The 143,804-nt window shown below is 43.4% G+C and overlaps 5 protein-coding genes, 2 long non-coding RNA genes and 1 other non-coding gene across 17 annotated transcripts; 3 read left to right on the top strand and 5 right to left on the bottom strand.

Moving 5' to 3' along the window:
• Positions 1-7,238: 7,238 nt before the first annotated feature.
• Positions 7,239-12,622, top strand: LOC139578794 (uncharacterized). Its single transcript, XR_011675619.1, has 2 exons — positions 7,239-7,828; positions 12,279-12,622. It is a non-coding gene; the product is annotated as an uncharacterized lncRNA (long non-coding RNA).
• A 9,162-nt stretch (positions 12,623-21,784) lies between these two features.
• LOC139578793 (serine/arginine repetitive matrix protein 2-like) lies at positions 21,785-39,148 on the bottom strand. 8 transcript variants are annotated; one of them, XM_071406809.1, is made up of 14 exons: positions 38,839-39,148; positions 37,295-37,549; positions 36,596-36,691; positions 27,649-27,834; positions 27,387-27,473; positions 27,234-27,293; positions 26,786-26,818; positions 26,601-26,714; positions 26,239-26,377; positions 24,221-26,067; positions 23,311-24,027; positions 23,120-23,197; positions 22,762-22,869; positions 21,785-22,421 (listed from the first exon to the last, which is right to left on the bottom strand). In XM_071406809.1, exons 2-14 carry the CDS (start codon positions 37,540-37,542, stop codon positions 22,367-22,369), a joined length of 3,768 nt encoding a protein of 1,255 aa, XP_071262910.1. In that variant the 5' UTR covers positions 37,543-37,549; positions 38,839-39,148; the 3' UTR covers positions 21,785-22,366. The 8 variants fall into 8 exon arrangements, with proteins under 8 accessions (XP_071262910.1, XP_071262914.1, XP_071262911.1 ...); XM_071406813.1 differs by having other exon boundaries at positions 38,960-39,061; XM_071406810.1 differs by having other exon boundaries at positions 38,822-39,055.
• A 25,031-nt stretch (positions 39,149-64,179) lies between these two features.
• LOC139577593 (protein yippee-like 3) lies at positions 64,180-72,519 on the bottom strand. Of its 2 annotated transcripts, none has more exons than XM_071404716.1 (5): positions 72,393-72,519; positions 70,336-70,454; positions 67,116-67,159; positions 66,272-66,380; positions 64,180-66,098 (listed from the first exon to the last, which is right to left on the bottom strand). In XM_071404716.1, the coding sequence occupies exons 2-5, from the start codon at positions 70,450-70,452 to the stop codon at positions 66,009-66,011; spliced, it is 360 nt and encodes a 119-aa protein (XP_071260817.1). In that variant the 5' UTR covers positions 70,453-70,454; positions 72,393-72,519; the 3' UTR covers positions 64,180-66,008. The 2 variants fall into 2 exon arrangements, with proteins under 2 accessions (XP_071260817.1, XP_071260816.1); XM_071404715.1 differs by having other exon boundaries at positions 72,109-72,485.
• Positions 72,520-76,522: 4,003 nt separating this feature from the next.
• On the bottom strand, positions 76,523-94,425 carry LOC139577592 (lysophospholipase D GDPD3-like). Its single transcript, XM_071404714.1, has 11 exons — positions 94,349-94,425; positions 92,696-92,916; positions 92,341-92,383; positions 87,794-87,929; positions 87,503-87,548; positions 85,288-85,406; positions 83,849-83,938; positions 83,511-83,644; positions 83,187-83,246; positions 81,446-81,497; positions 76,523-77,734 (listed from the first exon to the last, which is right to left on the bottom strand). The coding sequence occupies exons 2-11, from the start codon at positions 92,832-92,834 to the stop codon at positions 77,606-77,608; spliced, it is 948 nt and encodes a 315-aa protein (XP_071260815.1). The 5' UTR covers positions 92,835-92,916; positions 94,349-94,425; the 3' UTR covers positions 76,523-77,605.
• On the top strand, positions 78,667-78,721 carry LOC139579877 (U7 small nuclear RNA). The gene has a single exon (XR_011675889.1). It is a non-coding gene; the product is annotated as a U7 small nuclear RNA (small nuclear RNA).
• Positions 94,426-94,626: 201 nt separating the features above from the next.
• LOC139578792 (mitogen-activated protein kinase 1-like) lies at positions 94,627-112,027 on the bottom strand. Of its 2 annotated transcripts, XR_011675618.1 has the most exons (10): positions 111,637-112,022; positions 109,869-110,051; positions 107,827-108,016; positions 106,858-106,974; positions 106,616-106,730; positions 105,246-105,377; positions 102,373-102,482; positions 98,724-98,852; positions 98,451-98,578; positions 94,627-95,060 (listed from the first exon to the last, which is right to left on the bottom strand). XR_011675618.1 is itself a non-coding variant. In XM_071406808.1 (9 exons), exons 1-8 carry the CDS (start codon positions 111,837-111,839, stop codon positions 98,733-98,735), a joined length of 1,170 nt encoding a protein of 389 aa, XP_071262909.1. In that variant the 5' UTR covers positions 111,840-112,027; the 3' UTR covers positions 98,035-98,578; positions 98,724-98,732. The 2 variants fall into 2 exon arrangements, 1 of the variants encoding a protein (XP_071262909.1); XM_071406808.1 differs by lacking the exon at positions 94,627-95,060 and having other exon boundaries at positions 98,035-98,578; positions 111,637-112,027.
• A 10,761-nt stretch (positions 112,028-122,788) lies between these two features.
• Positions 122,789-141,103, top strand: LOC139578789 (uncharacterized). The gene is made up of 12 exons (XM_071406807.1): positions 122,789-123,233; positions 131,514-131,625; positions 131,876-131,969; positions 132,115-132,169; positions 132,382-132,522; positions 135,515-135,675; positions 135,861-135,959; positions 138,897-139,042; positions 139,201-139,372; positions 139,488-139,600; positions 139,697-139,781; positions 139,874-141,103. Exons 1-12 carry the CDS (start codon positions 123,116-123,118, stop codon positions 139,928-139,930), a joined length of 1,353 nt encoding a protein of 450 aa, XP_071262908.1. The 5' UTR covers positions 122,789-123,115; the 3' UTR covers positions 139,931-141,103.
• LOC139578790 (uncharacterized) lies at positions 141,017-143,210 on the bottom strand. Its single transcript, XR_011675617.1, has 2 exons — positions 142,886-143,210; positions 141,017-141,574 (listed from the first exon to the last, which is right to left on the bottom strand). It is a non-coding gene; the product is annotated as an uncharacterized lncRNA (long non-coding RNA).
• Between the last annotated feature and the right edge of the window lie 594 nt (positions 143,211-143,804).

Here is a 143,804-nt window from a genome sequence, read left to right as displayed (position 1 = left end):
TTATTTAAACCGAATTGAACATGTTTCATTATTTATTTGAGACTAAATAGATTTTATTGATGTCACGTTCTGACCATAGTTCTTGTGTGTTTTGCTTGTTTTAGTGTTGGTCAGGACGTGAGCTGGGTGGGCATTCTATGTTGTGTGTCTAGTTTGTCTGTTTCTATGTTTGGCCTAATATGGTTCTCAATCAGAGGCAGGTGTTTTGTGTTGTCTCTGATTGGGAATCATATATAGGTGGCTTGTTTTGTGTTGGGGTTTGTGGGTGGTTGTTTCCTGTCTTTGTGTTTTCTCTGCACCAGATAGGGCTGTATCGGTTTGCCACATTTGTTATTTTGTATCGTGTTTATCGTTTTATTAAACATGTTGAGCACTGGCTACGCTGCGTGTTGGTCTGATCCCTGTTACACCCTCTCTTCTCGTGAAGAGAGGGAAGGCTTCCGTTACAATTGATGTATTATATTAAGTTAAAAATACTAGTGTTCATTGTTCTTTCAGTATTGTTGTTATTGTCATTATTACAAATGTATATAAAAAAAATCGGCCGATTAATCGGTATCGGCTTTTTTGGTCCTCCAATAATCGGTGTCGGTGTTGAAAAATCATAATCGGTCGACCTCTAGTGAGTACCAAGTCAGTGACAGATATTACGTCAGCTAGCTACAATCATATTAGCTAGCTAATTTAACTATTAACTGTAGCTAGCTAGTTACTTTGTAAAATGATGTAACGTTGACAGAATCTACCTGAGAATGTGTGTATTTGTTTTCTTGGTTATGCTTGCTAGCTAAAAATAATTGTTATTCATTTTTTCTACACAGTATCTAACAAAGATACATTGACAGGGGAGATCACCGTGAGGGCTGCCTGTCACCGGTCCATGAGGAAGAGTGTAAAGCCGCACAGCATGAGTAGGGAAAGGTTATAGATAGCTACTAGGGACCTTGTTAAACATCTCCTGTGAGACACTGTCATCATGGTCAAAATGTGTTGGAGACAGTGTCAACGTTTAATCTTATCAATAGATAGATATTAATGATGGGTCCCAATCATAATTTAGAATTGCCCACTTAACAGGTTATTTGGTAAAGATCTGTTGATGCAGTGCTTTGTAATTGTGTTACTGAGACAGTGTATTCATGTATAGTTTAATAAGCCCCTAGTTAAGAAGACTAGACACTAATATGTTTGTTATTTATGGGCCGCATCATTCTTGTTTCTCACTTCAGTCTTTCATCACACGTATCTTCACAGATGGTGTTAAAGCACTCCGTACCAGTGATAGTGGTTCAAAGCCACTGCTCCTGTGTTGCAGGAAGTGCTATGTGTTGTGTGTCGAGCTGCTTTGCTTTATCTTGGCCAGGTCGCAGTTGTATATGAGCACTTGTTCTCAACTAGCCTACCTGGTTAAATAAAGGTGAGGAGAAAAAAAAAGTGCAATCATCTGGTGGCCCTTCTTTACCAGACAGCGCACTACTCTCAACTAAACATTCCTGCTGCACCACCAGTTCACAGCTGCACAGACACAGAACAGCGTTGGCACAAGCCAAGAACACATGTGAGTCTATCAATATCCATAAAAAAATGCACCTGAAAAGTTTTTCAGCCTATGTAACAGTAAATCCTTGTTAATTAGGGTGTGAAACCAGGTCCGGTTGATGGGATAGAGTTCCGTAAACCTACTAACTCGTGTGCTGATGGAATAAGGTAAGTTGGAGGTTCCTAGAATGGAAACATTTTAGAAAACATTTTCTTGTGTGGATCCAGATGATAAGCCTAAACAGTTGCGTCTTTACGTTGTAATGACAAATGTTTGGGACAAAGACTGGGGGGGGGAATATATCATCTATAAATCTGAATATTTTCATCCATTTTATTTGAACTGCTGTTTCTGGAGAAGTTACTTTAGTCTTTGTCATAGTAATCTCTCCAACCTGATGTTAAGGTTTTAAAATGTTTTGCAGAAGTTCTCTCTACAAAGCACTCAATGGATACATGCCTGACATGGACCTTCTCCGCATCTCAGAAACGTATGCCAACTTTTCTCCACTTACTGCCCCTCTTGTCAGCTGACGTGCCCCTGGTTGAGTCCGCCTTTGGGCCAGTGCAAGCTGACAGTGTGCTGTCCTATCAACTTCCACAGCCAAAGACCCGTGAAATTGTGAAGATTGCCGATGCACCTTCTCCACCAATACTTCCATTAGATGGCTACAGGCTTCAGTCTTCCCAGTGTGCTTACGTCCTTAGCCATCAAGAGCAATTCCACGTCAAGGCATTAGAGACAACCTACGCGATGTCACACAAAGTTGAGGTTGCTACAAGGGAGCAGAGCAGCAGCCCGGAATGGCATCAGCTAAAGAAAATGAGGATAACATCCTCTCGTTTCCGAGAGGTTTGTCATGTCAGGGGGAGAGACCTCAGCTGACCACCTAGCTGAGCGGGTGTTCAAGGGATCTGGTATGCAGACCATGGAGATGAAGAGGGGGCTAGCCATGGCTACAGTGGCTGTACAGGACTACTGCACACTGAAGAATGTTAACTTCTTTCCGTGTGGCTTTGTAGTGCACCCAGATGCTCCGTGGTTAGGATCCTCTCCAGATGGCATCATATTTGATCCCAGTGTGAGACCACACTTTGGACTCTTAGAGGTCAAGTGCCCAAATGTACCAAGTTATGTTGACTGGCCTTACCTGAAGATACAGAATGGAGAGCTGAAGTTGAAAAGATGTCATGCTTACTACTGGCAGGTGCAAGGTCAAGTTCTTCTCACAGGTTGTAGCTGGTGTGACTTTGTCATCTGTACACAGGAGGACATCCTAGTTGAAAGGATATATAAAGATCTACAGGTTTCAAAAACTATAAGAGAGAAGGTTGACCACTTTTATTTTTACCACTACTTGCAGAAGTGTCTATCTCACACCTGAATGGATCCCCTCCATGGGTGCCAAGTTTAGTGATTTCGTGAAAAATAAGTATTTGTCACGATTGTCCAAGGGAGAGAGAGAGGACCAAGGCGCAGCGTGTAAAAAATACATCTTCTCTTTATTTAGGAGATGAACGAACGAAGCAAAACAACAAATAGACGACCGTGAAGCTATAACCGAACAAAATGCAAACATGCAACCTAGACACAGACACAGACCTAGACAATGACCCAACAAAAACATGATGCCTATGGCTGCCTAAAATATGGCTCCCAATCAGAGACAAATGAACGACATCTGTCTCTGATTGAGAACCACTCAGGCAACATAGACATACCTAGAAACATTCACTCAACCATAGACATACCTAGAAACATTCACACAACACAAACCCATACACTAAACCCAACACCCCCTTTTCCATATAACCACCCGAAACGAGACAAAACACAAACATTCCCCATGTCACACCCTGACCTAACTAAAATAATAAAGAAAACAAAGATAACTAAGGCCAGGGTGTGACATAACCCCCCCCTTAAGGTGCGAACTCCGGGCGCACCAGCATAAAGTCTAGGGGAGGTCTGGGTGGGCGTCCGTCCGTCCACGGCGGCGGCTCCGGCACAGGTCGTGGTCCCCACCCCACCATAGTCACTACCCGCTTACGTAGCCTCCTCCAAATGACCACCCTCCAACTTAACCCCACTGGATTAAGGGGCAGCACCGGACTAAAGGGCAGCACCGGACTAAGGGGCAGCACTGGACTAAGGGGCAGCACCGGACTAAGGGGCAGCACCGGACTAAGGGGCAGCACCGGACTAAGGTGCAGCACCGGACTAAGGGGCAGCCCCGGGACAAGGTAGCTCAAGACAAAGAGGTAGCTCAGGACAGAGGGATAGCTCAGGACAGAGGGATAGCTCAGGATAGAGAGGTAGCTCAGGATAGAGAGGTAGCTCAGGATAGAGGGGCAACTCCGGACTGAAGGGCAGCTCCGGACAGAGAGACAGCTCTGGACTTTGGGGCAGTTCTGGATAAATGGCAGCTCTAAGCTAAGGGACAGCTCCGGGACAAGGTAGCTCAGGACAGAGAGGTAGCTCAGGATAGAGAGGTAGCTCAGGATAGAGGGGCAACTCCGGACTGAAGGGCAGCTCCGGACAGAGAGACAGCTCTGGACTGAGGGGCAGTTCTGGATGGCGAACGGCTCTGGACGCTCATGGCTGGCTGACGGCTCTGGACGCTCATGGCTGGCTGACGGCTCTGGACGCTCATGGCTGGCTGACGGCTCTGGACGCTCATGGCTGGCTGACGGCTCTGGACGCTCATGGCTGGCTGACGGCTCTGGACGCTCATGGCTGGCTGACGGCTCTGGACGCTCATGGCTGGCTGACGGTTCTGGACGCTCATGGCTCACTGGCGGTTCTGGCAGATCCTGTCTGGTTGGCGGCTCTGGCAGGTCCTGTCTGGTTGGCGGCTCTGGCAGACCCGGTCTGGCGGAAGGCTCTGGCGGATCCGGTCTGGCGGAAGGCTCTGGCGGATCCGGTCTGGCGGAAGGCTCTAACGGCTCCTGTTTGGCGGACGACTCTGCAGGCTGATGGCAGACGGGCGGCTTTGCAGGCTCATGGCAGACGGGCGGCTTTGCAGGCTCATGGCAGACGGGCGGCTTTGCAGGCTCATGGCAGACGGGCGGCTTTGCAGGCTCATGGCAGACGGGCGGCTTTGCAGGCTCATGGCAGACGGGCGGCTTTGCAGGCTCATGGCAGACGGGCGGCTTTGCAGGCTCATGGCAGACGGACAGTTCAGACGGCGTAGGGCAGACGGGCAGTTCAGGCGGCACTGGGCAGACGGGCAGTTCAGACGGCACTGGGCAGACGGATGACTCAGACGGCACTGGGCAGACGGATGACTCAGACGGCACTGGGCAGACGGGCAGCTCTGACGGCGCTTGGCAGACGGGCAGCTCTGACGGCGCTTGGCAGACGGGCAGCTCTGACGGCGCTTGGCAGACGGGCAGCTCTGACGGCGCTTGGCAGCTCTGACGGCGCTTGGCAGACGGGCAGCTCTGACGGCGCTTGGCAGACGGCCAGCTCTGACGGTGCTTGGCAGACGGGCAGCTCTGACGGTGCTTGGCAGACGGGCAGCTCTGACGGTGCTTGGCAGACGGGCCGCTCTGACGGTGCTTGGCAGACGGGCCGCTCTGACGGTGCTTGGCAGACGGGCAGCTCTGACGGTGCTTGGCAGACGGGCAGCTCGGGACAGACGGGCAGCTCGGGACAGACGGGCAGCTCGGGACAGACGGGCAGCTCGGGGCAGACTGGCAGCTCTGACGGCTCGGGGCAGACTGGCAGCTCTGACGGCTCGGGGCAGACTGGCAGCTCTGACGGCTCGGGGCAGACTGGCAGCTCTGACGGCTCGGGGCAGACTGGCAGCTCTGACGGCTCGGGGCAGACTGGCACCTCTGACGGCTCGGGGCAGACTGGCAGCTCTGGCGCCGCTGGGCAGACGGCAGACTCTGGCCGGCTGAGACGCACTATAGGCCTGGTGCGTGGTGCCGGAACTGGTGGTACCGGGCTGGATACACGCATCTCAAGGCTAGTGCGGGGAGAAGGAACAGGGCATACTGGACCCTGGATAAGCACATTAGGCCTAGTGCGTGGTGCCGGCACTGGTGGTACCGGGCTGGATACACGCATCTCAAGGCTAGTGCGGGGAGAAGGAACAGGGCATACTGGACCCTGGAGACGCACCTTAGACCTAGTGCGTGGTGCTGGAACTGGTGGTACCGGGCTGGGGACACGCATCTCAGGGCTAGTGCGGGGAGCAGCAACAGGACACACTGGGCTCTCAAAGCGCACTATAGGCCTAGTGCGTGGTACCGGCACAGGTGGTACCGGGCTGAGGGCACGCACCTCAGGGCGAGTGCGGGGAGAAGCAACAGTGCGTACAGGGCTCTGGAGACGCACATTAGGCCTAGTGCGTGGTGCCAGCACTGGTGGTACCGGGCTGGAGACACGCACCATAGGGCGAGTACGTGGAGGAAGAACAGGGCTCTGGAGACACACTGGAAGCCTGGTGTGTGATGCCGGAATTGGTGGTACCGGGCTGGAGCGGGAAGGTGCTACAGGAGGAGCAGGACTAGGAAGGCACACAGGAGACCTAGTTTGTGGAACTGTCATTCCCAGACGGTTAGCACGCAACTCAGGACGAGCATGGAGAACTGACTCAGGTAACATCACATCCCGCACACGCTCTGTCGGGTGGATGTCGTGCCTCACGCACCAACACAGCAGCTCCCTCATTTCACTCTCCTCCAAACTCCTCAATAAATCCTTAACAGTCTCTGTATCATTCCCGCTGCTCACCTCCAATATCCGCACAACTGGCTCTGGTTCCCTCCTTTCACGCTGCTTGGTCCTGAATGGTTGGGTCATTCTGTCACGATTGTCCAAGGGAGAGAGAGAGGACCAAGGCGCAGCGTGTAAAAAATACATCTTCTCTTTATTTAGGAGATGAACGAACGAAGCAAAACAACAAATAGACGACCGTGAAGCTATAACCGAACAAAATGCAAACATGCAACCTAGACACAGACACAGACCTAGACAATGACCCAACAAAAACATGATGCCTATGGCTGCCTAAAATATGGCTCCCAATCAGAGACAAATGAACGACATCTGTCTCTGATTGAGAACCACTCAGGCAACCATAGACATACCTAGAAACATTCACTCAACCATAGACATACCTAGAAACATTCACACAACACAAACCCATACACTAAACCCAACACCCCCTTTTCCATATAACCACCCGAAACGAGACAAAACACAAACATTCCCCATGTCACACCCTGACCTAACTAAAATAATAAAGAAAACAAAGATAACTAAGGCCAGGGTGTGACAGTATTGATGTTCGTGAAGAAATCTACAGTAGAATAGATTTGTTTAAAAAAATGTATTTCAGCAAATGTTCAACAGTTCAGTTAATCAATTACACATCTCTAACATTGTATTCAATCTTGCATTCTGGCTATTCTGTGTTTACTTGATTTCTTTCCCCCACCCGTTACTCATTGCCTAATTAAAGCCAATACAAGCTCCACACAAACTGATATTCACTACAACACAAATGATTGATGCATGTCGTAGATAAACACTATTATTTTTCTGCTAGCAAATAAACATATGTACATTTACACTGGCTTGGCCCATGCTCTGACCAAAGGTCCGTTTTGATCGTTGACCAACAGGCACGCCACAGCAAATAATTGGTTGATGCTGCCTGATATGGTCAGGGGGGTGACTGTGTCAAACAGCTTGTGCTCCTTTACTCTGCGGATCATTCTTTCAACATGCACTCTCAGCCTGGCAATGGATTGGGTCTCCCTAACCTCATGCGCTGGCATCTGTGTGCGTCTTGACAGAAAGGCTGGCCGGTAGACCTTGCACGGAATAATGTAATCTACGAGAAAGCCTTTATCCACCATAATGGCCATGTCAGAGGTGAGTAAGGAAATAATTCCAGACTGCTTGAAGATCTCCTTGTCACTCACAGACCCAGCATACAACGATGACACAAAAGTGACAGCTCCATGTGGTGACATTCCCAACATGCCCTTAAAGGTACAGTGTGACTTGTAGGAAGAAAACACCTCTCTGCAGTAATAGTGAAGATGGTGTCTGGCAGCGGAGTTCAGTGCAGTCGATCACTACCTGGGTGTCTGGATAGTCCTTGAACTCAGGTGGCAGGTGGGCTTTGATGGTTTCCTTGGGGATCCATATCCGTGCTGATCCAAGCAGACAGTAGAGGAAGTTGGCCCAAGAGATGATAATCCGGCTCGCTGTCGATTGGTGGATGCTGAACCGATTTGACAAATCCTTCTGCTTCAGACCCAGTGACAGGTGAGTCATAAACAGAGAGGGAGAGGAGGTCTAAGAGAGAGGGAAGAAGAGGGTGAGCTTGAGTCGGATGAAAATGGTGGAAAAAAGGGAGATGGTTTGTTAAAAGTAGAATGTAAGAAAGTGTAAGCACTTTCTTACAAGGCCATCATTGTTAATAAGAATTTGTTCTTAACTGACTTACTTGCCTAGTTAAATAAAGGTTAAGTAAAAAAAAAAATTAAACAGTACAGAAGGATAGGACAAAAAGTGATGTAAGTTTTAGTAAGATTGGATTTTTAGCAATTATAGCAATGCTTATCAACTGTACTGCAGGGATGGAACGGAAGTTGCAAAAAATGTAGGTTGTGGTGGCAGCTGCAGAGGTAATTAGGTCTGCGAGACTTGACATCATAAATTGTAATTATTCGATTTATTGCCTACCTCATGCCTTTTGCACACATTGTATATAGATTCTCTTTTTTTCTACCATGTTATTGACTTGTTTATTGTTTACTCCATGTGTAACTCTGTGTTGTCTGTTCACACTGCTATGCTTTATCTTGGCCAGGTCGCAGTTGCAAATGAGAACTTGTTCTCAACTAGCCTACCTGGTTAAATAAAGGTGAAATAAAAAAAATACAAAAATCAGAAGAGTTACAGGGTGTGTTAAGTGGTGATGTCCCATCCTTTCAGGATGACGGCATGAGGTAGGAATTAATACATTTAATTAGTGGAGTAGGGTGGTGTTAATTTTATTTTATATAATTATGAAATTAGTGAGTGTAGTGTTAGATGGTAGGGTATTTATTTAGCAGATTTTTTATTTTTCAGGAAAAGTATAAGGGAGTTGTACTCCAGTCTAGTAGGTGGCGGTAATGCAACAAATTGGATGCCAACCACCGTTAAACCCCATAGAAGAAGCAGCAGCCAGTGTTGCCAATTTAGCGACTCTGTCGCTATATTTAGCGAGTATTCAGACCCCTGTTGCGACAAATTATTCAAAAATGCGACTAGCGACGAATCTAGCGACTTTTTCTGGTGTTATTTGAGACTTTTGTTGACTCTGACGTGAAGCGGGTGCTGCCGTGGGCCCCATCCCCGTCCAAAAGCACTCACAGGTGGCCCAGTCCTCACGCAGCAGTCCCTCCCAGCTGCAGTCAGAGCAGAAGATGTTCACCCCTCCGCGTCCAGACTGCAAATGAATCGCGCATGCGGGAAGCCACCGCTGGCTGATCCCGCCCTGGCTTACATTTTATTTTATTTTTTTACCTGAATTAGAGCTAGAGTAGTTACCATCATTTTCTCACATTGCCATTGACAGTTTTTTCTATTGTCTCTTTTTGGTCCATTTAGATTGTTAATGTAGATTGTATACAAAAACAAAAAAAAATGTTATGGTTAAAAATGTTCATGTTTTACTGTGACTTGTTGTAGGCTCCTAAGTGGACCATAAGGTTAAAAACCAAACCAAATTTAGAAAACGAAACAAAAAAAAATGTTATAAAAAAATAAGTAACTCCGCCAGAGTGTCTCTTTTGGGTCAATTTTTCCGGTCCCGAGCCAGGATAAAGGAGGGTTGGAATTGTGACATAAAAAAAACAAGAATCGACAGAAGAAAGTTCATTTGTAGTTCTAAACATATATTTATTTATTTTTTACTCACTTTTTGTCTCTCCCAAGATGTTATTCCTCTCTCCTACAGCATCCATCACAATTACATATACATGGCAAATTATGCAATTTAGCGATATCTAGCGACTTTTAGGACAGCCAATAGCTACTTTCCTTACTGAGGAGTTGGCAAAACTGGCAGCAGCAGCCGCCGCCGTCCAGTGGCCGGCAGTGTGAGAAGATGGAGCGAGATGGATTTTGGCCGACATTCTGCAAATTATCTCATCGATTTAACATTTTAATCTCCATACAGTTTTCAGTTTCCAAAACTATAATCTGTATCAGAGTGGACTGCGTTTTGTAGACTTTACCCTCAGCCAAAGTAAATATTTTTTTTTAAAGTGCGTTATTTAGGAGTGCAAGTGGAAACGACAGGCTCTGCACTATCTTGGATAAACAAAATATTTGTATAGGCTGTGGTTGCACCAGAAATACTATAAGAAGTTGCATTTACTCTTTTACCATCAGTAGCTAGGTTTCCTTCGAATTGGTGACAGATTGTTCAAAAATGATGCGATTGTTCAAAAATCCACATAAAAACAATATGCACGTTTTCTCAGAAGAGATGTTTCCATGAAATTGACTTGATGCAGATTAAAAACTGTGCGTGATGACATAGTGCACATAAAAACACTTTTCCGGTTAAATTCCCGAGTACCGAACAAACAATACAAGTGAAATGGGTTTCCATAGCATTTTCAACTCTACTGGTTTTCTCATAAAAAATGTTGCGTTATATATTAAGTGTGCCCACTCGGGTATTGGCACGTGGGCTCTTGCCAACAGCTCACAGATAAATGCGGGTAAACCAGACTACATGAAATTATTATGGACAAAAGAGCTAGATAAAAAAACATTTGTCCAACGACAGCAAAGCATCGATGATCATATCCCCAGAAGGCCCTCAATATTTATTGGAAAGGAGCATAATTTGAGTTCATCACCTTGTACTTTCACCACCCTGTGAAGTTCATCCTTTATTTAACCTGAAGCCTAATAAACTGTATGCTTTTCCAAGTGTGCAACTGCAGCCTGCAATTCGGGGTGTTCCTGCATGTGGACATTCCTGCATCTGCAGGAAGGCCCCCCCTCAAGCATCCCATTGGTTCCTGCATGAACACCCCTCAGTCGAAATGAGCAGTTCATAGACTTTCCGAGAGGGTCCGTGTTATTCGGGATCCTTGGGATGTCCCTATCCCTATCAATTATACATGTAAATTGATTAAATTTAGTGTTAGTTTAGGGTTCAGGGTAAGGGCGTCCCAAGGAATCCGGATGCAGTGAGAGCTAGGCGGCAACACAGACATTCATTTAAAAAAAGATTTTTTTTACAAGTGGCGGAAGCAATTTTCGCGTGTCTGCCCCAGATAGTTTCCTTAGAGACGATGAAAATAATTACCTAGATGTCCTTGATTCAATTGAGGAGTAAGTAGGCTATATTTAAGTTGTGATATTGTTAGGAAATATTTAGGCCTACCGTGTTAAGGCACATTTGGTTTATTAGAAAATTATTTGTGTTGTTAATAACGAGTTAACATATTGTCGAAAGCACGTAGACAATGTTATTTACTGTGTCGATAGCGGAATAAACTAGTGTGTACAATAACGTAACATGATGTGCTAGTATTATTTAATGGATTAATTAAATTGTAAATCAAAATATACACACGTGCTGCTATAGGATACATACATATTTCACATTGTAATACACTATCCCTACATGCCATTATTGTGTGCTGGAGCTATTGGCTTATTTTTCCACTGTCACTAGGCCTACACATTCACACTCGAACTGAATTGAATGGGGGATGTGTAACGGATGTGAAATGGTTAGCTAGTTAGCGGTGGTGCGCGCTAATAGCGTTTCAATCGGTTACGTCACTCGCTTTGAGACCTTGAAGTAGTGGTTCCCCTTGCTCTGCACCAGCCGCTGCTTTTGTGGAGCGATGGGTAACGACGCTTCGTGGGTGACAGTTGTTGATGTGTGCAGAGGGTCCCTGGTTCGCGCCCGAGTCGGGGCGAGGGGATGCCATAAAGTTAAACTGTTACATTGATGCTGTTGACCGGGATCACTGGTTGCTGCGGAAAAGGAGGAGGTCGAAAGGGGAGTGAGTGTAACGGATGTGAAATGGCTAGCTAGTTAGCGGTGGTGTGCGCTAATAGCGTTTCAATCGGTTACGTCACTCGCTTTGAGACCTTGAAGTAGTGGTTCCCCTTGCTCTGCAAGGGCCGCGGCTTTTGTGGAGCGATGGGTAACGACGCTTCGTGGGTGACTGTTGTTGATGTGTGCAGAGGGTCCCTGGTTCGCGAGGGGACGGATGTAAAGTTAAACTGTTACAGATGCATAACTACTTTTCAGTAAAGAAGGGAAACGAGGTACAACATGCAACTTCGATTGAAGACCTAAAATCATGCCTGACAAAATCACAATGGTATCCTAATATAGTGCGGATACAGTAGTAGTAGCCTATTCTACAACAGTGTACCTGTATGTGCCAGTATTATATATCTAATTGATAAATTAAATTATAAATGTGGATGGGTAAGCTACTTGATTCAATGATTACAGTATTGTACAAGGTAGATACGAGAGTAGTCTATAGTCTACAATAATAATGTAATTGAATGTGCTATAGTATCATTTATATCGTTGATGAATACAATTGTAAATGGGGATGGGTAGGCTACATAATTCAGTGAATGCTGAATGTATTGCAATCTCTGGGAGTATGTTAATGACGGCTTTTCAGTTGTTGAACTATGGCAATGTCGAACTAATTTCTAAATCTCTTACTTTTAGTCAAGATGTGATGAGCCAGAGCAACCAATCAGCTTCACTGCAGCTGCTCAACCCACCACAAGTAACCACATCCTATTCTCCTGTTCAATTACTTTACCACGACACTGAAAATGACTGTACATATACTCCTGTGTCCATCTCAGTGCAACATGATCCATCCAAGGCCTCAGTTGGATGCCAAAAATGTGAGAAATGTAAGCAAGATGCTATAGTGTAGTTTGTGTATGTGTGTGTGTGTATGGATGGAGTTCTAAGTAAAGACATGGGAAGATGGCAAAGGAGATAGTGATGAGAGTGAGAGCATACAGTATGAAAATAAAAGACTCATTGGGATCTAAAATGAGTGTTAGGTGCCTCTTGTGTCTCCTTTTTGTCCGTTTGAGGATACTACAGCCACCCCTGGTGGAGGTTCTTGGAACAGTGTGATTTAAGTCTGAGCAGAGGTTGACGAAAAACTTTGAAGGTGGTGGTGCTATGTTGCGTGTTATCTTGAATACCAGGCAGATGTTTGAGTACAGAATGAAATGGTGTAAACTTGGCAGATGTTTGAGTACAGAATGAAATGGTGTAAACTTAACAGGCTAAACTTGTTGAGCACGCTGTTTGAGAAAGGGGTTCCAACAGGGTTATTTGGCTGTTAACAAAGGAGAACTCTTTTTGGTTCCATGTAGAAGGCTTTTTGGTTCCATGTAGAACCCTCTGTGGAATGGAGCCCAAAAGGGTTCTACCTAGACACAGAAGGGGTTCTACCTGGAACCAAAAATTGTTCTCCTATGGGGACAGCAGAATAATCCTGTTAGTTTGCAGATAGCACCTTTTTATCTGAGTGTAGGCCTATATTGCAGTGGTGGTTTTCTGTAAAAAATGTAATTAATTGGTGTGGTGAGTTAAGATATATTCAGAAATTCTATGAAACATCCCCACTTTTAGCACACATTTTAAAGCAGGCAGAGCAACCTTCTATGGGCGCTGAGGCATGTGTGATCACTCAACATTGACAGGACCAACAAAAAAGACATGCCCAAATGCAAACAAAAGATAACATGTTTCTAACTTGCACCATTTTCTAGGCCTCCCTGGTATTTGCATTTAATTTATTTATAAAATTACTGCCGCTAGTGGAAGCTGTGACGTCAATGGAGTGCATTAGTGAGATCTTGGACATTTCTTCTTCATTCTTGGAGAATGACTAGTTCTGAAAACTAACGTTTCTCCGTCTCATCAATTTACCCTATAAATTCAGGTATGTAACTTAATGTGCAAAATTGCAATATAACTCAAAATATTGAGGTAACATGGTTAATTACATAGTTCATGAGTTTGATGATGTTTCAAGGAATATGTGAAAAACGAGTTGGTATTTCCCCCATTGTAAGTAATGTAGTTAGGCTAGGTTGCTAATGGTTGACATTTTTTATTTTTTAGAGCTTTTTGAAATTGCCACTGATTTATATATATATGTAAAATGTGAGTTATATATAATGTGAATGTGTAGATGTATGGTGACTCCACGTTTGGATGAACGGACCAACGAGACTGCCATGTGCAAAGACGGGTACCAGGAATGGTGGAAGGACAATCTGAAGATAATTATCTTTGCACACAACACAGCAGTGTCCAGGCCTCCAGAGTACTCACCCTATCGCCTGCTGTATGGAGGGGAGCCGCAGCAGCTTACTAACGTAAACAATGCACGTGTATATGAAATTATTGCATATACTGTAGTATAAAAAATGTGTGATTGACTTCGGGTTTTTCTATTGCTGTTTTCGTATAACGTACTGTAATGACCTGACTAGATCATTACATTTACATTTAAGTCATTTAGCAGACGCTCTTATCCAGAGCGACTTACAAATTGGTGCATTCACCTTATGATATCCAGTGGAACAACCACTTTACAATAGTGCATCTAACTCTTTTAAGGGGGGGGGGGGTTAGAAGGATTACTTTATCCTATCCTAGGTATTCCTTAAAGAGGTGGGGTTTCAGGTGTCTCCGGAAGGTGGTGATTGACTCCGCTGACCTGGCGTCGTGAGGGAGTTTGTTCCACCATTGGGGTGCCAGAGCAGCGAACAGTTTTGACTGGGCTGAGCGGGAACTGTACTTCCTCAGAGGTAGGGAGGCGAGCAGGCCAGAGGTGGATGAACGCAGTGCCCTTGTTTGGGTGTAGGGCCTGATCAGAGCCTGAAGGTACGGAGGTGCCGTTCCCCTCACAGCTCCGTAGGCAAGCACCATGGTCTTGTAGCGGATGCGAGCTTCAACTGGAAGCCAGTGGAGAGAGCGGAGGAGCGGGGTGACGTGAGAGAACTTGGGAAAGTTGAACACCAGACGGGCTGCGGCGTTCTGGATGAGTTGTAGGGGTTTAATGGCACAGGCAGGGAGCCCAGCCAACAGCGAGTTGCAGTAATCCAGACGGGAGATGACAAGTGCCTGGATCATAAATGAACAATTGTCCAGACAGAGGCTTGAGTTTGCGAATTGACGGTTTATTAAACCAACTTTACACAGGCTACTGTTTGGGCCGTAGCACACGCCAAATAGATGACAGATAACCCACAAGCCAATCGTGACCTTCTCTTGTGAAGCCCAGACGTAAGAGAGAGAGAACAAAGGCTAAACCTGGTCTTAACTTCCAATGCTCCATCCCCCTGCCCAACCCCCCTCCACGCCACTCCGCCAACCACCAGGATGCCCGGCATCAGAACATTCCAGGCATTCCCGTGATTGGCAGATAGCAGGTTGATTGACATGTCGGACCGCTACAGTACTTTGAGGTCACTGATACTCCACCTGATGTGGTGGAAGTTGTCGAACCAGATCAGAATGCCTTCGAAGACCACCTTCAGGCACGGACTTAGAAGGATGTGGAAGTTTTTGACCAGGTAAAAATGATTGTCCGCTGTTCATTTATTTTCTGGCCTTCCAAGAGATATGAGATATATATTTGTAAAAATATGAAATATAATTGCATTTATTTCTATCAATCAAGGTGAGACTGAACATGGACAGGGTGCATGAGAAAACGGAGAGCCACCGGAGGAGAATCAAGGGGACCAAGTGCTTCGACATCTGGGAAAATGACTTGGCTTGAAAGGAAGACGAGACCCGGGAAAGCTTGGTGCTCTTTCGCTCCTAGCTGGGGTCACCATCCGTTAAGGTGAATATAAAAATCTCAGATAACTTTTCATTTGCCATCTCGTGGTGGGGCGGCATCGCCATGCTGTCAGCAGTGCCAACACTGGCCCAGGGTTATATTGATGTATACTGTTTACTGATTATGTGGGTATTTTGTTAGCAATGAGCCTTGTGGATGCATTATACATTCAAGTTGTGTGAGGATGATGGTGCTGATCAGTAGTGCTGTGTAGTTACACTCTTCTGATCATTCATTAGTGAAGTCACAGCCATGTTGTTAGCAGCAGATAACCAATTGTAGCCATATTATTTATAGCTTATGTAATTGTAGGTTGTATTAAGCCTATAACCTGCCATTTACTATTGTATTTAATATCCCCCTTTTCAGAACCACACAAACTCTTAGTTAACACAATTGTCAAGCCATACTGTGCTGTTTTTGCTCTGTGAATCAGCATCATTAAACAACCTCAACTGGCTTATCATCTGTGCCCTTACAAGCACCTGGGAGAGAACACATAGTGCTAAGTAAAGTCCTCAACTACATCCAGGTAGGTACTGTTAAGGTGTATGACTCCAGTGGTCATGACATCTGTCTTTTCGGGGACCATCTCTTACCTCCGTTATCAACCCCACTGACATAAAGAAAATTGACGTATTCTTTTCTGTCTGCCATTAACATTATTGCATGTCTAATCAAACATTTAAACAATTCAATAACTGTATTTTTACATGCCTGATAATCCTTTAACCTGTGTGTTTGCTTGTTTACGTGTGTCTCCTACCCTTTTCCCTTTACTCTGCTCCTGTTCTCCAGGACCTAGGGGTTCTGCCCAACACCCAGACATGGATCCACCTGATGTCCTCCATTACCAACCACCCTCCAACTTTTCATTACATCAGCTACTGTTATCGTCATTATCTGCTAAGAAAAAGCAAGACAACTATCATACTGGGCTCATAATGTGAGATACACAGATTAGCTTAAAACACTAGCACTGCAAACACTCAGAACAAAGAGGGGAGCAGCGCCTGGACTGCAGTCTCCCTCTTTGAGTCCACCTTCCAAGACTGACTACCTGTTGAAAACAAGTGACAGGCAGAACCTCCCATCCACACAACACCCACCTCTCTATTCCACACACCAGAATTCAGTATTTCAGTCTATGATTGCCATGTGAGTGTACAAAAAAATCTAAAAGTAAATTGACACACATGTACCGAAAAAAATAATAATTGCCAGATTGTTTTTTATAGCTGTTTCATAGGATGTTCATTATTGTCAATTGTAAGGTATCCCTTGATGGTATTTGTTAGTTCAACATGATTAATTGTTGTATTGTAAGACATACAAAATATATATGTTCAACCACAAGGGTGTACTAATGAGCTTTGATTTTAAAAATCATTATAGAGGACTAATATTATTTCAGTGTAGATAAGGGATGGCCTGTTTAAAATGAAAACATGCCAGCCAGACCAGCCAGTATATGATTCAAATGTATTTGCATATGAATGGAGTGGAAAATAGCTGCCTTTGTGATCTGTAAGGTAAGTAACAATGTGTGGGGGTCATTAAAATTGTATACGTTTTTTACCCCGATGCCTGTTAATACATAAAAAGCAGATGGTCAATAACATGAATTGCAATGGTTAGCCTATGTAAATTAATTGGAATACATTTAGCCTAATTGGTAACAAATAGGACGAGGGGGAAAATCAGGATCCTAGTCAAGCTTTTGGTTGTCAAATCCAGATTTAAAAAAGGTCATGTGTATCAAATCTGTAGGCGATTGTAGGCTAAATCAATAACAAACAGTTGACATGTTCAGGCTTCATGATCTGTGATCAAAGGATATGTGTAAAACCACAACTGCACTGATATTAATAGCCTGATTCAATGGGATTCTCCAGAATAATAAATGTTTATCTGTTAAACTGTTTGGGCTATGCATATAGCAATACTGATTCTAACTTTTTGTTATTTTGCGGTAGGCATAGCATTTAATAAATCAACCACATTTTCTTGTGATGTTGAGGCTGAGCAAGACCTTCGATAGGCTAGTAGACTGCGGAAATAATCGTGGAATTAGTCATTGTTATAGCCTAGATCACTTAATATAATCTGGACTGATGCTTTTCCCATGGCTAAGCAAACAAGTGGTAGCATATGCATTTTGCCCATCTCGATAACAAGGGTTAGGCCTATATCCTCAAATTTGATTTTGTATTTATTTTGTATTTAACCTTTAACTAAGAAAGTCAGTTAAGAACTAATTCTTATTTACAATGACGGCCTACCAAAAGGCCTCCTGCGGGGACGGGGGCCTGGGATTAAAAAATATATAAATATATGACAAAACACATCACAACAAGAGACAACACAACACTACATAAAGAGAGACATAAGACAACAGGATAGCAAGGCAGCAACACATGACAACACAGCATTGTAGTAATACAACATAATAACAACACGGTAGCAGCACAAAACATGGTACAAACGTTATTGGGCACAGTCAACAGCACAAAGGTCAAGAAGGTCGAGACAACAATACATCACACAAAGCAGCCACAACTGTCAGTAAGAGTGTCCATGATTGAGTCTTTGAATGAAGAGATTGGGATAAAACTGTCCAGTTTGAGTGTTTCTTGCAGTTCGTTCCAGTCGTTAGCTGCAGCGAACTGAAAAGAGGAGCGACCCAGGGATGTGTGTGCTTTGGGGACCTTTAACAGAATGTGACTGGCAGAATGGGTGTTGTATGTGGAGGATGAGAGCTGCAGTAGAAATCTCAGATAGGGGGGAGTGAGGCCTAAGAGGGTTTTATAAATAAGCATCAACCAGTGGGTCTTGCGACAGGTACACAAAGATGACCAGTTTATAGAGGAGTATAGAGTGCAGTGATGTGTCCTATACGGAGCATTTGTGGCAAATCTGATTGCCGAATGGTAAAGAACATCTAGCCACTCGAGAGCACCCTTACCTGCTGATCTATAAATTATGTCTCTGTAATCTAGCATGGGTAGGATGGTCATCTGACTCAGGGTTAGTTTGGCAGCTGGGGTGAAAGAGGAGCGATTACGATAGAGGAAACCAAGTCTAGATTTAACCTTAGCCTGCAGCTTTGATATGTGCTGAGAGAAGTACAGTGCACCATCTAGCCATGCTCCCAAGTACTTGTATGAGGTGACTACCTCAGCCTCTAAACCTTCAGAGGTAGCAATCACACCTGTGGGGAGAGGAGCATTCTTCTTACCAAACCACATGACCTTTGTTTTGGAGATGTTCAGAACAAGGTTAAGGGCAGAGAAAGCTTGTTGGACACTAAGAAAGCTTTGTTGTCGAGCATTTAACACAAAATCCGGGGAGGGCCCAGCTGAGTACAAGACTGTATCATCTGCATATAAATGGATGAGAGAGCTTCCTTTTGCCTGAGCTATGTTTTTGATGTAAATTGAGAAAAGCGTGGGGCCTAGGATTGAGCCTTGGGGTACTCCCTTGGTGACAGGCAGTGGCTGAGACAGCAGATTTTCTGATTTTATAAATTCTGTACTCTTTGAGAAAAGTAGTTAGCAAACCAGGCCAAAGACCCCTCAGGGACACCAATACTCCTTAGCCTGCCCACAAGAATGGAATGGTCTACCGTATCAAAAGCTTTGGCCAAGTCAATAAAAATAGCAGCACAATATTGCTTAGAATCAAGGGCAATGGTGACATCATTGAAGACCTTTAAGGTTGCAGTGACACATCCATAACCTGAGTGGAAACCAGATTGCATACCCGAGAGAATACTATAGACATCAAGAAAGCCAGTCAGTTGATTATTGAGAAGTTTTTCCAACATTTTTGATAAACAGGGCAAAATAGAAATAGGCCTATAACAGTTAGGATCAGCTTGATCTCCCCCTTTAAATAAAGGACGAACTGTGGCTGCCTTCCAAGCAATGGGAACCTCCCAAGAAAGGAGAGACGGGTTAAAAAGGTTGGAGATAGGCTTGGTGATGATAGGGGCAGCAACCTTAAAGAAGAAAGGGTCTAAACCATCTGGGTCATTATTTTGGGGGACCGTTTTAACCGTTTTCCAGAACTTCTTGGGGTTAGACCCACAGAGAGAGAACTGCTCCTTAAAGTAACTAACTTTGGCCTTGTGGATAGCCTTAGTGCACTTATTTCTCATTTGCATGAATGACAGCCAGTCAGCTTGAGTAAGCGTGTGCCAAGCCTTTCGCCAAATGCAATTCTTGAGGTGGAGTAACTCTGCAAGATCACGGTCGAACCAGGGGCTGAACCTATTTTTAATTCTCATTTTCTTTATGGGGGCGTTTGTTAACAATACCACTGAAAATATCAAAACTAAAGTTTTTTAGCAAGCGTCTATGACAAATCAGTACAGGTCGTTTCACTGGGAAGCCATTACGAGCACAGGCTGTAAAACAGGGATCACTAAGGTCATTACAGAAAACCCCAGACTGATACCTATCAGGATTATTTGTGAGGATAACAAGAAGAGTAGCCTTTTCTGGGTGTTTGGAGTCATACTTTGTGGAATTGGTAATAATTTGAGAAAGATTTAAGGAGTCCCATCGCTTTAGGACTTGGTCAGGTGGTGACCCAGTTTAGGTCACCTAGCAGGACAAATTCAGACTTAGTGTAAGGGGCCAGGAGAGAGTTTAGGGTACAGGCCGGTGCTGATGGAGGACGATAGCACCCAGCAACAGTCAACAAAGAGCTATTTGAAAGCCACTGAAGGTGATCCTTGGTAAAGATTGCCACTCCCCCACCTTTGGAAGATCTGTCTTGATGAAAAAAGTTATAACCAGAAAGGTTAACATCAGTATTCAAAACACTATTTCTTAACCACGTCTCAGTAATGGCCAACACATCTGGATTGGAGCCCACACTTTCAATTGATCCATTTTATGTAATAAGCTTCTAGTGTTAACATGCAGAAAACCCAGGCTTTCACGAGAGCAGAAATCAATGAAGCAGATATCAGAGCACAAGTCAGAATTGGGGCTAGCAACTGTAGATGGGCCAAGATGTACATGCACATTTCCAGATATCATAAACAGTATCACATACTCCCTCAATTCGAACCCTGCTTTTAACCATAAGACATCTCCACAGATATGTATAGCCTAAGGATTGCATGGTGACAGTGATTGTGTCTGTTAATCCGATAAGTGGGGAAAAAGAGGTCAAATCAGAGAAAGATGCCAGTTTCTGAATTGGAATTCTGAGTTGGATGACCGTTCAAAAAGTCAGAGATTTCTGACTTCCAAGTTGTTTTTAATGCGCCACTAGAGACCTAGGCTACCTCTTGTTTCTGAGTAGGGCTACCTCCAACAAAGGAGCCCTTGTGTCTGTATTGATGTAAGAAATAGGCATATCTACACACTAATGGTGGCTGGCTGTGATATCAACTAGCCTAATCATTTTTGTATTGAGGTGATTGTTGATTTAGCTAAAATAATATAATTGCTAATGAAGAAATTGCTAATGAAGGGCTAATGAAATTGATTAGATTACTCTGGCAATTAATATATTTTTTTACAAAATCATGTACATGGTTAATGGTGAGATCTTTAATAATAAACTAAACTAACACGTGACGAAGAACACATGTTGACGTTAAGGCGTTCACGGTAAGATCGTCCATAAATGTACACCCAAACTGACACGTGTCAGTGCGACGTTACGCGACGTGAACGCTACGTATACATGACGTGAACGTGTCGGCAGTTTGACGCCTTAGAAAAAAAACTTGTCTCCATTTACATTCCATGTTAATTCATGGCGGTATTTTATGGTGCTAGGAAGACGTTAGGTGACTTCGTGAGAGGTATCAGTAGCTTCACGAGTATTATTTATGACCACCACCACCCAACAGTGCACTCCTTCTATGGAGTTTAGCGGTGGCTGGCATCCAACGTTATTGTGCATTAACGCCACCTACTGTACTGCCCCCGCCTGTCTAAGATAAAAAATGGACCAACAGAAATATAGAGGGTTTCCTGCACATGCCCTGAATTGCACCCTTCGAGATGCTTGCGCCTAGTCGTAGCGAGCCGACAACACGTTCTCGTGACTCCAAGTTAACTTAGATATATCGATATTTGTGCATAAAAGCGTCCCCCCTACATTTCGTTTGGTCGACATTTACAAATGTTGTTTCCATCAGGCCTGTCATGTACTCGCATAAAAAGGTTGGATGGAAACCTGGTTAGTGATTGCACTTGTTTTTACTTACAAATTAATCCGTTGTGGACAGACGCATTTAACATAAAATGGTATGACATTTTAATTCAATGTTGCAGAGATTACTTACAAATAATTGAATGGTTGAAAATGAATCACTGCCAACACAAATGATACAACTTTTTATTATCATTCATTATTTTCAAAGAGAAACAAACCATGAGTTGCAGTTTCTAATCAACATGGAAAACCGCATGTAATCCATTCCACGATAACCAAAACACAGATGGGTCATATCTACATGTTGATCAACACAAATACAGGGGGGAAGAAAATGCTTAGTGAATGTTACTTTGTTGTTGAGAGATAATTGATTATGACTGTGTGGGTGTGCACACACTGTGTTTTGAGTCTGGCAAGCTTCTGTGCTTAACTTTCCTATCATGGACTCTCCACCTACCATTTAGTTACATTTCTTCCTTACAGTACAGCATAAAACAAAATGTACAAAAACCCTTGACTAAAAGCAGACCTCTTGGTCTCTGTTGGGTTTCAAATTCTTCCTGTGGTGCTATCCTCATGCCACAGAATCAACAACAAAGCTTAATTCACTCAGTCATTCACAGATCAAATGTCCTTAACTTCCCCTCCCTTTAATATCCAAATGATACAGTCCAGTTCAAACCAGCCCAGAAGTGTTTGGACGGAGGAAGGGGGAGGGAAAGTGGCAGTTACACTTCAGAGTGAAGGATCATTTTCTTCTCCTACTGCTTGGCGATCGGCTTGGGGACTGTCTGCTGCCACTCCTAGAAAAGAGGGGGAGAATAACCCAATAAAATCAGTACAGATAACTCCACAATAATTATTTACATACACAGTAGTTGCTAGAATAGTTTGTTTACATTTTAGTCATTTAGCAGACTTCTTATACAGAGCGACTGACAATTAGTGCATACAGCTTAAGATGGCAAGGTGAGTATCACATCAGTTGTAGCAATTACATTTTCCCTCAAAACATTAACATGTACTTATTTCTCGAAACCTGTACCTTCTGTTGGAGTCGATCACTTTAAAGATGAGTCTGTTTTGTCCTATAGGAACACAGAAAAATATGTTTGCCTTCAAATTGGCTAGTTGACTACTGACCTGCGGGTGGGTGGAGAATGTGCAGGTCGCCTCTGTCGGGGTGGAGAGTAGCTGAGGGAGCGAGAGTCTCTCAGCGAATCAGCTGGCACTCTTTGAGGTTGCGCTGGGCTGGAAAAGATGACAGAGGTGTCAAATATCAACTGGTTCCTGTATGTTACAGAAATTTTCCAGACTTTTTGAATAACATTAGACAATAAATAATATTGTAATTTCCATGACTTCAATTAGATGTACATCATAACTAGAACAATTACAGTATATGAGTTCTGGGTCAAGAACCAATGGAAATAATAGATCTATAACAAATAGTTAACATTATGTCAACATCAATTCTGGTGGTCCTAGTCTTTTTGGTTACCACTTTTTCTTGTCTTCCTTCTCACTTTCAGACGAGGAGGAGGAGGAGGAGCTATGGGCAGCCGTTATCCTGTCACCTCTGGGAGAGAGAGAGGGGGACATTGTAAAGAGAGGAATCATGTCAGCTCTATTTACGGCATTTCTATGTGATCCAAATGTAAAATATGTCAATCATTTAACACCCCTCCTTACGCTTTTCCTTGCTCGGCATCAGAGTCAGAACTGTCGGATGAAGAGGAAGATGAGGAGGAGGAAGAAGAAGAAGATGAAGAGCTGGGGCTGCCCAACTTTCCTTTCTTTTTCTCTTTGGCCCCCTTCTCGCTCACACCGTTTTTAGTCCTGACTGGTCGGTCTGAGGGATCGGCAGCTCCGCGTGAGGGGAGAGGAGATTTGGTCCTCGAGGTGTCTCGTAGAGATACTCTGGTCTCTGAATGGCTGAGGGCCTGTGGTGACCTGAAGCGGGGTGGGTCAGAGTGACGTGTTTCTTTGGGGTGGGCTCTAATTTCTGATTGGCTGGGAAGGGGACTGGTCTCCTTGGAGTGGAGCAGTGAGGGTATGGAACAAGCCTTCCTTCCTCTGTCTCCCCCTTTCTCTCGTTCCTCTTTATCACTTCTTCGGTCTTTCTCCACCGTTGGTTTCATCACTTTTTCTACAGGCAGCTCCTTCCTCTCTCGGGCCGGAGAGGGGGATGAGGAAGAAGAAGAACCAGAAGAGGAAGAGCGACGGGGTGGGGGGACCTCTTTAACAGGTTGACGCTCTCGCCTCTCTTGCTCTTTTTCACGTTGCCGCTCTTTTTCCCTCGCTCTCTCCAGCTCTCTATTCTTCTCTCTCTCCTGGTCTCTCCGCCTTTCTCTGGATAGCGAGAGGCTGCTTCTACTTTCTCGAATGGGAGAGGGGGATCGCCGAGACCTGAGGGACGAGAAAATAAATACACAAATTAAATAAACAATTCAGAATCTGGTTTGGCATTCTGAGGTCTTGGCAGATTTGAATTGAGTTATTATTGATTTATGTACGCAGGAAGTTGCCCCACTGTGTGTGATGTTTGATGTGTGTATAGTTGAGTTGCGTTTGATTTGTTGTGAATAGGTCCTGGTCCTACCTGTAGAGGGGACTGCGTCTTCTGGGGCTCCTCGACCTGCTCCTCCTGGCTCCTCTGTCTCTGGAGCGATCCCTCCCTCCTCTATCCCTCGCTCTCTGCCTCTCTCGGTTGTGATCTAGCTCCCGGCTGCGGCTCCGCCGTGGTGCATAGGCGCGAGTCGGGGAGCGGGTAGGAGGCGAGGCTCTCCGGGTGGTGGCTTGTCGTCGAGGGCTGGGGGAGCGATTGGGGGGGTCCTGGTACTGCCGTGGGGGGGTGCGGCGAGGGGGGGAGGGCCTCGGGACAACTGCGGGGGCTTTTGGGGAGGGCGCCCTCCTCTTCTCACACTCCTGCTCAGAGGGGCTGTACCTCTCTGCCCTCCTGGCCTGGCTCTTCACCCCTCCCTCTCTCTCCTTCTCCCGCTCCTTCTCTCTTTCCACTTCAGTGGGGGCGTACCTCTCGCCTCTGCCTTGGGGGGCTCCTCTCCTGGGAGGAGAGGGTGGAGGGCTGGAGCTCTCTACCTCCGTTGGGCTGTACCTCTCCTGTCCCCTCCCTCGCTCCTTCTCTCTGTCTGTGGAGGGGTAGCGTTCGGCAGCAGGGGGACGTTGGGCGGCAGGGGGCGGGTTTTCCCTTTCAGAGAGCACGAACCTGTCCCCTCCCGTTCTCTCACGTTCCTTCTCTCTCCCTATAGCTCTCTGTTCGTCACTCTCCGAAGCGCTCTCTCTGCCATCATTGGCCAGATACCTCTGGAAGGCGGCACCTACGGCGGGAGGAGAGATGAGAGAGGGGAGGGCTTTCTTCGCCGGGCTGCTCTTCGCCATGGTTCCCTTTTTCTTCTCTCCCTCGTCGGAGGATGAAGAAGATGATGATGAGCCAGAGGAGGATGAGGAAGAACTGTCACTATCACTCCCGCTGCTACTGCTGCTTTCCTTCGCTTTCGGCTTCTCCTTCTCTTGCTCCTTTTCCGGCAGGCTTCGGTCTCTGTTCTCCCGCCTGTTGTCTTCCTCAGTTTGTCTTTTTCGCTCCCTCTCTACTGCCCCCCTCTCCCCATCTCGCTCCACGGGGAGGTCTTCAGACAAACAGATAGATGGATGTTGTTGAGTAGAAGACAGTCTGCCAGATCTCTCGCACTCTCTCCCTCCATCTCGGTCTCGCTCCCTCTCCTTTTCCCTTTCACGCTCCTGCTTCCTCCGCTCATCTTGCTTCTCCCTCTCTTCGTTCAATTTCCTCTCCTTCCCTTTACCCCTCTCCTCCGGTTTCCACTCGTTCTCGGTCCTTCCCTCACGCTCCCTTTCTTTCTGTCGTCCATTGATGAGAGGTGATTGAGGGACAGGGGATGTGGAGTCGCGGGATGAGTTTCTACCCCTCCTTCCATCGCTTTTCCGACTAGGGAGAGATCCTTCTTTCTCATTCCCTCTCCCCCTCTCTCTGTCAGCTGGGGCTTGGGGGGGGACATTTTTTTCCTTTCCTCGCTCCCCCTCTCCACTCCTTCCTCCCTCTTTTTCTGGAGATGGAGACAAAGAGGAGTCTCGTCTTTGTGGTTTGTCCTCCTTTCCGCTCCTCTGTTTCCTGGTGTCCGGTTGTTTCGGGGGTGGAGAGTGGGATGAAGAGTCGTCTCTGCTCCTCTGCAGCATTGTTCTCTCCTTTCCTCTATCCTTCTCTCGCTCTCTCTCTCCACTTCTGGAGCGCCTGGCTTTCTCTCGTTCCAGTCGAGGAGGAGAGGGGGACGAGGAGTCGTGTCTCTTTCTTGTAGGCTTCACTTTCTCACGCTCCTTCTCTCTTTTTTTCTCTTTGTCCTTCAGTCGCTCCTTCTCCCGTTCCTTGTCTGCCCACGGTCGGCGTTCAGGGGAGCTGTGATACCTGGGAGATCTCTGAGAGGGAGAGAAGGAGGGGAAAAAGGAGGTAAGGAGAGTGAGGTGAAAAGAAGAAAATGAGCGAGAGTGCTGAAGGCCATTGATTATGCCGAATTGTCACAAAACAGGAGAGAAGGTTTTGAAATGGTAGAGGGAGCTGATCACCGGACCAATCACAGCTGGTCTTACCCCTCTGCCTCCCGGACGCTGTGGACTCCCGTCCTCGCGACCACAACCCCTCCTGTCAGGAGACAGCCCCTTTCTCCCCTCTTCTGCTCTCTTGACTGGCTGGTTCTGCTGCCTCTCTCTCAGCAGGGGAGGGGATTGGCTGATCAAATGGAGATAAGGCATGAGAGATGGAATAACAGCATGGGGTGCAACTCAAAACTCTGCCTTGACTTTTAAGTTATTGAATGACTAGAATTGAGTAACTATGCGAGTAGGGTTGCACATTTTCGGGAACTTCAACGAGGATTTGTGGAAAACCTGGGAATTTAGGGGAAGTTACAACCCCAAATTGTGAGTCATGACCTCTGGTGACCCGGAAGTACCTGTGAGCAGAGCTGGAGGACCCACTCCTATGGCGCCGTGTCTTACCCTGGGGCGGAGTCTCATTTTCACTTCTCTTGCGTTTTTTCTTAGACGCCTGCTTCTCGTCTGATGAGCTGAGAGGGGAAACAAAGTATTTTAGTACACACACACACACACACTATGAACCACTTTCTGTAGGACCCACCTGTCTTTGTCATCCTTTTTTCCCAGCCTGTCCCTAGAACAGAGAACACAAAGTCTTTGTTCATTAAGCTGAAAAAGGTCAACGGCTCGCACACATCACACCGAACGTGAATCTAGCGTTTGTCTGTCGATCGTTCAGCACACTTTGTTTTGGGGGAAACGCCCGCTGTAGATGTCATTTTTCACGTGATTCTACATGTAAAAATCGGTAGGCAAATTACGTTCAGAGGTGCTAAGTACTCTGGGCCAGCACATTTTATTGGTGTGTCAGACCTATGAGTCCTCGCTAGCACATGTGATCATCAAGCTGTAAGCATGCACATCCCTTACACAAGAGGTTCTAATCCACTACAATTGAGATGTTCTGAAATAACAATACCAATGTTATGAAACTATGCTGGACATGAAATCCATTCACTGTCTGCAAAATGGAAAAAATGAATGGAAACCTTTTCTTTTTCCTCTTTTTAGTTTTCACCTGTGTAGGAGAGGGGGAGGGACTCTCTGAGCTGAAGAAGAGAGTAAAGTGATCTGTCAATCAAACAAGCTATGCATTATTTTTTACGCATGCACACCAAATAGGACTTTCTCCCTTCTCTCACCTGTCTCTGTTCTTGTTTTTCTTCCTTTTCTTCTTACGGCTCTGTTTTCGGGCTGGTGAGTCCGAGTCCTCTGACTCTTCTACCAGCCTGAGAGAGAGAGACGGAGGGGGAGAGAGAGACAGAGGGGGAGAGAGAGACAGAGGGGGAGAGAGAGACAGAGGGGGAGAGAGAGAAAGAGATGGTAAGTAGCAGAGGGGATAAACAAAGGAAAAATAAGTCTAGCTAGGAGAACCACACACACACACACACCCCCTCGACTCACACGTATTTCTGCTGCTGCTGCTTCTCTTTCTCCAGCCTCTCCTGCTCCCTCTTCTCCTTCTCTCGCTCCCTGCGCTCCGGGTGGAAGGAGGAGCCGTCTACGTAGTCCGTGGCGATGCCGAACGCCGCCCTTAGCCGGTCGTTCTTCTGCTGATTGGCTGCAGCCAGGGCGTGAGTCTCTGTCGCCCTGAGGGGGGGGGGACCATTGTTCAATAACTCCTATTGTCACGCTTGGTTACTCCCCAAAGAGTGGGACAGTGGTGTTTCACCACCTTGTTCAATGGCCAGCAACTGTTGGAAGAGCCACGTCATCACGCAACAGACGTCATCAGAGCGCACAACAGAACAGTGTACTGCCTACACTCGGTTTGTTGTTATAAAATATTTTTTGAAATCATAGCTAAAGTTTGTATTACTATTGATTCCGCGACGCGTTCAGCTTTTACGACTGGGACCGAAAATGTGTGTCCCGGATTCCAGTTAGCTGCTAGCCATCATGAAAACGGAGCAGGCGAACGTTAGCAGTGCTAGCCCACCAGTGTTTTCATCCATGGCTGGGCACAAATGCTTCAGGTGTGAGATGATTTCCACACAATCACAAGATGAAGATAAGGTGGAACTGGAAAATGGACAGGGCTTTGTCTGCCCTAAATGCACCACCACCACCACCGTTGTTTCCCTATCGAATTCACAATCATTGTGGGCAGCTCGATGGTGAGAGATTTTGGCCTGCCTACGACTAAGGTCCACTGTCACCCAGGAGCCTGTGTCCATGACATCAACTCTCTCCTGCCCACAGTTCTGGTCAACTACTCCAATATTGACACCATCGTCACTCACGTAGGTTTAAACAACCTTCATTTTAGGCTTCTTTGTTTTTTACGACCCTTGCTAGCACAGGGAAGATCATTCTTTGGTCTCCTCCCGAGCTACCGAAGGGGTTTGGAACTTTTCAGCTGACTCTTTGCCCTAAACGAGCACCTGAAGAAACTTTGCAATGACAGGAATGTCTTTTTGTGGGCGCAACCAGCACTTTTTAAAAGAGATATGATTACCCCTAAGCGCAGGGGTTCCAATTTCCAGCAACATCGCAAACTGTTTTAGAGACTGACAGACAGGGTCTGGTAGTGCTCCAGTTCTCCCTGTTAGAATAAGCAATAGAGGACTTGGAAACCATATCAACTCCTATAGAAATGGCCACTTTGGTTATTGCGAGTAACCTAATTTATGTTCCTTTATCTGCTTTCTAGTGAGTTTATACAAACTCATCTCCTACCAGTCTGATAGGTTGGAGACTCAGAAAACATGGCTGTAACGTTAATTTGGTTGTTACTCCATTGGTTACCTCTAGGCAGATGGCCCAGGTGAAGAGTGGCCCACACATTGAATACGGCACTCTTAAATGCAATCACTAGTAAAACCTCTCTCGTGAATGACCTCATTACATTACTGAGCGCAAAGTTGATTGCATGTTACTCACTGAAACATGGCTGTCTTCAGACTGTAGTGCCGCTCTTATTGAAGCTTCCCCCCCAGACTACAGCTTGTCATACTCTATCAGAAAAGGGAAAAGTGTGGAGACCAAATCTATTTTCACTAATGCTCTCAGCTGTAAGGACATTTCATTTGGCGACTTTGGGTCTTTCGAGCAGCATGCTATACTGTTTAAATTTTAGCCACCAGTGCTGGCCATAACCCTGTGTAGGCCACCAAAGCACTGCCCCACTTTCTTTACTGATTTCTCTGTACTATTGCCTTTGAGAACTATGATAAAATCATTGTGTTGGGTGATTTTAATATTCATGTTGAAAAAGCTGACGGAGGACGATATGTAAAGCTTATTAAAGAGCAGTGATACTATCAAGAGCAGTGTTCGGGTTTCTTCTTTTCTCTCTCATTTTACTCAACTGTTACCATGCACCTGCAAAAAAGATAGCTCAGATGTGCGAGTGCCTTTTGAATATTCATGTTGACAAAGAGACTGACTCCAAGGACATTGAATTTCTGAATCTTTTGAGCTTTATGGGCTTCATCCAACATGTTACTGGGCCGACCGATAACCGTAGCCATACTCTGGACCTGATTATTACCAAGGAGCATTCTATTGACATATCCTCGATTGTTGATGTTGCTTCAGCTTACTACCTTGTTGCCCATAGCACAGAGTAATGCTGAACGCATTATTAAGAAACGCTTTAAGATTTTATTGAGTGTATGAACAATACTCCACCTATTCTGCCTTCCTCTTGTGATGATTTATTTAGTTGACAACTTTAATAGCAAATGAAGGGCAACCATTGATGCCATAGCTCCAGTAAAGTTGAAAAAGGTCACATCCAACTGGAGAGCCCCCTGGATGATTAAGGAAACTAATACATTTAAGAGAATTTGCAGAAAGGTAGAGCAGAAGTGGAGAATGTCAAAGTTGCAGGTCCATTATGATATTCTGAGAGAGCAACTTGGCATATATAACAAGGCAATTAGAAATGCCAGTCAGGGAAATTTTTCTAACTTGATCACTGAATCAGAATAAATTCGAGACTGCTCTTCTCGACCAGGAGGCCTGATAAATCCTATATGAAGTTTCTTCCACATCGAAATGTGATGAGTTTGCGGCATATTTCAGGGATAAGATAAACAGTCTGGGTAAAGGTCTGGGTATCAGTCAGGCAAGACCTGATGAGAAGTTTGATAATAAACGTCCCCTTTTCAGGACCCTGTCTTTCAAAGATAATTAGTAAAAATCTAAATAACTTCACAGATCTTCATTGTAAGGGGTTTAAACACCGTTTCATATGCTTGTTCAATGAACCATAAACAATTAATGAACATGCACATGTGGAACGGTCGTTAAGACACTAACAGTTTACAGACGGTAGGCAATTAAGGTCACAGTTATGAAAACGTAGGACACTAAAGAGGTCTTTCTACTGACTCTGAAAAACACCCAAAAAAAGATGCCCAGGGTCCCTGCTCATCTGCGTGAACGTGCCTTAGGCATGCTGCAAGGAGGCATGAGGACTGCAGATGTGGCCAGGGCAATAAATTGCAACATCCGTACTGTGAGACGCATAAGACAGCGCTACAGGGAGACAGGACGGACAGCTGATCATCCTCGCAGTGGCAGACCACGTGTAAAAACACCTGCACAGGATCGGTACATCCAAAATGCGGGACAGGTACAGGATGGTAACAACAACTGCCCGAGTTACACCAGGAACGCACAATCCCTCCATCAGTGCTGACTGTCCGCAATAGGCTGGACTGAGGGCTTGTAGGACCTGTTGTAAGGCAGGTCCTAACCAGACATCACCGGCAACAACGTCACCTATGGGCACAAACCCACCGTCGCTGGACCAGACAGGACTGGCAAAAAGTGCTCTTCACGGTTTTGTCTCACCAGGGGTGATGGTCAGATTCGCATTTATCGTCAAAGGAATGAGCGTTACACCGAGGCCTGTACTCTGGAGCGGGATCGATTTGGAGGTGGAGGGTCCGTCATGGTCTGGAGTGGTGTGTCACAGTATCATCGGACTGAGCTTGTTATCATTGCAGGCAATCTCAACACTGTGCGTTACAGGGAAGACATCCTCCCTCATGTGGTACCCTTCCTGCAGGCTCATCCTGACATGACCCTCCAGCACGACAATGCCACCAGCCATACTGCTCGTTCTGTGCGGGATTTCCTGCAATACAGGAATGCCAGTGTTCTACCATGGCCAGCGAAGAGCCCGGATCTCAATCCCATTGAGCACATCTGGGACCTGTTGGATCGGAGGGTGAGGGCCACTCTAGAGGTTGACCGATTAATCGGAATGGCCGATTAATTAGGGCCGATTTCAAGTTTTCATAACAATCGGAAATCTGTATTTTTGGATGCCGATTTTTTTTTACACCTTTATTTCACTAGGCAAGTCAGTTAAGAACCCATTCATATTTTCAATGACGGCCTAGGAACGGTGGGTTAACTGCCTTGTTCAGGGGCAGAACGACAGATTTTTACCTTGTCAGCTCAGGGATTCAATCCCGCCTGTTACGCATATGCAGTAAGAAGCCAAGGTAAGTTGCTAGCTAGCATTAAACTTATCTTATAAAAAACAGTCAGTCAATCATAATCACTAGTTATAACTACACATGGTTGATGATATTACTAGTTTATCTAGCGTGTCATGCGTTGCATATAATCGATGCAGTGCGCATTCGCGAAAAAAAGACTGTCGTTGCTCCAACGTGTACCTAACCATAAACATCAATGCCTTTCTTAAAATCAATACACAGAAGTATATATATTTTTTTAAACCTGCATATTTAGCTAAATGAAATCCAGGTTAGCAGGCAATATTAACCAGGTGAAATTGTGTCACTTCTCTTGCGTTCATTGCACGCAGAGTCAGGGTATATGCAACAGTTTGGGCCGCCTGGCTCATTGTGAACTAATTTTCCAGAACTTTACGTAATTATGAAATAACATTGAAGGTTGTGCAATGTAACAGGAATATTTAGACTGATGGATGCCACCTGTTAGATAAAATACGGAACGGTTCTGTATTTCACTGAAAGAATAAATGTTTTGTTTTCGAGATGATAGTTTCCGGATTCGACCATATTAATGACCTATGGCTCGTATTTCTGTGTGTTATGTTATAATTAAGTCTATGATTTGATAGAGCAGTCTGACTGAGCGATGGTAGGCACCAGGCAGGCTCGTAAGCATTCATTCAAACAGCACTTTCGTGCGTTTTGCCAGCAGCTCTGCTGTTTAAGAATTCAAGCCTATCAACTTCCGAGATTAGGCTGGTGTAACCGATGTGAAATGGCTAGCTAGTTAGCGGGGTGCGCGCTAATAGCGTTTCAAACGTCACTCGCTCTGAGACTTGGGAGTAGTTGTTCCACTTGCTCTGCATGGGTAACGCTGATTCGAGGGTGGCTGTTGTCGATGTGTTCCTGGTTCGAGCACAGGTAGCGGCGAGGAGAGGGATGGAAGCTATACTGTTACACTGGCAATACTAAAGTGCCTATAAGAACATCCAATAGTCAAAGGTACATGAAATACAAATCGTATAGAGAGAAATAGTCCTATAATTCCTACAACCTAAAACTTCTTACCTGGGAATATTGAAGACTCATGTTAAATGGAACCACCAGCTTTCATATGTTCTCATGTTCTGAGCAAGGAACTTAAACATGAGCTTTCTTACATGGCACATATTGTACTTTTACTTTCTTCTCCAACACTTTGTTTTTGCATTATTTAAACCAAATTGAACATGTTTCATTATTTATTTGAGGCTAAATTGATTTTATTGATGTAGTATACTAAGTTAAAATAAGTGTTCATTCAGTATTGTTGTAATTGTCATTATAACAGGGAACAGGGCTCCGGGCAGCCGAGCGGAAATGGAGGAAAACTCGCCTCCCTGCGGACCTGGCATCCTTTCACTCCCTCCTCTCTACATTCTCCTCTTCTGTCTCTGCTGCTAAAGCCAATTTCTACCACTCTAAATTCCAAGCATCTGCCTCTAACCCTAGGAAGCTCTTTGCCACCTTCTCCTCCCTCCTGAATCCTCCTCCCCCTCCTCCCCCCTCCTCCCTCTCTGCTGATGACTTTGTCAACCATTTTGAAAAGAAGGTCGACGACATCCGATCCTCGTTTGCTAAGTCAAACGACACCGCTGGTTCTGCTCACACTGCCCTACCCTGTGCTTTGACCTCTTTCTCCCCTCTCTCTCCAGATGAAATCTCGCGTCTTGTGACGGCCGGCCGCCCAACAACCTGCCCGCTTGACCCTATCCCCTCCTCTCTTCTCCAGACCATTTCCGGAGACCTTCTCCCTTACCTCACCTCGCTCATCAACTCATCCTTGACCGCTGGCTACGTCCCTTCCGTCTTCAAGAGAGCGAGAGTTGCACCCCTTCTGAAAAAACCTACACTCGATCCCTCCGATGTCAACAACTACAGACCAGTATCCCTTCTTTCTTTTCTCTCCAAAACTCTTGAACGTGCCGTCCTTGGCCAGCTCTCCTGCTATCTCTCTCAGAATGACCTTCTTGATCCAAATCAGTCAGGTTTCAAGACTAGTCATTCAACTGAGACTGCTCTTCTCTGTGTCACGGAGGCGCTCCGCACTGCTAAAGCTAACTCTCTCTCCTCTGCTCTCATCCTTCTAGACCTATCGGCTGCCTTTGATACTGTGAACCATCAGATCCTCCTCTCCACCCTCTCCGAGCTGGGCATCTCCGGCGCGGCCCACGCTTGGATTGCGTCCTACCTGACAGGTCGCTCCTACCAGGTGGCGTGGCGAGAATCTGTCTCCGCACCACGTGCTCTCACCACTGGTGTCCCCCAGGGCTCTGTTCTAGGCCCTCTCCTATTCTCGCTATACACCAAGTCACTTGGCTCTGTCATATCCTCACATGGTCTCTCCTATCATTGCTATGCAGACGACACACAATTAATCTTCTCCTTTCCCCCCTCTGATAACCAGGTGGTGAATCGCATCTCTGCATGTCTGGCAGACATATCAGTGTGGATGACGGATCACCACCTCAAGCTGAACCTCGGCAAGACGGAGCTGCTCTTCCTCCCGGGGAAGGACTGCCCGTTCCATGATCTCGCCATCACGGTTGACAACTCCATTGTGTCCTCCTCCCAGAGTGCTAAGAACCTTGGCGTGATCCTGGACAACACCCTGTCGTTCTCAACTAACATCAAGGCGGTGACCCGTTCCTGTAGGTTCATGCTCTACAACATTCGCAGAGTACGACCCTGCCTCACGCAGGAAGCGGCGCAGGTCCTAATCCAGGCACTTGTCATCTCCCGTCTGGATTACTGCAACTCGCTGTTGGCTGGGCTCCCTGCCTGTGCCATTAAACCCCTACAACTCATCCAGAACGCCGCAGCCCGTCTGGTGTTCAACTTTCCCAAGTTCTCTCACGTCACCCCGCTCCTCCGCTCTCTCCACTGGCTTCCAGTTGAAGCTCGCATCCGCTACAAGACCATGGTGCTTGCCTACGGAGCTGTGAGGGGAACGGCACCTCCGTACCTTCAGGCTCTGATCAGGCCCTACACCCAAACAAGGGCACTGCGTTCATCCACCTCTGGCCTGCTCGCCTCCCTACCTCTGAGGAAGTACAGTTCCCGCTCAGCCCAGTCAAAACTGTTCGCTGCTCTGGCACCCCAATGGTGGAACAAACTCCCTCACGACGCCAGGTCAGCGGAGTCAATCACCACCTTCCGGAGACACCTGAAACCCCACCCCTTTAAGGAATACCTAGGATAGGATAAAGTAATCCTTCTAACCCCCCCCCCCTTAAAAGAGTTAGATGCACTATTGTAAAGTGGTTGTTCCACTGGATATCATAAGGTGAATGCACCAATTTGTAAGTCGCTCTGGATAAGAGCGTCTGCTAAATGACTTAAATGTTAAATGTATTACAAAAAAGAAAAAATAGAAAAAATTATAAAAATTAAAAATATCGGCCGATTAATCAGTATCGGCTTTTTTGGTCCTCCAATAATCAGTATCAGCGTTGAAAAATCATAATCGGTCGACCTCTAGGCCATTCCCCCCAGAAATGTCAGGGAACTTGGTGGAAGAGTGGGCTAACATCTCACAGCAATGACTGGCAAATCTGGTGCAGTCCATGAGGAGATGGACTGCAGTACTTAATGCAGCTGGTGGCCACACCAGATACTGATGGTTACTTTTGATTTTGACCCCCCCTTGTTCAGGGACACATTACTCAATTTCTGTGGAACTTTTTCAGTTTATGTCTCAGTTGTTGAAGATGGTTTTTTTTGTTGCTGAGTTTACATATCACTTGGCAGTGTTCCACAAGATTTGATTTTGGGTCCGGTCCATCTATCTATCTATAACCCCTTGGCAGCGTTATCAGAAAGCACAGCATTGATTTTCACTGCTACGCAGACTAGACAACTTTCCATTTGTGTCACCAGAGGATTTTAGCTCCAAGACAAGACAGAGGTACATATTTTTGGAGCCAAAACACAGAATGTATCTGGTTGCACATTTTTATTCAGGGGCAAGAAAGATAATACACCAGGTAAAAAACCTTGGTGTTATTTTCAATTGTTCTCAATTTCAAATCACACAATAGTAATGTGACCAAAATCGCTTTTTACCACCTGAGGAACATTGCTACGGTGTGGCCATTTCTCTCTCAGGCTAATACAGAGACACATCCATGCTTTTATTACAAGCAGGCGTGACAACTGTAATGCTCTCCTGTCTGGTCTACCCAAGAAAGCCATTGGTCAACTGCAAAACACACAGAATGCTGCAGCACATGTACTGACCAAGACCAGATGGAGAGCACACATTACACCGGTTTTAAGGTCTCTGCAATGACTGCCTGTGAGTTTTAAAACACATTTTAAGATTAAGATTTTTTTAATCAATCCACGACTGTGCACCCCAATACATGTCAGACATGCTTTTAAGTTAGGTACCCAGTAGGTTCCACAGGTCCTCTGGCACTTGCCTTTTAACTATACCAAAGCCTAGGACCAAGAGGCATGACCAGGCAGCCTTTAGTTACTATGCCACCAGCCACTAGAATAGCCTGAATGAAAACCTGAGGCGGGCGAAACGTTTGACATTTTAAAAAGAGATCCAAAAAAAGAAAAAAGTTACGCTTTACTTTTCCTTAAGGTGCTTTTAGTCATTCAGTTATTTATTTATTTGTTATTCTTTTGTTTTGTAATCCTTTTACTTTGTTTAGTAAATATTTCCGTTTTTATTTTCATTGATTTTCTTAGATTTTTTCCTTGTCTGAAATGTGCTGTATAAATAAAGCTTGATTATAGTTAATTTAAAAGTTTGTGCAGCCATGCTGGTCTGTAGTAGTTTGTGGTGGTCTGCAGTAGAAATGTCACTAGTCCGTAGTGATCACACTACTCTATAGTGACCTGTGGTGGTGTGTACTTACGATGGTCTCTCGGTAGGGGCTGAAGGCGGCTCCTGCTTCTCCTGCAGCATCATGCGGAAGCTGTTCACCTTCTCTTCAATCTCCTCAGCTGAGTACCTGTCATCAACACATACACACACGGCTCAGCAGTTAAGACACCGAACTCTCTCCTTCAGCACCCCATATCTTCAACCGTTCTCTCCAAATCTCTGTCCCTCACATCCCCTTCTGAGGGGATTTGATTAAAATGGCCCGGCTGCCTGGAGTTTGCACTGGGAGAAAAGTGATTGTATTCGTTTTGGAACCGGGCTGCTTCCCAGGCTTGAACTAGGGGCCCCGCTCTGGCCAACATCGCCTCCCCCCAAAAAAGTGACGTTGGTTAAGCATGTGGAGTAATGAGTAGGATTCTGTGTTCGCATACGAAAGTGATTACTTCATCTGCCTTCCCAATGGAAACTAGTTTGAAAATGTGAACATATATCTTATATTTATAAACAACTCAACATGCTGCATTGTTGACAATATGACAGAGCGGTGCAGATTACCGTTCAATTTGGGCAGGGCACGCCTACCTCACCGGCTTCGTCCGGTCACGTGATGGGCCATAGCCCAGTGCAACACGGGCCCGCTTAATTAAATCCCTTCTCTCACCCTTACTACTCTCCACCCCACCCCCCTGCCTGCCCATCCCTCCCTCTTACACCCATCCCTCTCTCTCACCCCTGCTCTTCCATCATGTCCTGCAGCTCTGCACACTTGACCTCCAGCTGCCTCTTTCTCTGGTGCTCCAGGATCTCTGCGTTGGGCTGACGGTTCAGCTGGCTCTCCAGCCTCTCACGGTCCTTCTCGTCCCGCTCGCCACCGCGCTCGTCCCGTGGACGCTTTGCATGCACGCTCGACAGGTTACGCTGCACATAGCCGTTAGTGCCACTGCCTCGCGGCGTGGTGAGGCCAATGCCGTTGTACATAGCTCCTCTGTGGACAGACCGGGAGGGAAAAGGACAAAGGTCAGATAAGTGTGAGTATTAAAATGATTGGAACTGGAATGGTTGAGGGTAGGCCTATCAGTCAGTCCCGAACAAAACAGACATAGCCTACAACCAGGTCACAAAAATCAACCACGTTAGGCTGGCAGACCAGGGTTGGGGTCAATTTAGGAAGTAAACTGAAATTGCGAATATTAATTGAATTGACCACGACAAATGTTGGTCATAGTATCTTAAGCCATGCACTATGGAGTTAGGCATGCCAATAAAGACTAAATGGGAGTGTATTGGGTAGGTACAATGCACAAATAGGTAATTATAATAACCCTCCCCTATAAACCATATTGATGATATAGAAGAGATTGCAAACTAGGCCACACTGTCATAACCACAGCTTATAAATAAATAAAAAACTAGTTGGCAAGGTTGGGGTCAATAATGTTTTAATTCAGAAGTAAACGACAATGAAAATTCTCCCAAATGCTTATCTATGATAAACATTTGGGATTTAAAATTATGTTTACTTCCTAAATGAAACAGATTGCTAGCTAACGTTAAAACAGGTACCTTAGTAGAGCAAAATATTTCCACCGATAGCTATCTAACGTTTAATTTAAAAAACAGTGACCTGCCTTTGAACCCAACAATCTCTAGGTAACCAACTAACTAACTAGCTACTATAACGTACAACACTTCGCAGCAGGAAAGAGAAACAAGCCTAGCTAGCTAACGTTAGTAGTATGAGATTTGTCAGAAACTGAGATAGCTAGCAAGCTTCTTTAGCTACGCACTAAACTAGTAGTAGGGACAAATGACCGGCTACGGTAGTTTGGTCTACAATGAATAGCTGGCTAGCAAAATAACTAACGTCATCGGGCATTACGTCGAAATTAAATTGTTAACGTTACCTGACTAGCTTGTTACTGCACTTATAAAGATGACGACGTTGACACACACTTCTTATGCGCGCCCTCCCCCTCGGTGATCGAACCCGAGGCTTAACGAGCCCCCTGCCTTACGGGACAAACTTTGGCCCAAATCGGCCTTCTATATAGGCTAGTTAGCAACTAGCGAAGCTAGCTACCGTGCGCTGTACACTTGTGGAATGTATCAAAACAATATAGGTAACGTTATCTAACATTATTTGGACAGCAGTCAGGTCATTGTATCTTTTTTGCCAGCTAGCTAATGTTAGATATCGAAATATTTTATCCCCGCATGGTAGCTAGCAATAACTATTAAGCCAATTTAGCATGCTAACCAGATAGCGAACGTTACCTCTGAGATCCCCGCGAACGGAGACGATGAAGGGAAGCAAATACACTGGCAAAAGCCAAAATAAAACGACAACCGAAACAAAAAGAAATCTACTTCAAGTACTTATTCGTAAAACAAACACCTAATGCCTGCTGATATCGTCACTGGCTGAACATCGGGTGAAAACCACGCATGATGATGGCGACCCCAGACTCTGCGTCTAAACTACATTTCCCATGTTTCCCATTAATCATTTTCTTCTTCTTCAAAGTTTTATGGCCGACTACACCTATTGGTGTATAAACTTTTCACGTTGTTGACTTGATGTCACAAGTAACAACAACCCTTCGTATGAGTTTATCTGCTGTATGAGTAGCCTAATGTGAAGACATATTGTCCATGCCATGAATGACAGCCCCCTTGTATTTTCAGGTAATCTTGTTCATTTAAAGGCACAATCTGTCATTTCAGCATTCCCTCCACCTTGTTTGCAATAAGGTACATTTCTTTAACCTTTATTGAACTAAGCAAGTCAGTTAAGAACAAATTCAAATTTACACTGACGGCCTACCCCAGCCAAACCCTAACAACGCTTTGGCCAATTGTGCGCCGCCCTATGGGACTCCCAATCACGGCCGGTTGTGATACAGCCTGGAATCAGGGTCTGTACAGACCAGGGTCTGTAGTGACACCTCTAGCACTGAGATGCAGTGCCTTAGACCGCTGCGCCACTCAGGAGCCCAATGATGGGGCTGCGGAAATTACACCTATGCTGTCAAATTCATAAGTAGACAATTATTTGCATATTACTGACAGTCCATGAATCAACATGATTATCCATATAATACCTAATTGACACTGAATTCACAGCATTTTGCCTGTAAAAAAAAACAGGCAATGTTTATATGACCCCTTTTCATCTCTTTCTTGTTGGCATTCACCATTTACAGTATACATCAAGGTGATTAGCCAGCACCGGTGAGGGGTGGGTGTAGGGGTGTGCTAATGAATCCATTGAATATACGCCATGACAAAGAAACTCATTATGTATTTGTTTGGGCAGAAAGAAACAATATGAAACTGAGAAAATGTATTTCAAATAATATAATAGTAATTTTGAGTTTAATTATGTTACTGGTCTGTGCAGCCTATAGGCTACGTGGCTGTGTCATGCAAATACAATCAATAGTTTCTTATTTTGTTACTTTAACAGACAAGACACACTTACCTGCCCTGATAACAGTCAACACACATATATTTTATAGTAAGAATATAATGGAATATAACAGAATAAAATATAAATAATATTTTTCCCTAACAACTTGAGTTTCATGGGACTTATTTTCCATGCCTTATTTTTTAGAGTTTGTAGGTGCTTGTATGTGCTTTAGAAACCTTATAATCTCTTTCCGAAAAGGGCGCTTTTTTGATCCACGTTTAATCTCTTTTTCCTCCTCACTCCACTTTGTTAGGTATCGTGCACATTGATAGCTTGCTAGCAAATATCCTAGCCAACAGATTTTTTTTAATAGTAGCAGCAAAGTTATCCTTATAGGACTAATCAGTACAAATGTTCAAGTAGATATTGTAGCCTATAGAGCAGGGGTGTCAAACTCATTTTGTCCCTAGTTTATATTCCTTGCAGTCAAAATTTGCACAAAATAGTCCTCTATCCATCATTTTTGGAATTTTGGATGCTCTCTGACTGTCTAGTGATTATTAGCAAGCTGGACAGTCAAGCAACTGTATGAATATAGGTCCATTATCATTTATACACAGTTTCGATTTGGTTTTGGTGATTTTATAATATACTGAATTTTTTGTTGTCGTTGAGGAGATGGGAAACTCCATTGGAATTGTATTAACGTGTGGTACATGACAACGTGAACGCGATTAGTCAACAGTCTGCTGGGCGGGGCATTATACATTCCTCCATTCATTGCCCAATGGGATTCCTATTTCCTCCTTCGCTAATATCTCTGGACCCACTCGCGGGCCGGATTTGGCCTGGTTTTAATGTCTAAAGATCTGACCCGCGGGCCGTATGTTTGACACCCCTGCATCACAGACAGAAGGGGTAACCCAAACACGTCACAGGGGCTATAAAGGTGAAGCATCCGTTTAAAAGGTTTTCTCTCCACCGAACATGGTAGTGAGAGGAAGTCCAGTTGCGGATAGTGAGAGAGGATGGAAATAATTGAAACTGTGCCGACAATCTAATTTTGTCATCGATGAAACATCTGATCTCAATACATTTTTCTGTTCCCAAAACTAGAATATGTTACAAGCACAGTGCACAAAGTTTTATAGACATGACGCTTTCCAACGTTTTCAAAAATTGCGTAGTTCAGAAGGAGTGCAAGGTCGAATTGAGTTTGTGTACACGCACTTCACAGAGGAGGCGTTCCCTATTGGAAATATGCAAATACATGCTACAACGCGCCAATAGGATCTCGCTAGCTCATGCTTGGCTTTGCCCACCTTCTTGCGAATTCTGCCCACTATGCAATTAATTTGCTCCCACTGTAAACAACACCGATTAACTATCTTGCGTTTGTTATAAATATCTTGCCTGCATTGTTTAGCAACCAAACCGACACGTGTGCAACTATGTAGCAAAACCGGAAAGGCATTTCTGCAACTATAGACAAGAACAGCTCAAGGACAGAACTCTATTCATTTAAATGGAGAGAATAAATGGAAAAAAAGCATTTATATGAATCTTTCTGATTATCTCACAAGTGAGCATCGTCCCAAAGCCTGGAATTTTTTTGGGGCTTGGTTTACACAGAGGTATATGGCAGGATTAAAAACCTCTTAAGGGATCCACCCCTTTTTTTCCAATTTTCGCCTAAAATGACATACCCAAATCTAACTGCCTGTAGCTCAGGACCTGAAGCAAGGATATGCATATTCTTGACACCATTTGAAAGGAAACACGTTGTGGAAATGTGAAATGAATGTAGGAGATTATAACACATTAGATCTGGTAAAAGATAATACAAAGAAAAAAACAACAGTTTTTTTGTATTTTGCTTGTACCATCATCTTTGAAATGCAAGAGAAAGGCCATAATGTATTATTCCAGCACAGGCGCAATTTAGATTTTGCCCACTAGATGGCAGCAGTGTATGTGCAAAGTTTTAGACTGATCCAACGAACCATTGAATTTCTGTTCAAAATTTTGTATCAAGACTGCCTAAATGTGCCTAATTGGTTTATTAATAACTTTTCAAGTTCATAACTGTGCACTCTCCTCAAACAATAGCATGGTATTCTTTCATTTTTTCACTGTAATAGCTACTGTAAATTAGACCGTGCAGTTAGATTAACAAGAATTTAAGCTTTCTGACAATATTAGATATATCAATGTCCTGGGAAATGTTCTTGTTACTTACAACGTCATGCTAATCACATTAGTGCACATTAGCTCAACCGTCCCGAGAGTGGGACACCGATCTGTAGAGATCCTTAGGAGGTTTAAAGAAAATACTGAAATAATCACTACCTCTGTTGGTGGGATTAAATGTATTGGCTTTCAGGTATAAAGAAAAAGACAGCATGGTAAAGTCGACAGGTTTTTCATCTGTAAGTGCAATAAATATCCAGTAGAAACGTATAAAACATCCAAGCAAACAGTGGATGGCTTAAGGACATCCCGGCGACCATGACACAACCTACTAATGTTCCGGTGACGTCCAGTATTCTTTATTTTGTTATACGCATCTGGAACATCACTATTTGATATAAAGAACGTTTGAAGAGAGCAGACGGCCTCCTTTAATTTCTATTACAGAATATTGTCCATATACAGTACAAGTCACAGTAATAATAGCTTCCAGCAATGCAACAGTGGAAATTTGACTTTTGAATAGGCTAGACTCTGCTAGCGCAAACAAAATGGACTTGAGTAAGTGTGATATAGCAAAGATTGTTATTTTGAGGTTAGTTATTAGTCTACCAGTTTTTCATTTATTACCAATAATAATAATTATAGTTACTCTTGAATAATTGGGCAGCAAACAGCCTACCCGATTATTTATTTACCAATAAATGTCACGACTCCCAACGAAGGTGGCTCCCCTGCCTTTTTGGGCGGCGCTCGGCGGTCGTCGTCGCCGGTCTACTAGCCGCCACCGATCCCTTTTTCGTTTTGTCTTATTGGTTGCACCTGTTCCCTGTTTCGTTTCTTGATTTATGTCTATTTAAGCCTGTTAGGTCCGCCTAGGTTTGTGCGGGATTGTTACTCTGTTGGTTGTGGGTGTGTTTTCGTGTTTGTTTTCTCCGGACTGTTTGGTCCTGTGTTTGGGCTGGTCTGTTTTATGCGCCCTGTATTTTGGCGTGACCGTTTTGTGCCGGAGAATAACTTACGATTTACCGAGCCCTCTGCTCCCTGTGCCTGACTCCAACCCACCACTCCTAGTAAACTCTGACAATAAATCTATGTTTGATTATTATAACTCATGGCATCTATTTTACGATCATCAGACAATATAATTACTCTTATAGAATTGGGCAGCATACCAACCCAGAATGAACAGTATTCAAGGACAAGGCTTAACAATAAAATCCATCAATAATATAACTCCCACAAGAAAAGCAGTGTACACAACAGATGAAAAGACGATGGCAAATTAACGTAATGACTTCTACAGAAAGTTTGACTGACATTACTTCTCTACCAAGTGTGTTAACATGCTCAACACCATTGTTATTGATGGCTGTGACCCCAAGTTAAAATGTAACCCTAGAGAGGCCACAAGAGTCTTTAAGCAAATTGGAAACAGGCCCCGATGGCGTCTCTGCTTTGTCCAGAGGAACTTTCAAATAAAATAAAATGTTATTTGTCACATGTTTTGTAGACAACAGGTGTAGACAAACAGTGAAATGCTTACTTACCGGATAATTTCCAACAATGCAGAGTTAAAGATAATGTAAAACATAAATAGTGACACGAGGAATAAATACACAGTGAATAACGAATACAAATAATGAGTAAAAATAAGATGGCTATATACTGTACAGCGAGTACCAGTAACGAGTCAATGAACAGGGGTGCAAGGTAATTGAGGTAAGCTATGTACTGTACATATAGGTAGGGGTAAAGTGATGAGGCAACAGGATAGACAATAGACAGTAGCAGCAGCACACATGTATGTGCTGAGTGTGAAAGTGTGTGTGTGTGTGGCGTCAGTTTGCATGTGTGTGTGTGTGTGGGCTTATGCAGTGTGTGTATGTGTATGTGTGTGTTGGGGTGTCAGTGTAAGTATGTGTGAGTGTGTGAGTAGGGTCCAGTATGTGTGCATAGAGTCAGCGCAAGAGAGTTATTACTAAAAAGGGTTAATGCAGGTAGTCCGGGTAGTCATTTGATTTAGCAGTTTTGTTTAGAAGTTTTGTGGCTTGGGGGTAGAAGCTGTTCAGGGTCCTGTTGGTTCCATACTTGGTGCACTGGTACTGCTTGCCATGCAGTAGCAGAGAAAACAGTCTGTAGCTTGTGTGGCTAGAGTGTTTGACAATTTTTGGGGCCTTCCTCTGACACCGACTGGTATAGAGGTCCTGGATGGCAGGGAGCTCAGCACCAGTAATGTACTGGGCCGTACGCACTACCCACTGTAGCGCCTTACGGTCGGATGCCAAATTGTTGCCATACCAAGTGGTGATGCAGACAGTTAAGATCCTCTCGATGGTGCAGCTGTAGAACTTTTTGAGAATCTGAGGGCCATTGACAAATCTTTTCAGCCTTCTGGAGGGGGAAGAGGTGTTGCCGTGCCCTCTTCACGACTGTGTTGGTGTGTTTTGACCATGCTAGATCCTTAGTGATATGGACACAGAGGAACTTGAAGCTCCCTACTCACTCCCTACTCACTCCACTACAGCCCCATTGATGTGAATGGGGGCGTGCTCGGCCCTCCATTTCCTGTAGTCCACGATCAGCTCCTTTCTCTTACTGACATTGAGGGAGAGGTTGTTGTCCTGGCACCACAATGCCAGGTTTCTGATTTCATCCCTGTAGGCTGTCTCATCGTCGTCAGCAAACTTAATGATGGTGTTGGGAGTCGTGCACGGCCACACAGTCATGGGTGAATAGGGAGTACAGGAGGGGACTAAACATACACCCCTGAGAGGCCCCCGTGTTGAGGGTCAGCGTGGCAGATGTGTTGTTGCCTACCCTCATCACCTGCAGGTGGCCCGTCAGGAAGTCCAGGATGCAGTTGCAGAGGGAGGTGTTCAGTCCCAGGGACCTTAGCTTAGTGATGAGTTGAGGGCACTATGGTGTAAAACACTGAGCTGTGGTCAATAAACAGCTTTCTCATGTAGGTGTTCCTTTTGTCCAAGTGGGAAAGGGCAGTGTGGAGTGCAATAGAGATTGCATCCTGTTGGGGGCGGTATACGAATTGGAGTGGGTTCAGGGTGTCTGGAATGATGGTGTTAATGTTAGCGTTGACCCACCTTTCAAAGCATTTCATGGCTACAGATGTGAGTGCCACGGGGCAATTTAGACAGGTTACCTTGGCGTTCTTGGGCAAAGGGACTATGGTGGTCTGCTTGAAACATGTAGGTATTATAGATTGGGTCAGGGAGAGTTTGAAAATGCCAGTGAAGACACTTGCCAGCTGGTCAGCGCATGAGTCATGGTAATCCAGGTCCCATTAATAGAATAATCTCGAACGGAGCTCGTCTTTTCCTCTTCTCAGTGTCAGGGATTAGGGCCTGGTCCCGGTTGAGCAGTATGTCCTTCGCTGCCGAGGTTAGTGATCATTGTTCTGATGTCCAGAAGCTCTTTTCGGTCATAGGAAATGATGACAGAAGCATTATGTACAAAAAAAGTTGAGATCAATGCAAAAAAAACACAAAATAGCATAATTAGTCAGGAGCCCGTAAAACAGCCGCTATACATGCCAGCGCCATTCCCTTAGTCACACCAGCCTGGGTCCCTGTCTTTCAGAGGTCTGTACATTCCGACACGGTTCCACCTCGGTGAAAGAAAACAATCATCACCCCTCTTTCCCAAAAGCCTTCTCCCAAAGAAAACAAAGACTGTATACCTGTTGCTCTGTCCTCCATTGTAATGGATTGTCTTGAAAAGATCATGGTGTGAAAGCTTCACTCAGACTAAACACACTGTTGGACCTGTATCAGTTTTCTTACAAACACAAGCGTGGCACTGATGAAGCAATCTTCAGCATAGTGCATCTCGTCCTGCAACATCTGGAGAACTGCTATTTGTGAATTTTAGTTCAGCATTTAACATCTTGCAGTCACACATACTCTTCTGTAAACTCAGACAGATGTCAGTCAAACCCTATACCATCAGATGGTATCACTCATTTCTGACCAACAGGAGCCCAAGGTCATTGAGGTACCCCCCAAGGCTGAGAGTTCACCCATCCTATTCACACAGTATACAAATTAATGTACAAGTAGACACCCTGATAACTATATTGTCCAGTTTTCTGATAATATTGCCATTCTCGGTCTAATTTATAGACACGGACACTACTGTGTATATGTCAGAGATACAAAGGTTTGTGTAGTGATGTGATGACCACCACCTCATCCTAAATGTCCAGCAAACTGTGGAAATGTTTTTTGACCCCAAATCTGTTGGTGACCACTCACCTGTGGTGGTCCATAATGTGGACAATACTCAGGTCCACTCTTACAAATGCTCTAGTGTCCAACAACGCCTTTATTTTCTGCGTAGGTTCAGGGTTTGTGGAGTCAAACAGAAGGGCATGATCCTATTCTACCAGGCTGCCATAGAGAGCATTCTGTTCTATGGCATTTCAGCCTGGTTTGGCAACTTGTCAGTTACCTTAAAATAACAAATCAATCGCCTGGTCCAGACAGCCATGAAGGTGATACAGTAGGTGTGAGGTAGCTCTACATTGCAGACTGTGCTTATGAACAAACAATCATGAGACTGGCCAAGAAAATAATGCCATAACCCTCCCATGTACTCCACCCAGAGCTTCAGCTTCTCCCCTCAGGCAGACGCAATAGGGTTCCTCATTGTAAGCTGAACATATATATGCACTCCATCCCCGTCAGTCAAACTCCAAAACAGCAGTATATACAGTATATAGTAGATAAACACTGAGTGTACAAAACATTAGAAACAGCTCTTTCCATGACGTAGACTGACCAGGTGAATCCAGGTGAGAGCTATGATCCCTTATCGATGTCCACTTCAATGAGTGTAGATGAAGGGGAGGAGACAGGTTAAAGAAGGTTTTTAAGCCTTGAGACAATTGAGACATGGATTGTGTGTGTGCCATTCAGAGGGTGAATGTGCAAAACAAAATATTTAACCCTCCTGTTGTGTTCGTTTCATGTTAATTAATTCTGTGTTCCCGATCCAAAATGACCGCCCCATTATAGCTGATTATAAATCCATAATAATACATATATTATCACCTAATGTTGTGTTAGATCTTTGTATCAACTTAACTTGTGAACATTACAAGTTTTGAACCTCTATTTGCTATTTATGGCCTGTAGGCCTCATTGAATTGAGCTCATACAACTCGTGTTTGAGTAAAAAAAAGCATAATGTATGGATTATTTTGACTATAACAAATACTCAAATGAAACATATGTTATTTATCACAGACTACTTTGTGTCAAAGTTTAACAAGGACGTTTGTTTTGAAACCATTTCTAATGCTTAAAAAGTGGCAGGATTTTATGTCATCAACCCAGGATATGGGGTATCTCGTTGGCCCTGGGGTCATCCTGATAACATTTCCAGACAACAACCGACCTTTCCTCTCAGGTGGGGATGAAAACCAGGACAAATTCCCATTATTTGACCAGAATGTAACAACAACCTCAGCAGGGCCCTCTTCCTCATTACTGGATTGTTCCATATCGGTTGTCTCTTGGTCTGGATCATATTCTGTGTTGTCTGCAACTTCGGACACTTCCTCCTCTAATGCATCTTCACTGTCAGTTTCCTGGCCTCTCTCCTCACTAGTGTCATGATCAATGATATGATCAAGAGCCTCACATACAGTATATCGTTTGGTCATTGTGCTGCCACAGAATGAATTGTGAGCAAGGCCTCAAAAAAGCTTTATATACCAGAGCTGCAAGAAAAGTTCTATATATTATTGAAACAATGTTGCGATTGCTTGTGAGAATGCCGACAGGTGTGGTTCCCGTGGGGGAAAGATTCTATCGGGGAAAGGTTCCTGTGGGGGTTGCCATGGAAGCCAAGAAGGGGAGTGAGGTGTGTGTGTGTGTTCAAACACAACTGCATGTGGAGGTCTGGGAGAGGAAGTGTGTCCATCTGATGAATGGGCATGTGCCTGAACTCAATTTTATACACAAGTTGTAGTCTCAACCATTCATTTCTAGTGACCGGTTGTTTTTGACCAGGAACACCACAGGTGTACAAAAGTTAAATAAAACATCCAAAAATGTATGAAAATCATCAAAATGTATTTTGTGTGTTCAGATGCCCTGTGTGGACAAAGTCATGGAACCTTATGACAATCAGATTAAATTATCTATATTTTTCAGAGAGAAAACTTGTAAATTCGGTCCAATTCGACCAGAGTACAGCAGGTATGGTAGTAGGTGCCAGGCACACTGGTTTGTGTCAAGAACTGCAATGCTGCCGAGTTTCACACGTGTGAACCCCCAAAACCTTGCAACCCCCACTTTGAGAACCACTGATCTGTAAGGCATTTATTCAGTGATTTTCTTCTTTGTCTAATCTGTATGTGTTTATTCATTCACAACTAGGATGTTGCTGGGCCCAGTACAGGCAGTGTGGTCTCCTCATCTTCTGGTCCCAGTGATGCTAGACGTAGCACCGACAGCTCAGCTGCTGCAGCAGAGTTAAGTGCAGTGGAGGTAGGAAGACAACACAGAGAGAGAGACACACTCACTGACACACACACGCGATCAATACTGCTGCTACTATTTACTTTATTGCACATCCCAGCATATTCTGTAGTAGTCATAGTATATTTCATAGTTTATACAACGGGTGGGGCTAATCCTGAATGCTGATTGGTTAAAACTGCATTCCAGCAGGTGTCTATTCCACAAGTTACCACAGGCTAAATCTGATAAAATGCCTATTTACTCTGTTCCATCTGACTGTGCAATCCACTGTCTCATCAGCCCAGCAATTTATAAACTTGATCTCTACTATAAAAAGCATCTAGACATCATCTCACATTTCTTTTAGACTAACATTTAGTTTTCAACAGCAGAGATTTGTATAAACCTTGCTGTCTGTCTCTCTGACATTTGCAACATTGTTTCAATACTCAAATTCGATTTCCAGCTGTCCCATAGTAATGAACGTGTCGGGAGTCAGGACGAGACAGACAGGCAGGCAGCGTTTCTCAGCAAGTCGAAAACATGAATCAGCTGGCATAATTTTTATGCATATATACAAAGAAATGTAAATTAGAATAAGGTCAATGTTTTGCAGTCTTTCCAGCTTCAGTTTGAAGTGATTGTGTTAGCTGTGTTGTTGGCTAGCTCCTCTGAACAACAGTGTCCTGACGAGTTGAGCACATTTTCTATGCCAAGCAAAATCGCACCTCGTTAGCTAATTGTTATTGATGTATCCAAATAAATGTCACTAGAAAACAGCTTAAACAAATGCAAACACAGCTACTTTGCTGTTATTCTGGCTGCACTTTTTGACGTGACTGTAAGTTAGCCATAGTTGGCTAGCTAGCAAGCAAGGGATAAGAACATTGCCAGCCAGTATGGCAATGGAACATTTAGAACGAATGACAGGGTCGCATCCATAGATACAGAAGAAAAAGACTGAACGACTGGGTCATGTCTCTAGCAACCGAACCGATAGAACGAACAACCAGCCTGCTTGGGTAGCAACCCTAGATGTGTCGGGACTATATCTTGTGGAAGGATGAAATAGTATTAATACATTTCTCAAAAGAACGTTTAATGAAAATATGTCAATCAATATTTGATTATGTTACCCGTTGTTTCAAAATTATAATGCCCTCGAAGCCGGTGTTTGGAGGATATATTGGCACGGTTTGCCGGCCACTTTGTCTCGGGCCTAACAACACCCGTGCCAATTATATCCTCCAAACACCAGCTTCGAGGGCATTACCACTGAAATATTCAACATATTCCTAATGTGTATATATTCCTGTTACCCTTCCTGCTTCTTCTTTGAAAAATGATTTGTCGATTACTTGGTTGTATTTTTGTATATATACAGTGCACTCCAAGCTCATCATTAAGCTCGAGGCCCTGGGTCTGAAACCCGCCCTGTGCAATTGGGTCTTGCACTTCCTGACGGGCCGTCCCCAGGTGGAGAAGTTGGAAAACAACATCTCCACTTCACTGATCCTCAACACTGGGGCCCCACAATGGTGCGTGCTCAGCCCCCTACTGTACTCCCTGTTCACACATGACTGCGTGGCCATGCACGCCTCCAACTCAATCATCAAGTATGCAGACAACACAACAGTAGTAGGCTTGATTACCAACAACGACGAGACAGCCTACAGGGAGGAGGTGAGAGCTCTCGGGGTGTGGCAACAAAACAAAGGAGATGATCGTGGACTTCAGGAAACAGCAGAGGGAGCAATCCCCTATCCACATCGACGGGACAGCAGTGGAGAAGGTGGAAAGTTTTAAGTTCCTCAGCGTATATATCACTGACAAATTCAAATGGTCCACCCACACAGACAGTGTAAAGAAGACGCAACAGCGCCTCTTCAACCTCAGGATGCTGAAGAAATTTGGCTTGTCACCTAAAAACCCTCACAAACTTTTACAGATGCACAATTGAGAGTATTCTGTCGAGCTATATCACCGCCTGGTACGGTAACTGCACCGCAGGGCTCTCCAGAGGGTGGTGCGGTCTGCACAACGCATCACCGGGGGCAAACTACCTGCCCTCCATGACACCTACAGCACCCAATGTCACAGGAAGGCTCAAAGATCAAAGATCAAAGACAACAACCACCCGAGCCACTGCCTGTTCACACTGCTACCATCCAGAAGGCGAGGTCAGTACAGGTGCATCAAAGCTGGGACCGAGAGACTGAAAAACAGCTTCTAGTTTTCATAGTGGGGCTTTAGCTGGGTCTCACAGTAAGAGGCCAGACACACCAGGCAGGACGACAGCTTTGTTCTCTCCTCTAGAGCAGAAGTCACATGCAACCATATCTTCCATAAGAGGAGCAGCTTACAGTTCTGTCTTATTCAGTTTGGCCACCATTTCCGCCACAAGAGTATTTAGGTTCAGAGTGGGCCAAGGTTTTGTAACGCTTTCTTTGCACTGGGGGCAGATCTGACCTCCCCTAAGGTCCTCCTCAGATCTGACCTCCTCCCATAAGCCCTGGATACAGCCCATACAGTGTCTGTGTCCACAGGGCATAGTCACCGGATCCTTCATGTCTACACAGATGGGACAGTTGAATAGGTCCTGTTCCACTGAGATAGCGGTTGCCATTTTACTTGACATTGTGTCTGATTTTTTTTCTCCCCACCTTTATTTAACCAGGTAGGCAAGTTGAGAACAAGTTCTCATTTACAATTGCGACCTGGCCAAGATAAAGCAAAGCAGTTCGACACATACAACAACACAGAGTTACACATGGAGTAAAACAAACATACAGTCAATAATACAGTAGAAAAATAAATCTATATACAGTATGTGAGCAAATTAAGTGAGATAAGGGAGGTGAAGGCAAAAAAGGCCATGGTGGCGAGGTAAATACAATATAGCAAGTAAAACACTGGAATGGTAGATTTGCAGTGGAAGAATGTGCAAAGTAGAAATAGAAATAATGGGGTGCAAAGGAGAAAAATTCAATAATAAATACAGTAGGGGAAGGGGTAGTTGTTTGGGCTAAATTATAGATGGGCTATGTACAGGTGCAGTAATCTGTGAGCTGCTCTGACAGCTGGTGCTTAAAGCTAGTCATGGAGATAAGTGTTTCCAGTTACAGAGATTTTTGTAGTTTGTTCCAGTCATTGGCAGCAGAGAACAGGAAGGAGAGGCGGCCAAAGGAGGAATTGGCTTTGGGGGTGACCAGAGAGATATACCTGCTGAAGCGCGTGCTACAGGTGGGTGCTGCTATGGTGACCAGCGAGCTGAGATAAGGAGGGACTTTACCTAGCAGGGTCTTGTAGATGACCTGGAGCCAGTGGGTTTGGCGACGAGTACGAAGCGAGGGCCAGCCAATGAGAGTGTATAGGTCGTAGTGGTGGGTAGTATATGGGGCTTTGGTGACAAAACGGATGGCACTGTGATAGACTGCATCCAATTTATTGAGTAGGGTATTGGAGGCTATTTTGTAAATGACATCGCCGAAGTCGAGGATCGGTAGGATGGTCAGTTTTACGAGGGTATGTTTGGCAGCATGAGTGAAGGATGCTTTGTTGTGAAATAGGAAGCTAATTCTAGATTTAACTTTGGATTGGAGATGTTTGATGTGAGTCTGGAAGGAGAGTTTACAGTCTAACCAGACACCTAGGTAGTTTGTAGTTGTTCTAAGTCAGAACCGTCCAGAGTAGTGATGCTGGACGGGCGGGCAGGTGCAGGCAGCGAACGGTTGAAGAGCATGCATTTAGTTTTACTTGTATTTAAGAGCAGTTGGAGGCCACGGAAGGAGAGTTGTATGGCATTGAAGCTCGCCTGGAGGGTTGTTAACACAGTGTCCAAAGAAGGGCCAGAAGTATACAGAATGGTGTCGTCTGCGTAGAGGTGGATCAGAGACTCACCAGCAGCAAGAGCGACATCATTGATGTATACAGAGAAGAGAGTCGGCCCAATAATTGAACCCTGTGGCACCCCCATAGAGACTGCCAGAGGCCCGGACAACAGGCCCTCCGATTTGACACACTGAACTCTATCAGAGAAGTAGTTGGTGAACCAGGCAAGGCAATCATTTGAGAAACCAAGGCTATTGAGTCTGCCGATGAGGATGTGGTGATTGACAGAGTCGAAAGCCTTGGCCAGGTCAATGAATACGGCTGCACAGTATTGTTTCTTATCGATGGCGGTTAAGATATCGTTTAGTACCTTGAGCGTGGCTGAGGTGCACCCGTGACCGGCTCGGAAACCGGATTGCACAGCGGAGAAGGTACGGTGGGATTCGAAATGGTCGGTAATCTGTTTGTTGACTTGGCTTTCGAAGACCTTAGAAAGGCAGTGTAGGATAGATATAGGTCTGTAGCAGTTTGGGTCAAGAGTGTCCCCCCCTTTGAAGAGGGGGATGACCGCAGCTGCTTTCCAATCTTTGGGAATCTCAGACGACACGAAAGAGAGGTTGAACAGGCTAGTAATAGGGGTTCCAACAATTTCGGCAGATAATTTTAGAAAGAAAGGGTCCAGATTGTCTAGCCCGGCTGATTTGTAGGGTCCAGATTTTGCAGCTCTTTCAGAACATCAGCTGACTGGATTTGGGAGAAGGAGAAATGGGGAAGGCTTGGGCGAGTTGCTGTGGGGGGTGCAGTGCTGTTGACCGGGGTAGGGGTAGCCAGGTGGAAAGCATGGCCAGCCGTAGAAAAATGCTTATTGAAATTCTCAATTATAGTCGATTTATCGGTGGTGACAGAGTTTCCTATCCTCAGTGCAGTGGGCAGCTGGGAGGAGGTGCTCTTATTCTCCATGGACTTTACAGTGTCCCAGAACTTTTTAGAGTTTGTGTTGCAGGAAGCAAATTTCTGCTTGAAAAAGCTAGCCTTGGCTTTTCTAACTGCCTGTGTATATTGGTTTCTAACTTCCCTGAAAAGTTGCATATCACGGGGGCTGTTCGATGCTAATGCAGAACGCCACAGGATGTTTTTGTGTTGGTTAAGGGCAGTCAGGTCTGGAGAGAAACAAGGGCTATATCTGTTCCTGGTTTTAAATATCTTGAATAGGGCATGCTTATTTAAGATGGTGAGGAAGGCATTTAAAAAAAAAAACAGGCATCTACTGACGGGATGAGGTCAATATCCTTCCAGGATACCCGGGCCAGGTCGATTAGAAAGGCCTGCTCGCTGAAGTGTTTCAGGGAGCGTTTGACAGTGATGAGTGGAGGTCGTTTGACCGCTGACCCATTACGGATGCAGGCAATGAGGCAGTGATTGCTGAGATCTTGGTTGAAAACAGCAGAGGTGTATTTAGAGGGCAAGTTGGTTAGGATGATATCTATGAGGGTGCCCGTGTTTACGGCTTTGGGGTGGTACCTGGTAGGTTCATTGATAATTTGTGTGAGATTGAGGGCGTCAAGCTTAGATTGTAGGATGGCTGGGGTGTTTAGTTTGTGGTAGCTGGAGTATGGGCCGATCCTCCGTGTCATATAGATGGGACAGCGCGTCGGCCTTCGTGTTAAGGGAACCTGGTCTATACGAGATCGTTAACCTAAATCGGGTGAAGAACATGGCCCACCTTGCCTGACGCGGATTCAGTCTCCTCGCTGCCCGGATATACTCCAGACCTTCAACCGATTGAAGGCTCTGTCAGCCTCTGCCGACCACTGCAAATGCACCGGCCCCCCCTTCAGCAGTGAGGTAATGGGAGCCGCCACCTGGCCAAAACCCCGGATAAACCTCCGGTAGTAATTGGCAAACCCTAAAAACCGCTGCACCTCCTTTACCGTGGTTGGAGTCGGCCAATTACGCACGGCCTTAACGCGGTCACACTCCATCACCACCCCCGAGGTGGAAATACGATAACCCAGGAAGGAGACGGCTCGTTTGGAGAACACACACTTCTCAGCCTTGACGTATAGGTCATGCTCCAGCAGTCGACCAAGCACCTTGCGCACCAGAGACACATGTGCGGTGCGCGTAGCGGAATAGATCAGGATATCATCGATATATACAACCACGCCCTGCCCGTGCAGGTCCCTGAGAATCTCGTCTACAAAGGATTGAAAGACGGCTGGAGAATTCTTTAACCCATACGGCATGACGAGGTACTCATAATGGCCAGATGTGGTACTAAACGCAGTTTTCCACTCGTCTCCCTCCCGAATACGCACCAGATTATACGCGCGATTTAGTTTCGTGAAAAAACGCGCTCCGTGAAATGATTCCACCGCCATGAGAGTTAGCAACTAAACTAAACCCCACTGTGATGGAATTGAGACCTCGATAATCAATGCACGGACGCAGTCCTCCCTCCTTTTTCTTCACAAAAAAGAAACTCGAGGAGACGGGTGACGTGGAGGGCCGAATGTACCCCTGTCCCAGAGATTCCGTGACATATGTCTCCATAGCCAACGTCTCCTCCTCCATAGCCAACGTTAAACAAGGTTGGAATGTGAAGCAATGAAATGGGGTATCAGTCTACTCGGTGACACCCACAGAACACAAATGAAGAGTTTACACAAATATTAGCGTTGTAGTTCTCATCACGGGACTGTGAGAAATCACCTCCCCAGTCAGCCTATTGTGTGCATTGACATTCATATTGCACTGTACAGCTTTACCTTAGGATTGGGGATCTATGAAATGGGGTATCAGTCTACTCAATACCAAATATATTTTTTCCCAATGTCCTCCTCAGAGTTATCAGACTCAAACAGCCACGCAGTATTGTTTTTCCTCTGAATAGTGTTCAATACACATGGGTTGATAATAAATGTAGCTCAATTCACAGTTGTTTCAGAGTCCCGCAATAAGATGCTAATGTTCTCTGGGTGTCACTGAGTAAACTGATATCCCATGTCATTGATCCACAATCAATAGGTAAGGCTGTACAGTGAAATAAGTATGCCCCCAATGTAATTCTAAAGTATAATACATCCAGTGTGATTAACAGATTTGTCAAACAAATAGTCTTTTGTTGATTTTATATAACATTCCAACCTCGTTTAGCATGATCTATTCAATTATGGCATAGTTCTACTATTTGTATGCATTTACATCACTGTTAATGACATACTTTTATTTTGAAGGCTAACCGCAACGTCCACTATTGTGGCTAGCTTCACATATGGGCCTGACAACCATTAATCAAATAACAACTGTTTTATAAATTAGGATTATTTTAGATGACACCTAGCTATATAGTTAGCCAGCTAAATATAGCTACTGAAACAGATTGTCGTTTTGCTATGTTTTTGAGGAAGAACATTGTTTGCATACGAGCTAGCTAGCTTTTCTAAAACATTTTTTAAAATCACCAGCACTGTAGGTGAGCGAGACAACTTTACCAGCATTATAGCATACGTATCGATGAATCGTTGTGACATATGAAATACGAGTGATAGTGTAATCAATGTGCAATAACTACGTAAACAATTAATGAATGCGTTAAATGATGTGACGGGCAGTCATATTCAGGTCCTGATTGCTCAACAAGCTTATTTGACATGTAAAATAGTGTTATTTGACGTGTATCTTTTTAGACACGTAAACATCCAAACGGCGTTCCATAGAAATCCTGGTTGAGAATGAAACGACTGAACAAATGAAAAATGAAACAGCACAGCAAGTAAACGAAAGAAATAGGTTTTGATTATGTTTTACTGGTAGTGGGGACATACGTAAATGCCAATAAAATATATTTTTGGGAAGTGTGGTGTGTGACACCTTTATTTAACTAGGCAAGTCAGTTAAGGACAAATAAAAATTGTGCGCCGCCCTATGGGACTCCCAATAACGGCCGGATGTGATACAGCCTGGATTCGAAACAGGGACTGTAGTGACACCTCTTGCACTGAGATGAGGTGTCTTTTTCTCAAACTAGATACTATAATGTATGTGTCCTCTTGCTCATTTGTGCACCGGGGCCACCCACTCTTTCTATTTTGATTAGAGACAGTTTGCGCTGTTCTGTGAAGGCAGTAGTACACGGAGTTGTACGAGGTCTTCACAACATATCATTATGTTAGGTCAGCACCTAGTCACAGAAAGCATACAGCCATTTTCCAACCAAAGAGAGGAGTCACAAAAAGCAGAAATAGAGAAAATTAATCACTAACCATTGATATTCTTCATCAGATGAAACTCCCGGGGCAACATGTTACACAATACATGTATGTTTTGTTCAATCAAGTTCATATTTATATCCAAAAACCTCAGTTTACATTTGGCTTTGCCTCCAAAACATCTCGTGAATTTGCACAGAGCCACATCAATTTACAGAAATAGTCATAATAAACTTTGATAAAAGATACAAGTATTATGCACATAATTATAGATATACTTCTCCTTAATGCAACCGCTTTGTCAGATTTCAAAAAAGCTTTACGGAAAAAGCATACTCGGACAGGGAGAGATTGAAAATGTCAGTGAAGACACTTGCCAATTGGTCAGCTCATGCTCGGAGTACACATCCTTGTAATCCGTTTGGCCCTGCGGCCTTGTGAATGTTGACCTATTTAAAAAGGTCTTACTTACATCGGCTACGGAGAGTGTGATCACACAGTCGTCCGGAACAGCTGATGCTCTCATATCTATTTCAGTGTTACTTGCCTTGAAGCGAGCATAGAATTAATTTAGCTCGTCTGGTAGGCTTGTGTCACTGACCAGCTCGCGGCTGTGCTTCCCTTTATAGCCTGTAATAGTTTGCTAGCCCTGCCACATCCGACGAGCGTCGGAGCCGGTGCAGAACGAATCGATCTTAGTCCTGTATTGCTGCTTTGCCTGTTTGATGGTTGGTCAGAGAGATTTCTTATAAGCTTCCAGGTTAGAGTCCTGCTCCTTGAAAGCAGCAGCTCTACTCTTTAGCTCAGTGCGGATGTTGCCTGTAATCCATAGTTTCTGGTTGGGGTATGTACGTACAGTCAAAGCGGGGACGACGTCATCGATGCACTTATTGATGAAGCCAGTGACTGATGTGGTGTACTCCTCAATGCCATCGGAAGAATCCCGGAACATATTCCAGTCTGTGATAGCAAAACAGTCCTGTAGCTTAGCATCTGCTTCATCTGACCACTTTTTTATTGACCGAGTCACTGGTTGACCGGCTTCCTGCTTTAGTTTTTGCTTGTAAGCAGCAATTAGGAGGATAGAATTATGGTCAGATTTGCCAAATGGAGGGCGAGGGAGAGCTTTGTACACATCTATGTGTGTGGAGTCAATGTGGTCTAGAGTTTTTTTCCCTCTGGTCGCACATTTTACATGCTAGTAGAAATGGATTTAAGTTCCCCTGCATTAAAATCCCCGGCCACTAGGAGCGCCGCCTCTGGATGAGTGTTTTCCTGTTTGCTTTTGGCCGTATACAGCTCATTGAGTGCAGTCTTAGTGCCAGCCTCGGCTTGTAGTGGTAAATAGAGGGCTATGAAGAATATAGATGAAAACTCTCTTGGTAGATAGTGTGGTCTACAGCTTATCATGAGATACTCTACCTCATGCGAGCAAAACCTTTTCTCTCACAACATCTATCTATATTAGCCCAACATATGATACATTTATGAAATCCTCAAGATGTTTCTTAATGACACAAACAGGCCAAATGTTGATATAATATTCACAGGAGGCATGACACCCATTTGTGTACACTGAGCCAAAACCATATTTTCAGTTTGTGGGACACCATTATTCTTCTTTTTTTAAGAAATGTGTTGAAAATTCCAAATTGTTTGCATAGTCAACTTAAACACAGCTCTGACACACACACTTACCCCGATAGACATGCCACCAGGTTTCTTTTCACAATCCCCAAATCTAGAACAAATTCAAGAAAGCGTACATTATTATATAGAGCCCTTATTGCATGGAACTCCCATCTCACATTGCTCAAATTAACAACAAACCTTGTTTAAAAAAAACAGATAAAACAACACCTCACGGCACAATGCCTCTCTCCTATTTTACCGAGATAGTTTGTGTGTATGTTTGATATGTAGGCTACGTGTACTTTTTTTTTTAAATGTACGGTTGCAAGAAAAAGTATGTGAACCCTTTGGAATTACCTGGATTTCTACATAAATTTGTCAAAAAATTTGATCTGATCTTCCTCTAAGTCACACAATAGACAAACACAGTGTGCTTAAACAAATAACACACAAATTATTGCATTTTTCTTTTCTATATTGATTACATAATTTAAACATTCACAGTGTAGGTTGTAAAAAGTATGTGAACCCCTAGGCTAATGACTTCTCCAAAAGCTAATTGGAGTCAGGACTCAGCTAACCTAGTTCAATCAATGAGACAAGATTGGAGATGTTGGTTAGAGCTGCCCTGCAATATAAAAAACACTCACAAAGTCTGAGTTAGCTATTCACATGAAGCATTGCCTGATGTGAACCATGCCTCGAACAAAAGAGATCTCAGAAGACCTACTATTAAAAATTGTTAACTTGCATAAAGCTGGAAAGGGTTATAAAAGTATCTCTAAAAGCCTTGATGTTCATCAGTCCACGGTAAGAGAAATTGTCTATAAATTGAGAAAGTTCAGCACTGTTGCTACTCTCCCTAGGAGTGGCCGTCCTGCTATGACTACAAGAGCACAGTGCAGAATGCTCAATGAGGTTAAGAAGAATCCTAGTGTCAGCTAAAGACTTACAGAAATCTCTGGAACATGCTAACATCTCTGTTGACGAGTCTACCATACGTAAAACACTAAACAAGAATGGTGTTCATGGGAGTACACCACGGAAGAAGCCACTTCTGTCCAAAAAAAACATTGCTGCACTTCTGAAGTTCGCAAAAGAGCACAGCACTACTGGCAAAATATTCTGTGGACAGATTAAAATAAAGTTGTGTTGTTTGGAAGGAAGGAACACACAACACTATGTGTGGAGAAAAAAGTCACTGCACACCAACATCAAAACCTCATCCCAACTGTAAAATATGGTGGAGGGAACATCATGGGTTTGGGGCTGCTTTGCTGGACAGCTTGCTATCATTGACGGAAAAATGAAATCCATGTTTATCAAGACATTTTGCAGGAGAATGTAAGGCTATTACAATTTGTGAAAACGGGGACTTGCTTCCATTCAGCCACAAGAGCATTAGTGAGGTCGGGCATTGATATTCCAATATATCCCAAAGGTGTTCGATGGGGTTGAGGTCAGGGCTCTGTGCTTTGCAGGCCAGTCAAGTCAACACCGATCTCGACAAACCATTTCTGTATGGACCTCGCTTTGTGCATGGGGGCATTGTCATTACAGTTGGCACGACGTATTCGTGCAGGTAGTGTTCTCCTGGTATCAGCCAAACCCAGATTTGTCCGTTGGACTGCCAGATGGTGAAGCGTGATTCATCACTCCAGAGAACGCGTTTCCACTGCTCCAGAGTCCAATGACAGCAAGCTTTACACCACTCCAGCCGACGCTTGGCATTGTGGCACTGCGCGTGGTTATCCTAGGCTTTTTTGCGGTTGCTCAGCCATGGAAACCCATTTAAGGAAGTCCCGACAAACAGTTATTGTGCTGACGTTACTTCCAGAGGCAGTTTGGAACTCGGTAGTGAGTGTTGCAACCGAGGACAGATGATTTTTACGCGCTACGTACTTCAGCACTCGGCGGTCCCGTTCTGTAAGCTTGTGTGGCCTACCACTTATTTGTAGAATAATAGTGAAGACATCAAAACTATGAAATAACACATATGGAATCATGCAGTAACCATAATTTTTTTTCACAAAATCTAAATATATTTTAGATTCTTCAAAGTAGCCACCCTTTGCCTTGATGACAGCTTTGCACACTCTTGGTATTCTCTCAACCAGCATCACCTGTAATGCTTTTACAACAGTCTTGAAGGCGTTCCTACATATGCTGAGCACTTGTTGGCTGCTTTGCCTTCACTCTGAGGTCCAACTCATCCCACACCATCTCAATTGGGTTGAGGTTGGGTGATTGTGGAGGCCAGGTCATCTGATGCAGCACTCCATCACTCTCCTTCTTGTTCAAATATCCCTTACACAGCCTGGAGGTGTGTTGAGTCATTGTCCTGTTGATAAATAAATGATACTTCCACTAAGCGCAAACCAGATGGGATGGCGTATCGCTGCAGAATGCTGTGGTAGCCATGCTGGTTAAGTGTACCTTCAATTCAAAATAAATCACTGACAGTGTCACCTGCAAAGCATCCCCACACAATCACACCTCCTCCTCCATGCTTCACGGTGGGAACCACATGCAGAGATCATCTGTTCACCTATTCTATTCCGTGTGAGATGGTGGTTGGAACCAAAAATCTCAAATTTGGACTCATCGGACCAAAGGACAGATTTCCACCGGTCTAATGTCCATTGCTCGTGTTTCTTGGCCCAAGCAAGTCTCTTCTTCTTACTGGTGTCCTTTAGTAGTGGTTTCTTTGCAGCAATTCGACCATGAAGGCCTGATTCATGCAGTCTCCTCTGAACAGTTGATGTTGAGAAGTGTCTGTTACTTGAACTCTGTGAAGCATTTATTTGGGCTTCAATTTCTGAGGCTGGTAACTCTAATGAAGTTATCCCTCTGCAGCAGAGGTAACTTTGGGTCTTCCTTTCCTGTGGCGGTCCTCATGAGAACCAGTTTCATCATAGCGCTTGACTGTCTTTGAGACTGCACTTGAAGAAACTTTCAAAGTTCTTGAAATTTTCCGAATTGACTGACCTTCATGTCTTAAAGTAATTATGGACTATCGTTTCTCTTTGCTTATGTGAGCTGTTCTGGCCATAATATGGGCTTGGTCTTTTACCAAAATCGGGCTATCTTCTGTATACCACCCCTACCTTGTCACACCACAGCCGATTGGCTCAAACGCATTAAGGAAAGAAATTCCACAAATGAACTTTTAACAAGGTACACCTGTTAATTGAAATGCATTCCAGGTGACCTCATGAAGCTGGTTGAGAGAATGCCAAGAGAGTGCAAAGCTCTCATCAAGGCAAAAAGTGGCTACTTTGAAGAATCTCAAATTTAAAATGTATTTTCATTTGTTTAACACTTTTTTGGTTACTACATGATTCCATATGTGTTATTTCATAGTGTTGACGTCTTCACTATTAGTCTACAATGTAGAAAATAGTAAAAATAAAGAAAAACGCTGGTGTCTAGGTGTGTCTAAACGTGTCTAAACGTTTGACTGGTACTGTATATGAATGGACAAAGCCATCGATCATGTGACACCATTCATTCCTATGCTAAGACTCAATAGCGCATTGAAGCCAAATTAAGTTGGTTAAGATTAAGATGGCATCTCATTGAGACATGCAGTCTGCGCTGCTCCAGGAAGTGACGTTGCAGGCTAACTCAGTGCTGCACCATCTCATTGAGGAACAACATTTTTGGGCTCCCGAGTGGCGCAGCAGTCTAAGGCACTACATCTCAGTGCAAGAGGCGTCACTTCAGTCCCTGGTTTGATTCCAGGATGTATCACATCCAGCTGTGATCGGGAGTCCCATAGGGCGGCGCACAATTGGCCCAGCATCGTCCGGGTTTGGCCGGGGTAGGCCGTCATTGTAAATAAGAATTCGTTTTTAACTGACTTGCCTAATTCAATTAAGGGTAAATAAATACAAATATTTTTAAAAGGCTGACCAGAGTACTGCAGGCTGCCATTAGCCACTAAATTATCCTTATATCCTGTGTTCAATTTTAAAACAATCAGTTCAAGGACATACATCTTTATTTACACAAAGATTGACATTTTTCCATTCACTATAATGGTGGATCCTTTTTTCTGCTAACAATACCTGCAGCACCGCGGTCGGCCTAAAACCTCTGGGGCTTCAATGAGAGGCAGTAGTTCTCCCCTGGTCTGTTCTAACACCTTCGAATCCGAGGCCATGATTGCGCTTCCGTTGTGGGTGTGGTAGTTTATCAACCTTTATTTGCATGCAATTAACATATGAATAAACATTACCATAACTACGGTTCAAAAACTTAAAAGACACACCCTATCCCCTCAGCCCAGAAATTAAGTGGATACTTCTGATGACGTACCATGACGTCTGTCGAGTATATGTAACCGATGTGAAATGGCTAGCTAGTTAGCGGGGTGCGCACTAATAGCGTTTTAATCGATGGCGTCACTCGCTCTGAAAAGTAGTTGTTCCCAGCTTTTGTGGAGCGATGGGTAACGATGGTTCGTGGGAGGCAGTTGTAGATGTGTGCAGAGGGTCCCTGGTTCAAGCCCAGGTAGGGGCGAGGAGAGGGACGGCAGCTATACTGTTACATATACACTTGCAGGGCAAGGGAGGAAGGAATGATTTTTAAATGGACCACCTTTGGCCGGAAATAAACGTCACTCGTTTATCCCGCGATGATTGTATTTTCAGCCACGGGTAGCTTGTGGGCGCTTTATATGCGCTACAGTCAATTATGAGTGCATGTATACTTATATTAAATATATAATTATTAATTTACACCTACTGTATGATAGCTAGCAAACCAATTTGCTAATGTTAGCCTGCCTAGCTGGAACTCCTGAAGGAAAATGTTTTATTTCTACAATTTCCAAAAGATAAAACAAAAACATATTTACTTTTTACGTAGTAGCAACATTTCTAACTTATTTGCGTTCGTTTTTACTTACACTTGTATGTTGACTCCTCTATTGATGTTGTTTTTAAGTTTTCGCGGACTTTTCTTAGCGGATGTACAATCGTCGAGAAGTGGATTATGGGGAGTTTCAGGTCCCGGAGTGAACATAATTGTACACTCGCAAAGCCGACTAAAAACGAGGGCTGATGGACTAATGTTGCAAACCTCCCTTGCTTGGCTAATCATTTGGACCACCCGCCAACATGGCGACGAGGATTCCCCCAAGGGCATAAGACGAGGGTAAGTGGACGAGGGTGTGTCTTTTAAGTGTTTGGACTGCAACCAATTTGTCCCGACAGTTGAAGAACTGCTCTGACGCGATGCATGAATGAGGCGTGCTTCACCCGCACCATGCCGAAAGAGTGACAGAGGCTACATAACTATCCTCAAAAATCCGAATAGGCGCACTGCGTGGTTTCAGACGGCAATCTATCCCCGCTCTTCCAAAGAGAAAGTGACAGTATTTAGTTCCGTGCGGCGATAGAGTGGTGTTTGAATTAGGGTTTATTCTGATGACATGATAATCGAGGATTGGGTGACGTTTGACATAAAAAATATTGTCGCTCTTATCCATTAGAATCTCATAATGTAGGCAAACCTACCCGCACTATATCTGCCAGCTGTTGTCTAGAGCGCACGTGCCGGAGTAGGCACATTTGCTATTTAATGCAACAGCTGTGACAATTATTGCTGGAGTTGAAAACACATTGAGAACTTTGGATTTTATTCGGTACATGACAATTTAAGCGAAAAAGTACATTTTCATGTGCATTACGCACTGCTTTTTATTAGCAACTGGTCCATTTGGTGGAAACAGACCACTGGTGGAAAAATGTGCAGATTTTGATTATGCAAGATTTTGGAATATTCTCCTTTAAATCTTTCACCAATTGGATGGAAACATAGCTACTGTAATAAAAACAACAGGCAGATATATTTACCACATACTTTAATGTTGCAAGTTCAGGTTAAAATAAAACACTTTAATGAAAAGCTTACATAGTCACCATCTGCTACATAATTATAGATATATTCATCCTGTTTGATATTACACACTGCTCTCTAATATGATCAAATAAATGCTTATGTACATGCTGCTCAGTGTTAAGCTGTATTTACAAGATTGATCTCAAATGGAAATAATGTAAAAATGGATATCCAATTACACATCAGAAACAATAGATTTTACCCCCAAACTAAAGCATTTTCTAACTGTCTAGAAAGTACTGCATCTGATCATACAATCTTACACTATACACTCACACTTCTTACACACTGTATAAACACACACAAACCATAAAATGCATACCCACAGGCAGCATACAGAGAAAATACACATACGCCAAAAATGTACACACACAGTATTCAAACTCACATGGGCCAATCGCACAGAAACACTTACAAACTGTGTAATGCTGCAGCCCTTGACATCATGAACAACTGAATACATTGATTGCCATTTAAAGGATAAAAAACATGACCAATGTTATATTGCTGACATTTTAAAGTGAACTTTAACCACGCGCTCTCACGCAGACACACCCTACTGTATTGCACTTCATACTCCAACAGTAACATGACAGAGCAGCACTAAACATAATTACTTTTTTTCAACTCTGCTTGTACCACCAAACATTAAGTATGAAGTCTTAAAAACACACACACACAAAGCAAGGTAATTTGCTTTTTCACACATTCACCTAAAAACGACAAAAAAGGGAACAGCCTTCGGGCGCTAGGTTTTTGCATAACGGTCTAATTGTCTCAACCCTGTGAATTGCACTTAATGAGAGAGAATTTCGTTTTTTGATGACTGCAATCCCACTCAGACGCACGGATTACACGAGTAGGATTTAGTGAGATTGCTAAAGTGGTCGCACTGCAACACACACACTCGTAAACACACAACTCACACATGCCCAAGTGTATACAAACTCGCGCTCACACATTCTCTACCAGAATATAACTAAACATTGGGATATCGATATTGACAAAGGTGCTCCCGTAACTGGGGTAGGTTTTATATGAAACTCGTAAAACCTACGAGTGTGTGTGTGTGATATATATATATCACACACACACACACACACAGAGTATACAAAAACATTAAGAACACCTGCTCTTTCCATGACAGACTGACCAGGTGAATCCAGATGAAATCTATGATCCCTTATTGATGTCAATTGTTCAATCGACTTCAATCAGTGTAGATGAAGGCAAGGAGACAGGTTAAAGAAGGACTTCTAAGCCTCGAGACAATTGAGACATGGATTGTGCATGTGTGCCATTCAGAGGGTGTATGGGCAAGACTAAATATTTAAGTGCCTTTGAATGGGGTTTGGTAGTAGATGCCAGGCGCACCAGTTTGTGTCAAGAACTGCAACGCTGCTGGATTTTTCATGCTCAACAGTTTCATGTGTGTATCAAGAATGTTCCGCCATCCAGCCAACTTGACAACTGTGGGAAGCATTGGAGTCAACATGGGCCAGCATTCCTGTAGAACGCTTTCGACACCTTGTAGAGTCCATGCCCAGACGAATTGAGGCTGTTCATTAGGAAGGTGTTCCTAATGTTTGGTATACTCTGTGTGTGTGTGTATATATATATATATATAAACATCATATGCTACTCTTGGCAAAGCTGTATGAAGTGACGGAGTGGCAGAGCCGATGGCCCTTACGCAGGGTGAGGGGACACACATTCAGGCCAGGAAGAACAATGGATGAGGGATGAAACATCAATGAAAACATCTCCCTTCACCTCTCAGTCCCAGCCGTTGTCCTTTATCATGTGGGACAGCTCAATGATGAACTTCCCTTCCTTGTACTTCTGACTCAACTCAAAGGCCTGCTCCTGTAGGGAGAGGGATAGAGATGGTGGGGGGGGGATAAGAGGCTGGAGTGCATAGTAGACAAGCTTAAAAAGACATCTACATTTGTTGAGGATGGGGATTGAGGATATTATTTGAGTTATTTACAGTGTAGACATAGATGAGTAGCATAGTATGTGTGTGCGTTTGTCCTTACGTATTTCCAGCCCAGTGTGGTGTGGCAGTTCTCACAGTAGATGTCTGCCACAGCGTGGAGCCCGGTGAGTAGCAGCCTCTCCTCGGCAGGACCACAGCCCACATTCACCCTGAAAACACCAGGAACAAGAACCACAGGTCAATTACCGAAATGGTACCCTGCCACAAATGTCTGTTTTGTGACCTGACCTAAGCTTATCAGATTTTCTGGTGACCCACCAGATAAGCATATATATTTCAATTAAATTTCAATTTTAACAAGAAATGTAATAATTCTATCCAGAACCTAATATTTAGCCCCAAATCGGAGGGTGTTTGCTATGCACGAGTTGAGAAATGACATGCTAACTACTAAATAGAGCGGCAGGTAGCCTAGTGGTTAGAGCGTTTGGCAAGTAACCAAAAGGTTGCTAAATCGAATCCCCGAGCTGACAAGGTAAAAATCTGTCATTCTGCCCCTGAACAAGGCAGTTAACCCAGTGTTCCTAGGCCATCATTGTAAATAAGAATGTGTTCTTAACTGACTTGCCTAGTTAAAAAAATAAATTCAAACTACAGCAAACAGAAGGTAAATATAACTCAACTAGAACGTGACATCCACTTTTAGGATAGTGAACTGGCTTCAGGGTGCATTGTATGGCTTACAGGACTAGAGTAAACACACTGAAGTGGCGTAAGGAGAACCTGGCAGATGCATGATAATGACAGTGTACTGAGGCTTGAGCGGTAACTAAGGTAGGACTGTGTTTTAGGGACCTAAAAGGGATACTATTTTGCTCATTAGTTATGGGTACACTGTGTAGGCTATATGGCCAATACACTGGATGACAAGTAAAGATACTCACACAGAGTTGAAGAGGTAAGCACGTCCCTGGCTACCCTGAAAAGACTGGACGACAGGAAAAAAAAAGAGAATGAACTCAAATGTGCCACGAAGACAGAGAGAGAGCGACAATGCAAGATAGATAAAATAAAAATCGGTGGTTTTAAAGAAAGTGGGACATTGAGGTAACGTTTCCCAGCTTACAATGCAACAGAGGACTGTGGCTGTTTTTCCAATGTTATTGAAATGTAATATAATTTCACACAGCCAACCAGGGGTTGGAACAAAAATGATTTTCCAATCGTTTGGTTCTAAACAAAACCAAAATTTTTTGTTTTCCGACCAGCAAAATAAAGCTCTGAACTAGAGGTCAACCGATTAATCGGAATGGCCGATTCATTTGGGCCGATTTCAAGTTTTCAGAACAATCGGCAATCTGCATTTTTGGACACCAATTATGGCCGATTACATTGCACTCTACGAGCAGACTGCGTGGCAGGCTGACTACCTGTTACGCGAGTGCAGCAAGGAGCCAAGGTAAGTTGCTAGCTAGCATTAAACTTATTTTATAAAAAACAATCAATCTTAACATAATCACTAGTTAACTACACATGGTTGATGATATTACTAGTTTATCTAGCTTGTCCTGCGTTGCATATAATCGATGCGGTGCCTGTTAATTTATCATCGAATCACAGCCTACTTCGCCAAACAGGTGATGATTTAACAAGCGCATTCGCGAAAAAAATCACTGTCATTGCACCAGTGTACCTAACCATAAACATCAATGCCTTTCTTAAAATCAATACACAAGTATATATTTTTAAACCTGCATATTTAGTTAATATTGCCTGCTAACATGAATTTCTTTTAACTAGGGAAATTGTGTCACTTCTCATGCATTCTGTGCAAGCAGTCAGGGTATATGCAGAAGTTTGGGCTGCCTGGCTCGTTGCGAACTGTGTGAAGACCATTTCTTCCTAACAAAGACCATGATTAATTTGCCAGAATTGTACATAATTATGTCATAAGGTTGTGCAATGTAACAGCAATATTTAGACTTATGGATGCCAGCTGTTAGATAAAATACGGAACGGTTCCGTATTTCACTGAAAGAATAAACGTTTTGTTTTTGAAATGATCGTTTCAGGATTTGACCATATTAATGACCTAAGGCTCGTATTTCTGTGTGTTATATTTTAATTAAGTCTATGATTTGATATTTGATAGAGCAGTCTGAGCAGTGGTAGGCAGCAGCAGGCTTGTAAGCATTCATTCAAACAGCATTTGCCAGCAGCTCTTCGCTGTGCTTCAAGCATTGCGCTGTTTATGACTTCAAGCCTATCAACTCCCGAGATTAGGCTGGCAATACTATAGCGCCTATAAGTACATCCAATAGTCAAAGGTATATGAAATACAAATGGTATAAAGAGAAATAGTCCAATAATAACTACAACCTAAAACGTCTTACCTGGGAATATGGAAGACTCATGTTAAAAGGAACCACCAGCTTAAATATGTTCTCATGTTCTGAGCAAGGAACTTAAACGTTAGCTTTTTTACATGGCAAATATTGCACTTTTACTTTATTTTCCAACACTTTGTTTTTGCATTATTTAAACCAAATTGAACATGTTTCATTATTTATTTGACACTAAATTGATTTTATTGATGTATTATATTAAGTTAAAATAAGTGTTCATTAGCCTCCCGGGTGGCGCAGTGGCTTAAGGCACTGCATCGCAGTGCTAGCTGTGTCACCAGAGACTCTGGGTACGAGCCCAGGCTCTGTCGCAGCCGGCTGCGACCGACCGGGAGGTCCATGGGGCGACGCACAATTGGCCTAGCGTCGTCCGGGGTTAGGCCGGTAGGGATATCCTTGTCTCATCCCGCACTAGCGACTCCTGTGGCGGCCGGGCGCGGTGCGCGCTAACCAGGTCGCCAGGTGCACGGTGTTTCCTCCGACACATTGGTGCGGCTGACTTCCGGGTTGGATGCGCGCTGTGTTAAGAAGCAGTGCGGCTTGGTTGGGTTGTGTTTCGGAGGACGCATGGCTTTCGACCTTCGTCTCTCCCGAGCCCGTACGGGAGTTGTAGCGATGAGACAAGATAGTAACTACTAACAATTGGATACCACGAAATTGGGGAGAAAAGGGGGTTTAAAAAAAAGTCATTATTACAAATATATATATTATTATTATTATTATTATTTTTATTTATTTAAAAAATTATTATTATTATTATTTATTTTTAATCGGCTGATTAATCGGTATGGGCTTTTTTTGGTCCTCCAATAATCGGTATCAGTGTTGAAAAATCATAATCATAATCTACTCTGAACCGGTTTGAACCAAAAAAACAAAAGAAGTACCGGTTTATGTAGTTCCTTTCTGTTCATTTTTTTACCTGTGAAATCAACAGTTTCTACATTTAGCTCATTAAATGACTTTCCCAATCAGTGCGGATAGAGCAGGAAAGCTAGTTGTTTACATGAGTGATGGACGGACAAGTGTAGCCTATTTCGCAAGATGTGACTGAAATTTTATGGGTCGAGAGAGCGAGAGGGTTGAGGAGCAGGCTTGAAGTGCTAGGCATCTTGCTATGACATCCATTATCTGAATTAGGTCCACAGAATTATACCTAGGCGGAGCAGCTTCTATGAAGGAACTTTGAACTAGCAAGCTAACGCTTGTGTTTGCAGAACGGCACCAGAATAAAAAAATAAGTCCAACGTGAAATGTGATAACTAAGCATAGTTAACTGACATTGAAAAAGTAAATCCATTATTCTCTAGCTAATTAAAAATGTATATCCCGTCTTCTTACGCTTCTAACATCAGTACAGTAGCCTATGCCTCGGTGTGGGGAGGGGCAGATTGCCTGTGCGTGTTTAGGCTAAGATTTTCAGCTTGCAGACAGACACTGGAATAAGTTTCTGAGTGATAGAGAGGGTTTTGCATAGGCGCTTTGTTGCATTTTATTTGTGGGACTAGAAAAAAATGCCTGGAACGTAAAATAACATTATTAACCGGTTTTCATGCTGTTAAAATAACAGTTCTGTTATGGAGCAGTATGGATCACTTTCGTTCCCAGTTCCGTTTCTGTTATTGAAAAATTACATTATTTTCTGGTTTTCTGTTCTGATCCCTGAACCGGGTTCCAACCCCTACTGCCAACACATAGGCTTATTATTCAATTATATGGAATTTAACCCACTGGCCATAAACGGTCCCTGTAGTCTCACCTTGGAGATGAGGTCATCATGGTTGGCCAGGTGTGCTCGGCAGTGAACACAGCTGTACCTGCGGTGGCACGAGTCTAGGTACGCCTGGAACGTCTTAGCCTTCGTCAGCTTCACCATGTCTGAGGAGATAGACAAGAAAACAGATAGACTTAGTAATTAACAGGAAAACAGGAGAGACCGAGAGGATATTGGCCATTACAGGGGCTCATACCGCTAGGCTACTCCTAAATGCGATCGTAGTAAACCCTAAATTTCACTATTTGTGAAGTGTAGTAACTACGAGAAAATGCAATTTTGTAAGCTTATTTGCCAAATAGGGTTAGGCAAATTTGGGTAAACACAAAGAGCAACATATGATTCCCATGGCTTTCAACTGAAAACTGGAAAATGCAAGAGAAAGAAACTGTCTTTTGGCTGTCTGTCCTCTGTCCTGTCCAACACTGCAAAAAAGTAATGCCAGCATTGTAGAAAACGCATGCACTCAACTGTTAACTTCCCCCATTTAGGCGTGACAGGTCACACTTTGAGTGTCAAAAAATGTCAGAAGGAATCACACAATAATGAACTAACTGTATTATTCGGAGTGGGAAACAGGTCTGGGCTCATATTAGTGACTTTATTTTAAACCATATGCATGTCTAATTCGCAGCACACTTCCTGGTAAAATTACAGCAGGGTCCTTGCTTTTTAAAATGTTTATTTTAATTTTATTTTTAGAACTCAACTCCTTTATTGAAAAAATATAAATATAAACACCTCAAATTCACAAAATATTGGCAGTACATGCAGGCTGGAATTCAATTGTTGCAGATAAAATAAACACTGCGCTTTCAAGTGCATTTGTTTTTCACAGCAGCATGTCTCAGAAGGAAGGCGTGGACACTTGATTTAGTAATCGTCAGTCCTGTGGTGTGATCCGTTAAGCGAACCTGACTGAGAAGTCATTCAGTACATGCAACGAGACTGATCTCTAAGTCTAGTGTCAACTAGTCCCTTTCCCCGGCTCACTATTCACAGATCTGAAGGAGCAGGGTCCGTGCTATCCACGATCATTGGAACGTCCCTACCTATTGAAGTTTACATTTGATGTTTTAAGTAAGGGTTTACGGTTAGGGGTTAAGTTTTGGGTAGGGACGTCGCAAGGATCCCAATAACTCTGACCATTGCACCAGACAGAACACAACATGCATTGACCTACTTTACAAGCTAAACCCGACTATGTATGGTCAGTCAGTGGCGCTCCATAGATGGATGGGGAAAATGTGTTACTTTTTACTCAAAAGTCTTGTGTCATTTAAAACGGTTAAATGTCTGTGTGAAAATCCATTATTGTAGCTAGAGTAATTTCAAAATAACGCCTCAGTATTAATGCCACGGCATACACAAGAACAAGCAAAACATCACTCAGATCCTTGCAATTTTGCTGGCCTGCTAACGTTAGCTGACTCGCCCCACATTCTGACAAAGCAACCAGCTAACGTTAGCTAACTAACGTTACTGTTACATAGGCAGCTAGCCAATAATCCCCCAAAACGATGCATACAGTGAATTATTCATCGACCGCCTTCCTCTGTACCTAGCTATCCATTTTAGCCAACTATCGTGAGAGATTAGCTAACATTTTGACGTTAGCTTGCAAGCTAGCAACTGAACCATAATCTGGGTTTAGAGAAGACGCTGAATATGTTTACTGTTAAACCCGCCATTTCAGGTTTAGCTAGCAACCTACATGGAAGGAAATACAAGCACAGTAGAAAATAGCTCTGGACTCACCTAAAGTAGTTATCGGATTTTCAGTGGAAGACCTAATTTGAACGAAGATATGACCAGCAACTAAGATGGTCAACTAAGATGCATCAGTAAATTGCTAAATCGTCTAGGAGATAGCTTGTTGGGTCACTTTTACAGCAAGAAACCATCGGACAGATAGATCCAAACAAACAAGAATCGTGGTGCAGATTTTCTCTCGGTCTCTCACACTTGACAACAGGAACAAGTAGTTTTTCTCTGAGATGAAACAGTTTCGTGTATGTTGTAGTTAAAATAACAATACCTACTCCGAATAAGTTTTTTTGTAGATAGGATATTTTCGTGGTGACGGACAAACTTGCAATATTATGCAGTGTTTGTTTACAACGCTGGTTAAGGAGGCGGTACCAAATACGTCACCAGCTACAAAACAAATCCCCAACGACCAATGGGAGTCAAATTGACTGGGGGAATGTAGGTCGAACAGTTTTAGGTTGAATTTTTACTCGTTTCTATGAGTAGATTCAACCGGGCGCCAATGTAGGCATGTTTTGCACTGGCTGAAAGTTTATTACATTCGATTCCTAGGCATGGTTGTGAGCCATGTTTCTGAAGCATGAATAATGCTGCCTTGTTGACAACATAACCAAGCGGTGCAGATTTGTTCGATTTGAGCAGGGCGCTTCTCTCTCACCCAGTCACATGACGGCATATTTAACCCGGGCCAGTTTAATAGAACTCTGCCATAGTTATGGTACATTTACATTTGAGTCATTTAGCAGACGCTCTTATCCAGAACAACTTACAGTAGAGTGCATACATTTTATTACATTTTTACATACTGAGACAAGGATATCCCTACCGGCCAAGAGCAGACGCTCTTATCCAGAGCGACTTACAGTAGAGTGCATACATTCTATGAATTTATTATTATTATTATTTTTTTACATGCTGAGACAAGGATATCCCTACCGGCCAAACCCTCCCTAACCCGGACGACGCTATGCCAATTGTGCGTCGCCCCACGGATCTCCCGGTTGCGGCCGGCTGCGACAGAGCCTGGGCGCGAACCCAGCCCAGCCTGGGCGCGAACCCAGAGACTCTGGTGGCGCAGCTAGCACTGCGATGCAGTGCCCTAGACCACTGCGCCACCCGGGAGATGTGGTACTTTCAAGACAACTGGGAACTCAGAAAACCTTTTCTTAAAAAAAAAAAAAATCATGACGTCAGTGATCTTCAGGTCGGAAAGTCGGAGCTCTCGAAAGATGCCCGAGTTTCCGAATTGTAATTCCGAGTTGGATGACATTTACATTTACATTTAAGTCATTTAGCAGACGCTCTTATCCAGAGCGACTTACAAATTGGTGCATTCACCTTATGATATCCAGTGGAACAACCACTTTACAATAGTGCATCTAACTCTTTTAAGGGGGAGGGGGGGGTTAGAAGGATTACTTTATCCTATCCTAGGTATTCCTTAAAGAGGTGGGGTTTCAGGTGTCTCCGGAAGGTGGTGATTGACTCCGCTGACCTGGCGTCGTGAGGGAGTTTGTTCCACCATTGGGGTGCCAGAGCAGCGAACAGTTTTGACTGTTCAAAACGATTTCCCCCAGTCGGAGCTCGTTTTTTCCGAGTTTCCAGGTTTCTTGAACTTACTAATGTCGGAAGTCGGAGATTTCCGAGTTTCCAATTGTCTTGAACCATTAGCCTCTGCCGAGTCCAGAGATACTTTTGAGGAGATGGGAAGCTCAATTGGAATCGTATTTACGCACATTGTGTACGTTGCAAATGCTTTGTCAATGGGCAGGTCGGTGCATTCTGGGACAGGAGATCGAATGGTAGTCAATTGGGCACTAGCTCAAAAACTCAACATTAGCACGAATTACGTGAACCATAGCAGGTTAGTGGCACCTTAGTTGGGGAGTACGAGCTCGTGGTAATGGCTGGAGCAGAATTAGTGGAATGGTATCAAATACATCAAACACATGGTTTCCATGTATTTGATGCCATTCCATGTTTGCTATTCCAGCCGAGCCGTCCTCCCCCCAGCGGCTCCTGTGAAGAACAAGAAGTGCAACATTACAAATATTTTCTGAAATGATTAACTTGCTCTCTGTAATGTCGTATAGCTTTCAAATCGTGACATTACGTACCTTCGAGATTACCTACTCAGGTTTCTCGACATAGAGCCCCACAGTGGAGGTGTCATAATACCCATAAAACCTAGCCGTCTAACAGGGAAATGGTTATAATCTTTTTTCCACCATTCATTTTTCCCATAAGTGATTTTAAAATAAGGTCTGTGTTTGGTGTGGGCTTACCCTGGCATGATGTTTCGATAACTATGTAAATCTCTCCTGGATAAGGTGACTTATATTTGTCTCTATTTACCCTCAGATTCTAAAATAGTAATTAGCATCAAAGTAGACATTGTGCAAGACTACAAATCCCTGCAAGCTCCTGCATGGCATCTCTAGCTGACACCTTTGCTAACAGGTATTGTGACAATTTTAAAGAAATGAAGCTAGCTAACATTAGATAGCTTACATTCTTAACTTAACTTTCTGCCCATATCAGATATGTGCATGTCCTGGGATTTTGTTTTGTTACTCACAACCTCATACTAATCACATTAGCCTACGTTAGCTCAACCATCCCGGGGGGAGAGATTGACACGATTATCAAAACATCACTCCAGGGTAAACCTACATGATACCAGTGGTGGAAAAGTACTCAATTCACATACTTTAATACCTTCATAGAAAATGACTCTAGTGAAAGTCACCTAGTAAAATACAACTTGAGTAAAAGTCTAAAAGTATTTGGTTTTAAATATACAAATAATTAAATTCCTTATTAAGCAAACCAGACAGGACAATTTAATTTATTTTTATTTACGGATAGACAGGGTCACACTCCAACAGTATTTAAAAACATGGCATTTGTGTTTAGTTAGTCCGCCAGATGAGGCAATAGGGATGACCAAGGATGTTCTGGTGATATGAGTGCAAATGGGACCATCTTCTGTCCTAAGAAAGTGTGTGTCAGGGAAAATGTATAGAGTAAAAAGTACAGAATTTTGTTTAGGAATGTAGTTAAGTAAAAGTTGTCAAAAATGGAAATAGTAAAGTACAGATACCACAAAAAAATTACTTAAGTATTTCTAAAATCACTTATGGGAAAAATTAACGGTGGAAAAACGATTAGAACCATTTCTTTGTTTCACTGCAAGGTTTTATGGGTATTATGACTCATACGGCGGTACTGTTCATATGCTAAACGGAACTAGGAAACACAGACATTTCCGACTTGCTGATTCGTTGAACGTGGTAAGTATATAACTACAACCAGTTAGCAAGTCGGAAATGTCCGAGTTTCTTAGGTCCGACTTGCACATGAATGTGGCGTCATACCCTGACTTTTAGAAGGGATTGCTTGACGATTAGTTTAGCAACCGCATGACGCAGAATGACAACGTGAACGCGATTGGCCAACAGTCTGCTAAATCAAATCAAATTTTATTAGTCACATACACATGGTTAGCAGATGTTAATGCGAGTGTAGCGAAATGCTTGTGGGGCATTATACGTTTCACCGTTCATTGGCCACTGGGATTCCTATCTTCTACTTTCTAAGTATCTCTGCTGAGTCCCCAACAACCAGATGTTCCGGGTTTCAGGGGAAATGGAAACAGAGCCTGTGACTCAACTTCCTCTTTTGGACTTTAACAAGGCTACTCCACTGAGATAGGGCGACACTCCATCTGTTCTCCTCCTCCACATTTACTGGATTGGTTGAACAGTGCAGAAGAGAACCTCCCCCGACAAGTTTTTTTTCTCTGTCAAGACCAGTATGTAGGGGAACTAGTTTCAGGCATTTCTACTACACATGCTACGTTAGGTTAAGCTATGTAGAAGTCATCTGAATCCTGTCCATGTTGTCCTTGGTCACGCATGAGAAAGATCAGAGATCCTATACAATTATTCTAATTCCTAATTCTATGGATATGATACTGTAGCTCAATACAGTATACTAGCTACAGTTTACTTGCTACATAACACAATAACTAAACTGTAGGCCTAATAATAAAGCCACTGGATAAACAAGGTCATATGTCCTCGCTGTCAAAAAAAAGTAGGTGATTATTAGTGAGCTGGGCCGCAGGGATGGACTGGGACAAGAATTCGACCCTGGCGTTTTATCCATACCAGCCCACACCACTGCTCGTGCCGCCAACTCACCCCCACCACGGGGGGAGTGGTGCCCAGAACTACGTCCACACCAGGCTTGAGTCTTCTGACATTCGCATCCACTCTAAGTTAAACTTAGACACAGGCAGTAGTGCTGACACAACATTGGCAGTAGGCCTACTAATATAGCCACTGTTAGATGGGCATACCATCAAAGCCACAAACAAAAATGAAAACAATGAAGCAAATGCAACTCTGGGGGAAATTATTGTTCTAAAAACAGAATTAAATCATTATACATGAACATGATTAGAAATTTACATTAGCTAAAGATCTGACTTGTGCTCCACTCTCAAGTCTGAAATTCTTATCTAGATTTAGATGAACCAGTCCAGTGCCCTGTGTTTCCAGCTCTTATTCATTGTGGCTGCTGTGTGTGTCACAGAAGGCTTATTTCTCAGAAATCTAAAGGACAAGGTCTTATAATTTCTTACCAGGTCTCTAAAGAGTTGTTTGAATTTATCTACTTATTATTTTAACCTATTTGCTATACTGCAGAGAACCAGGTCAGGAAAGTGCAGCCTTTGTTTCCCACTGGGACCTGACTGGCTGGTAGATTATTGTTAAGAACTGTGAGCGGACTTTGACCATGGCCTGGGCTGAGAGAATGAGGGAGTGAAGCAAGTAAATACATAAATACTGTGTGTGTTGGAAGCCATTATTTTCCAGTGGTATAAACAAATGGAAGTTGGTCTTGAATGCTTAAAACATATTTGCATTGATAAACATACAATTTGTATAGCATGTCATAAATACCCCAAAAGTCAGTTCCGTTATGTAAATGTCATAATACCATGAGAGAACGTCAAGGATATAGACTTAAAGAAATCACTTCTCCCAACAACATCCAGACAGTCACTGATAGATCCATTAGGGTTTGGGAAGGCTGCAGAGAGAGGTGAACAGTGTCTCAATATATGGCCACAATCCATTAACCAAAAGACAGTAAGTGTAAGTGACATCCTTTTGTGTAGATGGAATGAAGTTGCCTAAAGACATTGATCAGAGATTGGTTATGTGTTTTTCCCTCTATTGGTTAAGGTTGGGATTTGGGAAAGTTACGCTGGTCTTGGATCTGTGCTTTTCGGGCAACTTCCTCACAGATCTGTCCTTTTGCTCATTGGTGGAGACCGGAGTGAAGGAAAATTGCGATTTCAGTGTGGTTCTTTCAGTGATACACAATGTACAAGTGGAGGTCTCTTGACAGGTAGCTTGAGCTGTCAGTTAAGAACCTGTTTGTGAATTAGTAGTTTGATTGGAGGTTTGGGCTGTCAGTCTTGACTCCTGTGTCTGTGTAGGTAGTCAGTCAGGAGGGTGGGGTAGTCTGTCATGATGCCTGTGGCTCCTGCTTCAAACGCCGCCTGGATGTCAGGATCCTCGTTGCAGACGAACAGGTGCACCTGAGGACAGAGAGGGCCAGACGTCAGTTATCCACATGAAAAAATACTACAGATTACTATAAAATACTACAGTACGTACTAAAGAATTCAAAAGTAAACTTTTGTATACTGTATACTACACACTGTAGTATCCCTTGATCATGTGTAGTACTTGTACTTTAGAATGTTGTAGAATAGTACAGTATTATCTGCAAGAATAAGCAGTGTAGTAAATATTACAGTAATGTCCGCAAAAACACTACACTTTTTTAACAATAGTAAATACCATTTTTTTTATTTAACCTTTATTTTGACAAGGAGTCAATGCTGAGACCTAACTCTCTGGATACCACCTATGTGACTTCAAAGAGGTGATGAGGAACTATAGTATTCAATTTGCCTGCCCATTCCCCTCACCCCATTTTGTGCCACCCATACAGTGCATTCAGACAGTATTCCATTCACTTTTTGTTTTTTGCTCTGACATGCACTATCAACTGTGGGACCTTATATAGACAGGTGTGTGCCTTTCCAGATATCCAATCAATTGAATTTACCACAGGTGGACTCCAATCAAGTTGTAGAAACATCAAGGATTATCAATGGAAACAGGATACACCTGAGCTCAATGTCGAGTCTCATAGCAAAGGGTCTGAATACTTTTGTAAATGTGATAGTTCAGTTTCTAAAAACCTGTTTTTGCTTTATCGTCATGGCGTATTGTGTGTAAATTGATGAGGGGAAAAAAACTATTTTATAAATTTTAGAATAAGGCTGTAACATAACAGAATGTGGAAAAAGTGAAGGGGTCTGAATAATTTCTGAATGCACTGTAAGTGAGAAACCTACATGCTAAGTATAGACCATATATCGTGATCCCTACAGGTTATAGAAAAGAGCAGAAGCTCTGAACTATTCATTCAGACTCCAGTCCTACCTACCTACAGGTTATGTAAAATTTGCTCTTTTAGTATTTCTCCAGTAGGTTTCCTGAAGGAGAAAGCCTCCACTTCTATGTCAAAGATAATAAAACAAAAACACTATAGTAAATACTACAGTAATGCCTGCAAAAGCACTACAGTAAATACTACAGTAAAGTACATTCTGCAAAAACTACAGTATACTAAAATCTGCAAAAACACTACAATAATTTCCATGTTGGCGGATATGAGTGAGAGGGCTGGGTTGTGTTTATTAGGTACAAAACAGAAGAAAATGGTCCAAAACAAAGTGAAACAGGGAGTTACTATCTGAACATTGAATGTGAAATGCTGATTTACATTTTTTGTTGCGCAACGTTTTGCTATGGTGTTCTTGAATGAACATGGCCCTGGTTCCATTTCAGTCACCTGTCCCTTCACCAGGAGTTTCAAACTCATTTTGACCCGGGTGTGCATTCGGTCTTCAACAAGGTCAAGAGCGCTGCACTAAAAATTGTCAAAATGTGCAAAATATAGGTGATTATTAGTGAGCTGGGCCACAGGGATGAACTGGGACAAGAATTCAGCCCTGGCATTTTATCCATACCAGCCCACACCACTACTCGTGCCGCCAACTCACCACCCCACCACATGGGGAGTGGTCCCCAGACCCTATCAGCCACTGCCCAGACCTTATCACAGACCTACATCTACACCAGGCTTGAGTCTTCTGTCTAACATTCTCATCCACTAAGTTAAACTTAGACACAAGCAGTGTGTTGACACATAACATTGGCAGTTAAGTACAGCATTTCTCAACAATTTCTGTACCAGTGGCTGGCGAGATGTGGTCCTCATCTTTTTTAACCAGCTCATTTTTAAAACAAATACAATATGTAAAAGCACCACTGGAGATACAACTTAACACTTTAACTGTGCCTCTGCTCTAGCTATTTTGTTTGCCTTCCATGTGTGCTGTCGATCTGTCTCAGCATCTTCTCTGCTGTCACTCTGTGCTTCTTCTGCTTTAGCCAACACCCACATAGCAGTTGTTTTGGCGGTGGAACTGTGTAAGAAATGTCAAATCCACAAGTAGCTCCTGGCATTATACCTAAAGCGGACATTGCCATAGGCTGCACGAAGTTGCATTAAGAGAAATCCCATGTAGCCTTGTTTATCATTTTGAACACTGGAGTTTGAGATATTAATCTGCACATCGATTAGGCTGATAGAAATCCTCATTATTTAGTTGAATGATTTTCAATATGAGCATCATTATTTTTTATATAGACTACACTTTCTTGTTCTGAACTTCTAACGCGAGTGGGAGGGGTGTGGCTTTGTGACAATAATCAAGAGCAGCTGCTCACCGATTTGACAGCTCCAACACCGCCAAAACATCAGCAATGCAGCTATCGCTGGTTAACTCTTGATCTGATTGAATCTAGACCTTAAGCTATATTTCAAATGAGTGCCTATCATATGTGTTCCCCTGAATCAACAACTACCCTATTCATTTCTATTACAGGCCTCCAGACTATCATTTTCTACTGGTGCCACTTACTTTTACAGTTGGTGGCACCAGCCCATGATTTGGTCAGACCCAAATCACGAGTAATCATCTTATAAAGTCATTTGTAGTACTTTATTAAGAAGTATAATAAATAGACTACTGAGGTATTCACGTCCAAGCAGGAATGCATTTTTCATTATATTTTTATGTGCTAATCCAGTGATTGTCACGAATTTTGGGGTTCAAAATTAAACTATAGTTGCTATATTTTACTTTCAAAATAGGACTCCAGGATTTACTGATTTATTTTTGTTGTATAGAGAAGAATTACATACATCTTAATGTGCAGTAACTAATATCATAGGCTAATTAATGTAGGGTTCAACACCCGTAGAAGTGGAAACTACTAAAAAAGCACATTCATTACATTTCTAACTCTAAATATAATACCCACTGCTAGTAGCCATGTATTAATCCAACAGTAAATGTTATGTGCTAAAAAACACATTTGTAGGCTACTACCCATTGCAGTTATAGTCTACTACCCAAGAGCTCCATATCTCAAACCCATATAAAATATCTTGGTTGTAAAATAGTTGTGATTGAGCTGAATATTGAGAGTAGGGAAATAAATAATTATACCTACAGAAAGCTGAGAACCTCCTGGGACAAGGGGATGAAGCTTGTTGTACGCTTAGAAAGCATTTTTCTCTCGAGCGCATGGGGGGAGAGGAGAGTGGCTCGCTCATTGCATCAGCAGGCCCCAGCGAGGGCACAGGCCACTTTCATTACAGGAATCATTAGGATAATGCACTTTACTGTTTGACCAGATCATAGTTTTAGCCCGCCCCAAAAATATGATGTTTTGAGTGAGGTGACAATGTAGAATGTGTTCTTTCTAAGTTTATAGGCACCCTTTCCGTTTTTTACGACCCATGATCTTGGCTGTCTAACTGATGACAGAGTTGGAGCAGGTCTCTTTGCTGATGCCGCGTGGGGTGGGGGAGGCCGGCCATTGCCCACTGATCATCCAAAAGCCCATTATAGATCACTATAACAGAGAAATTCCACTAAAATCAGGCTGGATTGGAACTCCCATGTTTGCTCCTTGCCCTACACACTCAGAGTGTCTATAGTTCTTAAAGGGCTGGATAAGGGAAAGAGGGATGTAACAGGAGCTCTGCTGAGCCTACTAACGGGCCAGGACATACTGAAGCAGTAGAAGTTAGCAGAAGGGGCTAGGAAGTGATGGCAGTAACAATTATGATGATAATAGTAATGATGATGGTTGCTCTGTACCTGAATTCCTCTTTTGGCCAGATGTTTGAATAGACTCTTCCTCATCGTTAATCTGGAACAACATGAGAGTTTTGCAGGTGGTTTAATCTTTTATCAAAGCTTGTACACTGCTCAAAAAAATAAAGGGAACACTTAAACAACACAATATAACTCCAAGTCAATCACACTTCTGTGAAATCAAACTGTCCACTTAGGAAGCAACACTGATTGACAATAAATTTCACATGCTGTTGTGCAAATGGAATAGACAACAGGTGGAAATTATAGGCAATTAGCAAGACACCCCCAATAAAGGAGTGGTTCTGCAGGTGGTGACCACAGACCACTTCTCAGTTCCTATGCTTCCTGGCTGATGTTTTGGTCACTTTTGAATGCTGGCGGTGCTTTCACTCTAGTGGTAGCATGAGACGGAGTCTACAACCCACACAAGTGGCTCAGGTAGTGCAGCTCATCCAGGATGGCACATCAATGCGAGCTGTGGCAAGAAGGGTTGCTGTGTCTGTCAGCGTAGTGTCCAGAGCATGGAGGCGCTACCAGGAGACAGGCCAGTACATCAGGAGACGTGGAGGAGGCCGTAGGAGGGCAACAACCCAGCAGCAGGACCGCTACCTCCGCCTTTGTGCAAGGAGGAGCAGGAGGAGCACTGCCAGAGCTCTGCAAAATGACCTCCAGCAGGCCACAAATATGCATGTGTCAGCATATGGTCTCACAAGGGGTCTGAGGATCTCATCTCGGTACCTAATGGCAGTCAGGCTACCTCTGGCGAGCACATGGAGGGCTGTGTGGCCCCACAAAGAAATTCCACCCCACACCATGACTGACCCACCGCCAAACCGGTCATGCTGGAGGATGTTGCAGGCAGCAGAACGTTCTCCACGGCGTCTCCAAACTCTGTCACGTCTGTCACATGTGCTCAGTGTGAACCTGCTTTCATCTGTGAAGAGCACAGGGCGCCAGTGGTGAATTTGCCAATCTTGGTGTTCTCTGGCAAATGCCAAACGTCCTGCACGGTGTTGGGCTGTAAGCACAACCCCCACCTGTGGACGTCGGGCCCTCATACCACCCTCATGGAGTCTGTTTCTGACCGTTTGAGCAGACACATGCACATTTGTGGCCTGCTGGAGGTCATTTTGCAGGGCTCTGGCAGTGCTCCTCCTTGCACAAAGGCGGAGGTAGCGGTCCTGCTGCTGGGTTGTTGCCCTCCTACGGCCTCCTCCACGTCTCCTGATGTACTGGCCTGTCTCCTGGTAGCGCCTCCATGCTCTGGACACTACGCTGACAGACACAGCAAACCTTCTTGCCACAGCTCGCATTGATGTGCCATCCTGGATGAGCTGCACTACCTGAGCCACTTGTGTGGGTTGTAGACTCCGTCTCATGCTACCACTAGAGTGAAAGCACCGCCAGCATTCAAAAGTGACCAAAACATCAGCCAGGAAGCATAGGAACTGAGAAGTGGTCTGTGGTCACCACCTGCAGAACCACTCCTTTATTGGGGGTGTCTTGCTAATTGCCTATAATTTCCACCTGTTGTCTATTCCATTTGCACAACAGCATGTGAAATTTATTGTCAATCAGTGTTGCTTCCTAAGTGGACAGTTTGATTTCACAGAAGTGTGATTGACTTGGAGTTACATTGTGTTGTTTAAGTGTTCCCTTTATTTTTTTTGAACAGTGTATATAGTCTGTTGGTTTTAGTAGGGAAAGGGAACTGCTTTTTTACTGTAGTAAATGTACCCACTTATCTATCAGATAGATGACCATTCTGTTCTTCAGAAGACGCTCCTCAGGAATATATGTCCTGCACAAATAGAATGAGATTATATGATACAGTTACAATTTACGACATACACAAACACAGGGTTGCCAGAGAAAGAACAATAGAAAGCTCTCTGTCACCACACATCCGTCTGCACCTATACTCAAAGATAAACATGTGACCACACACATCCATGCACAGACATAACAGATGATGGTGAAGTCAGATGGGTACTATATCAGCACATTATCTTTGGAACCCATATGCAAAAAAACATACATGACACACACGTGCACACACACACACCTGTTAATGATGCGGGGAAGGTAGAACTGCAGGAAGCTCTCTCCCAGCGGTACAAAGGGCAGCAGGCCGCTGTAGTAAAGGAGGAGCAGCTGCAGCCCTCGTCTCATACTGAAACTATAGGGCATGGTGGAGTTCTACAAGGAGAGAGGGAGAGCAGAGAGAGAGAGAGAGAGGTGAGAGGAGAGGGAGAGATGGAGGAACGGGATAGAAGAGAGCAGGAGGGACAGGGAAGAGAGAGGGTGGGTTGAGCGAGTGCAAGAAAATATCCCTTCCTAGGACAGGAGTTGGAGTTAGACCCCTGGTTCAGTTTATTGTATCTTCCCCTAGTTGACACTTACAGTTCTGCGGCACTTTTTCATAATGGTAGAGTCTACAGTCGCCCACACTGTGAGGTCCTCTCTATCATACTGTTTCACCATGTTGGACGCCTGAGAGAGATTGAAGAAGGTATGGAGCGAGAGAGAGAGCGATAGAAGAGAGACCGGGGCAGAAAGGGAGAGGGGAGTTATTCGTTGTCTGTGACTCAAACATTCAGTGAAGCTGTGAAACCTATTATTGTTAGATTCCTTTTTTCCTGACATGGTCAAATAACTCAAGCATAGATTGGTAACTTTTTTCCTAATTTGGCACACAAAGACCATGAGTAAAATGTGTCAAAAAGAATGGTACCGATTGGCTTATAGGTGACAATGTTATAAGCGGTCTCATTTAAACCCTCATATCCACCGCCCCGTTTGACTTAGGTGTCTTTCCTCATGCTGAACAAATTTGCCTCGAGGACCCATAAGGCCTGTCAGGATATTTTTTTCAACCATCTTGAGAATTTTGGAAAATCTTTGAAAAACAAGTCCAAATAACACCAAGCTAAGTGATTGGTTAATGACAAATCAAAAATCTGATTTTGTGTGTCCATTTAAATCCACTTCACAATGGCCTATCAACTTGAAACTGCTATCATGGACGTCTGTAAGATGAACCACACTGAAATTGGTATTGATTACTCAAAAAAGAAGAGAACTTAACTCCTTCTTTGCATATGGAACGCTTATGCTCATAAACATCTGCAATCGTCTTCTCCTCGTGAACCATATGTCAGATTATGTCCAGATTTTATATTTAGACTCATGACGTCAGTCTTTAATGGTTTTAGTTGTTAAATTCAAATATGGCTGCACTGTACCTATAAATGCACGTTAGCACATATGCTAATGCTAAAAACACAAATCTTCTCACGAACCATAAATCATATTGACTCCAGATTTGGTATGGACTCAATGAATTAACCTCTAATGAATTGGAGAATAATTAGTTGCTGCATTCAAAGTCGGCCACGTTACACAACTAGATGGCACCATATAACACCAGGGCTATAAGAACTGAACCGATAGAAATGGGGCCATGAAATTTGGTATGTAAACCAATGTATATGTCCTTAGAAGCTGTGTGACTATAAAGTCACTGCAACCTTAGATGGCTGCACTGAACCAGTTGGTGGCACTATAGATGTCTTCATCCTTGTGGTATTGAGCGATAACCATGGTAATGCTTTCACTGATTGCACAAAGGAAGATAGTTCCTACATGATATAGTGCTTGCTTTGTTATCCAACTATCTTGTGTCCTTTCTGTCCTCCTGTGAACCCCGTTCATTGCTGCTCACTGCTATATTTATAAAGTTGAATTTGATTGGATTTAGCTCAATGGGGTCACCTTAAAACAATGTAAAGTGTAAAGTTTAAATAAAGTTGGATTTGATTCATTTCTGCTTAGTCCTGTACTTTCTCCATCAGCAAGCTGTTGTCTTCTTTGATTTCGATGTTGACTGGCATTTTAGGGAACTTCCTGAACACTTCCTCCAACAGGGTGAACTTCCTGTCTGTTCCGGTGCTGTAGCGGCCTGGTGTGGGAAAGGAAGGAAGATAGGGAGGGGATGGGAGGGAGAAGGGTGAGGTAGTGAATGTCATGATAATACACACATGCATGCACGCATATACGCACATACACATTGGTGCGAAACCTCACAAGGAGCATTTGTCTATGCCATTGACCCACTTCTGTCAGAGAAGTATGGTGGATGAGTGTGTGTGTGTGTCTCTGTGTGTGTATTGCCTGGATTAGGCTGACAGCGTCGTTGTATTTTGGTACACCAGAAGTACATGAATTTCCAATGGAAAGCTGCGTTCGCCTTGCAGCATTGAGTTGCAGAGGTAGTTGCAGTGTGTTGTGTGGTGCAACGTATGCATAAAATTGTATGCTTAGACTTGACAGAAACAGTAGCAAAGGGTGAATGTGGAACTTTTGCTGCACACGCAGCCACAAAAAACTTCGGATTACATCATGAAAAAATTTAATTTATTACGCAGCATTGATGCAATGACGCTGTCTGTCTGATTGAGACACACTACATCACCAAAAGTATATGTGGACACCCTTCAAATTAGTGGATTTGGCTATTTCTGCCACACCTGTTCTGACAGGTGTATAAAATCAAGCACACAGCCATGCAATCTCCGTTGACAAACATTGGCAGTAAAATGGCCCGTACTGAAGAGCTCAGTGACTTTCAATGTGGCACCTTTCCAACAAGTCAGTTCGTCAAATTTCTGCCCTGTTAGAGCTGCCCCAGTCAACTATAAGTGTTGTTATTGTGAAGTGGAAACGTCTAGGCGCAACAATGGCATAGCCACCAAGTGGTACACAAGCTCACAGGACAACAGAGTGCTGAAGCGCATAGCCTGTAAAAATCGTCTGTCTTTGGTTGCAACACTCACTACCAAGTTTCAAACTGCCTCTGGAAGCAACATCAGTACAATAACTGTTCGTCTGGAAATGGGTTTCCATGGCCGAGAAGACACACACAAGCCTAAGATCACCATGCGCAATGCCAAGCGTCAGCTGGAGTGGTGTAAAGCTCACCGTCATTGGACTCTGGAGCAGTGGAAACGCGTCCTCTGGAGTGATGAAGCACAATTTACCATCTGGCAGCCTGACGGACACATCTGGGTTTGCCAGATGCCAGGAGAACGCTACCTGTCCGAATGCATAGTGCCAACTGTAAAGTTTGGTGGAGGAGGAATAATGCCCTGGGGCTGTTTTTCATGATTCGGGCTAGGCCCCTTAGTTCCAGTGAAGGGAAATCTTAATGCTACCGCATACAATGACATTCTCTAGGCGATTCTGTGCTTCCCCCTTTCCAACTTTGTGGCAACAGTTTGGGGAAGGCCCTTTCATGTTTCAGCATAACAATGCCCCCGTGCGGACCTCCCGATTGGCACAGAGGTCTAGGGCACTGCATCGCAGTGCTAGCTGTGCCACTAGAGATTCTGGGTTCGAGTCCAGACTCGGTCGCAGCCGGCGGCAACTCAGAGACCCATGGTGTGGCGCACAATTGGTCCAGTGTCGTCCGGGTTAGGGGAGGGTTTGCCCTGCAGGGATATCCTTGTCCCATCGTGCATTAGCGACTCCTGTGGCGGGCCGAGCGCAGTGCACGCTGACACAGTTGCCAGGTGTCGGGTGTTTCCTCCGACACATTGGTGCGTCTGGCTTCCGGGTTAAGTGGGCATTGTGTCAAGAAGCTTGGTTGGGTTGTGTTTCGGAGGACACACGGCTCTCGACCTTCACCTCTCCCTAAGTCCGTACGGGAGTTGCAGCGATGAGACAAGACTAACTATGAAACTGGGGAGAAAAAGGGGTTCATTTTTTTTTTTTACTAATAATGAAAAATTTAAAAAGTTTAAAATCAAAAACAATGCCCCCATGCACAAAGCGAGGCCCAACCTCACTAATGCTCTTGTGGCTGATTGGAAGCAAGTCACTGCAGCAATGTTCCAACATCTAGTGGAAAGCCTTCCCAGAAGAGTGGAGGCTGTTATAGCAGCAAAGGGGGATCAACTCCATATTAATGCCTATGATTTTGGAATTAAATGTTTGACGACCAGGGGTCCACATAATTTTGGCCATGTAGTGTATGTGTGTATGTGTTACAGTGGATACCTTCATTAAACGTGACCTCCAGTCTGTCCTTATACAAGGGTAAGTCCTGAGAAGAAAACACAATTCATATTTTATACTACAAAATGAATGAACTGTCTCATTTCTGTATGGAACAGTTTATAAAAGCGCAAACAGTTTACGGAACAGATTATAAAAGGGGCCTACATGTATACACATTATAATACATACAGATTAAGGTCAGAATAGCTATGGTAACAAAGAGTTCAAGCAACAATCAAGGGGAGTTTTACATTCTATTTCTATAGTCTTAATATACATTTGACCTCTGACCTCTAGGTTTAGGGAGGAGATGGTGACATCATGGCCAGTCTGCCTCAGGAGGTTATCGTCATGTGACACGACCACATGACCATCCAGGGTCAGGTGACAGTCCAGCTCCAGCATTCCTGTACCCTGCTCCACCGCACTGAGGGGGGGGTAGATTAAATGCAGACACCCGCATTACTGTTGTTTTGAAGGTGTCGTAGGTGGAACTGCATTAGAGCTGTCAACCCACAAGTGGCTCCCGGGCATCATACTTATTGCAGACGGGTGTGGCTTTGTGACAATGACCACACGAGCAGCTGCTCACCGATTTGAAACACCAACTATGCAGGTGTCGGTTAGCGCATGTTAATGCTTGATCTGATTGAATCTAATCTAGCTCAGAGTTGTCAAACATACGGCCCGGATCTGGCCCGTGAGGGGGCCCAATCCAGCTTAACGGTGGTTTGAGAAAAAATACCAAAAAAATGTAATAAACATACTTTAAAATGACTAAAATCAAATCGAAAGTATGTCAAAAATATAATGGACCTACAGGGCCTTCAGAAAGTATTCATACCCCTTGACTTATTGCACATTTTGTTGTGTTACAGCCTGAATTTAAAATGGATTAAATATATTTTTGTCACCCATCTACACATAATAACAAAGTTAAAAGATGTTTTCATTCATTTTTTTCAAATATCAAATTTACATAAGTACTGTATTCACACCCCTGATTCAGTTAAGTGATAATGCCCGAGAAGCCTGTGTTTGGAGGATATATTGGCACGGGTGTTTGTCGAGGGCCGGCAAACTGTGCCAATACCCTTCCAACACCGGCTTCGAGGGCATTATCTCTTTTGAACAACGGGTTATCTACATATTCAAAAAATTATTGACATATTTTCATTCAACTTTATTTTGATGAATTTATTAAAACTATTTCATCCTTCCACAATATATAGTCCCGACACAAATCAAAGGTTGCACCCCAAACCGGTTCGTTTGCCAGAGAATCGACCCAGTTGTTCAGTCTTTTTGTTCTAAATTGTTCTAGTCATTCGTTCTAAATGTTCCATACCCATACTGGCTGGCAACATTTTTATCCCTTGAATTCTAGCTAGCCAATTACGGCTAACTTACAGTCACGTCAAACAGTGCAGCCAAAATAACAGCAGAGTAGCTTCATTTGCATTTGTTTAAGTTGCTTTCTAGTGTTGGATACAACCATAACAATGAGCTAATGAGGCACGATTTCGCCTGGCATAGAAAATGTGCTCTCTCATCAGGACACTGTTGTTCAGAGGAGCTAGCAAACAACACAGCTAACACAAACACTTCAAACTGAAGCTGGATAGACTTTAAACTAGCCGGGCTTCATTTATTTTGATATTTTTTCAATTGATATTTCTTTGTAAATATCCATGAAAATGATGCCAGCTGATTCATGATTTCGACTGGCTGAGAAATGTCTGTCTGTCTGTCTCATCCTGACTCCCGACACTTTCATAACTATGGGACAGCTTGAGATTGAGTTTGAATATTGAAACAATGTTGAAATGTCGAAGAGACAGACAGCAAGGTTTATGAGTCAATGTGAGAGGGTACAGGTTAGTCAAGGTAATTTGTGCATGTAGGTAGGGGTAAAGTGACTATGCATAGATAATAAACAGAGCGAGTAGGGGGTCAATGTAAATATCCCGGTGGCCATTTGATTAATTGTTCATCAGTCTAATGGCTTGGGGGTAGAAGCTGTTAAGGAGCCTTTTGGACCTAGACTTGGTGCTCCGGTACCGCTTGCCGTGCGTTAGCAGTGAGAACAGTCTAAGACTTGGGTGACTGGAGTCTTTGACAATTTTTTGGGCCTTCCTCTGACACTACCTAGTGTATAGGTCCTGAATGGCAGGAAGTTTGGCCCCAGTGATGTACTAGGCCTTATGCACTACTCTCTGTGGCGCCTTACGGTCAGATGACAAGCAGTTGCCATATCAGGTGAGATGCTACCGGTCAGGATGCTCTCGATGGTGCAGCTGAATTACTTTTTAGGATCTGGGGACCAAGTCTTTTCAGTTTCCTGAGGGGGAAAAGGTGTCGTGCCCTCTTCACGACTGTCTTGGTGTGTTTGGACCATGATAGTTTGTGGTGATGTGGACACCAAGGAACTTGAAACTCTCGACCAGCTCCACTACAGCCACATTGATGTTAACACTATCATCCCAGAAACTCTAGACCCCACTCCAATTTGCATACCGCTCAAACAGATCCACAGATGATGCAATCTCTTTTGCACTCCACACTGCCCTTTTCCACCAAGACAAAAGGAACACCTACGTGAGAATGCTATTCATTGACTACAGCTCAACGTTCAACACCATAGTGCCCACAAAGCTCATCACTAAGCTAAGGATCCTGGGACTAAACACCTCCCTCTGCAACTGGATGCTGGACTTCCTGACGGGCCGCCCCGGGTGATGAGGGTAGGTAGCAACACATCTGCCACGCTGATCCTCAACACTGGAGCCCCTCAGGGGTGCGTACTCAGTCCCCTCCTGTACTCCCTGTTCACCCACGACTGCATGGCCAGGCACGACTCCAACACCATCATTAAGTTTGCAGACGACACAAGTGGTAGGCCTGATCACCGACAATTACGAGACAGCCGGTAGGGAGGTCAGAGATCTGGCGGTGTGGTGCCAGAATAATAACCTATCCCTCAACGTAATCAAGACAAAGGAGATGATTGTGGACTACAGGAAAAGGAGGACCGAGCACACCCCATTCTCATTGATGGGGCTGTGGTGTGGCAGGATGAGAGCTTCAAGTTCTTTGGTATCCACATCACCAACAAACTAGAATGGTCCAAACACACCAAGACTGAAAATATTTGGCTTGGGTCCTCAGATCCTCAAAATGTTCTACAGCTGGGCCTCCCGGGTGGCGCAGTGGTCTAGGGCACTGCATTGCAGCGCTAGCTGCGCCACCAGAGTCTCTGGGTTCGCGCACAGGCTCTGTCGCAGCCGGCCCCGACCGGGAGGTCCGTGGGGCGACGCACAATTGGCCTAGCGTCATCCGAGTTAGGGAGGGTTTGGCCGGTAGGGATATCCTTGTCTCATCGCGCTCCAGTGACTCCTGTGGCGGGCCGGGCGCAGTGCGCGCTAACCAAGGGGGCCAGGTGCACGGTGTTTCCTCCGACACATTGGTGCGGCTGGCTTCCGGGTTGGAGGCGCGCTGTGTTAAGAAGCAGTGCGGCTTGGTTGGGTTGTGCTTCGGAGGACGCATGGCTTTCAACCTTCGTCTCTCCCGAGCCCGTACGGGAGTTGTAGCGATGAGACAAGATAGTGATTACTAGCGATTGGATACCATGAAAATTGGGGAGGAAAGGGGGTAAAATAAAAAAATAAAAAAAATGTTTTACAGCTGCAACATCGAGAGCATCCTGACTGCCTGGTATGGCAACTGCTCGGCCTCCGACCTCAAAGTACCACAGACGGTAGTGCGCACGGCCCAGTACATCACTGGGGCTAAGCTGCCTGCCATCCAGGACCTCTACACCAGGCAGTGTCAGAAGAAGGCCCTAAACATTGTCAAAGACCCCAGCCACCACAGTCAGACTGTTCTCTCTGCTACCGCATTGCAAGCGGTACCGGAGCGCCAAGTCTACAACCAAAAGGCTTCTCAACAGCTTTTACCCCCAAGCCATAAGTCTCCTGAACAGGTAATCAAATGGCTACCCGGACTATTTGCATTGTGTCCTGCCATTCAAGACCCCCCCCCCCCCCCCCCCTCTTATACTCTGCTGCTACTCTCGGTTTATCATCTATGTATAGTCACTTTAACAATACCTACATGTAGATATTACCTCAATTAGCCCGACTCACCGGTGCCCCCGCACATCGACTCTGTACCGGTACTGTTATTTTCACTGTCATTTTAATGTTTTTTATTTCTTTACTTATTTGTTTACCTAATACCTATTTTTTACTTAAAAATTGCACTGTTGGTTAGGGCTTGTAAGTAAGCATTTCACATTACAAATAAACTTTGATTTGATGGGAGGACGGCTCATAACAATGTCTGGAATGGAGTAAATGGAATGATATCAAACACATTAAAGATGTGGTTACCACTCCATGGACTCCATTCCAGACATAATTATGAGCCGTCCTCCCCTCAGCAGCCTCCAATGAGTGAATGTTCTTGAGTGGCCTACTTACAGTTTTGACTTAAATCTGCTTGAAAATCACTGTCTGTGTCTAGCAATGATCAACAACCAAATTTGACAGAGCATGAAGTATTTTTTAAAGAATAATGGGCAAATATTTCACAATCCAGGTGTGCAAAGCTCTTAGAGACTTACCCAAAAAGAATCACATCTGTAATTGCTGCCAAAGGTGTTTCTAACATGTATTGCCTCCTTTAAAAAAATGATTTTTGGGTAGATCGTTTAAGAAAAATACAATTAAATCCATTTTGTAACACAATAAAATGTGAAGAAATCGAATGGGGGTGAATACTTATGATACGCACTGTAACTGATCTGAAGTCAGGTTTGGTTAGGGCTGGTCACTTACTGTGTGAAAGCCTCCATGGTGCTCTCTATCCTCTCGCCGCTTCCTGCCAACACAGATCAGAAAAGCAGAGAACGTCAGTGTCATATCCAGCTCCAAGACTCTCGCTCTATAGCCTGCTTTTCCTTGATCCCCACTGACTTGAACTAGCAGGATAGTTCAAATCAGAGCTAAATATTTATCCAGATATAGTGTGACTCTGGGTCAAATCAATAGTCACTCAGCATTCCTGCTTGCAGCTACACCACAGGCTCCAAACATTCCACTTTCACTAGTCCAGTCTATTCACATCAATGATTATAGATGAAAAGTGAAACAGCAAGGTAACTACTACATCCCTCCACCGTTCCTTCCTTACCTCCTCTGTGTGAGATGTGGGTGCAGTGGAAGGCAGCCCGTTTCTTCTTGTGGAGGATCTGAGGGTTCTTCAACAGGTAGAGCGACGTCAGGGTGTAGCCCCCTAGGGCCGGAAGGATAAAGTACAGGAAACTGGCCATAATCAATTCTCCTCAAACGGTCCTCAAAAGTGTCCGAAGGCAATTAGGCGCAGTATCAAAAGGCAGAGGTCCTTGGATCCTCCTAGATACTCCAACAATAAATGAATAGAACACCTACAAGTGTCAGGCTGTGTACTGATGGAAAATAACCTGCCAGATATGAGTCCCTTGTTCTACAAGTTGTAATAAAATACTTTCAATATTTTCAGCTATCCCCCAATGAGCTGCTTCATAACACAGGTAACTAACAGCCAATGTAGAAACCACTCCAAATCCTCTTCAAGTGCATCTAAAGATACTCAATTGACCTGGTCATATTATAAACTTCACTTGACTCTTTCACACAATTATCTTCTCTCTTTCTATCCTCCACTTTACTACTCCTCTTATTCTGATCACTCGGTTTCTCTCTCCGTCAGTCCATTGGTCACCTGTCAGCCTAGAACAATGTTGTAACAACTTTTATACAGTAAAAAAAAAAAAACAGGACTTGAAAAACTGGTACAACCAAAGGAGGCATCCAAAGGAAGTGCCACAAGGTCCTACTCCCATAACCTGCACTTGAATGCTTAGCAAAACTCTTACTCATAACCTCACCTAACGCTACTCTCCTTCCCTCCATGGGTTCTGTTTGTAGTCAACCCTTATCTCCGTCGCACTCTCCCTTTCTCCCTGTGTAACTGGGACCCACACGAAGTCGTAAAATCACAGTTAATTAAATACTAGTCCGTTAGTAGGAGCTGGCCTCCCACACCTCTCTCTTTCCCTTCCCTGTGGCATATATTGTTCGTCTCAGGCTTTACTGCCTTTTGTGACACAGAAACTCAGTCTCGTTCACTGTGTGTGTGATAAAGTAATCATGTAAATGGAACTATCCTACACGAAGTGCGGCTATAAAATACATTAAAAGCAAACCTCAAATAACATGAATGTAATGATAACATTATGGGTGCTACCTCTAGCAACAGATATGAGAGAGAGCTAACACTATAGGCTGGTAAAGGGCGTGTGAGCAAGCGTTGATACATGGCAGGTTTCGATGCCGTCAGGCACCTTTTATTTAACTAAGGATGGGTATGTAAACTCATTTTTATCACACACGAGCTTAAACACACACAGACAGTGTACTTAACAAAGAATAGGTGTCAAAAGCTATGTAAATGCACTTTCACAAGCAGGCATGCAACTTCAGCAGAATACTGTATAGCACAGCATTGTTTACATCAATACAAATGCTGAAAAGTAGCAAACGAGAGACTAAACTAGATAATCGGAGAAGCAAAAGCATAGCATGTATGCCAGAGGGAAAAAAATTGTTCACTCCCCAGTATAGCATTCCTTCCCAAACTGACAAGGCCACACACAATCCAAGGTCCAGTATAAGCAAGTACTGTAAATTATAAGACGTTCTAGTGCCCTTTGCCTTCTGTAACCAACCAGTATATCAAATGCAGTCGGTCACTCAATCCTGCATTAGCTATTAAACTAAAGTCGTGCTTTACGTATTCCCAAACCTTGATGAAGTAAACAGAGGTTGAGCCCTGTGGGAGAATACCGAACCCATGCAGAGACATGCCGAGGAGGAAAAGGAGAAAGAAGAGTTGTCTAACAGGACAACTTGGCTTGGAACAGGAGGGAGGAGATTGCTCTTTTTAGCAGGTTGTGACACGTTAACAGCGAATATTACTGGTAAATTCACTAGTATCCTAAGATATTTCTATAACGCTGTCCAAACTGCCATTCAGTACCATGAACAAGGACAGACCATAAGACAAAGAAAACCAACAGACAGTTTACCAGTATCAGGAATTGTATTTATTATATGTATATAATTGTTTAATTCATAATACTCATAGACGATAACCCTCAATAGCTCATATCTGTGAAAACACTACTAGTTATAGCACAACCGTAAGAGAAACAAAAAAGAGAAATAAAAACATTAATTTAAAAAAAAACTCCCTTAGTATTAAAAAAAATAAAACAACTCATCACTATAACAATAATAAGAACAGCCATTTAAAAAAGGACATTATTTAGAAACCGGCCTGAATATGCATGTTTTATTCATGTACTGTGTGCGTGTACATATGTGGTGTGTTGTGTGCAAGGATGTGTGTATGCGTGTGTCTGTGAAAAAGTGAGTGATTGCGTATTGCAAACATGGTCCCGTTGGTTCATTCGCATGGTCCTCCGATGAGACTGGCGGTCAGTTGGGTCGTGTCACTGGTGGGGAGGGGGAGGGGTAAAGAGGGGTTGGGGATAGTAAAGCAGCTTTTGGTCAGAGAACGACAGACAGTCACAAGAATCCAAACATGCAGATACAAGTAAGGGGAAAGCCTCTGGAGTGCGTTTCAAAACGATAAAACACAGACGCAGAGAGACACATGCATACATCCTGCCGATTGGAGTAGTGTCTGCTGTGTTTCAACGACAGACTATACACACACACACACAATGAAACAGTGCGGACCAGGGTGGGACACTGCAAATGTGTGTTAAGACACTTGACACGCACACACTCAATAAAAAGTGTGACGTCCTCCAGTGAGCTTCCATGAAAAATCTGCCCAGAAAAACAAGCAGATTAGAGGGAGGAAAAATACATTTAAGTAAGCGCAAAAGAATAGGCCAATGAGACTAAAACAAGAAAGAAAAAAACATTAGGGGAAAAAGTTTGGTTACTGTGGCAAAGTGCAGGTGCGCTGATTGAGATGATTGACGCAAGTAACCCCTCTTCCCCCAACATGACGAACAGATGTCACTCAAGCAATGCTCCTCCCCTTTAAACCAGATCTGCTTTAATTTCTAGCCATGATGGGGGGGGGGGGAGTAATCAGTTCGAGGGAGGAGGAACAAAAAATATAAAAAATGTACAGGAGAAAATAAGAGAAAAAGAAATGAGTAAATGAATGGCAGCGCAACCTGGGATGTGATTTGGGAGGTCTCAGCCAATCAGAAGCGAGATAAATGTAAGGTGGGTGCGACCTGAGGGGTAAAGCCCTTTGAGTAAAGCATGGCTGGTAATTGAGGGGTGTGGAATGGATGATCCTGCCCATATGCACTGATCGATCAGAGGTGCGTTCAGTTCGCTTTAACATTTGCTACATTGCGGAACGGTTTGTACTGACCGACACGTTTCCCAAAAACATTCTTGAACACACTGAGGTGTGTTTGCTCATAACTGACAGCGTTTTTAAAAAAGGGCAGTAGCCATGCTGACAGCGTTACCCAACCCATCCCTGTTTTTCAACTGGTCGTTCAGTACAGCATTGCTTCCGTTCAATTGAACGTTCCAGAACGTACTGAACACAGCCATGGCTTCAGATTTACTTTCCGCCTCCTCTATTGACTAAATGTAAGGATTAGGAGAGGCTAAACTGATCCCAGATCTGAAAGTAGGGCCACTTCTACCAATGAAGAGGCTTATAGCTTCTGAGGGGCAGAGGATGTGCTATGCCAAAATGGCACAGTCCACTGTTAGATGAGAGTGGAAAATGTGACACTCGGAGATCTGACAGCGATGCGTTAAGCTCTGAGCAACAATCACCATAAAACAAAGAGCAAATCAGCCACTAATTACCATAGACACCGTAACCATTATCAGTTTAACACAAGCTTAAAGTAAATGTCAGCCGTATATCTGCTGATTCTGCCTGCCACCCTCCACAACTAAATAAATGAACAATATTTACAGATCACTGTACTCCCTGAAACGATACCAGACACATGAAGGGAGGAGAGAGAGAGGAATGGCAAACAGGCAGAGAACTTAACATTTTCTAATATGGAGGCTGATTTCAAATTGAATTTGGTTTTGGGCAAAGAGAAACATACTATAGGTACCCCTCTCCAACAAAGATTGGAGTTTTTTTTCTTAACCTTCCATTTAAGGACCGGTGAGGGTCTGTGGCATGTCGCTGATCGGTGTTAGTGAGTCAGACTAGCACAGGGGAATAGGGGAATCACGTCAGCATTTCTAAGATGTGGGGTAATCATGCCTGTTCTAGGTAATGTATTTCTATCTGAAAACTCTGACGTCCTCTTTATAAGTGTGGATAGAGAAAGCCAGCTGTGGGTTACAGTACAAAGACGATTCAAGCCATTTCTCGTCTCTCCATGCCTCCATCCCACTCTCCCTTTGCCACTTTTGTACATTTCAAGAATGTATGCATGTTCATTTAGATGAACAACATATCATTTCTAAAGAAAATACAACAAAATATAAAACTTCAACATGCCAGTAAAACATAGAATGTTTGTTTTTGCAAGTAAAGAATGTCTAGAAATCAGTGGTCCCCCCCAAAAACGTTAAATTATTCTCAAATATAAACTTCAAAACATACAAATATGACTCCTGACTGATCATAAACATTAAAATAACGGTGTACAAACCAAACCGCCACGAGATCACTCAAACAAAACCATGTATGTACACATATAACCAGCACCCATCCATATTTTCTTTCTCTTTTTTTCTCAAACAATAATTCCATGGAGCAAGACAGACAGTTAAGGTGTTGGTTAATACAGTAACATATACTGTGACTAGTGAGAAAGAGATGGAAAGAAAGAACACAGATTTACAGAGGGGGAAAAAGAACAAAGGCTCACAGGGAAGAGTGGTAAATGGAGTTGGTAAGACGGGAGAATAAGATTAAGTTCTTGCTTTTTAAACAGTACACACTTCGCAGAAAGCAGTAAAAGAAGAGGGAAGAGTATCCTGATGGTGGTTAAAATGAGCACAGTAGTACTTAAAGAAAACATCCACCCAACACCACTCATTCCTATAATTTACAGTGTTAAATAACACTAATGTAAGAACAATATTTTTGTGAACAAATGTTTCATTCTGTTGTTATAATAAGGTTGGTAGCAACATGTGAAAATGGAAATCAATTGTAGCTCAATTCGACAACAAAACCCACAATCCAATGCTCTCTTTATGGGCTGGCTGGCGGGCTGGGCTGGCTGGCAAGCTGGCTAGCAAATGTAGCTACACAAAAATAACACCAGAGTCAATATCAGCATGTAAAATAGTTAGTTGTAAAATTGCCTAAACAAACAGCACTATCAATTTAAGAGTCTACAATCTCACCATATTTAACCTGCAGCTCGATGTGCCTCGTAGAGCTGAGTCTGACATATGCAATGGAACCATGAAATGCATCAACTAAAAAGAGCAGACAAATAGGAGAAATGTGGTGGACCCTCTGTTTAATTACACATTTCGAGGTAGGAATAATCACAAAAATATGATCAATGGCTCATTCGAGAGAAGACAACCTCCCGTGTGACATCAGCCAGTATTCTGACATGTATTATAGATGTTTTTGCGATCTAACAGTCAAATTCCTATTAACTTACAGTGTAGTGATAGCGGCTTTATCACAATGCTACGACATACCATCCGAATTTCTGCCTGTTTGATTGGCAATAGCTCAGGATACACATGAAATAACCCGGGAATCAATAGAACGTCGCTGAGATGCACATAAACAAAATAACATTCAAAATGGGTGAATCTTTCCTTTAAGTAGACAACAGTCCACCCCACCAAAAAAACACAACTTCCCTGCGATAGAAATAAAAATATATATATAAGAAAATACTAACTGTTAAATGTTTCTGGTCCTTTTTTTGTATGCTGTATATATGTTGTTTTTGTATCTTGTCGTTTGGAGTCTTCCTGTTTCAAGACTCCAAGACGGTTTCAAGACTCGCTTTGTCACTCGTCTTCAAAGCTGAAACACATATGAACAGGAGATGAAGACGACAAAAGAAAAATCACAGCTAAAAGTGTCTTCATGTGTGAGCAGAATGCCCACCTATCTTTTTCAAAGCTCTAGTAATCGTTATGGAGTGATGTAAGTGTATGTATGTGTGTACCTCTATGTCTCAGGAGCCCTGGTAGGTGGCCTGGAAGCGGAACGTCTCCTCAAAGATGAGCTCCTTCAGCTTCTCCTTAGGCAGGTCATCCAGCTCCATGGTGAAGGTGAACGGCTCCTCTGCTACAGGCTACACAAACACAATGAAAATACTACACTGAACAAAAATAGAAATGCAAAATGTAAAGTTGGTCCCATGTTTCATGAGCTGAAATGAAAGATCCCATAATTTTACATACGCACAAAAAGCTTATATCTTTCAAATGTTGTGCACAAATTTGTTTACATCCCTGTTAGTGAGCATTTCTCATTTGCCAAAATAATTAATCCACCTGACAGGTGTGGCATATCAAGAAGCTGATTAAACAGCATGATCATTACACAGGTGCACCTTGTGCTGGGGACAATAAAAGGCCACTAAAATGTGCAGTTGTGTCACAACACAATGCCACAGATGTCTCAAGTTGAGGTAGCGTGCAATTGGCATGCTCACTGCAGGAATGTCCATCAGAGCTGTTGCCAGAGAATTTAATGTTAATTTCTCTAGCACATGCCCCCTCCGTCACTTAAGAGAATTTGGCAGTATGTCCAACCGGCCTCACAATTGCAGATCACGTGTAACCATGCCAGCCTGAGACCTCCACAGCCGGTTTCTTCACCAGCGGGATCATCTGAAACCAGCCACCCGGACAGCTGATGAAACTGTGGGTTTGCACAAGGAACAGTCTCAGTGAAACGCATCTGTGTCTTCATTGTCCTCAACCGCGTCTTGACCTGACTGCAGTTCATTGTCGTAACCAATTTCAGTGGGCAAATGCTCACCGTCGATGGCCACTGGCACACTGGAGAAGTGTGTTCTTCACAGATGAATCCCGGTTTCAACTGTACCGGGCAGATGGCAGACAGAGTCTATGGCGTTGTGTGGGCGAGTGGTTTGCAGATGTCAACAGAGTGCCCCATATTGGCGGTGGGGTTATGGTATGGGCAGGCAGGTAAAAGCTACGACAGCTGATGAAACTGAGGAGTATTTCTGTCTGTAATAAAGCCCCTTTGTGCAGAAAAACTCATTCTGATTGGCTGAGACTGGTTCCCCAGGGACTATGGCCTCCCAGGCCCACCCATAGCTGCACCCCTACCCAGTCATGTTTAATCCATAGATTAGGGCCTAATGAATTGATTTAATTTGGCTGATTTCCTTATATGAACTGTATCTCAATGAAGTCATTGAAATTATTGCATGTTGCGTTTATATTTTTGTTCCGTATATTTTCTTAAGTGTAATAACAGTATACAACAAATAGGCTACAGTACACAAAATCATAACACCTTAGGGCGCTTTCACATCTACCTTCTGAAAATCTCATATTTTGTGACAACTGATGCGTCCTCTCCTTCAGTGGTGAACTAAAGCATGTAACAACCCTAGGGAATATCAATAGTTAGGGGTGTAACGGTACACGTATTCGTACCGAACCGCTCAGCACAGGGACCTCGGTTCGGTCCGCACTGTGAACCCAAATAAATAAATAAAAACATATATATAAAAACACTGGGCCTATAGGCTTTGCCTACGTTACGTTACGTTGTATGCCTCAAGTCAATTTGAGCTGGGGGAAAAAAACACATTTCAGACTATTCCGTTGAAACAACTAGTGCCCATGCAAACATTTTAATCCAAAATAAAATCTCAATTGCCGCATTTCACACTGTCTTTTTGTGATACGCAGCCGGGATCCAGTTCTGTACAATGGCGAGTGGTAGGGTCGATAAACCAGGAGAATTCTCCATCATCATCAGGAGGCTGAATAAATTTGGCTTGGCTCTTAAGACCCGAACAAACTTTTACAGATGCATCCTGTCGGGCTGTATCACCACCTGGTACTTAGCCACTGTAACTAGCCGGCTACCACTCGGTTACTCAACCCTGCACCTTGGAGGCTGCTGCCCTATGTACATAGACATGGAATCACTGGTTACTTTAATAATGTTTGCACACTGTTTTACTAATTTCATATGTATATACTGTATTCTGGTCAATGCCATCCTATTTAACTATTGCTGTGTGTGCGCGCAAGCACACACACACACACTTCTATCCTATGTATTCTACAAATATACAAAATATTCTACCCACATACTGCCCATAATGTCTATACATCCCATCACATACATATACACTCCAGACTGACATTGCTCGTCCTAATATTGCTACATTTCTTAATTCCATAATTTTACTTTTAGATGTGTACATTGTTAGATATTACTACACCGTTGGAGCTAGGAACACAAGCATTTCACTACACACTGATTTTGACATGTTGACAGGCCGACATCACCCCAGTATTCCTACCACTGGAGCAAGACAGAAACTAAAAAAAGAAAAACCTTTGTCTCCCCTGTGCATCCAAACAGCCCTTCGCAGCTGATTCTGACCAGGCCAAAGAAACTACAAGAGGGATAGGTATGTTTATAGCCACGGATATGCACCCATTCTCGGTGGTTGAGAAGAATAGGGGGTTTTCAGCACCTCTTGAAAGTGCTTGCGCCACATTATGAACTTCGCTCTCTCGTACCCATTTCAGCCAACAAGTAGTACCCACTCTATATAAGCAAGCTGAAGTCGTCAATGAATTATCCAATGCACCTTGTGTCGCACTTTCTACATACTGTATGGACGGACTGCCAGGGCTACAGAGAGCTACTTAGCAGTTACAGCCCATCACATTAGCCCAGAGTGGGTTATGAGAAGTACAGTGCTACAGTGGGTTTGTTGAAATGTTACACGCCTATCAGTATCCTAATCAAACTGCGCCCAGCCTGACACCCTGACCAACGCGAGGTAGGCTGCCTGTCCTTCAGCATTCAAATGCTAAAATGGCTTGCGCGATATTAGGCTTTATTACTATAGTTGAGTGACAACCTATATAATTTGCTTGGGTATTATTATCTATACGCTGTTGAAAATGGTGTTTTACTGGAATAAAAGTAAGCTACTGGCTATACCTGCTGAACGGGGCTTGCTTACATTCATACATACATACATACATACATACATACATACATACATACATACAGCTCAGAGATGCCCAGCTCATGAGAACCAGCAGCAGCAGATTTTTATTTAGAATGGAAAATGTGTTTATTCAACAAATGTTAGTGCATCGAATCGTATCACATCAATTTGTCCTCTAAACTGAATCGCAGCGAATCGTTTCAAACAAAAAATGTATTGTTCTTGTATCGTATCAGAGCCCATGTAATCTAGATACGTCTTGAAAGGGAAAGATGCGCATCCCTACTGATCCACGCTATAAAGCATGTGTAAAACGCAAACGAACCATGGCTGAAACAAATCCTGGACCTGCGGGAGTAGTGGGACCACAATCCAGGACCAAAGTTTCAGGTATTGTGACGTGACAGCGTGAGCCGCGTGGAACTTTTTGCCCGTTAAGAAAGCTAGCATGTAAAATGTGGTCTATTTTTAGGTGTTGTGAAAGGAAAACATATTTTGTAGAATTCTCAAACGCTTCAGGAAATTGTACCAGAGTAACGAATTTCATATGTGAAAAGGGCCTTCGATGGTTTCTGGACAGGGCCCTACATTATGTGAGGGCACTAGTGTATGTGAGGGCTGCCTGCTGCTGTCATACCTCATCAGTGGGGTCGTAGTACTGCTCCAGATAGGGATGAGCCAGGGCCTCCTCTACCGTGATGCGCTTGATAGGGTTAAAGGTCAACATGCGGCCCAGCAGGTCCAGAGCTGGAGGGAGGAGAGGAGGGAGAGACGGGTGTTGTTAAAAAGGTCTTTAACAGGCATTCTGATTACCATGTAAAAGCCTTTTGAGTTACTCAAATATCAGCTATAATATTTGTTTTGGATAGAAATGCTCAACATCGGAGAAAAATGCTTTCCCCCCCTCTCATGGCTAACTACCAGGAAGTTTGAAAAGACATACTGAGCGGGCCGGGGGAGTTTACATTCATGAACTCGCCTTGACTGACAGCTCTTTGAAACACCTACACTACCGGTCAAAACACCAACTCATTCAAGGGTTTCTTCATTTGTACTATTTTCTACATTGTAGAATAAAAGTGAAGACATCAAAACTATGAAATGACACATCTGGAATCATGTAACCAAAAAAAGTGTTAAATCAAAATATATTTTATATTTAAAATTCTTCAAAGTAGCCCCCCTTTGCACACTCTTGGCATTCTCTCGACCAGCTTCATAGGGTAGTCACCTGGAATGCATTTAATTTGTGGAATTTCTTTCCTTCTTAGTGCATTTGAGCCAATCAGTTGTGTTGTGACAAGGTAGGTGTGGTATACAGATGATAGCCCTATTTGGTAAAAGACCTAGTCCATATTATAGCAACAACAGCTCAAATAAGCAAAGAGAAATGACAGTCCATCATTACTTTAAGACATGGTCAGTCAACACAGAAAATGTCAAGAACTTTGAAAGTTTCTTCAAGTGCAGTCGTAAAGACTGTCAAGCACTATGATGAAACTGGTTCTCATGAGGACCGCCACAGGAAAGGAAGACCCAGAGTTACCTCTGCTGCAGAGGATAAGTTCATTAGAGTTACCAGCCTCAAATAGCAGCCCAAATAAATGCTTCAGAATTCAAGTAACAGACACTTCAACATCAACTGTTCAGAGGAGACTGCATGAAATCAGGCCTTCATGGTCAAATTGCTGCAAAGAAACCACTACTAAAGGACACCAATAATAAGAAGAGACTTGCTTGGGCCAAGAAACACGAGCAATGGACATAAGACCAGTGGAAATTTGTCCTTTGGTCTGGAGTCCAAATTGGAGATTTTTGGTTCTAACCACAGTGTCTTTGTGAGACGCGGTGTGGGTGAACGGATGATCTCCGCATGTGCACACTTTACCAGCATGGCTACCACAGCATTCTGCAGCGATACACCATCCCATCTGGTTTGCGCTTAGTGGGACTATCATTTGTTTTTCAACAGGCCAATGACCCAACACACCTCCAGGCTGTGTAGGGGCTGGAGGTGACCTGGCCTCCATAATCCCCCGACCTCAACCAAATTGAGATGGTTTGGGATGAGTCGGACCGCAGAGTGAAGGAAAAGCAGCCAACAAGTGCTCAGCATATGTGGGAACTCTGTTGGAAAAGCATTCCAGGTGAATCTGGTTGAGAGAATGCCAAGAGTGTGCAAAGCTGTCAACAAGGCAAAGGGTGGCTACTTTGAAGAATCTCAAATATATTGATTTGTTTAACACTTTTTTTTGGTTACTACATGATTCCATATGTGTTATTTCATAGTTTTGATCTCTTCACTGCTATTCTACAATGTAGAAAATAGTACAAATTAAGAAACCCTTGAATGAGTAGGTGTTCTAAAACTTTTGACCAGTAGTGTGTAAATCAACTTGGATGCAGTGGGGCCGTGTTGCAGTAAAATCATCTCAAGCTAATTTTGTGATACACAAAGCAACTCAAAGCACATCGAAATTGCATCAATGTTATGTCTCTTGGGATGCGGTTCACAGCAACACTGACAGATGTGTTGACAACTTTGAACGACTCTTACCCCCTTTTTGTTTCATGCTGGCTGAAGACCTAGCTAGCCAGTAACTAGCTAACACCAGACACAGATGAAAGGGGAAACATTCAAATATCTTTGCCATAGATGAAGTGTAAAATTTGTATTATATATATTTGCTGACACCCAACAGTCACATTTTGGCACCCTTCGCCAATGTTGGTTACAAGGCTATACTTATTTAAATTAGGTAAGGGAATATCATGTTACCATTGGTGTATTAAAATTAGTTAGGGTGATGTCACCCTATTCCCTTACTAATCCCACCTCCTGAATCCAAGTGTTTGACATGTGGGAGGGGACCACTAACTTTATGATCAAACTTGATCAATGTAGAAGCAACAGCCATTTTCATACTTTGGTCAACATACTTTGATCTTGTTTCATCCAAATATCATCAAATTGAATGAAAAACATGATTTTTTACTGTTCATGACCTTTAAACGGATAGTTCTTCCCAAAATCAATAGATTATCCATAAATACCACAATCCAACATGACAGGGAAGGATAGACACCTAATGTTACCATTTTAACTAGGTTGAAGTCTACTCGGTGTACCAAAAGCCAGTATTCCCATAAGCTCACACATGAGTAGGAGAACAGGGACCACTAGTGAAGCTAGGAAAAGGGGAGTGTGTGTGTATATGCATATAATGCTTGCAAATGTATTTGAAAACTGTGAATGTATGCATTTTGTGTGTGTTAGCATGGGAAGGTGGGTACACATGCATGTGAGCATGTGTGAAAAAAATAATAAAACAATGCTGTTATACTTGCCTTTCTTGCACTAAACATTGCACTGACTTCGCTAATTGCTGCTTTATTGAAGAACAGTTTTACTTACTATGACGATCTTACCTAGTGACCCTAAGATGAATGCACTAAGTCACTCAGGGTAAGATAAATTACTATAATGTAATGTAATAATGTGTGTTCTACCCTTGCTGTCCGCCTTGGGGAACAGCTTGTTCCAGGGGATCTTGGGTTTCTCAGGCAGAGACTGCAGGTAGTTCCTGGCCTTCATGTTGATGATGCAGTTCAGGTCGTCCGGAGTGGGAGAGCCCAGGATCCCTGCACAACCAATCACACACTTTAAACCTGGGTCCTGTTCAACAGGACAAGGAAGTAAACAGTTGAAATTGGAAATATAAAATTTATACTGAACGAAAATTATAAAACACAACATGTAAAGAGTTGGTCCCATGTTTCAGGAGATCCATTTGTGCACAAATTTGTTTACATCCCTGTAAGTGAGCATTTCTCCTTTGCCCAGATAATCCATCCATCTGATAGGTGTGGCATATCAAAAAGCTGATTAAACAGAATGATCATTACACAGGTGCACCTTGCGCTGGGAGCAATAAATTGCCACTCTAAAATGTGCAGTTTTGTCACACAACACAATGCCACAGATGTCTCAAGTTGAGGGAGCGTGCAATTGGCATGCTGACTGCAGGAATGTCCACCAGAGCTGTTGCCAGAGAATTTAATGTTAAATTTCTCTACCGCGTCATTTTAGAGAATTTGACAGTATGTCCAACCGGCCTCACAACTGCAGACCACATGGAAGCAAGCCAGCACAGGACCTCCAAATCCGGCTTCCTCACCTGCAGGATTGTCTGAAAACAGCCACTCGGACAACTGATGAAACTGTGGGTTTGCACAACCAAAGAATTTCTGCACAAACTGTCAGAAACCTTCTCAGGGAAGCTCATCTCCGTCGTCTTCACCAGGGTCTTGACCTGACTGCAGTTCTGCGTCGTAACCGAGTTCAGTGGGCAAATGCTCACCTTCAATGGCCACTGGCACGCTGGAGAAGTGTGCTCTTCACCAATGAATCCCGGGTTTCAACTGTACCGGGCAGGTGGCAGACAGAGTCTATGGCGTTGTGTGGGCGAGTGGTTTGTGGATGTCAACAGAGTGCCCCATGGTGGCGGTGCTGTTATGGTATGGGCATGCAAAAGCTACAGACAACGAACACAATTTCATTTTACCAATGGCAATTTGAATGCATAGATATACCGTGACAAGATCCTGAGGATCTATTTTTGTTCAGTGTATAAGGCAAGTTCAGGTAAGTTTAGCCATGTCCACCCTTCTCACAGACAGAAGCCAAAGTCAAGGATATTGCCAAAGGGTATTTCGGGAAAAGAGCACACAGCAAGTCATGCAAAAGTTTGAGGGAGTGTCACACCCTATTCCCTTTATATTGTACTACTTTTGACTAGGGCTCATAAGGCGCTGGTCAAAAGAAGTGCACTAGATAGGGATTAGGCTGCCATTTGGATCGCACCCTGTCTCTCTCTCACCCAGTATGTGGTTGAGCTGGTCCAGGTAGTGCTTCCCAGGGAAGATGGGCCTGTTGGACAGCATCTCAGCCAGGATGCAGCCCACTGACCAGATATCAATGGACTTGGAGTAGCCCTGAACAACACACGGTGTTAGTACAAACACATTAATTCACATACACACTATCAAAGAACTAGGAGTAGCCCTGACAGAGAAAACATGGTCCACAGACATGGAATCAATGCACAGTCCACACACACACCTTGGAGTTGAGCATGATCTCGGGAGCCCTGTACCAGCGCGTAGCCACATACTCTGTCAGGAAGCCTGTGTGGTCATGCTCTGGGTCAGCTATCCGTGCCAGCCCAAAGTCACAGATCTGACGGAGGAGGCTCGTTAAAACACACAGAGAAGCATGTAGACACACATACACAAAGCTTCCACTTAAGAAACAATTTGCAACAGAATCGGTGGAATAAATACAGGCCTGTTGATGCCAGCAAATCCTCACAACGCCCTCTTCTGGTTATAGAGTAGATACTTTTCTTCACACATTGGTTAGACCCTAACCACTGGTCCAAGGTTAGATTTCCCCACTCTCTAATGGTTATGATTGGGTGATAGCTAGTGTAAACATGGGCGTATTCATAAGTGTCTCATAGAAAAAGTGCTGATCAAGGATCAGGTGCCTCCTGTCCATTAGTGAACTGCTGTTGCATAGTGGTCTGAGCAGCACGCTTCGGCACTGAGTATCACGAGTTCGCGCCCAGTGGTAGGCAATAGTTAAGGCTCCCAAGTGGCGCAGCGGTCAAAGGCACTGCATCTCAGTGCTAGAGGCGTTACTACAGACCCTGGTTTGATCCAGCGCTGTATCACAACCGGCAGTGATCTGTAGTCCCATAGGGTGGCGCACAACTGGCCCAGCGTTGTCCTGATTTGGGGAGGGTTTGGCCTGGGTAGGCCGTCATTGTAAAATAAGAATTTGTTCTTAACTGACTTGCCTAGTTAAATAAATAAAAATTAATTGACAAGGCAATACTGACCATAGAACAGCACTTATACTCTGAAACGCTTTATAAATATCAGCCCTGATCTTAGACCAATGGATAGCTAACCATGCCTTAAGGTTACAGTTGGGGTAAGTAGTAGTAGTATTGCAGTTATAGTTTTGGGGTTAGCAGTAGTAGTATTGTAGATATAGGGTTAGTAGTAGTATTCTGGTTATTATTACCTTGAGGTCGCAAGTGGTGTTGATGAGCAGGTTGGAGGGCTTGAGGTCACGGTGCAGCACGTTGGCAGAGTGGATGTACTTCAGGCCTCTCAGGATCTGGTACAAGAAGTAGCAGGTGTGGTCGTTGCTCAACATCTGGGTCTTCAGGAGCTTGTACAGGTCTGTCTCCATCAGGTCCTGCACTATGTAGCTGGGAAACAAGGGGTTAAGGAGCCTAAGGAACAGAGGGGGACCAAACCATAACCCATGTTATTCTGTTTGATCTAAGCTTGAAAAGGTCTGTCTCCATGAGTTTCAGCACTATATAGTTGGGAACCAACAGGGGGCACCATTTAAAGAGACAACAGAGGATGAGGAGGAATATGACAGTTACGGGCACTACGGGTCAACAACCACATATCCATTTGAACCTGACCGTAAACAATTCCATGTATGAAGTGTGAATTTTTGGTGGAGTTTTATTAAACATAAAGGCCTTTATACACCCATAACAATATTGCATAGTCCCGTCCCCCCCTGTACTGCTAACATTAATTTCCAGTCATTTTCACTTCAGCGCAGGTCCAATGAATTTGCTTATTTTCCAATGCTTCTGCATGGAATTATAACACTGAAAACAAAGGTTCAGTCATCAACCTAGGAACAAGGAAATACTGCACTCATGCAAAACATTTAGGGACTGTACGTTATTTATAATGAGGGATACTTGGAGAAAAATCGGACATCTCTTAAATGAAAATGGATGGCCCTCCCTTCAATAAAATATATTTGTACCAGACCCTCCCACAAATGTACGTTTTTTTCACCCTCCACTATACCCAAAATAATTAGTAAAACAAAGTAGATAGCAGAGAAATGTCATACTATTTACCCTCACTCCTTGGACAGACTAGACAACAGAATAGGCCTAATTAACATAATAGTGATAAAGGAACCGAAATATGCTGGGAAGAGCATGCCCAGAGCTCATGGCTGAACAGTACCCGGATTGAAATTGGACTGGGAGAGAAGGCCAACGTTCCATTTTTTTAATTTTTTAATTATTATTATTTTTTTTAAACATGCGCTCCACCCACCTGCAAAATTACGCAAGCATGGCTCCTCACTCCACTCAGCTCACATGGTCTGGTGTGGTATTAAAAAAATATTCAGCTGTTCTCCACTCATATAAAATGATGTAGAATTACATTAAATGGGTTTATCAAAGGCTATTTTTTTCTCAGACCAGCAAATACCATGATAGATTTATGCAATGCAGGCTGTATCATAGCATCATAATGATAGATTTATGCAATTCATCCAGGCTGTAGAGCCTTAGCTATGCAGTTTCAGAAACTATTTTATTTACTTTATAATAAAAGCATTTTTTATTTTATTTTACCTTTATTTAACTAGGCAAGTCAGTTCGGAACAATTGGGACTCCCAATCACGGCCGGTTGTGATACAGCCTGGATGAATTGCATGAATCTATCATTATGATGCTATGATACAGCCTGCATTGCATAAATCTATCATGGTATTTGCTGGTCTGAGAAAAAAATAGCCTTTGATAAAACCATTTCATGTAATTCTACATAATTTTATATGAGTGGAGAACAGCTGAATATTTTTTTAATACCACACCAGAGCATGTGAGCTGAGTGGAGTGAGGAGCCATGCTTGCGTAATTTTGCAGGTGGGTGGAGCGGATGTAAAAAAATTAATAAAAAATGGAACGTTGGCCTTCTCTCCCAGTCCAATTTCAATCCGGGTATTGTTCAGCTATGAACTCTGGGCATGCCCAGCATATTTCGGTTCCTTTATCACTATTATTTTAATTAGGCCTTTTCTGTTGTATTTATTTAGCCTACCCACCACTAGTAATGTGCAGAGATCGAGCACACACACACACACACACAGAGAGAGAGAGCGAGAGAGACAGCCAGTTTCCCCATTTGTCTCTGATTCAGATAGGTTGGGTTAAATGCAGAAGACACATTTCAGTTGAATGTATTCAGTTGTACAACTGACTAGGTATCCCCCTTTCCGGGTAAAAGAATACACGTCCCTCATGCACTCGATGCGGCGGGCCCTCAGGATGTCGTTGATGCCGATGATGTTTTCATGGCGGAACCGCAGCAGGATCTTGATCTCCCTCAGTGTGCGCTGACAGTACGTCTGATGCTCAAATGGACTGATCTTCTTAATGGCCACGCGAGAATCCGTCATGACGTCATTGGCCGAGCTGCGTGGGGTGGAGGAGAGAGAAGATAGAGGGAGAGATATGGGGGAGAGTTAGGAGAGAGAGAGAGAGAGAGAGGGGATGTAAGAGAGAGACAAGGAGAGAGAAAGATATGTGGGGAAGAGAGGGCTCCAGTTACAACCTGCACAATAAGCCCAGCACATTGCATATGACATGGCAGTTCTTTATAATAGTGACACAGTGATGACTGACACCTGAGCATGAGCACAATGAGACAACCAACTAAGAGGAACCATTGCAGAAGAGGGGCTCATATTGAATTATTAAGGTTAGGCTCTAATTGACAACTTAGTAAATAAAACTGTCAAGGAAATGTAAAAGTTCTTGAGCCATTAAAAATAAATATTCAGTCTATACACAGTTTTGATTACATTCAGAGTGTGCATGCTATGGCGTGCCCTAGGAAGTTCTGCATTTGGTCAAAAATGTCAAGTATGAAATAATGGTGTAACACTTTCCCTAGTCATTGTTTAGATAAATTGAATAAGGCCAGAAATGCCCTGACTCGCAAGTCAAAACTTGCCTCGCTGACTTGACATCCATACACCTACAAGAGGCAGATAAAATGTTGATACTGCATATAGCTGGAGCTGTAAAGTCTGGTTTCCCTTACCATAAAAGGACCAATGAAAACATCTGAAATCGTGCTAAACTCAATCTTTGATCTTGCTTAATTAAACAATTCTCTCGCCCACCTTGTGCACTATGCAACATTGCACAGAAAGCCTCGCGAGACATTTTCTATTAGAAAACTAGTGGTATGATCAGTGAGGTTGGTTAACTAACCAACGAACTGTTTAGTTAGCTACCGGTACACCCAACGAACTGTTTAGTTAGCTACCGGTAACTAACTTGCTAGTAACAGTTGACCCATCAAAAAACGACTCACGCTGTGTGAACGATGGACTGTTTAATGTATCAAGATTACAAAGACCTGCGCAATCACTTCATCACACTTCCTGTATTGAAAAAGATTTTGGCAGCCTCATAATAACCACGCCTATTAGCTAGGTAGCTAATTGTAAGATAACGTTTATAGCTAGCAAGTTAGCCTGCGCTGCGGTTATAATATAGCTAGTTAGTTTGCAAACTAGCTAGATAGCTAGCGTTGTTTGCCCCAATGTACTACAAATGACGTATGCTGTGTCTTGTAGAAACTAGCTTGTTCGTTTTATGCAATTGTGCACGTTACTTGGATACAATAGGTGGGCATCAAAACATACCAAAACCACAAAGCGTAGCTAGCTAGTAGCTACCAACAAACCTAACTACTATAGTTAGCTAAGTGAGCCAAACGCTGTCAATCTGTTGCTAGCTAGCCAGTTAACTACGTATAAATAGTTTCTCACTACCAATGGTAACGTTAAATGCAATTGAATACACAAGGTAATGTGTAGAATTGTGCGTTTACATCCAGATGACGTTAGTTGTCATTATGTCAATTAATAGGCGATATGAGGCAGTGAGCTAGCCAACGCCTTCAGGCGAAGCTTAGCTGGCTTGTTTTTTATATTTTTTTATACTGAAGGCAACGTTTTTACGGCGAACATTGTTTATTTTCTCTTACCAAACCATTCCATAGGCCCCTTCCCCGATGTACGAGAGGTTGACATAGCGGGGGCCAACGTCAAAGTTCTGCCCCTTTACCACCTCCAAAACGGGCTTGATCCCCGCAACTCCAGTAGCTCCCTCGGGCTCAACAGCCCCGGCGGCACCAGTATTCGAGCCTGTAGCTCCAGTCGAAGCAGCACTGTTGCTCGAATCCGCCATGATTCAGTCTAGAAATCTACTATTTTCAGTCAATATTTGGGAGGGGGCCTGGCGCTACTCTAAAATTGACTTCAGGTTGATAGGAAGGTTAAATATATTTCCTTGGTTCGTTTCGTTGACGGATGAATACGAGTCGTTCAAGGCCCCCCTCCAGAGTGTGTAAATGGATTCGTTTCTAGTTCTTCTTTGCTTTGGAATTTAAGCAGCGGTTGACATCCCAACAATGATGCGTTACTGCCACCATCTGGATGGCAGGCTGAATATAAACATTTAAACTGAACCCAAATAAAAGGGAAAGGGGGATACCTAGTCAGTTGTTCACATTCAACTGAAATGTGTCTTCCGTTAAGCGGGATACCTAGTCAGTTCCACCTGAATGTATTCAACTGAAATGTGTCTTCCGCATTTAAAAGTGATCCAATGTGATGTTGATTGTGATAAAACCTTTATTTCCCCATTTTCCCCACACCCAGGACATGTTTCATGTATTTTTACAACCCATTTTACATTTACATGTTAGTCATTTAGCAGACGTTCTTATCCAGAGCGACTTACAGTTATTGCATTCACCTAGGGCCTCCCGAGTGGTGCAGCAGTCTAAGGCACTGCATCTCAGTGCTAGAGACGTCACTACAGACCCTGGTTCTATCCCGGCTGTATCACAACTGTTCTTGATCGGGAGTCCCATAGGGCGGTACACAATTGGCCCAGCGTCGTCCGTATTAGGGGAGGGTTTGGCCGGGGTAGGCAGTCGTTGTAAATAAGAATTTGTTCTTAACTGACTTGCCTAGTTAAATAAATGCTAAATAAAAAATTAAAAAATCTTAAGATAGCTGGGTGGACAACCACATATCACAGCAGTGGTGGAAAAAGTACCCAATTGTCATACTTGAGTAAAAGTATAGATACCTTAATAGAAACTTACTCAAGTAAAAGTCACCCAGTAAAATACTACTTGAGTAAAAGTCTAAAAGTATATGGTTCTAAACATACTTAAGAATCAAAAGTAAATGTTATTTCTAAAATATACTTTAAATTCCTTATTTCAAGCAAAGCAGATGGCACCTTTTTCTTGTTTTTAAAATGAATGGATAGCCAGGGGCACACTCCAACACTCAGACATCATTTACAAAAGATGCATTTGTGTTTGGTGAGCCCACCAGATCAGAGGCTGAAGGGATGACCATGTGTTGTTGTCTTGATAAGTGTGTGAATTGGACCATTTTCTTGTCCTGCTAAGCATTCAAAATGTAACGAGTACTTTTGGGTGTCAGGTTAAATGTCTGGAGTAAAAACTACATTATTTTCTTTGGGAATGTAGTGAAGTAAAACTAAAAGTTGTCAAAAATATAAATAGTAAAGTAAAGTACAGATATCCCAAAAAGAAATTTTACTTAAGTACTTTAAACCACTATATCACGGTCATTGTAAGTTCATTTTTTCCAGACATACTTGAGTAAAAGTAAAGATACCTTAATAGAAAATGACTCAAGTATGCAGCATGAACAACAATTACATGAAGGTTTTGATAAACGAATTTTAACACAGATAGGGGTGGTGTAAGCAATATATGAATATAGTGGATAGGATAAACAACCTATGTTCCCTCTAAATTTCGGCGTGCGCGCAGTAGTCCGGAGACTGCTGCGCAGCTCCCACAGTACTGCCCACAGGACTGCTGCGCAGCTCCCACAGGACTGCAGCGCATAAATATTAGACCAGAGAGAAGCACGAGATTCAATTTCACTCAACTTTCTAGAGCAGTGCAATCGGCTGGCTCAGATGACGGTGTTTGCAGTAATGAAGCAGGCATAAAAGAAAGCTACAGCAAAATTGATACTGTGAGATTTCAAAACCATTTTCACTCAGCGCTACAAGTACTTCAGAAGTAGTAAATCAGTAGGATAGTGTATCTATAGGCTTTTTTTTTCTTTTTCTTCTTAGTTAATATTGCGGAAAGATTGTTGCTTCCATCAATGTAATTGTCTACATCATTTCCAATCGCCATATCTTTTTTTGGTAAATATTGTAATGACCCGGCTGGGTCATAAAGGGAAAAGAGACGGACTCTAGGTGTGCAGGTCAGAACACAGGTTTATTCCTAAACTGGGCTATTGTTCCGGCCACAGCCCACGCCGCTAAATGCCGAACGTACACAATGTTACCCTGTCGAGTTAAGGGTCACTCTCATAGGAACAGATCAAGGCCCCGAACAGAAAGAAGAGAAAGATGAGACAGTAATCCCTATTTATGCATTTCCAAATCCCGCGGGATTACCCATCATACCCCCCCAACCTTTCCATCTGTCCTGACATATTTAACCCCTGCTAGTAGCCATGAGAACCATAACACACCCACAAACACAGAACACAATACCGGGTCGTTACAATATATATATCCATATACATACACGTACATAAACATATACACATATGTAACAGTTGTTAAAGTACTTTGTGAATTTCATCAGGTTCATATATTAATATCGCATGTTGATTCGTTATTATGCATGCCTGCATCCTGGGAGTAGGGGAGTGCGTACTTACTTTTTGCCCTGCGTGCTCGTGCTCAAATCATTTTGATGCGCTATGAGAGAAGGCAAGCTTTTTCTGTCGTCTTCGGAATAAGTTTGATTCTTTTAAGCACAAAGTCATACACACAGTGTTTTGTTCATGAATAATGTTGTATATTTAGAGGTTACTCATAAGTGGATGGTATGGTTAAGATGTACTTGTAATTATACTTTTTAGGATGATATTAACATTCTGTATTCAACATGTGGTTAATAGCTAGCTAAGGTATTAGCAGGCTATTTATTGTAATTGTGAACGATGGCTACCACCTCGAATGATCCCAGTCCCGTGTATTGTGCATATGTTGTAGAAAGAGGCGACGATTCGCAGAACATATATTATCTACAAATGTTTTATTTTGTTTTTGGATGCAGGTATGTGGTTTTATCTATGTAAAATATATGTTATGTGTTGACGCATAGTAAGGAGAGGCTGTACTAATTTTTGTATTCTAAAATCATTTTGATGCACTGAGAGAAAGAGGCGATGATTCGCAGAACATATGTGCTCTACAAATCTTTTCTTTTGGATGCAGGATCCAGAGAGTGAATTCTGATTCATTAAAACAACCTGATTTCCAACGTCCACGTCTATAGTCACAATCAACCACACACAACGCAGAGTTACAGCGGTGCAGTACAGCACCGGTTACACATATACATACACATACCTATATAGATATACACACTTTTTTTTTTTAGAATATACCTTTATTATTCTCCACAAACCCTACCACCCTTCCCCCAATTGGAGTAAACTAATAAACAATAACACTTAGGTTTCTACCTTCAGTTTATACATCTTATACCCATTTTACAGACGCAATCTATTTTACAATAGTTATATTTTGTTTGTTTTTAGTCCTTCCTCTATTTCTGATGTTCATCCAGTTTGATTTCTATTTGTAACTGCTATTTCACAAAATTTCTGAACCTACATACATTTAAATGTATGTTTTACATTGGTTATCTTGTTATTAGTCCCACCCTTCAGCTCCATTCAACCCCTCCCATCTATCTCTTAAAACCTCTCTGGGATAGGTGGGACGCTACCATCCCACTTGGCCAAAAGCCAGTGAAAATGAAGAGCGCCAAATTCAAATAAATTACTATAAAAATCAAACTTTCTTTAAATCACACATGCAAGATACCAAATTAAAGCTACACTTGTTGTGAATCCAGCCAACATGTCAGATTTGTCAAACATGTCAAATAGGCTTTTCGGCGAAAGCAAACGATGCTATTATCTGAGGATAGCACCATAGTAAAGAAGCATATTTCAACCCTGCAGGCGCGACACAAAACGCAGAAATAAAAATATAACTCATGCCTTACCTTTGACGAGCTTCTTTTGTTGGCACTCCAATATGTCCCATAAACATCACAAATGGTCCTTTTGTTCGATATATATCCAAAATGTCCATTTATTTGGCGCGTTTGATCCAGAAAAACACCGGTTCCAACTTGTGCAACATGACTACAAAATATCTCAAAAGTTACCTGTAAACTTTGCCAAAACATTTCAAACTACTTTTGTAATACAACTTTAGGTATTTTTTAACGTAAATAATCGATAAAATTGAAGACGGGATGATCTGTGTTCAATACAGGAGGAAAACAAACTGTAGCTAGCTTTCTGGGCATGCGCCTCTATCTAACAGTACACTTCAAGTTACCCTCGTTCTGGATGGCCGTACTTCATTACACAAAGGAAAAACCTCAACCAATTTCTAAAGACTGTTGACATCCAGTGGAAGCGGTAGAGTCACGTTCCTGACCTTATTTCCTTTATTTTGTCTATGTTTGACGTTAGTAGCTTGTGTCTGCATTTTCGTTTGTTAGCTTCACGGTCGTTTGTTGTTTTGTCTAGTTTGTATTAGTGTTCGTGTTCGTGTCATCTTCAAATAAATAGAAGATGTATTTATATCACGCTGCGCCTTGGTCCTCTCTTTCACCTAAAGACGATCGTGACAGGTAGGAACTGCAAGAAGGTCAATTAGACATCTGGATTCCCAATGAAAACCCATTGAAAAGAGAAGTGACCTCAAAAAAAAAAAGCTGAATGGTTTGTCCTCGGGGCTTTGCCTGCTAAATAGGTTCTGTTATACTCACAGACATGATTCAAACAGTTTTAGAAACTTCAGAGTGTTTTCTATCCAAATATACTAATGATATGCAGATCTTATCTTCTGGGGATGAGTAGCTGGCAGTTGAATTTGGGTATGCTTTTCATCCAAACGTGAAAATGCTGCCCCCTATCCTAGAGAAGTTTTTAACACCATCCATTTTGGATTTCTATTTGGCGTATATTTTTCAACTGTGCTGTGATGCTTCACAAAAAAAAAAAAAAAAAAGATTTTTGCTAAAATAATTATTATATTTGAATATTGAATATGGCTTTTCAAATCACCCAGTAGTGCTTTCTGCAGCGTTAGTTCGAGGCAAATGTTGCAATTCTTCAGCCATTCCTGGACCTGTGTGCAAAAACTAGTTACATATGGACAATGCCAAAATAAATGATCGAATGACTCTGCCTCCTCACAGCAAGCTCTTCAGAGCTGGAAAGATTGTATCCCCCATGTACATAAAATTCTATTGGTTGCAACAATTTTATAGAACTGTTTCGGTTTTCACATTGTTGTTTTTGTAGTTTGAGTTGTTCACTTCATTAAATAAGATGAACAATTACCACGCTGCGCATTGGTCCTCCGATCCTTCAAACTTCTCCTCCTCAGACGAGGAAGACGACAGCCGTTACAGACCCTTTCATTTATTTGTATAACGAGTATGTCCACATCTCCGTCAGACCATTTAATTGGTAAAATACACGGTAATGTAAAATTTGATTTTTTTTGTGATCCAATAAGTAATATTGTACACTTATCATAATTTGGTTTTAATCCAGAGTGAATAGCAAAAGTATCTAGATCCTATATGAGGCCGTGGAGAGATTCTAATTCTGGTTTAAAAAGAAAACATTATTCATCAGCGTACAATGACACCTTCGTTTTTAAGCCACGGATGTCTAATCCCTTAATATTATTGTTGGATCTAATTTTAGCAGCTAACATTTCGATGGCAATAATAAATAGATATGCCGATAGTGGACAACCTTGTTTTACTCCTCTAGATAGTTTAAAACTTTGAGATGTAGCCATTATTTATTATTTGACTCCTGGGGTTACTATACATAACTTTAACCCATTTTATAAGAGATTCCCCAAAATTGAAATATTCTAGGCATTTATATATAAACTCCAGTCGTACTTTATCAAAAGCCTTTTCAAAATCAGCTATGAAAACCAGTGTAACGGTTCTCGTGGGCTGAAGGAAGAGTGGACCAAGGTGCAGCGTTTAAAGTGTTCATGATTTAATCAAAAAAAACAAAATGAACAAAAACAACAAACAGGAGAACGAAAGCAAAACAGTTCTGTCTGGTGCAGACACAAAACAGAAAACAACTACCCACAAAACACAGGTGGGAAAAGGCTACCTAAGTATGGTTCTCAATCAGAGACAACGATAGACAGCTGCCTCTGATTGAGAACCACACCCGGCCAAACACATAGAAATAGAAAACATAGAACAAAAACATAGAATGCCCCCCCAACTCACGCCCTGACCAAACCAAAATAGAGAAAACCCCGGCTCAGAGACACAGCAGTTCCCAGTGCCTGATGACAAAGAGGACTAGAAGACCGACAGCCCAGTGAGCTACACTGCCACGTCTGTGCTCATCAAGCCTGTATGGGCCGATCAAGACATCGGGTGAGAGAGAGAGGGTTACAAATTAATATTGTCATCTGTTTTACTGACATTTGGTTATAACTGATTAGTTGATATTAATGATTATTAAGTATTATTACAATGTTGTATTATTTCACAGGTCTTTCTCCCTGCGGTTTAACGCTCTGGATGGCAATGTGGACAGGCGGAGTCACGAGGGAGACTAGAAAGTGGAGCAGGTCATGCCACTGTGAGCCTTCATTCAACACAGTTCTACAATGGTGACCCTTAGCAAGATTACATCATAATACACAACTTCCTACTTACAGACAACATCAACAGCATTCAAATATGCCAAGGATATGCCACCCCTAAAAAAAAATTATAAAAAATAAATAAAAATAAAAATATATGCCAAGGATGCCACTTTTGTCTCAAATTGTGGAAATCCCCAAGAAAATCAGTCTTAGCAGGTATTAATACTGTTGATGCTGATGTAATCTTGTTAGGTTCTAATTTTAAGAGTAAATGACTCCACGGACACTAGGAAAGCTTCACTAATTTAAATTCTTCCCAAAGGGTCGATACAGCTGCATTCAGACAAACAACATTTCACAGAAGCACTGATATTTAACACTTTCTCCTCGGTTGAGTCTCCTCCTCCACATCTGAACAGCCAATGCATCTCTGTTGATAGACAGAACCTTAGTTATATCTGTTCTAACGTGACTTTTACCCCAACTCAAGGCTGTCATGGTTATTGATACCAGACTGTGTCTCTTCTCCTCCCAGAGGATCCCTGATGGCTAACAATAACATATCCTGACATAATGTAAACGTTATACATTAACCTCTCTCCCGCAGTGACATTGTTATGTTCTAAGATTTCCCCTACACATTCCAAAACCATCTGTCTCCTACCGATAACCATTCACTTCTGATGTAACAACCATTCTCTATCACCCCCCAGATACTATAGTATTACTTCTGATCTATCATGTCTCTAGTATAGCAATGTTCATAGCTTCACCCAGAATCCAACACTTGTGTATCTGGATCTTTAAAATCTCCCAACATAATGCCTACTTGACATGAGCTGTCCGAAGCAGCTGTGGCAAATGTGTGACCCTATTCAATCATTGACTAGCCAATGATAAGCTAGCATTCTGCAGCATGTTACTACCCAGCTAGCACAGTGGAGCTGGGCCGATTCCGGCTGAGTCGGGACACTTGGCTGAGAGTCAGACTCAGCCGACGTTATGTGGCCTTAGTCTGGGCCGCCTTCGGCAGTATTACTTATGGCTAGGATGCGGGGATTGAGCTCGGGCCGATTCCGGTGAGAGTTATCTGGCCCAAATGTATTACTTGGGGCTCGGGCCGATTGGGGCTACTCTGGCTGATGATTACATGGGCTGCTTTATATAATTAACATTTCATTAATTCTTTTTTCCATATTTTCTCATTGTCTCTGTGATCAAAAAATACAATTAACATTTAAATTAAATTCTTTAAGAGTCCTGTGTACAATTTTAGAATTTTGATACTTTGTGCAAGGCAATAGATAAGCATTAACTTTGTGGATGGAGCCTCCCGAGTGGTGCAGCGGTCTAAGACACTGCATCACAGTGCAAACTGCGTTACTACAGATGTTGGTTCGAGACCCGTGCCGGCCACGACCGGGAGACACATGAGGTGACTCACAATTGGCCCAGCATCGTCCAAGTTAGGGGAGGGTTTCGCCGGCCGGGATGTCCTTGTCCCATCGCGCTGTAACGACTCCTGTGACGGGCCAGGAACATGCACGGTCACCAGGTGTATGGTTTTTCTTCGGACCCATTTATTTTTTAGTGGATGGGTATAATTTGTATGTATAATAGTAATATTTAAAATGACTAAATCGGGTAATTTTGTATACATTTATTTGAATTTGCATCGGGCCGCTTCTGGGGGGATTCTGGTAAGATGCCGGAAAAGTCGGCTGAATTCCTGTAGACGGAAACGGCCCGATGTACTTGGGCCGATTCTGGGCAGTCATTCATTTTGATTCTGGGCCGAGTCCGACACCCGTATCCGGGCCGACTCAATCAGTTCCGGGCCCCCGGAAGAGGGCCGCTTCCTCATTGCTAGCTGGGTAAGTAGTGTTTTGCTACAGAGTTCTACATGTATATGACCTCATATCAATTTTAAATAATTGATTCTCTATACAATTCATCATACGTAAGCTAACCCCTGGCCCCCTCTAGAAATCCTCGCGGCCGCACTGGTTTGATTGGGAGAGGTTTGCTGGACGGTGAGGACCCAATCACGCAGCAGATCCGATTGCTACCAGGGAATAAAGTGGGAAAGTTACATCAACTCTTAAACTATGCACTACTTTTCAGATAACTTAACCCTAACCTTCCCACAAATTTTCTTTAAAGTCAAACCAACTCCTGTGCCCAATTTTGGCCACCCCTACCCCCTAGGCAAGGTAATTTGTGTAAGCAATATTGTAGTATCCAGGGTTGTGGTCAATTCAGAAAGTAAACCAAATTATAAATGTTCCAAATTGAAATGTTTTTTTTAGTTTTTTTGAATTTCAGTGTACTTCCTGGATTGACTGGAACTTAAATGGAATGGCCCCCAACCCAGGTAGCTCCACCCTGACCTTGCCCTCTGAAAGGCTATGTGGAATCCTCGCCATAACTCAACTCTGGACCTTGAAGCCAGTGCCGCTGCATTTGTTCATTGTTCCCTTCTAATCAGGGACTGATTTAGACCAGGAACACCAGGTGTGTGCAATTATTAGGTAGAACAAAAAACCAGCAGGATCCAGACCTCGTAGGGTAAGAGTTGAATACCCCTGGCCTATGGAGTTAGGGGTAGATTTGCGTACTGTAGTCTCTGTAGTTTAACCTGTCTCTACTGTATGTGTCACCGCCCTACAGGTGGAAGAGAGACTCAGCTGGACAGCAAGTGTCACACCCAGTGTCCAAACTGCCAGTTCTGCAGTTTGTGTCCATCAAGAGGAGAGACTGTGGGGAATGGGCCATCCCAGGGGTCAGTGGGATTCTTTAAACTCCTTCCTTCCTCCCTCCTCTGTCTAACCCTCATCCTCCACATACAACACCTAAAACACTCACATTCTGTTAAAGTTCCCCAAAGCACACACATCCCTGGGTCGCTTGTCTTTTCCGTTTGCTGCAGCTAGCGACTGGAACTGGACAGTTTGATCTTCATCTCTTCATTCAAAGACTCAATCATGGGAACTCTAACTGACAGTTGTGGCTGCTTTGAGTAATGTATTGTTGTCTCTACCTTCTTGCCCTTTGTGCTGTTGTCTGTGCCCAATAATGTTTGTACCATGTTTTGTGCTGCTGCCATGTTTTGTTGCTACCATGCTGTGTTGTCATGTGTTGCTGCCATGCTATGTTGTTGTCTTGGGTCTCTCTTTATGTAGTGTTGTGGTGTCTCTCTTGTCGTGATGTGTGTTTTGTCCTATATATTTTTGGTTGTTTTTTTAATCCCCCATACCCGCAGGAGGCCTTTTTGCCATTTGGTACGCTGTCATTGTAAATTGTTCTTAACTGACTTAACTGAACAGAGAGCAGATCCACGAGCTGGGTCTGGAGGTCAGCAGGCTAGAAAGAATTTAATTTCCTCATATATTTTATGAGGGACACTACTTATATTTTTCATTTTGTGTTTGTTTAGTTGACATAACACATGCTTCTTTCTCTGTCCCTCATCTACTTCTTAGGCTTATAATGGCTATGTAGATAACCCAAGAAAAAATGACAACTCTTGGATGGAAACAGTTGCTGTCAACTTCCAGGATGATACTGGTATATCAATGATTACTCTTATAATATTACAGACACTGATAAACAACAAGTTAAGGCAGTCTTATCTATGCAGAAACAATGTTAAATTCAATGAAAACAATAAGGATTTGGCTATTATCACAGCAGGATATGATGCAACATGTTTCCTTATACTTATAATTGTTCCCCATTCAGCTCTTTATTTGTACATACATTGCAGTTCTCTGAAATGTAGATTCTTGTTCTGGTTACCTAGGTAACAGTTTGAGCGCGCTCCCAATGCAAGCGGGCGATGATGCAAGTCCACTGGATTGACCTTGACTCAGTCCTATCTCTCTATGCAAGCCACTCCAATTTCTTGGAGGTGGTCGCTAAGGAGAGGCATGCTCACTGGTAACCAAGGAAACCGTGTTTGGCCGAAGTACTAAGATGATTCGCACTGATGTTGGTGCAAGGTTGAGTAGAATATAGTGATGGAATTTTGAGGTAGTGTGACCTCAAGTGGTGACACACTGTCCTCAAGTTCAAGAGGATTGGCCAGAGCAAGGCCCTGCAGCATAATCACTGTTTTGGCATCATGGCCTTGGTCAGGGAGTAACAAAAAAAGTGGTGTCCACCAATGACTACTCTGTAACCACTCCCTCTGTAATCAGGGCTGATGGGAACATGGTTTGCTCAAAAGAAGACATGCTCTCATTGTTTCTTTGTTACTCCCTGACACCGAAATCAAAAATTGCCATGATCAAAAAGGCATTTTAAACTATATTGGTCTGTTTTTTTGGTGATGCCAAGTGTTATATAAAAACATATCAATTATTATACTTTGGTATATATGTTTAGGGTTAGTTGGTGGTGAAATGTTGTCCTTTTTTTTGTATTACAAAATGTAACATGACTGACCACACACTACTGCAATGTAGCTGATGGCACGTGCAAACGACACGATACCAAAGAAAAAGAACCAAGAACTACACTACCCGAAAGGCTTTGCATATACTGGTTGACTACGTGGCTCCGACGTTCCTCTACAACCGACCGGGGTGATTTAAATTTAGACGGAGTAAGAAGAGGGGCAATTTAGATCTGTCTGAAATTGAATGAGTAGCTAGCTAATACTTTGTCGTTTAAAGCAACATTTATTATTTTCATTCATACGTTTGGATTAACGTTTTGCGATGTCTGGAAAAATCAAGAGCCGAATCGCGGCAAATGCCGACTTGTTATCTGGAAGTGTGTCTTGCGATGAGCGCATTTTACGAGACTGTCATCAGTTGTACATCGATGCCGACAGTGGTGAGTTAGATTGCTAGCTAATGTCTGATCAAATGAAGAGATCAACCAATTTCAACAGGCATTTGCAGTCGGAATGTCATTCAGCCTGTATTCTAGTTAGCTATATTTGGTATGACTCATTGATTCGGGTAGGTATTATTTGTCGCACGTTCAAACAGGAATCTAACAAAAACTTCGTAAAGTACAAGGTTGCCAACAAACGCATATAAAGTAAATTAGCACGATCAATATACCTAGCTAACGAATAAGCATCAACTCACCACGTAGTTTATTCTTAATGTTTGTCCATAGGCTACCAGAGTGAGGACAGACATTTTTCGTAATAAACGTGGTGAGTGAAAAACATAATGAAATAGCCCACTCCCTACCCGGTATCTTATTCGCCCGCTATACAACTTTGTTATTTACGACGTTTTTGCAACAGATTCCTGTTGGAATGTTCAACAAATTATACCCACCCGATTGATTATGACTAACGCGTCATTAGCTAGTAGCTTGCTAGTAATATTACGTTAAAAGGTGCTTAGTTTGTGTCCATCCACTCTATAGTGATACCATTTTATTTCTTTATGTTATAACGTGCATTTTACGAAGACATCAGACGTTGGGACTATAAGGTTCTATCTTAACAAAGCATAGTTCTGAGCAGGGCTGGCTCCAGGTAAAAGAAGTGGCTTAGGGCAGGGCTTTCCGAATTTGTTAAACGAATGAGTTTGGGCAGTGTTGCCAACTCCTCAGTAAGGAAGGTAGCTATTGGCTGTCCTAAAAGTCGCTAAATGACGACGCCACCTAATTTGCATAATTGGCCATGTGTATGTAATTGTGATTGACGCTGTTGGAGAGAGGAATAACGTCGTGGGAGAGACAAAGTGAGTAAAAAAACACCCTAAATATGTTTAGAACTACAAATGAACTTTTTTCTGTCGATTCTTGTTTGTTTTTTTATGTCACAATTGGGACCGGCAAAAGTGACCCAAAAGCGACACTCTGGCGGAGTTACTTAGTTTTTTATTTAATTTTTTATTTATTTATTTATTTTTGTTTAGTTTTCATAATTTGGTTTGGTTTTTAACCTTATGGTCCACTTAGGAGCCTACAACAATTCACAGTAAAACATAATTTTTTTTAACCATAACCTGTTTTACTTTTTTTTTGTATACAATCTACATTAACAATCTAAATGGACCAAAAAGAGACAATAGAAAAAAACTGGCAATGGCAATGTGAGAATTATGGTAATTAGTCTGGCCCAAATTCAGGTTAATTAAAAACAAAAAAAAACAAAAAAAATTGACCCCCCCTCCACACACACAGGCTGTGCTGGCTCACAGAAAGTGTGGGTCATTGTCATTTTGGTCAAGGCTCTCTATGGCAGGTTCAGCAACTGAGGGAGCTGACTTAAATGAGTAAGCAGCTGATGTGCCAAAAAGCTGCAAAACATTATCAGGCAGCTGGTGCTCATAGCAAGCCTCACCAGACATGGAACAGTGTTCAGCGATAGCTAATGCCATGGTGGCCTCAGCCTTTTTTGCAGAGTAATTTTTTTAAACCATAAATGGCAGTTTGTTTTGGGTGGAACTGTTATAAGGCTTTGCCTTTTGAGTATGTTTTAGAGTTGTCATGTGTTTTTTTTTTTACATCACTAAGTTTGGTGTAGAAATCAGCCTTACAATATAGGCAGTATGCCCGTGTATCATCTCCATTAAATGGCTTCAACCAGCCTTTGAGTTCAGGGTTTGATTCCCACTCCTTTCTGTATTTTTGAGTGTACAGTTTAGACTGAGACATGATGAGCTAGCCAGCTAGATTTTTAGTTTGTCACAGAGGCACACACACATTGGACAAGGTGAGTAAATAAATGACTGAGGCTGTGTGAGTCAAATGCAGTGATTTTTGTGCAGTGATTTATTTTAGACAAAGAACATTTTACATCCCATCCTGAATGTAAGCCAGGGTGGGATCAGCCAGCGCCGGCTTCCCGCATGCGCGATTGATTTGCAGTCTGGACGTGGAGGCAGCACCCGCTGCTCGTTAAGAAGAGTAAGAACAATATGTGTTTTCACGTCAGTGTCTCAAAGTCTCCAATAACACCAGAAAAAGTCGCTAGATATGTCGCTAGTTGATTTTTTTGAAAATGTGTCACTAGAGGGGTCTGAATAGTCGCTAAATATAGCGACCAAGTCGCTATGTTGGCAACACTGGTTTGGGAAACCCTGGCTTAGCCCTGGCCCCCAAAATATGTTTTTGTATGTATTATTTTTCTTCAATCTGTGCTCAGCCATAAGGTTCTATCTGGCACATAATGTTAAAAGGATTTCAATAGAGAAGTACATGCATTTAATGGTTAAATAATCACATAAAATATATTCATGTTCATCACACATTTGTTAAAGCGATAGTGTATTTGTAATTTTAGGGAACTATCTTATGGTTAAGAACCAATTTATGCTTGATCTGAAAATGTGGTCGGCGGCGCCGTATGGATTGTGTAACGCAATTGCGTAGCCTCCAGAGGCACACAGAGGCCAAATTGAACTCCGTACCGCATCGCCGTGCACCTCTCAAATGTTTTTTGCAATGCGGAGGGCTCCGTATAGCTCTGCATTGACATGAACCAAAATGTGCGCTCCTAGTGGCCGGGGACTTTATTGCAGGGAAATTTAAATCCGTTTTACCTCATTTCTACCAGCATGTTAAATGTGCAACCAGAGGGGGGGGGACTCTAGACCACCTTTACGCCACACAGAGACGCGTACAAGGCTCACCCTCCATTTGGCAAATCTGACCATAATTCTATCCTCCTAATTCCTGTTTAAACGAAGGCAGGAGCACCAGTGACTTGGTCAATAAAGAAGTGGTCAGATGACACAGATGCTAAGCTACAGGACTGTTTTGATAGCACAGACTGGAATATGTTCTGGGATTCTTCCGAAGGCATTGAGCAGTACACCACATCAGTCACTGGCTTCATCAATAAGTGCATTGATGACGTCGTCCCCACAGTGACCGTACGTACATACTAGAGGTCGACCGATTAATCGGCATGGCCGAGTTCAAGTTTTCATAACAATCGATAATGTCTTTTTCGATGCCGATTACATTGTAATCCACGAGAAGACTGTGTGGCAGGCTGACCACCTGTTACGCGAGTGCAGCATCAAAAGGACCTTGTGGCTGCAAGGAGTCAAGGTAAGTTGCTAGCATTAAACTTTGATTATTGTTTTTTTTTTTTATAAGAAATCTTCACATAATCACTAGTTAACTACACATGGTTGATATTACTAGGTTAACTAGCTTGTCCTGCGTTGCATATAATCAATGCGGTGCCTGTTAATTTATCATCGAATCACATCCTACTTCAACTTTGCCAAACGGGTGGTGATTTAACAAAAGCGCATTTGAGAAAAAAGCACAATCGTTGCACAAATGCACCTAACGATAAACATCAATGCCTTAATTAAAATCAATACACAGAAGTGTATTTTTTTAAACCTGCATATTTAGTTAAAATAAATTATCGTTAGCATGCAATATTAACTAGGGAAATTGTCACTTCTCTTGTGTTCAGTGCAAGCAGAGTCAGGGTATATGCAGCAGTTTGGGCCACCTGGCTCGTTGCAAACTGTGTGAAGACCACTTATTCCTAACAAAGACCATAATTAATTTGCCAGAATTGTACATAATTATGACATAACATTGAAGGTTGTGCAATCTAACAGCAATATTTAGACTTGGTTTCCACCCGTTTGTTAAAATACGGAACATTTCCCTATTTCACTGAAAGAATAAACGTTTTGTTTTTCAAAATGATAGTTTCCGGATTTGACCATATTAAGAACCTACGGCTTGTATTTCTGTGCGTTTATTATAATTAAGTCTATCATTTGATAGAGCAGTCTTGAGTGGTGGTAGGCAACAGCAGGCTCTTAAGCATTCATTCAAACAGCACTTTACTGCGTTTGCCAGCAGCTCTTAGCAATGCTTGATGCACAGCACTGTTTATGACTTCAAGCCCATCAAATCCCGAGATTAGGCTGGCAATACTAAAGTGCCTATAAGAACATCCAATAGTCAAAGGTATATGAAATACAAATGGAATGGAGAGAAATAGTCCTATAATTCCTATAATATCTACAACCTATAACTTCTTAACTGGGATTATTGAAGACTCATGTTAAAAGGAACCACCAGCTTTCATATATTCTCATGTTCTGAGTTTAACTTAAATGTTAGCTTTTTTACATGGCACATATTGCACTTTTACTTTCTTCTCCAACACTGTTTTTGCATTATTTAAACCAAATTGAACATGTTTCATTAATAAAATTGATTTTATTGATGTATTATATTCAGTTAAAATAGAAGGGTTCATTCAGTATTGTAGTAACTCATTATTACAAATATATATATATATACATATTTTTTTTTAATAGTCAGATATATCAGTATCAGCTTTTTTTGGTTCTTGTCCGTGATTTATTTAGAATTCAAGGCATACTTAAACAGCATGGCTACCACAGCATTCTGCAGCGATACGCCATCCCATCTGGTTTGGGATTAGTGGGAGTATCATTAGTGGGAGTATCATAGGACAATGACCCAATACACCTCCAGGCTGTGTAAGGGCTATTTGACCAAGAAGGAGAGTGATGGAGTGCGTCATTAAATGACCTGGCTTCCACAATAACCGGACCTCAACCCAATTGAGATGGTTTGGGATGGGTTGGACCGCAGAGTGAAGGAAAAGCAGCCAACGAGTGCTCAGCATATGTGGGAACTCCGTCAAGACTGTTGGAAAAGCGTTCCTCGTGAAGCTGGTTGAGAGAGTGGCAAGAGTGTTCAAAGCTTTCATCAAGGCAAAAGGTGGCTACTTTGAAGAATCTCAAATATATTTGTATTTAACTCATTTTTTGGGGGGTTACTACATGATTCCATATGTGTTATTTCATAGTTTTGATGCCTTCACTATTATTCTACAATGTAGAAAAATAGTAAAAGTAAAGAAAAACCCTTGAATGAGTAGGCGTGTCCAAACTTTGGACAAGTACTGGACATAAAAGATGATCAAAGATCACTATCATGAAGACAGGATATTTAAAACACAACTTGGAAACTCTCCTCCCTTTGAGAGCAAATGGATTCTCTTTGAAAATTAACAAAATAAGCAGAATTTTTAAATAATCAAGAACAATTCTTGAAGTTAAATCACAACTTTCAAGCAATGGAAAAATAAATCTGACAAATTCTAGTCTGTGTGAGAATTACAGTGTAAGTTCAGTTGTTTCACAAGCAATTTTTAAATGTATTAGCATCTTAGTTTTACAGAACCCAACATTAGCATATCAATGGTGAAAGTTCTAAGGCCATTTTGTGACAAACAAAGCAATGACTTTTCATAGCGCGCATACTTCTATACATTTGCCATATTAAAATGAACTATTAGTTTATCTAGCAATCTGTGTACATTAAAGAAAGCACATTCACAAAAGTAACCTATATAACCATCACATATGGATATAGAAATTGAGTTGCAAAGGAAGAATTGATTAACACATCGTCAAATAATCAACATCATAAATTTTAGGGTAGATTATGAGCTTCTTTGTTGCAATAAGAATCGAGACGGTCTGCCTCTACCTAAATCCCAAGATTTCTGCATTTTATGACGAGTTTGGATTTCCTCAGTCTAGGTTCCAACAACGTCACTCCAACAAATCACTTTGGAGATTATTTGTGCCCTGTTATAACAAATCTCTCTGTGCGTCATGTAGAAATTACCTTGTCAAATCATGCTCTTTTTCGCATGCTTGAAGTTCTGATTGCAACTGCTCTATTTTGCGCTCTGATGTCCTCTGGGACTTCAGTCATATCAAGCATGTTCAACACTAGTTTGTGTCACAATTCACTTTTTCCAAGTATAAACACAAGCTATAGAATTAATGTCTTTTATTTTATTTTTTTAATGCATGCCAACATATTGCCAGTAATGAAGAATTTCTTCCCTAGTCAATTAAATGTCAGACCATTCTTGCCTTTCTTGATCAAATCATTAATTTGAGATTGCCGTAACTCAAACATATCTGTTGCTTGCATATTCTCCTCCATGCATGTGTTCGTTATATATATATCGGAGAATCTAATGAAATAAACTCCAAATGATCCGTAAGATATATTACGTCGGGATCACCATTAACTGTAGTGGGCAGTAATATGTGAATATGCAGTATATTATAAACTCAGCAAAAAAAAGTCCCTTTCTCAGGACCCTGTCTTTCAAAGATAATTTGTAAAAATCCAAATAACTTCACAGATCTTCATTGTAAAGGGTTTAAACACTGTTTACCATGCTTGTTCAATGAACCATAAACAATAAATGAACATGCACCTGTGGAACGGTCGTTAAGACACTAACAGCTTACAGACAGTAGGCAATTAAGGTCACAGTTATGAGAACGTAGGACACTAAAGAGGCCTTTCTACTGACTCTGAAAAACACCAAAAGAAAGATGCCCATGGTCCCTGCTCATCTGCGTGAACATGCCTTAGGCATGCTGCAAGGAGGCATAAGGACTGCAGATGTGGCCAGGGCAATAAATTGCAATGTCTGTACTGTGAGACGCCTAAGACAGCACTACAGAGAGACCGGACGGACAGCTGATAGTCATCACAGTGGCAGACCACGTGTATTAAAAAATAAAAAAATAAACACCTGCACAGGATCGGTACATCCGAACGTCACACCTGCGGGACAGGTACATGATGGCAACAACTGCCCGAGTTACACGAGGAACGCACAATCCCTCCATCAGTGCTCAGACTGTCCTCAATAGGCTGAGGCTGGACTGAGAGCTTGTAGGCCTGATTGTAAGGCAGGTCCTCACCAGACAACACCGGCAACAATGTCGCCAATGGGTACAAACCCACCCTCGTTGGACCAGACAGGACTGGCAAAAAGTGCTCTTCACTGACAAGTTGTGGTTTTGTCTCACCAGGGGTGATGGTCGGATTCGAGTTTATCGTCGAAGGAATGAGCGGTACACCGAGGCCTGTACTCTGGAGTGGAATCGATTTTGGAGGTGGCGGTGTGTCACAGCGTCGTCGGACTGAACTTGTTATCATTGCAGGCAATCTCAACACTGTGCGTTACAAGGAAGACATCCTCCTCCCTCGTGGTATCCTTCCTGCAGGCTCATCCCGACATGACCCTCCAGCATGACAATGCCACCAGCCATACTGCTCGTTCTGTGTGTGATTTCGTGCAAGACAGGAATGTCAGTGTTCTGCCATGGCCAGCGAAGAGCCCGGGTCTCAATCCCATTGAGCACGTCTGGGACCTGTTGGATCGGAAGGCTCGGGCCATTCCCCCCCAGAAATGTCCAGGAACTTGCAGGTGCCTTGGTGGAAGAGTGGGGTAACATCTCACAGCAAGAACTGGAACATCTGGTGCAGTCTGAGGAGGAGATGCACTGCAGTACTTAATGCAGCTGGTGGCCACACCAGATACTGACTGTTACAAGGCGTTATTCTAAGCATGGTCAGAGAGAGCGAAATCATAGCCTGAAAGGCCATGGGTTGGAGAGAGAAATAAAGTGTCATCACAGCAGGTCAGGAACAAATAAGAGAATGAACAATTTAATCTTAGACCCTTTTATAAGCATCTGAGTTGTTTGGTCAAAAATGAAGGTTTTGAATTCAATTGTACTACTGTAAAGTTAAACTCCAATCAGATACACTACACGACCACCCTTGCATACATAGCTTCGTCTACGGATTTGAAGTTGTTGTATTTCTCCAGCCACATCCCTCAGCTTTTTACTGAAACTGGTGGGGAGGACACTTTGTTAATATTTCAATTAGGATTGCCGCTTTAACGTAACTACCAGCAGGAGTTGTTAGCAATAGCTAGCGGTAGCTAGATTAGTTAGCTAGCTATAGCTTAGCGGCTAATACTAGTAAGCTAACAAAGTTGATAAATAAGCATTATGTGAAACTCATCAAATCGATGCGCAAGTTTACCGCTAGTATTTATCTCATAGCTAGCTAGCCGATGTTCCCGTGGTGCCGTGTGGCTCAGTTGGTAGAGCATGGCGCTTGCAACGCCAGGGTTGTGGGTTCATTCCCCACGGGGGGACCAGGATGAATATGTATGAACTTTCCAATTTGTAAGTCGCTCTGGATAAGAGCGTCTGCTAAATGACTTAAATGTAAATGTAAATGTTCGCTTATCTAACGTTAGCTAATTGTCCTGATCACATCCCTCATCTGCTGTCTCTATTCTAGGGCTGGTAGCAGTGGCCCAGTCAGTTGGCGTGACTCTGCTGGCACCCAGGAAAAAGATCACTGTCATGTTGATGGGCAACCACTCTGCTGGCAAGAGCTCCTTCATCAACTGGTAATGTTCAATCAAATCAAGGTTACCATTGACAATGCCAGAAGAGGTAGAGAGAAGGATGCACTTTGAAAAGTATTCCATCAGGGACTGGGACTTTTCTGTACACTGATACTTCCTGTCCCCTATGCTTCCTTTTGCTTCAGTCATTGTAATTATGTCCCATGGTCCATTTGTTAATGTGTGTCATTGTGTGTGTGGACATGAAAGCCAGAGAGAGTGCTTGTTAATGTCTGCTGTAACTTTGTTTCAGGTATGTGGAGGAGCACATCCAGCGTACAGGAGTGGCCATTGAGACGCAAGGCTTCAGCTTTGTTACTAGTGGGCGCAAGAGAGAGTCTCTCACAGTGAGTACTGCTGGTACACTTCAGTTTGCTCCTCAATTCATGCACTTTGGTTGAGGTACTTTACCTTTTCACTGAGTAAGTGCTCACACGGTGGATATTTGTTCTTCTCGCAGAATGTAAACTTTTGTTTCTTGCTGTATTTCAGGGAAATGCCACGCTGCACCTTTACCCACACTTCAAACCTCTACACGAGATCAAGGGTAAGACTTCAGAGTTGATTCAACCTCATTAGTCTGCGTCATAGTAAGACTCAGGAAACACCTCCCTCCCCTGTGTTATATGATGCGATAGAAATACAATGGTGATGGCAGCATGACTGACGGCCCATTCTAAACATTAGTTAGCACTTTGAGTGAAATGCATGAAAATACCGTTCAATTAAAGGGCTCTCGCTCCCTTGCTCTGCCTGTAGGTGTGTCTGAGTACCTGGGCACTGAGATCTGCACGTCGCGGCAGAAACGCTTCAGCCTAGTGACGTTTGTGGACTCTCCTGGCCTGGTGGACGGGGACATGAAGTACCCCTTTGATGTGGACCAGGCCATCATGTGGCTGGGTAGGTCACCACAATATGCTGGTGTAGGGTGTGTAATTTTGTGAATATACAGTAACATTCAAACGTTTGGACACACCTACTCATTCAAGAGTTTTTCTTTATTTTTACTATTTTCTACATTGTAGAATAATAGTGAAGATGAAATAACACATCTGGAATCATGTAGTAACCAAAAAAATGTTAATCAAATCAAAATATTTTATATTGGACATTCTTCAAAGTAGCCACCCTTTGCCTTGATGACAGCTTTGCACACTCTTGGCATTCTCTCAACCAGCTTCATGAGGTAGTCACCTGGAATGCATTTCAGTTAACCGGTGTGCCTTGTTAAAACGTCTTTGGGGTAGGGGGCAGTATTTTCACGTCCGGATGAAAAGCGCGCCCAGAGTAAACTGCCTGCTACTCAGGCCCAGATGCTAGGATATGCATATTATTAGTAGATTTGGATAGAAAACACTGAAGTTTCTAAAACTGTTTAAATGATGTCTGTGAGTATAACAGAACTCATATGGCAGGCAAAAACCTGAGAAAAAATCCAACCAGGAAGTGGGAAATCTGAGGTTTGTTATTTTTCAACTCTTTGCTTATCCAACATACAGTGGAAATGGGATCATATTGCACTTCCTAAGGCTTCCACTAGATGTCAGTCTTTAGAACCTTGTTTGAGGCTTCTACTGTGAAGTGGGGGTGAATGAGAGGGGATTGAGTAAGGTCTCTCCCAGCGTGCCATAAACTGACTACGCGCGTTCACGTGATAGTTAGCTTGAGTTCCATTGCATTTCGGAAGACAAAGGAATTCTCCGGTTGGAACATTATTGAAGATTTGTTAAAAACATCCTAAAGATTGATTCTATACATCGTTTGACATGTTTCTACGGACTGTAACGGAGCTTTTTGACTTTTCATCTGGACCTAGTGATCGCGCCTCATGAATTTGGATTACTGGGCTAAACGCGCGAACAAAAAGGAGGTATTTGGACATAAATTATGGACTTCATCGAACAAAACAAACATTTATTGTGGAACTGTGATTCCTGCGAGTGCATTCTGATGAAGATCATCAAAGGTAAGTGAATATTTATAATGCTATTTCTGACTTCCGTTGACTACACAACATGGCGGATATCTGTATGGCTTGGTTTTGTGTCTGAGCGCCGTACTCAGATTATTGCATGGTGCTTTTTCCGTAAAGTTTTTTTGAAATCTGACACAGCGGTTGCATTAAGTAGAAGTGGATCTAAAATTCCATGCATAACACTTTTAGCAATGTTTATTATGAGTATTTCTGTAAATTGATGTGGCGCTCTGCAAAATCACCGGATGTTTTGGAACTACTGAACATAACGCGCCAATGTAAACTGAGATTTTTGGATATAAATATGAACTTTACCGAACAAAACATACATGTATTGTGTAACATGAAGTCCTATGAGTGTCATCTGATGAAGATCATCAAAGGTTAGTGATTAATTTTATCTATATTTCTGCTTTTTGTGACTCCTCTCTTTGGCTGGAAAAATGGCTGTGTTTTTCTGTGACTTGGCTCTGACCTAACATAAATCGTTTGGTGTGCTTTCGTCGTAAAGCCTTTTTGAAATCGGACACTGGCTGGATTTACAACGAGTGTATCTTTAAAATGGTTTATAATACATGTATGTTTGAGGAATTTTAATTATGAGATTTCTGTTTGAATTTGGTGCCCTGCACTTTCACTGGATGTTGGTCAGGTGGGACGTTGGTGTCCCACGTACCCTAGAGAGGTTAAAAGGTCATTGGAATTTCGTTCCTTTTTAATGCGTTTGAGCCAATTCGTTGTGTTGTGACAAGGTAGGGGTAGTATACAGAAGATATCCCTATTTGGTAAAAGACCAAGTCCATATTACAGCAAGAACAGCTCAAATAAGCAAAGAGAAATGACAGTCCATTATTACTTTAAGACATGAAGGTCAGTCAATCAGAAAAATGTCAAGAACTTTTGAAAGTTTCTTCAAGTGCAGTCGCAATAACCATCAAGCGCTATGAGGAAACTGGCTCTCGTGAGGACCGCCACAGGAAAGGAAGACCCAGAGTTACCTCTGCTGCAGAGGATAAGTTCATTAGATTTACCAGCCTCAAATAAATGCTTCACAGAGTTCAAGTAACAGACACCTCTCAACTGTTCAGAGGACACTGTGTGAATCATGCCTTCATGGTTGAATTGCTGCAAAGAAACCACTACTAAAGGACACCAATATTAAGAAGAGACTTGCTTGGGCCAAGAAATACGAGCAATGGACAGTGGAAATCTGTCCTTTGGTCTTGAGTCCAAATTTTAGATTTTTTGTTCCAACCGCCGGGTCTTTGTGAGACACCGACTAGGTGAACCGATGATCTCTGCATGTGTGGTTCCCACCGTGAAGCATGGAGGTGGGGGTACTTTTCTGGTGACACTGTCTGTGATTTATTTAGAATTCAAGGGGCACTTAACCAGCATGGCTACCACAGCATTCTGCAGCGATACACCATCCCATCTGGTTTGCACGAAGAGTGAAGGAAAAGCAGCCAAAAAGTGCTCAGCATATGTGGGAACTACTTTTAAGACTGTTGGAAAAGCATTCCTCGTGAAGCTGGTTGAGAGAATGCCAAGAATGTGCAATGCTGTCATCAAGTGGATACTTTAAAGAATCTCAAATATAAAATATATTTAGATTTGTTTAACACTTTTTTTTGGTTAATACATGATTCTATGTGTTATTTCATAGTTTTGATGTCTTCACTATCATTCTACAATGCAGAAAATAGTAAAAATAAAGAAAAACCCTCAGATGAGTAGGTGTTAAATACTTTTGACTGGTACTGTACTTTTGACTTTATCGCATGCTTTCATATTCATCTCTGTCTGTGTTTCATCATGACACACACACACCATCTGTGTGTAAAGATTTGTTTTTGTTTATCTATCTGGCTAGTTGAGAAGAACATAACAGGCTCGTCTCTGTCCCCTCCCTCCCAGGCGAGCTGTGTGACCTCATCCTGGTGTTCTTTGACCCCATGGGCCAGGCGCTGTGCAAGCGCACCCTCAACATCGTGGAGAAGCTCAACGAGAAGCACGGTGACCGCCTGCGCTTGTACCTCAGCAAGGCCGACGAGGCTGGGGGAGAGTCGGACAGACAGGTACACACACACTGTAGTGGGAAATTGGAAATTCTCTATTACACACACCGTATACATATCTACATTATGAGCAAGGTTGACAAGGGGCTGGGAGGAAGTTAGCCAGTTTGTTATAATCTAACAGCTTGAAGTTTCAAACATTAGCTAATCAGAAAATGTATCCCTGTCGTGATTGGCTCTTTCAGAGGGTGATGATGCAGATAGTCCAGGAGCTGTGCAAGCGGCCGGGACTCAACAAGTGTGGCTTTGACATGCCTACCATCTATGTCCCCAACCCCAGCAAGGTAACTACCGCACCGCACCCACCTTTTTGTACACGGCACCTGAAAGTGTGGTGGCACTGGGATCCTCATCTCTCCCAAGTGGACATTCTCTCTTTCTCCCCTGACCCATCTGTCTATCGCCTCCTTTGAATTCCATGCTGTCACAGTTACCAGGCCTTTCAAGCTTAACATCCTTATCATTTATCGCCCTCCAGGTTCCCTTGGAGAGTTCATCAATGAGCTTGACGCCCTGATAAGTTCCTTTCCTGAGGATGGCTCACCTCTCACAGTTCTGGGTGACTTTAACCTCCCCACGTCTACCTTTGACTCATTCCTCTCTGCCTCCTTCTTTCCACTCCTCTCCTCTTTTGACCTCACCCTCTCACCTTCCCCCCCTACTCACAAGGCAGGCAATACGCTTGACCTCATCTTTACTAGATGCTGTTCTTCCACTAATCTCATTGCAACTCCCCTCCAAGTCTCCGACCACTACCTTGTATCCTTTTCCCTCTCGCTCTCATCCAACACTTCCCACACTGCCCCTACTCGGATGGTATCGCGCCGTCCCAACCTTCGCTCTCTCTCCCCCGCTACTCTCTCCTCTTCCATCCTATCATCTCTTCCCTCTGCTCAAACCTTCTCCAACCTATCTCCTGATTCTGCCTCCTCAACCCTCCTCTCCTCCCTTTCTGCATCCTTTGACTCTCTATGTCCCCTATCCTCCAGGCCGGCTCGGTCCTCCCCTCCTGCTCCGTGGCTCGACGACTCATTGCGAGCTCACAGAACAGGGCTCCGGGCAGCCGAGCGGAAATGGAGAAAAACTCGCCTCCCTGCGGACCTGGCATCCTTTCACTCCCTCCTCTCTACATTCTCCTCTTCTGTCTCTGCTGCTAAAGCCAATTTCTACCACTCTAAATTCCAAGCATCTGCCTCTAACCCTAGGAAGCTCTTTGCCACCTTCTCCTCCCTCCTGAATCCTCCTCCCCCCTCCTCCCTCTCTGCTGATGACTTTGTCAACCATTTTGAAAAGAAGGTCGACGACATCCGATCCTCGTTTGCTAAGTCAAACGACACCGCTGGTTCTGCTCACACTGCCCTACCCTGTGCTTTGACCTCTTTCTCCCCTCTCTCTCCAGATGAAATCTCGCGTCTTGTGACGGCCGGCCGCCCAACAACCTGCCCGCTTGACCCTATCCCCTCCTCTCTTCTCCAGACCATTTCCGGAGACCTTCTCCCTTACCTCACCTCGCTCATCAACTCATCCTTGACCGCTGGCTACGTCCCTTCCGTCTTCAAGAGAGCGAGAGTTGCACCCCTTCTGAAAAAACCTACAATCGATCCCTCCGATGTCAACAACTACAGACCAGTATCCCTTCTTTCTTTTCTCTCCAAAACTCTTGAACGTGCCGTCCTTGGCCAGCTCTCCTGCTATCTCTCTCAGAATGACCTTCTTGATCCAAATCAGTCAGGTTTCAAGACTAGTCATTCAACTGAGACTGCTCTTCTCTGTGTCACGGAGGCGCTCCGCACTGCTAAAGCTAACTCTCTCTCCTCTGCTCTCATCCTTCTAGACCTATCGGCTGCCTTTGATACTGTGAACCATCAGATCCTCCTCTCCACCCTCTCCGAGCTGGGCATCTCCGGCAAGGTCCACGCTTGGATTGCGTCCTACCTGACAGGTCGCTCCTACCAGGTGGCGTGGCGAGAATCTGTCTCCGCACCACGTGCTCTCACCACTGGTGTCCCCCAGGGCTCTGTTCTAGGCCCTCTCCTATTCTCGCTATACACCAAGTCACTTGGCTCTGTCATATCCTCACATGGTCTCTCCTATCATTGCTATGCAGACGACACACAATTAATCTTCTCCTTTCCCCCCTCTGATAACCAGGTGGTGAATCGCATCTCTGCATGTCTGGCAGACATATCAGTGTGGATGACGGATCACCACCTCAAGCTGAACCTCGGCAAGACGGAGCTGCTCTTCCTCCCGGGGAAGGACTGCCCGTTCCATGATCTCGCCATCACGGTTGACAACTCCATTGTGTCCTCCTCCCAGAGTGCTAAGAACCTTGGCGTGATCCTGGACAACACCCTGTCGTTCTCAACTAACATCAAGGCGGTGACCCGTTCCTGTAGGTTCATGCTCTACAACATTCGCAGAGTACGACCCTGCCTCACGCAGGAAGCGGCGCAGGTCCTAATCCAGGCACTTGTCATCTCCCGTCTGGATTACTGCAACTCGCTGTTGGCTGGGCTCCCTGCCTGTGCCATTAAACCCCTACAACTCATCCAGAACGCCGCAGCCCGTCTGGTGTTCAACTTTCCCAAGTTCTCTCACGTCACCCCGCTCCTCCGCTCTCTCCACTGGCTTCCAGTTGAAGCTCGCATCCGCTACAAGACCATGGTGCTTGCCTACGGAGCTGTGAGGGGAACGGCACCTCCGTACCTTCAGGCTCTGATCAGGCCCTACACCCAAACAAGGGCACTGCGTTCATCCACCTCTGGCCTGCTCGCCTCCCTACCTCTGAGGAAGTACAGTTCCCGCTCAGCCCAGTCAAAACTGTTCGCTGCTCTGGCACCCCAATGGTGGAACAAACTCCCTCACGACGCCAGGTCAGCGGAGTCAATCACCACTTTCCGGAGACACCTGAAACCCCACCTCTTTAAGGAATACCTAGGATAGGATAAAGTAATCCTTCTAACCCCCCCCCCCCCCCCCCTTAAAAGAGTTAGATGCACTATTGTAAAGTGGTTGTTCCACTGGATATCATAAGGTGAATGCACCAATTTGTAAGTCGCTCTGGATAAGAGCGTCTGCTAAATGACTTAAATGTAAATGTAAATGTAAAGTCACTGGATGTGCCAACATGGGCAATCTTGGACTATCCTAGCTAAATAAATAAAATGTATGTATACTATGTTTTGAACTTCACTGCCACCTGCTTGTCCCAACCCCAGCCCAGTCGCTGTGTGAACCAGATTGAGGAGGCATGTCGCACCATCGAGAAGACCATCAACCAGACAGTCCAGAACACACTCAACTCACTAGAGAAGGACTGTGATCTTATCACTGAGGCCATTGCAGATACACTCAGCCAAGACAGGTAACGCATGCATGCAGTGTGTTTTACACCTACACTCATTCTCAACTTGCTGATAAAGACTGTATGACTGAGGATATTGTAGATGACACACACATCACGGATCTTCTCTCCTTTCCAACACAACAATAACCCCCCCCCCCCACCACCCTCTCTTTCAGGCAGACCAGTGTAGATAACCGGCGGGCGCGCTGTAAAAGCTGTTTGTTGGCTTTTCTGGGCTTCAGTGTCCCCTTCATGCTGATGGCAGCCCTGGTGCTGGGCAGCTTCTCCAAAGAGCTGCTAAAGATGGCCCTGGGGGATGACGGCATCGAGGCCCTCTCTCTCTACCTGGTCAGTGTATTTGTAAGAGAGAGACGGTGTTGTTAGTCTGACCGTGGTTGTGTGTGTGTGTGAGACGAGTCTGGGAATTTTTGTGTTTGTGTGACTCTCTGCCCCCCCCCCACAGGCTCCTGTAGTGAGAGTGTTTGACTCCATATCCGTGGAGTACCAGCTCTACAGTTGTGGCGGACTCATCTTCCTCTCCTTCCTACTCCTCATCCTTGCTCGCTTCTCCTTCAGGTAAGAGCTGAGCACACTCACAAACTGCGGCATCTTGTTCAAGTACCACCAGTTATCAATTAATTATGCCTAAAGCATCTCTCTCTACCTCTGCAGGACTCGGCCCACTCTCTCTGGCCGACAGAAGAGGCAGCTACAGGAAAAGCTGGATTATGTGCAGGAGGTGGTGAAGACAAAGAAGGTAGTGTGTGTGACCATGCAGTGGTATGTGTGTGAGCATGCAGTGCTGTGTGTGCTTGACCACTAACTGTGTGTATCTCTCCCTTCCTGTAGAAGAAGCTCTATGAGGAATACCTTCGCCAGAGTGTGGGTGATCAAGATATGGACTGAAATAAAATGGAGGAAACCACTGAAGTACCACTTAACATTCCTACTGTAGAGGACCAAATGTAATGTAGGGTTTAAACTGTTCAGGCTTTACCTTCCTGGCCATGCCTTATGGTGCATTCATGACAATTCTGAAACTCAGAGTTAAAATTAACATAAGTTGTTTGTGTAGAGCAGGGCTGTTCAATGTCAGTCATGGAGGGCCAAAGCACTTCTGGTTTTCATCCTTCTAATCAGAGACTGATTCAGACCTGGGACACCAGGTGAGTGCAATTAACTACCAGGTAGAAACAAAAAAGTGTTTCGGCCCTCCAGGACCGTAATTGAACGGTCCTGGCGTACAGCTTCCTATTGGTTGATTGTGATTCTTTCCAAGTGGGAGAACTCTGGCCTCCTCTTTCTACAACGAATGTCCAAGTAAAAAATGTCTTGAGTTTCCGAGTTGTCTTGAACGCACCATTTACGTGTCACTCCGGAGTACGCAGGGTGACATGGGAAAATGTAATCCTTGTCCAAGTGTTGTCAGTCCAATATCTGTTCATTCATGTAGTTGTAAACCATAGATCGCCTCAATTTCTGATAATTTGAGCATTCAGAACCCAACTCCTAACTCTGGCAATCACTGTAATATTAATTTCCCAATATTTTTCACTACCATGTTACCTGATTGTTGTTTTTAAAATCTACCTAACGTCATGGGACCTGCATTTTTGTGTGAGATTAGATTCTGTTTACAAACTACATTATGAATTGAACAAAGCATTTTATATACGTTTTTACAATGTTTGGTATCCAGTTGTGCCTGTTTGCTACTCCAGGCTTCAACATCTCAGACAAACACCTATGGTGCAATATAAACCAATAATAACATATGAGGATCATGGGACCTGTATTTTTGTACAAGGTGAACTCTCAGCAATCAATGTCTCTGAGCAAATCAGCATTTAAATGACTTATGCGATACTATTTACTTGCTGTTCCACACGTTTTCTGACCATGAATGTCAATTGTTTCTAACTGTAAGACTAATGAATAAGCACAACGGCTGCGTGTTAACAAGCAGTTCACAACCATGACACTGAGGATCTGTTGATTATCAGTGATGTTTTACTTTCTTTTCCTACATTGTTAGTACGTTTCATTCAAAATTATATAAATGCAAATGTTTGTACAATGTGTTCTATTCAGCAGGGGTCATGCATTTTTAGGATATCGATCCCATGTTTGGCATCAGCCATGTAAACCTCTTTATATATATATGGGCAGTGAGAAAATTGTCACATTTGTTAACCTATTGTGTGGTGTGTAGTACCTACAAATTGGATTTGAGCAGGCAGCATCACATTTTCAAACCATTTAACATGTTTAGACATTAAATCAACCGGCCTACACCCCAAAGAGCAAGCTAACCAAAAGCACAGTGGCCAGCAAGAACTCTAGAATGAAGAAACCTGGAGAGGAACCAGGCGTGGGTGGCTAGTCCTCTTCTGGGTGCCCCGGGTAGTCCAGGCATACTGTATTTCAGAAGCTCCTCTGAATAGTTGAGGGAATGGAACATCCTGACCATGAGAGGGTGTTTTGGGGACTCCTTAGCAGGGGGCAGGTCCTCCTGGGGTGTGGAATTGGATGGAACCTAACACTCTGGTTCTGTGATAAGAGAACAGAAATTAACACACATTGATGCATCTAACTTCTGCCTAAAACTGGTCATGTTAATGACATTTCACGTGATGTAGCCTACGTTTTGTCATGAGGTGAAACCAGGGACGGACTGGAACAAGATATAGCCCTGGGAATTTCAAGTGTAAAGGGTGAGGGTGAATGCTGCGTGAAGGCGTGCTGCTGTGCTCCCTTAGTGTATCCTGTAGGTTGGTCAATAGTAGGCCTAATAATAAGACAGTAAATCTAAATCACAGGTAGGCTCAGTTCTGTCATATATCAATGTCAGAAACCATTCCCTCAGTTGAGTCAGCATTGAGTCATACACTACATGGCCACAAGTATGTGGACCCCTGCTCATCGAACATCTCATTCCAAAATCATGGCCATTAATATGGAGTTGGTCCCTCCTTTGCTGCTATAACAGCATTGACTCTTCTGGGAAGGCTTTCCCCCAGATGTTGGAACATTGCTGCAGGGACATGCTTTCATTCAGCCACAAGAGCAATAGTCAGGTCGGGCACTGAGGTTGGGCGTTCAGTCCTGGCTCGCAGTCGGCGTTCCAATTCACCCCAAAGGTGTTCGATGGTGTTGAGGTCAGGGCTCTGTGCAGGCCAGTCAAGTTCTTCTACACTGATCTCGATAAACCATTTCTGTATGGACCTCGCTTTGTGCAGAGGGGCATTGTCATGCTGAAACAGGAAAGGGCCTTCCCCACACTGTTGCCACAAAGTTGGAAGCACAGAATCGTCTAGAATGTCATTGTATGCTGTAGCGTTAAAATTTCCTTTCACTGGAACTAAGGGGGCTAGCCCAAACCATGAAAAACAGCCCCAGACCACTATTCTTCCTAAACCAAACTTTACAGTTGGCACTATGCATTCAGGCAGTTGCTCGGTAGGGAGTGTTGCAACCGAGGACAGACGATTTTTACGTGCTACGCGCTTGTGTGGCCTACCACTCAGTGGCTGAGCCGTTGTTGCTCCTAGACGTTTCCACTTCACAATAACAGCACTTACAGTTGACCGGGGCAACTCTAGCAGGGCAGAAATTTTATGAACTGACTTGTTGGAAAGGTGGGATCCTATGACGGTGCCACGTTGAACGTCACTGAGCTCTTCAGTAAGGCCATTCTACTGTGAATGTTTGTCTATGGAGATTGCATGGCTGTGTGCTTGATTGTATACACCTGTGTGGGTGTGGCTGAAATTGCCCGAATCAACTAATTTGAAGTGGTGTCCACATACATTTGGCCATGTAGTGAATCTCATTCAAACCATAGAAGGCTGTTGGTCCTACCTTACATGGTCAGCAGGCAGCTCAGCAATGCACTTTTTTCTGCAACCCTGCCAATAACCCCATCACTCTCCCTTGCTATCTCTATCGGCAGCAGCCAGCGTAGGCCTACGGAACGTCTTATGCTTGCTGTTTCTCTCAATTTCTCCATGCCACCTTTTCTTTTTCTCTTCATTATGACGCCACAAGACTACTCCGAATAGTTACTTGGAAAACAGAGGAAGACGGAACAAATCATAGTTTGATAGAGGTAGCTAGATCAGGGCTCTTCAACCAGGTTCCTGGAGAGCTACTCTCCTGTAGGTTTTCAATCCAACCCCAGTTGTAACTAACCTGATTCAGTTTATCAACCAGCTAATTATTAGAATCAGGTGCGCTAGATTAGGGTTGGAGCGAAAACCTACAGGATGGTAACGCTCCAGGAACAGGGTTGGAGAGCCCTGCTCAAGATGGATAAAACCCATTTTTGCATGGACATTGCCATTGAGGGCTTCCACCATGTGAAAGTAGTCAACTGGGCGGGAGGCAGGACTTTCAATGGGTTGAGGAACGATCACGTGATTCCATCTGGGTCATCAGGAAGGATCGACAATTAATTATTTAAGAGAAAGAGAGAAAAAGTACAGTTGAGGAGCATGCCCACGCAGGTCCGATCAGACCGGCCTACTGGAATATTCCTGCATTTCCCGAAGGGAAAAATATCTTAATGGATCAACATTTTCCACCACATCCTAAATTGTCCAACAATCTGAAAAATTGTGGTGAAAAATGTTGTTTTGGTCATCTATGAACATTTGAACATCTTGGCCATGTTCTGTTATAATAATCTCCACCCGGCACAGCCAGAAGAGGACTGGCCACCCCTCATAGCCTGGTTCCTCTCTAGGTTTCTTCCTAGGTTCTGGCCTTTCTAGGGAGTTTT

Source organism: Salvelinus alpinus, chromosome 6, assembly GCF_045679555.1.
Source record: "Salvelinus alpinus chromosome 6, SLU_Salpinus.1, whole genome shotgun sequence".
Taxonomy (NCBI): domain Eukaryota; kingdom Metazoa; phylum Chordata; class Actinopteri; order Salmoniformes; family Salmonidae; genus Salvelinus; species Salvelinus alpinus.
This window is presented reverse-complemented; position numbering and strand designations above follow the sequence as displayed.

Bases quoted from the DNA above. Each gene is read 5' to 3' on its own strand.
- LOC139578789 (XM_071406807.1), top strand. From the start codon at position 123,116: ATGTCTGGAAAAATCAAGAGCCGAATCGCGGCAAATGCCGACTTGTTA. The intron at 135,676-135,860 runs GTACACACACAC...TGGCTCTTTCAG, and splicing joins GGGGAGAGTCGGACAGACAG to AGGGTGATGATGCAGATAGT. The intron at 139,782-139,873 runs GTAGTGTGTGTG...CCCTTCCTGTAG, and splicing joins AGGTGGTGAAGACAAAGAAG to AAGAAGCTCTATGAGGAATA.
- LOC139578793 (XM_071406809.1), bottom strand. From the start codon at position 37,542: ATGTACAACGGCATTGGCCTCACCACGCCGCGAGGCAGTGGCACTAAC. The intron at 26,819-27,233 runs GTTTCCATTCAT...TCTCTGTTCTAG, and splicing joins AAAAAGAGGAAAAAGAAAAG to GGACAGGCTGGGAAAAAAGG. The intron at 26,715-26,785 runs GTGGGTCCTACA...TTCCCCTCTCAG, and splicing joins AAAAAGGATGACAAAGACAG to CTCATCAGACGAGAAGCAGG.
- LOC139578792 (XM_071406808.1), bottom strand. From the start codon at position 111,839: ATGGCGGATTCGAGCAACAGTGCTGCTTCGACTGGAGCTACAGGCTCG. The intron at 102,483-105,245 runs GTAGAACACACA...TCCTCCCTCCAG, and splicing joins CCCCAAGGCGGACAGCAAGG to CTCTGGACCTGCTGGGCCGC. The intron at 98,853-102,372 runs GTATGACAGCAG...GTGTTTGTGTAG, and splicing joins ACTACGACCCCACTGATGAG to CCTGTAGCAGAGGAGCCGTT.
- LOC139577592 (XM_071404714.1), bottom strand. From the start codon at position 92,834: ATGGCCAGTTTCCTGTACTTTATCCTTCCGGCCCTAGGGGGCTACACC. The intron at 83,645-83,848 runs GTAAGTGTCAAC...CTCTCCTTGTAG, and splicing joins TGAAAAAGTGCCGCAGAACT to AACTCCACCATGCCCTATAG. The intron at 83,247-83,510 runs GTGTGTGTGTGT...CTATTTGTGCAG, and splicing joins CTTCCCCGCATCATTAACAG to GACATATATTCCTGAGGAGC.
- LOC139577593 (XM_071404716.1), bottom strand. From the start codon at position 70,452: ATGGTGAAGCTGACGAAGGCTAAGACGTTCCAGGCGTACCTAGACTCG. The intron at 67,160-70,335 runs GTGAGACTACAG...CCTGTCGTCCAG, and splicing joins ATGATGACCTCATCTCCAAG to TCTTTTCAGGGTAGCCAGGG. The intron at 66,099-66,271 runs GTAAGGACAAAC...CTCTCCCTACAG, and splicing joins CCACACTGGGCTGGAAATAC to GAGCAGGCCTTTGAGTTGAG.